The sequence below is a fragment of the Pyrus communis genome, chromosome 8, assembly GCF_041283825.1.
Source record: "Pyrus communis isolate YQ-2024b chromosome 8, ASM4128382v1, whole genome shotgun sequence".
Lineage (NCBI taxonomy): Eukaryota > Viridiplantae > Streptophyta > Magnoliopsida > Rosales > Rosaceae > Pyrus > Pyrus communis.
In genome coordinates, this window is record NC_142572.1 from 6,678,418 (window position 1) to 6,810,326 (window position 131,909).

The 131,909-nt window shown below is 36.9% G+C and overlaps 13 protein-coding genes across 21 annotated transcripts; 7 read left to right on the forward strand and 6 right to left on the reverse strand.

Moving 5' to 3' along the window:
- Window positions 1-2,041: 2,041 nt before the first annotated feature.
- Window positions 2,042-3,941, forward strand: LOC137718707 (uncharacterized). Its single transcript, XM_068458253.2, has 2 exons — window positions 2,042-3,025; window positions 3,112-3,941. The coding sequence occupies exons 1-2, from the start codon at window positions 2,669-2,671 to the stop codon at window positions 3,730-3,732; spliced, it is 978 nt and encodes a 325-aa protein (XP_068314354.2). The 5' UTR covers window positions 2,042-2,668; the 3' UTR covers window positions 3,733-3,941.
- An 8,908-nt stretch (window positions 3,942-12,849) lies between these two features.
- Window positions 12,850-15,467, forward strand: LOC148694674 (uncharacterized). The gene is made up of 3 exons (XM_088698396.1): window positions 12,850-12,937; window positions 13,074-13,104; window positions 15,344-15,467. Exons 1-3 carry the CDS (start codon window positions 12,850-12,852, stop codon window positions 15,465-15,467), a joined length of 243 nt encoding a protein of 80 aa, XP_088554522.1.
- Window positions 15,468-18,303: 2,836 nt separating this feature from the next.
- LOC137718486 (pentatricopeptide repeat-containing protein At1g19720) lies at window positions 18,304-22,350 on the forward strand. Its single transcript, XM_068458049.2, has 2 exons — window positions 18,304-21,504; window positions 21,819-22,350. The coding sequence occupies exon 1, from the start codon at window positions 18,508-18,510 to the stop codon at window positions 20,710-20,712; it is 2,205 nt and encodes a 734-aa protein (XP_068314150.2). The 5' UTR covers window positions 18,304-18,507; the 3' UTR covers window positions 20,713-21,504; window positions 21,819-22,350.
- Window positions 22,351-23,309: 959 nt separating this feature from the next.
- Window positions 23,310-26,238, reverse strand: LOC137718375 (uncharacterized). The gene is made up of 3 exons (XM_068457912.2): window positions 25,777-26,238; window positions 24,784-25,296; window positions 23,310-23,744 (listed from the first exon to the last, which is right to left on the reverse strand). The coding sequence occupies exons 1-3, from the start codon at window positions 26,041-26,043 to the stop codon at window positions 23,556-23,558; spliced, it is 969 nt and encodes a 322-aa protein (XP_068314013.2). The 5' UTR covers window positions 26,044-26,238; the 3' UTR covers window positions 23,310-23,555.
- A 447-nt stretch (window positions 26,239-26,685) lies between these two features.
- Window positions 26,686-31,034, reverse strand: LOC137718111 (auxin response factor 17). 2 transcript variants are annotated; one of them, XM_068457617.2, is made up of 3 exons: window positions 29,735-31,034; window positions 27,786-28,530; window positions 26,686-27,009 (listed from the first exon to the last, which is right to left on the reverse strand). In XM_068457617.2, the coding sequence occupies exons 1-2, from the start codon at window positions 30,806-30,808 to the stop codon at window positions 27,823-27,825; spliced, it is 1,782 nt and encodes a 593-aa protein (XP_068313718.2). In that variant the 5' UTR covers window positions 30,809-31,034; the 3' UTR covers window positions 26,686-27,009; window positions 27,786-27,822. The 2 variants fall into 2 exon arrangements, with proteins under 2 accessions (XP_068313718.2, XP_088554693.1); XM_088698567.1 differs by having other exon boundaries at window positions 26,737-27,365.
- Window positions 31,035-37,542: 6,508 nt separating this feature from the next.
- LOC137717483 (putative eukaryotic translation initiation factor 5-1) lies at window positions 37,543-40,594 on the reverse strand. Its single transcript, XM_068456865.2, has 2 exons — window positions 40,437-40,594; window positions 37,543-39,416 (listed from the first exon to the last, which is right to left on the reverse strand). Exon 2 carries the CDS (start codon window positions 39,105-39,107, stop codon window positions 37,779-37,781), a length of 1,329 nt encoding a protein of 442 aa, XP_068312966.1. The 5' UTR covers window positions 39,108-39,416; window positions 40,437-40,594; the 3' UTR covers window positions 37,543-37,778.
- A 1,126-nt stretch (window positions 40,595-41,720) lies between these two features.
- On the reverse strand, window positions 41,721-44,802 carry LOC137717576 (TonB-dependent heme receptor A). Of its 4 annotated transcripts, none has more exons than XM_068456986.2 (4): window positions 44,646-44,802; window positions 44,175-44,283; window positions 42,414-42,667; window positions 41,721-41,937 (listed from the first exon to the last, which is right to left on the reverse strand). In XM_068456986.2, the coding sequence occupies exons 2-3, from the start codon at window positions 44,245-44,247 to the stop codon at window positions 42,453-42,455; spliced, it is 288 nt and encodes a 95-aa protein (XP_068313087.2). In that variant the 5' UTR covers window positions 44,248-44,283; window positions 44,646-44,802; the 3' UTR covers window positions 41,721-41,937; window positions 42,414-42,452. The 4 variants fall into 4 exon arrangements, with proteins under 4 accessions (XP_068313087.2, XP_068313086.2, XP_088554551.1 ...); XM_068456985.2 differs by having other exon boundaries at window positions 42,410-42,667; XM_088698425.1 differs by lacking the exon at window positions 41,721-41,937 and adding an exon at window positions 42,137-42,269.
- Window positions 44,803-62,659: 17,857 nt separating this feature from the next.
- On the forward strand, window positions 62,660-66,976 carry LOC137717382 (beta-1,3-galactosyltransferase 7). 5 transcript variants are annotated; one of them, XM_068456744.2, is made up of 11 exons: window positions 62,660-63,209; window positions 63,340-63,436; window positions 63,526-63,584; window positions 63,749-63,960; window positions 64,053-64,116; window positions 64,873-64,945; window positions 65,038-65,158; window positions 65,254-65,341; window positions 65,449-65,574; window positions 66,030-66,139; window positions 66,376-66,976. In XM_068456744.2, the coding sequence occupies exons 1-11, from the start codon at window positions 63,118-63,120 to the stop codon at window positions 66,522-66,524; spliced, it is 1,191 nt and encodes a 396-aa protein (XP_068312845.1). In that variant the 5' UTR covers window positions 62,660-63,117; the 3' UTR covers window positions 66,525-66,976. The 5 variants fall into 5 exon arrangements, with proteins under 5 accessions (XP_068312845.1, XP_068312842.1, XP_068312843.1 ...); XM_068456741.2 differs by having other exon boundaries at window positions 62,814-63,209; window positions 63,337-63,436; window positions 63,740-63,960; XM_068456742.2 differs by having other exon boundaries at window positions 62,814-63,209; window positions 63,740-63,960.
- A 2,370-nt stretch (window positions 66,977-69,346) lies between these two features.
- LOC137718154 (vacuolar protein sorting-associated protein 9A-like) lies at window positions 69,347-73,059 on the forward strand. The gene is made up of 5 exons (XM_068457656.2): window positions 69,347-69,606; window positions 69,772-69,919; window positions 70,112-70,282; window positions 71,346-71,525; window positions 71,719-73,059. The coding sequence occupies exons 1-5, from the start codon at window positions 69,515-69,517 to the stop codon at window positions 72,550-72,552; spliced, it is 1,425 nt and encodes a 474-aa protein (XP_068313757.2). The 5' UTR covers window positions 69,347-69,514; the 3' UTR covers window positions 72,553-73,059.
- A 14,209-nt stretch (window positions 73,060-87,268) lies between these two features.
- Window positions 87,269-88,348, forward strand: LOC148694675 (uncharacterized). The gene has a single exon (XM_088699182.1). The coding sequence runs from the start codon at window positions 87,450-87,452 to the stop codon at window positions 88,131-88,133; it is 684 nt and encodes a 227-aa protein (XP_088555308.1). The 5' UTR covers window positions 87,269-87,449; the 3' UTR covers window positions 88,134-88,348.
- Window positions 88,349-91,233: 2,885 nt separating this feature from the next.
- On the forward strand, window positions 91,234-92,169 carry LOC148694676 (uncharacterized). The gene has a single exon (XM_088699271.1). The coding sequence runs from the start codon at window positions 91,360-91,362 to the stop codon at window positions 92,038-92,040; it is 681 nt and encodes a 226-aa protein (XP_088555397.1). The 5' UTR covers window positions 91,234-91,359; the 3' UTR covers window positions 92,041-92,169.
- Window positions 92,170-93,957: 1,788 nt separating this feature from the next.
- On the reverse strand, window positions 93,958-100,354 carry LOC137718387 (histone acetyltransferase of the MYST family 1). Its single transcript, XM_068457926.2, has 9 exons — window positions 99,908-100,354; window positions 99,012-99,100; window positions 98,761-98,820; window positions 98,161-98,370; window positions 97,972-98,040; window positions 97,129-97,290; window positions 95,708-95,801; window positions 94,746-94,888; window positions 93,958-94,368 (listed from the first exon to the last, which is right to left on the reverse strand). Exons 1-9 carry the CDS (start codon window positions 100,338-100,340, stop codon window positions 94,165-94,167), a joined length of 1,464 nt encoding a protein of 487 aa, XP_068314027.2. The 5' UTR covers window positions 100,341-100,354; the 3' UTR covers window positions 93,958-94,164.
- Window positions 100,355-104,915: 4,561 nt separating this feature from the next.
- LOC137717326 (uncharacterized) lies at window positions 104,916-116,496 on the reverse strand. Its single transcript, XM_068456644.2, has 19 exons — window positions 114,653-116,496; window positions 113,853-113,938; window positions 113,328-113,717; window positions 113,162-113,245; window positions 112,672-113,049; window positions 112,035-112,095; window positions 110,591-110,732; window positions 110,380-110,480; window positions 110,055-110,303; window positions 109,674-109,921; window positions 109,359-109,589; window positions 109,055-109,273; window positions 108,904-108,957; window positions 108,706-108,771; window positions 108,453-108,593; window positions 108,311-108,364; window positions 106,533-106,592; window positions 105,645-106,049; window positions 104,916-105,539 (listed from the first exon to the last, which is right to left on the reverse strand). Exons 1-19 carry the CDS (start codon window positions 116,070-116,072, stop codon window positions 105,372-105,374), a joined length of 4,557 nt encoding a protein of 1,518 aa, XP_068312745.2. The 5' UTR covers window positions 116,073-116,496; the 3' UTR covers window positions 104,916-105,371.
- Window positions 116,497-131,909: the final 15,413 nt, after the last annotated feature.

Consider the following 131,909-nt stretch of genomic DNA (forward strand, 5'->3'; position numbering starts at 1 on the left):
ATTCATTAACCAAATAAATTTTGAATTGAGGAACACTCTTGAATTTCATTTAGAATGTCTTCTGCAATGCTTGTATCCATTCTTAAAATTATAATAAAATCGTTATCAACGCTTGAAACAATTTCAAACCAAATGAAAACAATTAAAACAATGTCATGCCAATTGGTGCTAAAATTGTAAATGTTTGTTGGTTTTTTAGTATCTATAGTATTTTTCTAAGACAAAATATTGGGGACTAATGTGTATTGCTCTGAACAAAATTAGGATGTCAAACCATCATCTTTTTTTACTAAGATTATTTTAAAAAATAATTAAAAAAAAAAAAAAACTGAGACATCTTTGGTTACGATTCAAAGGGACAATCTCCGATACAACTTTGATTACAATTCTAATGAACAATCTCAACTAAATATCAAATGTTAGAATATACCAATGGCAAATTATGACTCATCCATCATGCAGCGTAGTTTAATCCCGCACTTGTTGTATAAAAAAGTTAGGGTAAGAAAATTGGATGGGTAAGATATGACCACCACCACTTAAAAAACTGGTCCTAACTCCTAAATAAGCTTCTTTTTCTTCTTCTTCCTACTCACTTTCCAATGAAATCTCAAAAGACCAACATCCTCTTAAGATCATGTCATATTTTCCAAAAAACCACGAGCACCCAACGTGACTAAAATAAAATCAACACTAAAATGTCACATACCCCAACATAAATTAGATTTCCTGGTCCCCCCCCCCCCCCCCCCCCCCCCCTTCCTCCTCACATCAAGAAACTAAGACCCCCATAAATAAATAAATAAAATAAATAAATAAACAATTGATAATTTATTAAACCAAAGATAATTAAATAATTGATAATGCTTGTCAAGCAATAAACAAACATACACATAAACCTCTCTTACCTTTAAACATGTTTATAGCCTTAGATTATTGTCTTAAAACCAACTTAATCATTCATAACCTCATTGAGTGGACTGCAGCAAAATTTTGGGACCCATGGAGTTGATCATTTCGCACTTTTATTTACTTTCTCCGCCGTTAGATGGGTCCTAAGGAGTACCATTAAACGGCTAGGATTAAATTATTGGGTCATGTATTGATATTCAATTCAAGTTGCAGGCATAATTCATGAAGAAGCATCATCCATTTTGCCCCCCAAAGGAAAAATTAATTAACAATATAAACTATTTAATAAAAGAAATGTTCTCTCAGCCGCCCAATGATCAAGTGATACATACTCACTTACTGTTAGTTTGATATCAAGATTGGAGAATAAATAAATGCATTTTTAATTTTTCAATTTCAATTCTCGATATTATATTCAAATCTAAATAACCATAAATCATTAGTCATTTGGTGAGCTAGATGAGATTGAGCCTTAAATTTGAGATTGGATTGACATGGTCATGTAAGACAAGACTTGTAACTCATGTTTAATTATAGGTTAAATAACACACTCTATTGTGGATTCATAACTCATCATATATGATCATGTCTATCTCACATTTGGCACGATAAACAAAAGACTGGACTCAAATTTATATTAATTAATCAGATCTATCCCAATTAGCCCACCAAATAGGCCCGAAGTGACTAAGAGAAGGAGAGACTTTGAAGACAAGATATTAAAAGGGAAATGTGGCCTAAAAAGAGGGATTATTGCATGGTTGGTATTGGTAAGAATGTTTACAAATTACAAGACAAATTACACATACAAGGAACCTCATCATTCCATTTATTGAAAAAACTAAACAAAACAAGAAAAATAAATCTAGGAAATACAAAACCCACAAATTTCAATAGAGTAGAGGGGGAAATAAGGAGCCAAGTCAGTAGCTCGAGGAAGGAAATGAGGAAAGAAGAAGCCAAAGAGCACTCAAATCAAAAGAATAATATTGAAACCAAAAGAGAATTAGAAGAGGAACAAGAACAAGTAGAAACTCAGTCAATCCAGTCAAACACTTTACAAACCAATAACCTCAAATCCAAAACATTAAAATATATATATATATCATACAATTCCGACTAAAATTTTGTAATCATACCCACTTGCATTTGTACCTCTCTCTCTGTCTCTCTCTCTCTCTACCCCCCACCCTACATGTATAAAATTGGACGAGAGAAAAGTAAGAAATTGGAAGGGAGCTGGCTCATGAAAATTTCATGCTCTGTTTCTTGTATAAGTATACATCTCCTCTGCTAATTAGCTAATGACCCAAAACCTCTCTCTCTCTCTCTCTCTCTCTCTCTTGAATTCAGAAGAAGCACACAGAGAGTCTGTTTCCTTTTTGGGTATTTTTTGAGGCTTCTATTTTGTTTTGTTTCATAAATCTTATGTCTTTCCAATTATTTTTCACACATCGTTTCATCCCATCCCATTAAAACAATGAAAATGGCATATTACCATTCATCCTTTCCCCTCTATAGGAAACACCCATCATTGCTCCCAACAATCGTTTTCAACCTTAGAAACCTGAGCTGCTTCTCCTCCTCCTAAAGATATTCCCTCCTCATAATTCCATTCCTCTCTCTCTCCTCTCTCTCTCTCATCCATTTAAATAGCACCCTCTTTTTTTTTAATCCCACACAAAATATCGAGCTTTCTACACAAGCAAAACAAAAGATATTTGAAAAGAAATTGAAAAGGAGAGGAAGATTAAAAATGGATCCTTCGTCCACCAACTCTGTCAATGGCTTCTATTCGTTTCTGACTCGAGGGATCGACGATCTCGAAAGGGTCTATCTTTCGAACAACTTCATGTCAATCCAATTCCTCCAAAGGGCTCTTTCCCTTCTTCGATCTTTCCACTCCCAGCTGGCCCTTCTCGTCCAGAAGCTCCATTTGCCCGTCGGGGACAAGTGGCTCGACGAGTACATGGACGAAAGCTCCAAGCTTTGGGAAGCCTGCCATGTCCTCAAGTCCGCCGTCTCCGCTATGGAGAATTACTACACTTCCGGCCTCAACATCACCTCCACCTTCGACTCCCACCGCCATCTCACTCCCCAGCTCTCTCGCCAGGTGGGTTTTTCAATTTGATCACAAATTCACGATCTTTAACTTGCTTTATACGTTTGACTGATTCGTTGTGGTATTTCGTCGAACAGGTGGTGCGCGCGATTTCTGGGTGTCGGCGAGAGGCGTTCGGATTGGAAGAGGAGAACAGGGGGCTGATGGAAACGAGAATCCAGCCGCTATCGCTCAAATTCGACGAAGGGGTCTCCATCGAATCGAAGCTCAACGGGTTCAATGGGTTCAGGGGAGTCCTGTACGCAATGAGGAACGTGAGCTCGCTGCTACTCATGATCTTGCTGTACGGACTGGTGTTCTGCTTGCCGGAGGAGGAGTCGAGCTTCTGCAGGGGAGGGTACAACGAGGGCTGCATGATCTTCGGATCATCGTTCATGATATCGACGGCGAGGCTGCAGCAGAGGGTGGCGGCGGAGATCGGGCAGATCAGAGAGAGGCCAGGGGTTCTGATGTGGGAGTTCAGGAGGTCGAAGGCGGCGATGGAGGAGCTGAGGGGGGAGCTGGAGAGGGGGGGCCAACAGGGGGTGGTGGAGTGGGAGGTTGACGGCGGCGGGATTAGGGAGGGAGTGGACAACTTGAAAGCGAGTTTTGGGGTGCTGAGATCTGGTGCGGAGAATATTGCGAGCCAACTTGATGATTTCTTTGATGAAATTGTTGAGGGGAGGAAGAAGCTTTTGGACTTTTGCAGTCATAGGTAAAAAATAAAAAAATATTACAGGGTAGAGAGAGAAGTAATTAGTTATTGGGTTTTATTTTTACCTTTTTAACCCATCTTCTTACTTCTGTTTGTATTTTCTTTTTCTTTTTTTTTTTTATTACCTTTCTTTTCTCTCGCGCATTCTTCAACTTTGTTCTAGTAGTTACTAGTTCTCCGCCTACAATCAAGTTTGAATTTTCCTTCTTGTAATTTAGATTTGACGTAGCGTAGACTCATTGACAGGTAGTTATTGGTTATCATGGTTGAATACATGAAAAAATTTCATTTTTTATTTTTATTTTTAAGCCATAAAACAGTTAAAATAATAATAATAATAATGCAATTGTGGGTGCAAGATCTTCCAAGTTGATTTTAAAAAAAAACACAAAAGTAGAAGAAAAAGTAAAAGTAAAAAAAGGTTGGGTGAACAAAGATAGGGAAAAAATGGAATGGAAGCTTCTTGTTACTCTATCTTTAAGACTTGGTGGCACAATCAAAATCCTCCATTAATTTATTATCTTCTTCAAAATATTTAATTTATTAATGAACTAATATTTAATTATCTTGAATTTGGATAATTTTTTATTTTATTTAAGCAATAATCTAATCCAAATTATGGAAACAAAAATTCACACATCTGCACTAACAACTGCTTTGCTTAGTTTGGATACGACTATAGTTACCATCAAGTACAATTTGATTACGACCAACTCTACGCTACCAAAGTGTTGGTTATGATTATTCTTATTTTGAAAAGGTTTTCCTCTTGCCTCTAATTGGGGTTTTTCATGGTGAATCTCTTGTAGGAGAGAGAGAGAGAGAGTTGAGTTGTTATAGTAAATGAGTCATGATTCTAGTTGTGAAAGAATGATGAAAAAGGTGAGGGTTGAGACTGTAGCAGTCTCTTCTATGTAGGGAAGAAGAAGCACCACTCATGAATGAAGATTCCTGGATTTGCTTTTATGTCAAAAAAAGCCAACTTCTTTTCATCTTAGAAGGAAGCTTTTGTCTGATTTTTCCCTTCCCTTTCAAAGCAATGGTCTTGATCATCACCAAACCCTATCTCTTCCTCCCTCACATGTGTTTCGGTCAATCACGTAATGAGAGCGATAGAGACTTCGTTATATAAAATCGGCTTTTCTTCTCCCTTCTTTAGGTTTTGGAGAAAATCCTATCACATATCTTCTAAACACCATAAAAATTTTCTAGTTATCAATTAGTCACATAAGGAATCCATTAGTCATCTTACGAAGACATAGTAATTTTTCTTTAGTAGTCCAGACGGCTAAGTAACTCGAAAAATGAATAGTAAAGATTGATTGCAAGAAATTAAACCGTAAGGTTGTTTAAATAGTCAGACTACCAAATTCAGAGGTAGATGTATAATCATCTAAACCGATCACGTATAACTTGTTTTCTCTTGCTGTCACGCAGATAATTTTGTTCTTTCTTCCCCCTTCTTTGGGGATTTTGGATTTGGGTTTTTAGAAGAAAATATTATTAAAGTAAGGAGGGGGGAGAAAATTTAGGGTCACTTGCTTTGCTTGTCAACCGTATCCCATGCTTTTTAGTTATTATCCCTGCCGGAAATTCATGCCTTGCCTCCCTCCAAGGGATCCATAGCAGCGTCCAACATAAGCAAAACTAATATAATATTCCTCAAATCCAAGAACTATAAGACAACAAAACATATTAATTTAAGAGAAATGTTAAAGGAACTGTTCTCAGTGGAACTATTTATGAATTTTGTACCAGTTGTGGATTCAAGATTTGAACTTTGGAATCTAAATGTTAAATACAAATTTTTTAGACAGGAACAACATGCGAAATGCGTAAAAAAAAAAATCAGTTTATTCACTTTGAGGTCTTGTTATACACATGTCAATGTATATATTGATATATGCCTAAGCAATATAATGAGTGATATAAAGAACTTTTCAAGTATTGGCCCAACATTTTGAGATATAACTAACATCAAGCATTTAGAAGAAACAAAAAGGACCTGTACTAAAATTTGGAGGGTCCTCAAAAGACCTTCACATGTATATTTTTTGAATCCGAGAGGTCCTGGGACCACCTTAATCCCTATTTTTATTGTGCAAAAAATATAAGATGACATAAAATTCATGAAAAACCTCACTTTTAAGTGTGTCTCCTTAATATTTCTCTTATTTTAATAAATAGAAAAAATAGTAATATTAGAAGAGAGAAAAAAGCAGAACACCAATGCCGAAAACAACATAAAGAAGCACTTTTGGCAGACGCAGAAGCAAGCACCTCAGAGTTTCTCTGACCCAACAAGACATTATCATCCTTAAAGCAGCAAACAGCGGCTTACATTCATAACCACCACCAAACAAAAAACCACACCATCAATTATTATGATTCCTTCTTTTTCTAAATAAAAGAAGGGAAAAAAAAAAAGGAAGAAAAAAGTGCAGCGTGAGAGATTTTTCAGCTTCTTTCACAGTGGAGGTATCATATAAAAATCTGCAGAATGTTGAATAAATTCCGACAAATGTAGAGTCTCTGGCCCTGCTGCACTATAGAGTAAATGCACTAGAGCTTTTTGTTGCATCCATCAACTGCTGCAATAGCTAAAGCTTCATTTGTTAAGAGAGGAACTTGGATGGTAAGAGTACACCGCCACAATAGAGCCCTGTATCATTACAAAGTGTGACATTGTAGCACCAGTCATGAACACCACTGAGAGCAACGTACGTAGCATATAAAATAAACTCACAGTATCTCAGTCTAATAATACAACACATTTTAAATCAAAAATCACGTGATGGTGACTGAATTCATTCAATGCAAGCCATTCTCCTCTTCTAAATAGTTAACACATAAGAAAAGGCCAGGTCCAAAAGTGGAATTGACAACCACCCAGATGAAGTGTATCTGATGACAGATGGCCAAAAGAAACAGGTATAACTCTGTTCATTGCAGTTTTCATGATTCCGGCTTTATCTAGAATCCAGATCAACGTCACAGGCTAGAGAGAGAGAGAGGTTTGGTAATGTTCTGCTTTGAACTTAAAAAAAAGAGTAAAGTACAAAAAACTACCTCAACTATTGAGGTCACGACAGTTTCATACCTCATCTTTTAAAATTGACAATGGCATACCGCATCTTACAAATTTCTGACAATGTCATACCTCCGTCAATTTTTCTGTTAGTTTTTCTGTTAAATGCTGACGTGGCAAGAGACGGGAACCACTTTCTATTAAAAAATTAATAAAATATTATTAAAAACTAAAAAAAAAATTTAATATTTTTTAAATATTAAAATAATAAATAAAAGTAAAATTAAAAAAAAATGGTAAAGTACAAAAAACTACCTCAACTATTAGGATCACGACAGTTTCATACCTCATCTTTTAAAATTGACAATGTCATACCTCCGTCAATTTTTCTGTTACTTTTTTTGTTAAGTGCTCACGTGCCTTGATTCGGGACATACTTTTTATTAAAAAATTATTAAAAACTAAAAAACAATTATTTAATATTTTTTAAATATTAAAATAATAATAAAAAGCAGAGGAAAAAAAAAAAACCATCAGTTCGTCCCTCCCCTCCCCCCTCCTCTCTCTTCTCCCCATCTTCATTTTCTTCCCCCCCCCACCTATAAACCCGAAAAACTAAAAAAAATAAAAAAATTTTGAAAACCCAACAACCCCCCCTGCGGAAGAACAAGAAGGAGAAGGAGGAGGAGGAGGAGGAGGAAGAAGAAGAAGAGTAAAAAAGGAGGAAGGAAAAAAAAAAAAATCCCCCCTATCGGCGCGGAAGAAGAAGAAGGGAGAAGGAGAAGGAGGAAGAAGAAGAAGAGGAAGAAAAAATAAAAAAAAAATTTGAAAACCCATCAACACCCCCTTCGGAAGAAGGAGAAGGAGAAGGAGAATGAGGAAGAAGGAGAAGGAGAAGGAGAATGAGGAAGAAGAAAAAGAGGAGGAAAAAAAGGAGGAAGGAAATTTTTATTTTTTTTTTATTTTTTAAACCATCAACTCCCTTGCGGAAGAAGAAGAAGAAGAGGAAAAAAAGAAGGAAAAAAAAAAACATTTGAAAACCCATCAAACCCCAAATCTACCACTTTCATCCATTCTCCACATCCTCTTCCGCATCCATCCTCCACCTTCTCTGCTCACCCATCTTCCCGCCGACGGGATCTGGTTTTTTTTTTTTCTGGGTTGCTGGAGGGAGATGAGTGTGGGTGTGGGGAAATTGAGTGTGGGTGTGGGGGGAAGACAAATTGGATTTTTTTTTTTTTTTTTGTTGGGATTTGCAAGTGGGCGAAGAAGATGAAGATGGGGAGAGGGGAGAGGAGAGAGGAGGGAGGAGGGGGGAGGGGAGGGACGAAATGAGGGTTTTTTTTTCTGTTTTTTATTATTATTTTAATATTTAAAAAATATTAAATATTTATTTTTTAGTTTTTAATAATTTTTTAATAGAAAGTAGGTCCCGAATCAAGCCATGTTAGCACTTAACAGAAAAACTAACAGAAAAATTGACGGAGGTATGACATTGTCACAAATTCGTAAGATGCGGTATAACATTGTCAATTTTAAAAGACGAGGTATGAAACTATCGTGACCCCAATAGTGGAGGTAGTTTTTTATACTTTACCTTTTTTTTTTTTTTTTAATTTTACTTTTATTTATTATTTTAATATTTAAAAAATATTAAATATTTTTTTTAGTTTTTAATAATATTTTATTAATTTTTTAATAGAAAGTGGTCCCCGTGCTTGCCATGTCAGCATTTAACAGAAAAACTAACAAAAAAATTGACGGAGGTATGACATTGTCACAAATTCGTAAGATGCGGTATGACATTGTCAATTTTAAAAGATGAGGTATGAAACTGTCGTGACTCCAATAGTTGAGGTAGTTTTTTATACTTTACCCAAAAAAAAACTACTTCTACTGTTTTATGAGAATAAGCTTATTTTTGCTGCTTTGTGTTTTCATCTTTTTTTATCCAAAACTATAAAAGTAAACTGTTTTAAATTGTTTACCAAACACATTTTTAAACTCAACTTTTTTTTATATTCATTTTTATAAAAGTACTCAGTACCAAACCAGTTCATAGACCAACCCAATAAATTTAGTTAATTACACCTTCATCAAAAGAAGTAAAAGGTTAATAATTTAGAAAAACTAATAAAAAAGATTTGAAAATTTTGAGTTTTAACGATAAGAACGAAATAAAAGATAAAGTGAATAGTATCAGATTTGACTTTTTAATATAAAAATGTGATTTTTCGTTAAAGTGAATATTACCGTGAACTTTTCGTTAAAACTTCGTAATAATTTTACTTCCTGTAATTATAGACAAAACAACCAAGACATAGTGAGGGCAGGAATGTCAATGTGGCAGCGACTAGTTGTGAAAACTTGGCAAACATATTTCTCTAATTTACAAGAGATCAATTGGAGGCAAAGAAATAAGAATTGTAGGGTTTACCAAGAAATCAAGATGGTAAGCCACATGTTAATATATCAATCATATCCTGGCATTTCAAACTGGGATGCAAATGTTTCGACCCGATTTCTGAGCTCGTAAATATCCTTGTTGTTCTTGAGACCTTCGATAAAATCTTTCTGGAATTTCCCATATTCCCTCTGTATGGAAACAGTGATCTGAGCAGCCCTGAGAAGAAAGTCTGCAATTGTTTCAAAATAGCAAAGCTGCGTTACGGAATCATGCCACCATGAAATTTATAAAGAATTAGAATACTTTTAACAATACATTGCGAGGAAGGCAGAAAGAAGAAGAAACCATCGAATGCAATTTCAGAATACTGAAGATAAAATTCAAATGCCAAAGACAACTCACCGATTCTCACTCCTCCAGGAGAAAAAGCACCATTATCACCAAATATAGCAGTTTTCTTAAGAGTATGTGGCACATCTCACAGACCCTTTCGTAATTCCTCCCTGTATCAATAAGATTGTGAACGGGAAAGGGGTTATAGAGGAACAGTCGCACACTTGGATATGTGCAAATGGAAGATGCTTATTGAACTACTGAAACGATAAGACCTCCAACCATCATTCACTATTGGGAACAAATTAGCTACAACTTTGCTCCTTCTAAACCCATAACTTACAATGCAGGTCTGCAATTGTCAAATGACTTGCCCTATTTTCTTAAAGGCCTAAGCTGCCAGGTTGGTGTTTCCAACTTTCCATCCCTGTAACTTCTGTTTTTCTCGTCCAACACTACCAATGACCAAAATTTCACTACTGATTAGGGGTGGGCATTGAGCGGTTCGGTTTGAGTTGAGCCTCAATATGCCCACCCCTACAACTATGAGAAGACATATTTCCTTTCTTCAATCTTTTACTTATAAAAGTTTATCATGACATGCTTAAACTAGATGTGATGCTAAAAACCATCATGAAACTCAACAGGTAAACTGCGCATTTGCTCTACCAATACATAAAACTTCATAATCCATTATGTGACTGTTGGGATGGTTAATATCATAATACCTGTTAAAAATTGATACATTTTGTATGTATTCGGTACTTTTGCACTTGCAGTGATGTTTCGTCACTTGAATTGGTCATCCATGAAATGTTACCCACATTATTAAGACCTCTGCACATGAAATCTAAGCAAAACAATAATTTCAACATTGGTATGCCTCATTCTACCATAAAATAATAATTGTATAAATGGTATTGAAATCCTCTATAAAAAGGGGTAGTTAAGTGCTTTTGTATCTACCAAATACTTCTTTTGAAAAATTATTTCAAAATAATGAACTTCTTAGCCATTATACACATCTCACAATATTTTTTATACAAAATTTATTAACACTAAAAAACTGCTTATTGTACTCACATCAATTTTAAAATTTAGTTTACCACACGCCAAATTGTTTTTTTTTTTTTTTTTTACAGCTGATTTCTCATACGTCACTTCCCAAAGTGATTATTTTCACTGCACAACAAATACCAAACTACCTAAATATGTAGAGCCACATCATCAAAACATGCTTCAAGAGACTACTATACAAGACGGATCATCAAATTTAGGACCTCATCCTCCTCTCTCTACAAATTTAGAGACCTCACTCTCACTCTTCAACTTAATTCTTTTCTATTAAAAAAAAAAATTAAATAGTAGCTACATTAGAAGAAGTCAATGTTAACGCTAAAAAATTTCCAGGTCAAACCCAGACAAATTTAGGTGGACACTACCCAACTTTAAACCTAACAATCAAATATATATAACTCTTATTGGGCTTTTGGATATGGACTGAAGATGAAATAGACAAAGATGTAAGTGGATCACCCCACAAAACATGGGCTACGTCCATTGTGTTGCTCGAATTCTATTGATTATAACACTGAAAATAGTGCTCGACTAGTACATCAATTTCACTCTCTCAAATTGTCTCGCCCCAATATTGGGGTTTCTCACCCCTTTATATAGGCCTTCAATGAACCCCCTGCTCCTTGCGTACTTCCTAATGAGCATTTAATGTGTCACTCTACATGGGCTAGCTTGCTGACACCTTTTTCACTTGCCAACTCGATATTCAACAATGACCTAACTGATTTCTAGTCGAATACACGTCGGCCTAGAATAAAGTAGTCCATTCTCTCAATCAACCTTGGTTACTCAACATAATTTGCCCGAGCGCTGCTCCGAGTCACTTTGTGTCCCATCATGGGTCTTCGTTGTCGACTCCAAGTCATCAGTTGGCCTGAATGACATCTTAGTTGACATTTCCCTAAAAACTTGTGTCACAAAGTTTTTAGTTTGCCCACATGCTCAAGTTGGTCCGTGCTCACATTGTTCGGCGTTTAATGTTCTCAACCTTGGGCTTCTAAGTCTCTTGGGCCTCTTCTCCAGTTTGGTACCTCTTTGTGAGCCCAAAAGTGCCTAGTATTAACAAACAAAAGATTATAAAAATAATTAATAAATTAAGAAAAATAAAATAATTAAATTTGAGAGTTTGTTTCAGTTAATAAATTTTACTTATAAATTGCCACATAGTTTAACAAAATAAAATTTAAAGAGTGAAATTTAGAGTCTCCAATAAAGAGATGCTCTAACATTATTAGACATAATACGAATTGAAGTCAAATTTTGAAATCTACTTGTGAAAATTGGGTTGGGCCTTTCTACAAATCAAAGTGGACCAAAAACTATAAGAAAGTTAACCAACCCAACCCAGTAAAGATCTTGTTAGATTAAATTGGGCTTGCAATCGTAATCTCATCAACCCAAACCCAAATTATATTTAATCTATACTAAAACCCAAAGGCTTAATTGGATTAATAGTCCCCACGGTGATTAGGTAGTTGGAAGATAGATACATGCCTCACGTGCTAACAATCAACAGAGAGTTCAGTTTCAATTTTGGGCCCAAATCCTCACAGAGTTCACCAGAGGGCATAAACACTAATTTTTTAACTACAAGGACTATCTTCCAATTATCCCAACACCATGAGATTAATAATTCAATTAGGCGAAACCCAAAACAATTTGAAACCATGTTTATAAGCATAGTGTGCTTCCTATTTTAACCATGCTAGTTTGCATTATTGCATGTTTGACACGGACAAAAATACCTCGCACATATGTCTTTCCTCCTAATTCATTCCTGCCTAATCGTCTTCTTTTCTAGTTGAAAATCTTCTACGACTTCTCCTCACCAAACAGTCACTTTGCTATCTTTCAAATTGAAACTCCTCTCCTTTATCCTTTGCATGTTGAATTTCACATCAACAGCATCTCCCTATAACCTAGGAGCTTTGTTCGGATTCAAGCTTTCTGACGGTAATTGGACAACTCCGATGCCCGCCATCAAGGTTAGTTTGAACGATCTCTAACTATTCAACTTTGTTCCAAGCAATATTATTTGGTGAAATAGTTGTGTTAAGATATTGGAGAAAATTAAAAATATTTAAAATTCATTTTGAGGAGGTTTTCATTCTTCAGGCGAAATCTGGGTACCAATTCTCAAGATCGTGGTGCCACAAAGTGGCATATGAAGCAAGCCTCTTGTTTAACTTAGAGTCAAAACCCAGTACACAAAATCGGAACTAAAACCCATCAGAAACTTGTTGAGCTCGTCGAAGGAGTCATCGTCTTCCTCCAAGATGTCGCTTTCCTCTTGGGACTACCTCAGCCTCCTCCTATTGCGTCTTATCTTCGCCATCACAGTCGTCGTCTCGTTGATCTCCGTTGGTAGTTACAGTTCCTCTAAATTCCCCACTTTTTAATTTATTTTTTTATTTTTTTATTTTTGAAATTTTGGTGGTAATTGAATGTGAATTGAGAATCTGGGTTGGTGAAAATTCTTGTATACGATCGAATTTTTCAGGTTGGTGGTTGGTGTGGAAACTGGTTCTGGTTCACATTGACACACCCGATCCTGATATTCACCAAACACCAGGGTAGGCATGTGATGGCCGACACCCAAAGGTGACGAAGCCATATTAGGATGCATGAGAACTAAAAATAAATAATTGACATAAATAAAACTTGTAAATTTAATTATAATGAATATGCAATTGTGGATCGTATTTAGAGCATACAACTAATCTGAGACATTAAATAGGAATAATATAAAATTGAATGAACAAAGAGATGGGTCCTACACCGAGAGGACTCAAAGATGGCGATGCGGGAGTACCTTGACGCTAGGATTGTATGCCTCGATTCTAAGTCCTGAGGGGGCGCAAAACAAAACATGAGTGGACCAAATTGATATATAAGTAATACTAAAATAGTTATTCAACAATGTACTATCCCCCAAAGTTTATGAAAACTCAATAGTGTAATATGTAATAGGTTTTCCGAAAACCCTAGCATGTCATAGAACCTTTCATAAAACATATATCGTATATAGTGGTGCTAAATAGTGGTATCAATATCGCCTGAAGGCCTTCATTAGCCCGTTGGCTCCTACAACACCCGACTGAAGCCATATATAAATATCAATCGCCCGTAGGCTCCTACAACACTTGACCGAAGCCAATATATAAATATCAATCGTGCGTAGACTCCTATAGCACCCAATTGAAGCCAATATATAAGTATCATTAGCCCGTAGGCAGTTCGTATGGATAACCACTAAGTAAGTACATAAAAACATTAACATAATATTTCTAATATGTAAATACTATCTCAAACGGAACTTAGTAGCTAAAACATCATATTGTAAAACCACGTTCACAAGTATACATATAGTCATCAATCATATATACCACAAAAAACGTAAAGTCAATAAAGCATGTTCATAAAGCGTGAAACCAATTTACTCATAAACATTTCATAAAATGTATCCATAAATTCATGTTTTTCATGCATGTATTTCTCATAGTAAAATCATACATTTTAGAAGAGGTCCACTCACAAATACTTCGCCACCGAAGAGCTATGCAAACAAGAGAGGACGGAAACACCATAAATAATTGCACCTAAGCACATAAAAGGTCCAATTAATAAAACTTTATCATAATGATTGAATTTCAGGAAATGGATGTCATAAACAGATTTAGGACGTTGAAAAACATAACGGGGGACCTTAAGTACCCCCACGCGCCACCGCATGCGCCTGTTTAGCCGCTGTGGGTGGCGGCGAAGCATAGTACCTCCGGTGGAGGCACATGTGCTTCACGCGCCAGGCAAGACTTGCACTCACACATGGTCAGTGTTCTGGATTGGTTCTGGGTTGGATCGAGGGGTTTTAGGCCAATTCTAATTTGGGCTTGGGTTAGGTTTAGGTGGGTTGGACCTGGGCTAAGCGAATTAGGCTTGGTTACATAGCCCCAAGGTTTGGGCCGGACTAAAGGATTGGGCTGGGTTTTGTAGGTTGGGTTTGACCCATTCCAAGCCGGGTTCGTTTATTTCAATGAAAAGGAAAACCGGAGCTATCCTAGTTTCGATCAACCCCAAAACCTAAGTAAAACCTATCATGCAAAATACCAAAATGAAGCCCAAGGAACAAGGAAGAGATTCGTACCAATTTCATGGTGAGTGGTGGCCGGAGTTGGCTGGAAAACGGTCTAAAACTCACGGGTTCTTGCCAGAATTTGGGAAAAACCTTCCGAGGTGGTTTCATTGCAGTTTCGACATTCAACGCACACCAATACGGTCAGAAATGTACTACAAGGACCAAAAGAAAAACATTTGGAGTGTTTTGAGGCTTACCCAAGTCGGAAAAATTACAAAATCCGTCGAAGTTACATCGGGGAAGTTTGTTCTCGTCGGAGCTTCGAGTTGGAGTCTCTAGGCTCTATTTTCCTACGTAACAGAGCTCGAGTTCCAACTCGTGATGTCTAGAGGGTGGAAGTGGTGGTGGTTGGAGCATTGATTTGTCGAGGTTTGGTGACTTTCTTTACGTTATAGAGAAGAGAGGACGAGAGAATTGAGAGAAAGAGGTCTGAGAGGGAGAGAGACAAAAATGGAACATAAAGAAAGGAAAAGAGGTTGGGTCGGGGGGAGACAAACTAAAACCAATGGGCCCCACCAGGCACACAAATTAAGACCCAAAAGCAACAATTTAAAATATCTAGCCCAATCCCAATGAAATTACCAGAATACCCCTCCGTTCTAAAATCCGTAAAATTATTTAGGACGGGTTGTTACACATGTTCCCTTGGTTCAAGAGATTTTCGGGATAAAAAAGAAGCCAGTCCAGCCCAAACCCCAAACTCGTCGTATTTCTAAAATTTACAACACCATTGAAGCCCACAATTCAACTTCTAAATAGTAAGTTCTTATTTTCATTTTCAAGCTCTGTTTTTTTTTTTTTATATATTTTTTGAATTTCTACTTCTGTAAGTCTAGAATTGAGTATTTGGGTCCATTGAGTTTCTTCTGCTAGTAATTTCAGATTTAATTCAAGGATTTGAATATAATCTGTGTTTTGCAGCAGTTTAACTTGCTAATAGTCATATGTTGTTGCTAGTATTCTAAAAATCGGCCTAGGCGGTGAAGACCCGCCTCGATTTAGGGCAAATCGTTTTGAAAAATTGGTCTGGAGCTAGGCGACCACCTAGGTGGTCCTAGGTGGCAGGTTAGGCGGCACCTAGGCAGTCTTAGGAAGTCCTAGGCAGATTTTATTTTTTATAATTAGTTGTGTGCTTTTTTATTTTTTTTAGTTTCATGGTGGTATACTTATGGAAATGGTGTACCTAATTACAAGTTCATCTAATTGTGAAATGAATTGGAGAACTTTTGAAGGGATACATACAAATAAAATAAAATAAAATAAACTAGATACAACAATGTTAAATAATTTAGTCTATGTCCAATCCAATGCAAGGATCATGAACAAGAAGAATTTAGTATATCATTCAAGAATACTCTTCATTATGATTATATACTTACTGTTTTTTAAATATTGAACTTGTTGGATGGATGTACTTTGTGTATTCTTCTACTTCTATTTTTGCATTTTATCATTCTTCTATTATCCATACATGTATAGGTTTTTTTGTTGGATGGATGTACTAAGTGTAAATAGGCACTTATTTACAAGATATATAATAAATTTACATAAATCCACCTAGGCCCCACCTAGCTGCCTAGGTGCTCACTTAGGCCCCTGCCTGCCGCCCGACTAGCGCCTAACGTTTTTTAGAACCTTGGTTGTTGCTAACTAATCATATGTTTTTGCAAACTAGTCATATGTTTTTTTGTTTTGCCTACAAATCAAGAACATTTGGGATTCTTTCCAAATATAGAAAAGATGGTTCTTTAGGAAACATGTTAGGCAGCTTCATATATTAATTATCTTTGACAAATGAATGTACAAGGGATTGTACAATGACGTGTTAAAAATCCTATTTCGTCGTACTTTAAATACAATGTCGATGAAATGCTTCTTGCGATAAATAGTGATATCTGACTCAAGAAATCTAATCACGGGATCCGATCATAGCAGACTTGGTAGTTTCCGGTGTGTTTGAAGGCCGAGGGACCGTGGACACCAAATTTTGCTTGTTTGATGCAACAAAACAAATTGGCATTGGAAATTCAGGTCCTTGAACGCCACGAGATTATGTTGCTTGTATATAGATTTATTTGATTTCTTCATTCTGTGATGCAACAAGTTTGTTAATTGCAATGTAATTTCTGAGTAGGTTTCCAAGTGAGCAGTTAACCTTAAGATGATATAGTTTGGTTGAATGTAATTTTAGTGGTCTCACACCTAAATTATCAAGAATTATCAATATTTCCTTTCAATTTTAGTGGTGTCCAAATCCAATAGTTTCATGAAGTCAAAAAAAGGATGGCAAATATATTTGGGGAGTTAGATGTTATAGAAAGATTAAAAACGCTAATATTGACATGAACTGCACAAATGGCATATTATTGAAAGGGCGAAATGTCTAAAAAATCCTACGTAGATACCTTATTGATACGGTGTAGATATCACGGATATTTGATGCATAGTGTAGATAACATGAGTATATCGTTTAAACAATCACAATTTTGTATGCTCGCTCGCAATTTTGTCTGTAATACTAATAGATGGTTAATATGAGTTGTTATAATTATCGATATATTTGGGATATGTTGTCTATATGTTGATGATATTGTTCAATACTGTGTACTTATCACCAATATGCAAAATTAAGTTTTGCTCGCATAAGAGTATTTCCAATAGAAATGTTGAATTTAGGTTGTCTAATTTCAATTGAGAAATGGCACTTTGAAGTTAGATGCTAAGTTTTCATTTTTCTAAAGGATGAGTAAAATTATTTGTTGTAAAATTTGTAAAAAAAAATTGTGTAAATTGGTTTGGGTACATCATGTGATTGGTGGATTCTGAGAGGCATTTGTTAAATAATGCAAATGGAAAGGATTTGACGTTGCTGTCAAAACAAACGCCTGGATGGGAGGCGTCGAGTCCACATCAGATAAAACGCATTGGTTGGAAAAATTTGTTGTCTTTTTATCATATTTGACACTTTTGGCATATCCTTTAGAGATGGTTTAAGGAATTCGATCTAAAAAATTGAATAAATTTAGACATGGGAGGCTGCAAAAGATACTGGAATGGCTCCGATGATCAATGCCCACCCAACCCAACTCGACGGCAACCCCTTTCCACCGCCAACCAACCTTTTCTCTTCGGAAATTGGGAGGAGAAAGCCTTGGTTAGTAGGAAGAGCGATACAGACAACGAGCTACAGCCCCAAAAATAGCGGTCTTCTGCAAAACCATGTTACCATACAGAATAAGTTTTGGTCTTAGATGTCGATTTACAAGAGCGTAAAATTGATATTAAATTTTTTACTAAAAAGTAGAAGAGAAAATAAGACAGCAAGTTTGCACTTCAAAAACCAGAAAAAACAAGCCCATTACATAATTAGCCTATTTTCCGAAATCCCTTGTAAACTTGTAGCCTAGTACTGCCAATTTACTCTTTGAATTTAATTTCAGCCAATTACTTTACTAAACTTTTATTTATAGTCAAATTTCCATCTTCCGTTGAATCTCACACGTTTCATTCATGAATCCGTTAGTTCAGAGGGCAGTATCGTCATTTTGGTCCAAACATTTTTTGCCTTTTTTGAATTAGCATCTGATGGGAAAACGGATGCTAAATTAGCAGTGGGCGACAAGTTTGGGGACATTTCGACAAATACCTCTGAATATTTTCCATTTCTCCGCCTCTTCTTTCTGTCTCTTCGCGCGCCGCCCTAGAGCTCGGTTGCTGAGTCCTCGTCCTCCTCATCCCTTTGCTCTTCTTCTTACTTGGCGGAGTTGTCCTTTCATTATCCATTTCTTTCGTTTTGGAAATGGTAACTCTTTGGACTTGTTTGCTCCCCAGTAATCCCCTACTCGCCCAATCCTCCCTCTCACAAAAACCCAGCAATTCCCACAAACCCAAGTTCAAATTTCAAGCTTCCACGGCCACAACCGGCGTTTCCACCACCGCCACACTATCAAACCCAGCAAACCAACAAACCCATATCTCCCTTTCCGCCAAAATCAGCAACAATCCAATAGCTGCCCAACCCAGTTCTGAAATTGGTCGTTTCCTTTCATTACTGAAGAGCAACCCTTTGTCTGACTGTAGACAAATTCATGCCCGAGCTCTGAAGTTGGAAGCTTTTGAGGCTAATGGTTGGGTAAGAAACAAGCTTGCTATGCTTTACTCGAAGAGTGATGGGTTTTTGGACCATGCACGTAAGATGTTCAACGATATTCCCCAGAGAACTGTACCCACTTATGGGGCGTTGATAAGCGCATATTGTCGGTCAGAGCAGTGGGAAGATTTGTTTTTGGTGTTTGAGTTGATGATTGATGAGGGCATGATGCCGGATAAATACGTTGTGCCTACGGTTCTGAAAGCGTGTGCTCAGGTGCGGATGTTGAGGACTGGTAAAATGATTCATGGGCTTGTGATAAGGAATGCTTTGGATTCTGATGTTTTCGTGGGGAATGCGCTTATTGATTTTTATGCCAATTGTGGGGACTTTGGATTTGCAATGACTGTGTTTGATGCAATGAGGGAAACAGATGTAGTTTCATGGACTGCCCTTGTTTCTGCTTTCATGAATGAAGGTCTTTTTGAAGAGGCAAAGGAGGTTTTCAAGTCCATGCAGGTGAATGGTGTCGAACCGGATTTGATCTCTTGGAATGCGCTTGTATCAGGGTTTGCGCGGAATGGAGAGACTGATTTAGCTCTTCAGTATTTGGAAGTGATGCAGGAAGAAGGGTTGAAGCCTAGGGTTAGTACTTGGAACGGAATCATTTCCGGTTGTGTTCAGAATAGCTTTTTTGTGGATGCCTTGGATGCATTCAATAATATGTTATGTTTCCCTGAGGATCCAAACTCTGTTACAATTGCAAGCATATTACCATCTTGTGCAGGCCTGAAAGATTTAAACTTAGGCAGGGCTGTTCATGGATTTGCTCTGAAGCGTCAGCTGTGTGAGAACGTTTACGTGGAAGGTTCGTTAATTGATATGTATTCAAAATGTGGGATGAATGATTACGCAGAGAGGATTTTTTCCAAAGCCGAGAGTAAAAGCATTTCTATGTGGAATGAGATGGTTGCAGCATATGTAAATGCAGGAGAAGCAAATAAGGGAATAGAACTTCTTAGAGTAATGCATAGTCATGGCATAAAACCTGATGTGGTATCTTATAACACAATATTGGCTGGCCACGCAAGAAATGGGCAAATAAATGAGGCATATGAGTTGCTTTATGAGATGGTCCGAATGGATTTGAAGCCAAATATTATTTCGTTCAACGTTTTAATTTCCGGATTTCAACAATTTGGGCTTAGTTTTGAAGCTTTGAAAGTGTTCCAGACCATGCAATCCCCATCGAGTGGTTACTTTGGTAATGATGTGCTCCATAAGTCAGTTCAACCAAACTCCATTACCATTGCCGGTGCTCTTGCAGCTTGTGCTGATCTTAATCTACTATGCCAGGGGAAGGAAATCCATGGATACACGTTGAAGACTAGCGTCGAGCCTAATATCTATATCTCAAGTGCATTGATCGACATGTATTCAAAATGTCATGATATTGCCTCAGCAGCAAAAGTATTTAGGAGAACTGATGATAAAAACACAATCTGTTGGAACGCTTTGATTGCAGGCCATGTCAACAACAAGCAGCTGGACCGAGCTCTTGAACTTTTCGGTGAAATGCTGGAAGAAGGTCTTGGACCAAGCTCTGTTACGCTTATGACACTTCTTCTCACTTGTGGTGATTTGGAAGCTCTCAGTTTCGGAAGAGAATTACATGGACATATCATAAAGAGTCATCTCGATCAGTCTAATTTTAGCCTTGCGAGTGCCTTAGTAGGCATGTATGCTAAGTGCGGTAGTATCAAGGATGCTAAATCAGTCTTTGACTTTGAAGTTAAAGGGGATGTTTCTGTATGGAACTCCATGCTTTCTGCTAATTTAACTAACGGAACGGCCAATAAGGCCATTGCCTTATTTCGGAAGATGCAGTTACTCGGGGTTGAGCCTGAGGTATAACCTTTACTTTACTCGTTGAGCTTGTGATCATGATAGCGTAGCAGAAGAAGGATGAAAATGTCACAAAATCATTGAAGAACGAACTTTGTGCTTTTTTGAGTTTCTCCTTCAGGCACATGGATGGCTAATTATTTCGGTAGTGCCAGTTTTGATTTCTCCGTAATCATGTTTTGGAGAACAAAAATGAACAGATGAAAAAGTTTTCAGATGCTAATCCTTCAATCGACGTGTCTAAGAATTTAATATTTATTGACTGCCAGAGATCGAACAAAGTTGCATAAGATTGATGAGAGGGAGATCTTTATGCTTCTATCACCACATGAAGGACGGGATACATAGATGCCCGAATGTATAGTCACAAAGTAGAACCAAGTTGTAAGTTTTGGAAGGTACTTCCTATGGTGACATCTGTGCTGGAGTCAAAAGAGCTTACGAAAAAAATTTGGGGAAACAAGAGAATTTGGATTGAACTTCGATGTTGTTTGATCGAGGGAGAATGCTTGTGCAGCATGTATCACAAGCATCCAGAAAATATAAGTTTAGAAAGTTGGTTCCTGCATTGGTCATGCCATAGAGCTTACCAGTTGGAAGCTGCAAAAGCAACAGAGTTATCTTCCTTGTTAAAGAGGTTTTGGCTTTTTTTTATTCCTACGTTGTTGCGGATATGTGACCTTCCAAGTTTGCTCTTAAGAAGATATTTGTAAGATCAGTGCAGATTTCCACTAGAGGAGACTCTCGGCGTGACATTCTTCCAGGTGTTCGTATCCCGCAAGAAGCAAGAACACAGAGAAGGTAGTTTGCCTTGTTAATGTTTATTCGTTTATTCTGCTTATGTTTTGGGTGTATTTTAGCATATTAAATAAACGAAGCCGATGACATTGTTAATATTAATTGTGTTTTATAAGATCAAGGGGTGACCTTATCCCTTTACAGGCTGATGCTCTGATCAATGTTTATGAAACCATGTTCTAAGTGAACTAACTAAACAATTTTGCTTCTCAAAATCACATCGAAACTTCATTAACTAATCATGGTGCACATGAACACACAACACATATTACAAGAATTATATTACTCACCGAACGTAAGTTGCACACCTGTTGCAGGTTGTGCTTCCGGGGACTATATACATTATGTCTTACAGCCCAGTACTATTTGCATTCAGCTGATCAGAAGCTCCGAAGAGTATGGCCAAGAACTAGTAATGTCGTGGATCAAATCCGCCAGGGCTCCTTCGCTTGGACTCAAAGTACGTTCCAACCCGTCTTTCAGTGCTAGCCTTCAACACTTGTTTAGCACTCTATTGTTGTCAGCTACCGTTATTTGAGAACGAGCAAGGAACACGGGCTTCATTGCCCCGAAAAGAAAAGCAAAGGCAGAAATATACATAACCAGACTTTCATGCTACCCATTATCAAATTTGAAGTCTCAAAACCACTTGTTGTGCAGCCTTAGATAGGAGGGAGGAGGACGTTTGGACATAGTATATGTATACATACTGTCATTCATATCATTAATTGGTATTTAAAAGTGAACGGAATCAATGTGGAAGAAGTTTGCGTCCTTTCCACTTGTTCAGTTGGTATCTCCATTCATTGAATCAAAGAATATCCCTTAGAGAACTTGTTTGCCAAGTCATAAGCTTTGTCCATGCGTACCATGCAATAGTTAGTTTCGTCTCTCTGGGATTGAATTGGAGGTAGAGGAGAATTATTTTCATATTTAGAAGAATAGAAGGGAGATCTACAGACATGCCGGTTAGAAGATATGATTATGAGACAGGGGCTCAGGTCGAAGGGGTAGAAGAAGACTTAGGAAAACTTAGAAAGAGATCCTAAGAACAGACTTAGACTACTTGGTTTAACAGAAGACATGGCACAAGACCAAACGCAGTGTCGTTCTAGGATTCATATAGCCGACCCAACCTAATGGGATAAGACTTTGTTGTTGCTATTGTAGAAGAACATAAGGGGATTAGACATGAAGAAAACTTCTTCCTTCTAGTTATACTTTTTTCGGGAGATTGGAATGAATGAATTTTCTAAATGAGTTCATCGTCTACTTCGGTCAGACATTAGTTTTTTTTATTTCTTCATTTAATCCTCTGTACCAAAGGAGGCCTTCAGGTATTATTAGTCACACATTAGTCTCGTGACATTTGGACTCCATTTATTGAAGGAGATTTTGAATTTAGATCTCATGGACGATAATCATTGAATTTGTTTTTATCAATGACGGATTTGTCTCATGGCATTTAGACTCCATTTTGTTGAAGGAGATCCCCAATTCGAATCTCTTGGACTATAGTCGTTGAGTTGAAAACTTATGACTCCACACGAATAAGAACCCCAAACTCGACCTCATACTCAAAGACGGTTTTTTTTATTTAATCATATTTCGTTTAATTGGGAGATTTAGCCGAACATAAGATATTTCACTTACAAGTGAAGATGAATACCACTAACTTATAATGCTAATAGATATTTCAGTACTTGTAATATTGAAATTAAAAAGGTTAGGACGGGTTTTATGAGAAAACTTGGGCGTTTGTTATGTTAATGAGCCTTCTTTCTACCAAACAATTCCAAATGGCGCCGTCAGTGTAATACCAGTCAGCATTGGGACCTTTTTATTAGATTCATGACCGGCGATTCACACTTGGGATCTCTTCCAACAAATAACGAAGTTTAACGAATTTATATATCCCCTCAAGAAAATTATGTACCACATACACAATGCGAATGTGACAATTTAATTTTAACTAATATACCTTGGAAATGCCGGATTGGTTGATGAAAGCAGATGTATCTTATCTTCGAATTCAGCTACCGTGAGAAAGCTTATCATTTCTCCACTCCTGCAGTTGTTTTCTCAGTGGCGACTGGGGATTTCTTACTGCCGGGCCCTGATGAGACTTTAACCGTAGCTGGTCTCAGAAGCCGACCTCCGAGTAAAAACCCGCGGCGGATTTCTTGGATTATAATCCCTTCCTTTAACTCTTGAGACTCTTCGCGTGCAATAGCTTCATGCAACTGTAATAGAAAGTTGAAAACTTATAAGGCATGGGAAAGTTTATGGAGGTGCAGATCAACTAGTGGCAGGAAGAAAAAGATTTTCATCAGTCATCGTCGTGAGGTTCAAGGGCCAGAAAAATATTATATCTACTATACATTCCAAAGAAAATTTCGACCCATCGAAGCCTAAATCAATAAGAAGCAAAACACATTACCCAGGAATTTCTTCTATCTTCCACATCTTAATGAAAACTCCACACCTTAACGTCAATAACAAATAGCTTTAAAAGAATTCAAGAAAGTGCTGCTTGGCAGAGCAGGACAATCTCCTGACCAAGGAGATGTATACAGTAGACACACAGACGACCAATTTTCACTGAAGGTACTAGAAGTTTGATTGTAGATAAGCCCTTGGGCAATAGTGGAGGTACAGAGACTGGAAACCGCAAAATGCTTTGAGCATGTACTGGGGACTTAGTGCATATTAAGGTTATCCCAGTCTTTTCCGAGTAAAAAGATTCGACCGCATAGGTCCCTGATTTATACTGACCCATTTACACTGTAATTCTATTCCTAGAATGTCTCACACCTCAGTAAAACAAAAAATAATCTACGGACAGTATGTTTGGAAGGAAGAGGGTAGGAAAAGGTAGAACGCAAGATAACTTCTCCTTCAATTGGTAGAAGGGATAGGGTAGAGGAAATGCAAGGGTCTAATAACCATAAAGAATATTACAAAATTTGCAAAGGGGGAAACAATTCGTCCTTTCCTTTCCGTATCATTCCCTTATCATCATCCCACCTCAAAAACCCTTCCAAACACGGAGTAACTTTTGTTCATCATTTGCACCCAAGAAAATATATCATATTAAATCCTTCAAAAGGTACACATAGTCAAGGTTGCATTCTAAGATCACTTTATTTGGTTGAGCAGAAAAAATAAGCATGAAAAGCCAATAAGCAAACAGGCACAAGAATTCAAGTTCACCAAAAAAGGCATAATTTAATTTTTGGAGCATAAGTTGAACGAAGTAAAATCTTAAAAGCCTTCACTTACCGAAGGATCGAAAGGCTTTCCCACGGTTGGAACGACGGCCACATGCAAGCTCCTCATAATCTCAACGAATTGCTTGTATATACCTTGGTAACTTGCATCAATCTTTTTTTCCTTTTCAGTCTCGGGTTTAAGGTATTGCCTGGCTCTCTCAAAATTGTCAACCATGGGCAAAAGACTCTCAATCACTTCCCCTTGGGCGTCCGTCCTTACGGTCAGCCTCTCCTTCTCAAATCTTTTTCTACAATTATCAAAATCCGCTTGCAAGCGGATCAATTTCTCCTTCCCAGACGTTATCTCTGCCGATGCAGAAGATACTTTCTCGACTAACTCTTTCTTCTCATTTTCTATCACTCGTACAATAGCCTCAACTTCGGATACAGTTTTTCCATCCCCGTTAAAAATAGCTTCCTTGTAAACTTTAAGGAGGGTTTTCAAGGAGGGCAACTGCTCTTCATCTCCTCCGCTTCCAGAAGGTCCTGCATTGCTCTTACTACTTTCCTTTCTGGAATTCGTCTAGACATAAAAATATAAAGAAAAATAAGCGAAAATATAAATTATAAACAAAAAACAAAGAAGATAACCATCTACAGAAAGGATCAAGGCAAGACAAAAGAGCATAACATGGAAGATTTCGAAACATGAATCTCAGAGTAGGCATTCGGCATTCGGCCTGAGCGTAAAGCTCATTAAATTAAGTGTATCAGAATCTACGAAAGCGAAATGCTTGATTGTTTAGTTTGACTGCAAACAAAGTAACTAGAATCGCTGCTTCAATTTTGACCAAAACATCCAGCAACGACGATGCAATAATGCTCAGATATAAAATGGCAGCAAACTAAAAACTCAACTTAAACTTGAACGAAAATCCTCTGCATCCATGACCATTAATCTCAAGTAACAGAAAACAATTTAGCAAATTTCCCCCTTTTTATTTAAAAAAAAATGATTGAGAAAGTCCAATTAGAAATGAGAGGATGAAGAGGGCGTACTTACTGGGGGAACCGAGTCCTGAGGAGCGAGACGAGACTTGAAGGAAGAGGCGGCTCGCCTCCTGCTGCTGCTGGTGCCGCCGCTGCTGGGATTAATAATGGAGGAGGAAGAGTTGGAGGTGAGAGAGAAGTTGATAAACCCTAGAGGAGGAGGAGGACAAGGAAGAAGAGGGGGTTGGGGTTTGTTGGGTTTCGAGGAGACGGAGGCGGAGAGGCGACGAGGAGGCGGAGCTATCAAAGTGTGATTTGGGAGAAACAACGAATTCGCCATTAAAAACTAAGCAAAATTAAAATTAAGACAGACGGTCGGTGAGATAGAGATGCGGCGACCTTTCCCTCGAGGCCTTTAAGCCGCCGCGCCGATGTTTCTTGTTGTGTAGGCAGCTGCCGCTCCTGGTTCAGGCTCCAGACAACGAGGACGATGGTGTGTGGTAAATGGCAGGGATGAAATTGTAATTTTGGTTTCTTTTGGTTTGCAGAGAACCGGACGATATATGGGCTTGAGGACCCATCACTGTTTTGTCATTTGGGCTCAAGAACCCATGACCTTTCTAGGGGATTCTATCAACATACGAAAAAGATCTTTAGACACCCAATTGTAAGTTGCAACATGTCTTCATTTTTATTTTTTATTTTTTTACAAGAGACGACATAAATTTGATTTAAAAAATCAAGAATTCATGGCAACGTTTAAGGAGACCAACTTTCATGACACTGAATGCTATAATGACGGTGTATTCATGCTGTAAACCTTTCGTCACCGCTTCTTAACACAAAATCCGGAATAGGATTCAATGAGAAACCATAAGAATTACATAATCTAAACTAGTTGTCGACCAAAACTCAATGAAATTATCCTCCTACCCCTCTAATTAAAACTGGCCAGAAATAAAACCTATGAGCAATTTAGTAATTACAAGACACAAATTCTGCTGTTATTTTTTTTAAGAAAGCATCACCCACGTCAGTTTAACATCTCAAATTTATGCTAGTAATAATAATAACAATCAAATTAACCCATCAAAGAAACAAAGAGCGCCACCAATTCCTACAGCAATAATAATGTCACGTTCTAGCATTAACATCATCAAATAACTTGGTCTGGATGGAGCATAGGAAACCAAGTCCACTGATCGTTCAACCGTCCAACACAACAAACTAAACAAACCCCAACAATAAACACTTCACTACTGCAACACTCAAGACTAGTAGTCAGCTTCCTGCCGGCCTTGAGCGCCTGCAAATAGATACAGAACGACGAGTGTTAGGCAAAGCTCACCGGTAAAGAAATTCAGGTCGCACGAACCAAAAACAAGATGCTCGAACCAGTTCAGTCGGATAATATTTTGTTTCTTCAGAGAAGCTTAACTGACAGTTCAATGCGGCTGAAGATTCAAATGCCAAAGGATACACATGATGCACATAATACTTAATTTACAGGGTCTACATATCGTTGTGATAACCCGAGATCGAAAAAGCAGTCCCTCTTTTCTTCCCTGTATGTGATTCATCATCCTTTAAAGTACAAGAAATATATCATTACTAGCTGTATATAGGACAAAAGACAAGGCCAGGAAAGATCCTACATGGTACCTGCAGTTGCAAAAAGAGATGTAGGCAGTTCAAAACAAAACATTTTACTATAATTCCAATCCTGTATACTGGATTCAAGAAAATCCAACAAACCAGCAAATCTCTGAATTAATAAAATGGTTGATGAAATTGATGAAAACGATGTCATTGTCCTAAACCCAGGGAAATGCAATTGAACTATGGAAAGAACATTGTAAGGCATGGTGTAATGATGTAAATAGCTTTAGAGCTACATAAAGAATATCTCAGGTACATGAGGTTGTCGAAGGGAGTGGCAAAACAGGATTTGTGCAAGTCTAACAAAGGAATGAAGATGCAAAACCCTCAACCGTACGACTGAAGCATGTCTGATCCAAAATTGATCGTAAGGTACATGTTGTATACTTGACAACTCAATTGAATTCGGTGAGAAGAGATTACCTGTACAGCAACTTATGGCACCGCAGCCACCAGCAGTTCACAAAGTACAAGCTTCAACAGCTGATGCTCTCTGACATTGAACATCAATCCTATCAAGAAGTTTGGTAAAAGAAAGATCCAGTTGGTTGTGCCCTTCTTCAGTTTCATTGTACCCTTTGCTGCCACTGTCCTCGGTGCAACCAACATCATCAAAACAACCTTCAACAGGCTGGTTCATATAAATGATCTTACCAAACAGCTGAAACGAACTTCTGCCAACCTTTGTCTGCGACCGGTTTCCATCAAGTTCCTTGCCAAAGGATTGCACACTACTCTGGCTATCTGGTGACAATTCATCAGATTGTGAACTACCAATGTTCAACTCAGTACACACCCTCTTCAACTTTGGCCCCTCATTTTTGCCAATGGAATTGAAAGTGCACATCTGAGGAGTGTTTTCACTTAACAAGTGGGATAGATTAGATACACAGAATGTATCTTGCCTGGCTCCCTGCATGCCCGCAGGAAAATTGTTATAGTTCAACAAGGATGCACTAAAAGGCACCATTGCTGAATTAGCTGCTCCCGTCATAGGAAAAAAGAATTCTCCCTCTGCATTGGTCAACAGCCCATGACTCAGAGGAGCTCTGAATCTCTTTGTGGGGTAAAAGGTAGTATGAATTGAAGGTGCTGATCCAACAAATTCGACTTCCCACGGGCTCACCCTCTTAGTGTTCTGCAGAACTTCAGGTTCATCCCATGTAACCTATAATGTAAAGCTAATTAATTACTTGAATTGCTTATCAAGAAGTATGTAATTTAGCATCGGTCAATAATAGAGAGAAAAGAACAATAATTCAGAATGTAACCAATTGTAGAAAATTACAATATTTGTGCATGTACTTCCGCATCAAAAACTAATATTAATAATAATACCCCTCTCTCCCTGTCCCTCCGTGCCTGATCTAACAGGTTGCTCAATTTTGGTGTGACACAGAGAAATTGTGCCTTGCTAAACCGCAAACTAAAAGGACAAGAAAAGATCACACAACTTATGATAACTAGCCATAGGCAGGTACAACCCTCGCTAAGTAGGGATTCAAACCAGGCAAACTTTTCGAAAGAAAATCCCACAACTCGACTCAGATTACTCTGACATTGTATTTCTTTTCTTACAGTAAGTTTGGCAACAACCAAAAGCTTATTTTAATTTTTCCCTTTTTTCTCTGCCGTAAGAGATGTATAAGTTAAGGAATTTTAACTTAATTGATATCAAATATTTGAACCAAAAAAAAAATAACTCTACCAGCAAGTCGGTGTCATACAATACAAATTAATTAATTACACGTCCACCTCTACGGAACTATCAACTGCTCTTTCTTGTCAACTTCTACTCCAAAAACTAAAACGCAACATAAATTGGCCTATCCTGTTATACACCATTTAAAAGAAGCAAAAATTCTCATCAATAAATGCCAGTAATTGAACAGGACTATAATTCAACAGAAATATCAGCCAAACATAGCCATGTTAGAATGTCGCCATGGTTGCATCTTCGGGGATAAACTAAAACAAAACAAAAACTGTCTACTTAGCGTAAAGGCCATCCAATCAGGTCAAAACCAAATCAAATATTGAATGGTTCTTCAAAATTATGTGCATATCTGCTTCCTGATGCATTTCAACAAATATAAACTACCACGATATGTTCCCAGTTCCCTAATTCAAAGAGGAGCCTGGCCCTTGCTCGTCCCTAGTAACCAATCGAGTTTCTTTGCCCCTCTCCCGCTTTTTGATTAGGGCGAGTCACTCAGGTCCCTCTTTTATGAAAATCCCAGGGTTTATGCGTTTTTCGGAAACGAATTGGCTCCAGTAAAACATATGAGTTTCTTAATTTTGCATCAATTAGAAGATAATAACAGCTGAAATAAACTTGAATCAAGTAAGACTAAAACCTCAAGAACCAATACCTGAAGCATGCGCCAGGGTGAGCCCTGCCAAGGCCCATTTTCCGGCACCGAGGTCGTTGACAAAGTGCCCTGAAACCAAGTCATCCGGGACGAGTCCTCCGTCTCCATGGCCAACTTCACTCTCATCCCAGCTGTCCAAAACACCTTCAAGGCCTTCTCCACCACCTCAGCCTTCACCACGAAGTCCGACCACCCCGCTTTTGGATAATACACCACCTCAAACGGCCTCCCCTCCGCCGCCATTTCCGCCACTTCGGCCACCGCCTCCGCTGACATTACCTTCCTTCCAGAACAGTCCTGATCCTCTGTATTCGGCCTCGTCGAGTACGTCACTCCGCCTCCTATCTGAGAGCTCAACCTAGCGCAGTCGGAGCTGGCAGTGGACCTAACGGCGCGGCGGACGCCGATGAACATCTCGCCTCTCCCGTTCCTCATGAAAACGACAGAGTCGCCAGCGACGAGCATCTTGTGGTTGACGAACTTGCTCCAGCCGGTGGTAAGCAAGTGCCGTCTCGGAGTCCCCCTGTATATGTGCCGGAATTCCCAAACGACACCGTGGAGGTCGGTGACGGAAAGCATCTGGACCGGCGGGTCGGCCTGGTAGTTAAGCGGAGGGAATATAGAGTCGGCACAGAACCTTGGAACAGAGAATCCACCCCCATTGTTAGCATCCGAAGGCGTCAGTATCTTCGAGAACGAAACGACTTTGTCGTCCTGTCGTTCCGAGTCCCCGCCATCATCGGCGTCGAACTCCTCGCCGTTCGGCTGCTCGAGGTTGGGGAACTCCTGGGGAATAGGTACGAGAAGTAGCTTGGCGAAGACCTCGTCGGTGGTAGGGACGGCGAGGAAGTGGAGGGCGGAGATCCGGCAGAGAATGAGAGGCTTGGAGAGGAGGAGAGGGGATAGGAGGGCGGCGGAGGAGGAGGAGGATTGCTCAAGGTGTCCCTGGGGGAAGTAGTAAACCCTAGAGTGGAGGGAGGGGATTTGGACGGAGTTTCCGGCGCAGGCCTTCCAGATTTTGGGGTCGATCGAACGGCGGTGAGAGTGCGAGTGAGGCTGATGGGGCGGAGGCATATTGGATTTTTGGAGCTACGGATGAGAGAGAGAGGGAGTGTGTCTGATTTGGTGGTCGTTGCCTCAGAGTGCGTGACAGGAGAGAGAGAGAGAGAGAGAGAGAGAGAGAGAGAGAGAGAGAGCGAGCGAGAGAGAGAGAGAGCGAGCGAGGACAGAGGGGGGGGGGGGGGGGGGGGAGCTTGTGTCGGAGAACGGGCACGCCACCAAAACCCAAGCGCAGTGGAATAATGATGGCGATATTAAAATTTTGAACTTATAGAAAAGGTTATTATTTTTAACTAAAATTTAAAAGACAATAATTTAATTTAAAAGATCAAATAATAATTTAACATTAGCTTATTTTTAGCTAACTCTTGTAACTAAATTTTTAATTTTACTTTGTTCTCTATAATTCAAAAGTTATTTTACTCTATAAAACTCAAAGTTTACTTCACTTTATCCTTTGGAACTCGATTTTGATTTTATTTTGCCCCTGAAACTTGAAAGTCATCTCTATGAACTCAAAATTTTCTCCACATCGACTTAGATTTGTTAATTTCTTACATGAGTATTTCATTTTTTTTTATTTATACATTTCTTCAATTTCTTTTAAACTTAATATTTTCTGATTGTTAAATATTAACGCATAATAGAGATTTATAATCCAATTTGTTGCACATGTGACATAATCTTATTGGATGTTAGGTTTCACGTATGTTTTAGGAGAAAATCTATAAGTTTGAGTGAGAAAAACAAGTCCACAAGTTAAAATGAAAAGAATTTTAAGTTTTAATGAATAAAGTAATGATTTTTTATTTACAATAAACAAAGTAAGAATAAAATAAAATTCCACGAAGCATACCTAAAATCTATATATATAAAGTGAGAAGGATTAAAAGGTGAAACATTCAAAATACCAAAAATTGTCCTTCAAGAATTCTTAAAATTACAATTGAACCATAAGAATTTAAAGTAATTCACCACATTTTAATTTTGAATGAATTTTAAATTTAAAACTTTAATTAAAAAAAAACTCCCATGTTAGTGGGCGGTTTCATGGTTTTGCTTCATTTTTTTTTATGAATAATTTTTTAATAAAAATATAAAATAGTTATTTAAAAAAAATTAAAAGACATAACCTAATATAAAAAGATCAATTGCCACACGCGTATGCGTGTGGCAAGAGGCTAGTAAGCCTTTAATTTTCAAGTTGATAATTGAAGAATCTCCTCGTTTTAGGGTGGTTAATTTTATTATTTTTCCCTTTTACATTTTTAATATAAAAAAATTACAATTAATTAGAAGAAAAAAAAACTGCCAATTGCTGGTCCTGACGATATTACAGTGTTGCCCAGCCCACCAAAACGTAACCGCCCCCTGTTTGTTACATATTTTTTACCACGTAGTCTCTCACTCTCCTCAGTGTTTGTTACGTGTTTTTTACCATTGGCCAATGAGATAATTTTGTGAATTTACAGTCCCAACAATGGTAAAGTTTGTTCTTAATTAGGTTACAGGGATTAATACCCGACTCCGAGTTATACGTTAATAAAGGAATATCCGAATATGCCTTAAATTTGTCCATCTGTTTTCGTTATGAATGAACGGCTTCTATTTTCTGCTTTTTTTTTTTTTTTTTTTTTTTTTTTGTTAATTGTATTTCGGGAAAGTTTGGGATAAATGAAAAATAAAATGAAAAATAAAATAAAGGATAATTGTATTTCCATATGTTGGATTACCCATTCAAAACATTCCAAGTAGGTGCCTTGCACAACTCTAGTTTAATGGGATAATTTCCCATACACTATTTTTGTGTGTTGAAAGTTATTAGTTTGTTTCCGCTCAGTTCTACGGTCTGGTGGTATTCCTCTCTACTTGTAAGTGAGCGGTCTTAGGTTCGAATTTCGTAAATGGCGAATTCGATACCAAAATAGATTGTCCATTATGTGGTTTAACCGAACTCCCCCCTTCCCCTTAGTGTAAAATATGTTGTTGTACTAAAAACAAAAAAATTATTAGTTTGCTGTTACTAACTGCTGAGATTAATTTGCTTGAAATGGTTCAAACTAATTATGGAATGAGAGGTTCAATGAGAATGAATGCAACTAAAATATAATATGTTGGGATATGATGTGAAAAATAGATTACCACAAGTGAGATTTCAACATTGTAGTGACATTGTTAGTAGATATGTTGGTTCTATATTGGATATTGTATGTCAAATGACAATAGATATTATGGCATCGATGGATTCCAAGTTTAGTGGCACTTCACATAAAATTAAGAAAATGAGAAATTAGGTTCACATCCTTCTTTTTGTTACTTCATTGATTAAAATCCTATTCATTTTCAATTTTTGATCAAGGTCCTTGGGTATTAATAACATCATTAATTATTTGAATAATAAAATATTTTTATTTTTAAAATATATTCCTTTAGTGTTAAAAATTTTACAATTAGTATTGGGGTTGGCTTTATATGTATGGGTATGCTATCTACACACCTTGTTTTATTTCTCACACACTTTTTGATAATTTTTGTCCATTGATCTTTTTCAATTCATCTGATCCAACGGATAAAAATTAGAAAAATATGTGAGAAGTAAAATATGATATGTGATATCACATCCCTATATGTATAGACGATAAGAGGAGGAGTTGGTGTTAAAGTGGCAGCGATGGCACGGACCGGATTTTAATGCGTAGCTGTTGTTGTGTGGAGACAAGGACTCTCACCGTCATCATTCATCAATTACTCCCTCAGTTTTAATTAATCATTACTTCTTTTGCCATTTAAAACGTTTTCAGTTTTCTACTTTTATGAACTAACTTTCTGTTGTAATAATTTAGCATGGCAATGGCAAGCAGATAAGTTCTTTTGTTTTTAAACGAAGTTATCTACATTAAAGAATGAGAGAGTAAGTTAAGCTTCATAATGAACTATCAATAATGTAGTTTAAATTTATGTTTGACAAGAATCAAATTTAAGATTTTTTACTTACAAGTGAAAAGGACTGGACCGTAATACTAATTGGCCGCAATCAGATATTAGGGTTTTGAATTCCAGTTTTCCACCTTTTTGTAATGATAAAGCATAAAAATACTTCTTCAATACTAATATTTGGAACTTTTATTTACAGTAAATTAAAAATGTTTGAAATTAAGTGAGGATAGAGATTGTGTTTTATTTACTTAACATTTTATTCAAATTTCAAGTTTATTCAAAATAATCAGTATGCTTTATTTTTGTTTTTATTATATTTTTCAATATCATTTTCATGAAGAAGGAGTTATTTAATATTAAAATTTTAATGTTGTGACTGTTAGACTGTTAGTATGAGGCTTTGTTATTTAAGTTTTATTCCCTAAAAAAAGATATCAAAGTTTTTATCAAATTTGTTTTTTATGAAGAGTTAGAGGTCACATATGGTTGAAAGAGTAGGCGAAGAACAAACGGAGTATAAAACTACAAATAATATTTTATTAATTGAAAATTAAGAAACACTACGAATTGTCAAGTAGGCTACAAAACCCGAGAGAATACATTTTAACTAACTGACTTCCAACTACGGTATAAACCATCCTATTCGTAGGAGAAAATGAAAGCAAATCCTAACTTAACGAACAAGACAAAAAAACTTAACAAACAAGGAATTCAAATCTTTATCCCACAAGAAAAATAGTAAAAATAACAATAATATTAAAACTAATTTCCCAACATTTTTATATATACAACAATATTCTAATGTGAGATGAGGACAATTTAAGCTATGTCATACAATAAATTAACTATAATAATTAAAAATCAAATTCATTATTAAAGTAAATTAAACTTAAAATCTCACACCAAAAAATACCTAAATAAAAAGACAAAAGACAAAATGCCATATGAAACGAAGACCTAGCCTACAATGTGGACACAATTTTTTATTTCTTGGTACTAAAGAAAAAAAAAATCGTATTAAAATAGCAACACGAAACCTGAATTTTGTCTTAGCTAATATATTAATTGCTAAGCTTGATGTGATTATTTATTAATTTTGTGAGTTAGGAAACGCGTGTGACGTATTATCGTGACATGAGTGGCAATTTGACAATTTGTTGTATTTGTTTTGTCATCTACAGTCAATGACGTAGACATAACTCGTGTAATTGTTGGTATCTTGCACTTTTGGACAAAAATTTTGACCCTGACACAAGAAAAATAAAACATTCCAAAAAAGAAGAAGGAAGAAAGCACATTTATTAAACTTTGTTTTGAATACTTGGCGTTAACTTAACTTTTTATTAGTCATCTAGTACTACGATTTAGTGATATTTTTTTTTATTTATAAGTGAAAGGTCTTAAGTTCGGCTTTAGCAAAAAGCAAATTTGAACCACATTATTGCTAGTTCATTATGAGGTTAAGGTCACTATCTTAATTTTAATATAGATAATATCGTTTGTTAAAAAAAAATAAAAAATCTTAACTTTTTCCGTAACTTTATGGAACCACTGGATCGAAGAAGATAATGGATTAAGCTTTGTCTTCTTGTTAACAAGGACTCGAGAGTTTGGTAATATTAAAATTTGTGTAAAGATGACTTTGACAATAAGAACTTGTGACGAATGTTAAGAGCTCGTGGATGGTACTTGCTCTTGTAAAGTTGGATTGTAAGAGAAGGGTGACATCGGATCAATGATTGCTCTGTTATCCTGTTTTAAAGTTTTTGTTAAGAATGAATCTCGCATTAATGGTAGAAAATATTTTACATGTGTTTATAAGTAGATTGAAATACTCTTTAAATTTCAATTAGTAGACCTCAATTTTAGGGATGACAATTCTAATCGTTAAACATGATAATAATGGACAACCGCCCAAATGGGAAAAAACTGTGAATATTACTCGATTATGGTTTTGAAAATGGTTATAGAGGTCCCCGATTCTTACCCCTATCTGAATTCGACCCAAACAATATATAATATAATAGTATTATATAAATATATATATATATATATATATATATATATATATGTGTGTGTGTGTGTGTATCCATTATTCACCAAACGCATTACCTTGAGAATACAAAAGTTGTATTGTTTGAGTTGCATTTTGTAGGAAAGTTCAAGAATCATTAAGAATTTAATAGGGCTTATGAGAGATATCAAAGATCAGCCAACATCATTAATGTTTTAAATTCAATGCTTTAGTTTTAATATTCTACAAGGTTCTTTCATTGAATTATTTTATACATCAAATGTTCAAGATGAAATTAATATCTATTAAATTATACTGTGTTAACTGAACGAATATATTTTTTGTATTGACAAAGATGGATATAACCGTTAACTGATAAGGATTTTGTTACTCGGTAGGGATGGTTATGGATAATCCCGGATGGTTAATTTGTAGTTATGAATATAGTTAATTTTCCTGGTTATGAAGATAAATGTATCATTTCCGTCCCAAGCTGAATCGTTGTCATTCCTACTTAATTTTGAGGCGATTCTTACTCATCTATAGAGGTCACGAGTGATAGTTGTTCCTACAAAATTACATTATTAATGTGGACTAATTAGTTGTTGGGTTGTGTTTAACTTTCTAATATGATCTTACATCGTTTTAAATAAAGCGTCCTACTCGACAAAAAAAAAAATCTTGGAAATTAATTCTCGTACTCATTCTCATTTTATGCGCACTCCCGTTTATTTTCTTTCCAAAATTATTCAGGACCCGTATATATTATCGACAGACGGGTGGGGCCAATTTGTGACACGCACGCGCTACAAGAAGCGTTCAATATATTTCTAAATGAAGAATTGAATGACATACTCCAATTTATGTTCTATTTCAAAGTAGATGATTAATTGCATAGAGACATGGCCAATCATTCTTCTTTTCAACTACGACACAAATTTGACCGAAAAATAACACCGACATAAATTAGAAGTGACATCCACTTTTCCATTCGAATCCATTGAATCTAGTGCGCTATCAAATCCAAACTAATCCTGGAGGTTTAAGATACTAGTCAGATTCCACAATTGTATATGTTTATCGTACATCGTTATATCGTACGGTTAGAAAGCATTTTAAATTTTTTTTATTTAAAATTAAGCATAAGTAATATCATCGTACGATTAAAAATCATTTTAAATTTTTTTATTTAAAATTAAGCATAAGTAATATCGAACGACAACTAACCGCACAATATAAGAACGAACACAATTGATTGAACATAAATAGTGTCTGTTCATCGAATATTGTATGGTAAAAAATTATTTAAAATTTAAAATTAAATATAAATAATACCTAACGAAAACTGACCGTACAATACGATAAACAAACACGATTGATTGATCCTCTAGATCATCGCAAAGAGAATCCGAAGAGAATACTCATCCAACGAAAATTGACCGTACAATACGATGAACAAACATGATTGATTGATCCTCTAGATCATCGAAAAGAGAATCCGAAGAGAATACTCATCCAACGAAAACTGACCGTACAATACGATGAACAAACACGATTGATTGATCCTCTAGATCATCGCAAAGAGAATCCGAAGAGAATACTCATCCAATCCTAAACACGAAACAAAGCCCAGATGAAAGCACGAATTACCATGTGTGCTTTGTAAGTGTCAATACAACATTTCTCTAAACACGATCTCTTCGCATATCGTCGTATCATTGACAGCAGCAGTGTGTACGTCGTTCGAAACCGATTAAAACAATGAATTCATAACCAAAAAGGCCAACAAGACAAGACATAATTAAGGCAAATGCATAAGAAAACCAATGTCACTGAACACAATAATAGTTGGTAAAACAGACACCACCACCAAATGACTCGCACTCGAAACCGACAAAACCAAAGACAACAACAGCGGGGAGACCAGAGGGTGACACCAAAGGCCCCAACAGCTCATTATTTCAACACACTCGAAGCATAAGCAAACAAAGAAAAAACAGGACGACAAGTAAATCAACGACAGAGAAATACCCATCACTCTTCCTCCGTTTCAGACTCGGCGCTCTGGAGCCACCCGATGAACGGCTTGGCATTCTTCCAAATCGGGGAGCTCTTGCTCTTCCCAGCTACGCCCCGTTGGTACCACTTCATAATGTATTCCTCCTCCAGAATGTCAACATCGTACAACAGTTTTAGAACCAGAGCCACTTCCTTTGCAGCATCAGGGTTTGCCTTCCCACTGAAAGACTCGATAGCTTGCAATAGAACTGTCTGAGATCCCTCCTTCTGGGTTGCTGCAGCCAGGTAGTTTTTCTTCTTAGAAACCTCCTTAGAGAACCCCTTTCCCACACCTTCAAAGAGAGCCTCGAGTAGGGCATCCATAACTTCTTGGGGTGTGCCAGAAAGAGTGCCCAAAAAGGATTTAAGCTGAGCTGCAGACATCCCCTTTTGCAAGGATTGTTTGATCTCATTAACAAGTCTTTCGTGGGTATAACAATCAGCTCCGTTCTGATGGCTCTTTGTCTCAGGCTTCTTCACTTCACGATCAGGAGACTGCTTTGGTGACTTTTTCTCTTCAATGGTAGAAAGCATCACCATATCAGCAGTAACAGCACTCAACTGCTCCTGGATTCGCTTCTTAGCAGCCTCCACGGAAGTGTCCGTCTGCCACTGGACATCATCGTCCCCATCCTCCTCAGCAGCTTGGTCGTTCTCATCTCCCTGGCTGTGAGCCGGGGAGCGATCCTCATCGGAACCATTGCTTTTCTTCTTGCTTGATGCTCTTGAACCCGAAGTTCCCTTCTTCTTTGCTGCCTCCTTCTTAAGCTTCTTTTGCTCCTCGTCAGCGGCCTCCCCTTCTTTAAGTTGTTCTTTGTCGGCCCTCCTCAAGCCTTTCTTTCCTTTAGCCGCCTTCTTCTGCTCTGGAGGATTCTTAAGGATAAAAGTTGTGAGCTTGTCCCTCATATCAACATCAGACACAAACCCACATGCAGCACATTTCAGATTTAGCATCTGCGTCTTGGTTATAATAATTTCGGTTTCTGGGTTTCCGCAACCATAGCACTGCACATATTTCTTGATGAAGTTCTCAAGAAGTCCAGCAAGCTTAGCAGTGTCATGAGCACCATTCACATGGGAAGTTCCAGTCTTCTCATCAAATTTTGATTGGGCTCCAAGCTCACAGCCAAAATACTTTGTAGTGTAGGAAGCAGGTCTAGCCAAGGCCTTTGCAATATCGACCATGTTAACCACATTAGTCTTGATGCCATTTCCTCTGCCTTCAATCTTAGTGATCATCCTTGGCATCTTATACCTGTAGAAGGCATCATCACGGTTTGAAGCACCAATGTTTTGTAGAGCCATGGTGTGAGAGATATGATAGATTATATCAGAAGGGTGTTGCCTCTTGAAACCAGAAATCCTCCTTTACCACACGGTTGCATAAATTGGCAACCAAGAAATGTGTGTGATTCCCCTCTGACAAACCAAGATGTTTGCATTCAACTTCAATGGAAGCAGCTCTGCTCTTTTTTCTAGATGTAGGACTATATTCACCGAGTAATCCAATTGACGACAAAAAGAGAGTGGCCCGTTCAGACATAAAATAAGTTCTAGACGTCACACACTCCACTTTAGCGAATTGCAGATACAGCAGACTGAACTGCCAATTTCCTACAAACAAATAATATAGCTGTTTAGAACTAGTTTAGAGTAAGATAAAAATATGAAATAAAGAAAACAGATCAAAACAAAATTATTCATAATTCAACTCATCCTTTTCTCCTAACAACAGCAGGACAAACAAAAATACCAGACCTAACAAAAGAATCATTCACCCAGCCAAGTTCCTTGGAACAATTCCAAAACAGTCCCTATGAGCCTAGCAATGCACCACATCCCAGGGAAAAGCCAACTTAATTCCCCCCTTCATGTCCAGCAATTATTAACTTCCTAGCCCCGAAAAAATAAGCGCAGTGATTATATTGCTACGAGCTAACCAGATTTGAAAGTAAAACGACATGTTTATGTACAACCTAATGCTAGTACAACATCATCACAATCCAAAAAGGCCGAGCAAATTTCTAATTCCAAATAATCAAGCAAATTTGTGATCCCAAAAACATGAACAAGGTTTACAATACAAACACGAATTTAAACATATTAATTTTTTGTAACTAAGCACTTCAAAAAACATAAATGGCAAGTAATTGTGCATCGATAGGCACAATTTTGGCAGCATATATAAACAAAAAATACGACTTTCCCTGTCAAGAGAATCAAACATATTATAAGAACCTACATAATATACTAAACATATACATATACATACATACATATATATATATATATATATCGTAGCGATTCCTGTGAGCTTGAAATTTCAGGTATGGGTCAATGATAGATAAACATACCACAAAGTGAAAGAAAAATCCAAATCCAACCAACACGGAATAAATCAATCATAAATCCTATCCAGATTAAACAAATTAATACAAAAACAAACCCTAGAATCCAGAGAACAGTACCGATTCCAAATACAACACACAAATCGATCCGGAAACGTAAAAACTTCAGCTCGGATCGAGCAACACAAACTCTCACGCAATCAAAAACAATAATCACAGATAAACTAGTTCACGAAATCGAAAATCGAAAATCAAAGAGCACAGAGATTATCGTGAGAGATTATACCTTGGGTGGGAAACGAAGAGAGAGAGAGAGAGAGAGATGAAAGAACCCTAGAGAGAGAAAGGCAGGGTGGGGGGCGATGCCTTGGCGTCTGATGCGTGAGGGGAATGGAGAAAGCAGAGGGAATTTATATGCGGCGTGCGGGTGCGAGAAAGTACCGAGTAGGGCAAACTCACCGCCTTTAATTTATTATTTTTGTAAATTATTATTTCTTGTTATTATTAATTTCTCGCTACCAACCAATTGGTGCCAACAAGGATAATGCATTGTGTACAACTCACACGCTCTCTCTCACGGTAACTAATCGCAAAGATTAGCACCTCATCTGGCCGGAGTAAGATTTTTTTACCTCTTTTTTTCTTTCTCCTTTCCTCTTTTCTTATTTGAACGATCACGGTTAAATCATGTCAACATCTTATATTAATTTTTTTAAACAAGAGAAAGACAAAATAAGAGAATTTGAGAAAAGAAGATAGAAGGAGATGAAAAGAGAAGGAGAAATAATTCTAATCCTATCTGACCATCAACGGGTCAAAATTTGAGAACGATCAACTCAAGGAACAATGATTGCGTAACCAGAATTTCCACGAAAATGAGGAAATGGAAACGAAAATATCAATTTAATTAATTTTATTTTACTTATCGTTTCTAATAAAATTATTATCGTGACAGCAAAGTTTGAAATACAAAACATATATGTTTTGTCGTAATTGATAGCCATAATTTTTGTCACAAACGATATTTTTTAACGGGAAGGCCGATTATTTGAATCGAAGACACAATGGTTTGAATAGTTTTATTTGGTTTAATTTTCTCATACTTTTCTTTTTCTTCTGCATGAAAGAGTTTGTACCTCGTTCACCCTTGCACCTCAAGTTCCGTGTCCACTTGTATAAGAGAAATAATTATCTATAAAAACTTACCTGTGGGCTATACTTCAACTCCATGAAATCACTTTTATGGATAATTACTAAAAGAAAAATATTTGAGTACTATGTAATTTGAAAATACAGGTAAATAAATCAGTAATAGTCGGAAAGAGTTATTAGTGGCACTTCAAAATAGTCATTTGCACTACCACCTACCGTCAGAAGTACGGAAAGAGGTAGTGTGTATAATTATTTTAGAGCGGTAATAACAACTCTCAAAGTAATAGAGGCTAATGAGCAACCTATTTTCGCTCCTAACAACAAAACAAGTGCAAAGGGAGAGGAGCCACAGACCATTGTTAGAGTCAATTTGTGAGTCTCTGACCATACCGAACTTGTTCAACACTGAAACACCCAATCGAATGGAACACGTTTGATTAATAAGTTCGGTCCACTCAAACTTTTATTACAAAAACAAAAATTTCTATCTAATGCATGAATGCATACTCCAACTTACAAAAAGTACGAAGACCATGAGAGAGAGAGAGAGAGAGAGAGAGAGAGAGAGAGAGAGAGTTGAAAACTCATTCTCCGGATTGCCTTTGCCCCAAAACTGAAATGTCTTCGTATCGTTTCTGCATTTCAAAAGAATCTCAACTTCGTATCAGTTTGAACTCAAAACGCAATGAATTAAAATTAAATGCACCATTTAAGGAAGTTATTAACACTAAAAAATGATCAATGTGAGGTCCTTCTCAATTGCGTAGTGCATAATGAGTATTTTTGAGTTTTCGTAACAATTACTTTCATTTTATTTTTTACAAAACATAGATAAAACGCACGTAAAAAGATTATTAGAAAGGACATGAAAAATACACAAATGGCGGGTCATATCATTTGGCATCCAAAATTCAGGATTTCATTTTATTGTCTACTTAACTGCTCATCCCTCAAAGCTGTGAAAGAACTGAACCAAAAGGGAAAATGGAAACTGTTAACGCTCAAATATGATTCATATGTGCCATGATGATGGGTTAACATAAAATTTATCAAACAAATGCACCGCAACAAGAGAAGTAAATGACAAATGGATCCAAGAGAATGTACCGACGGCAGTGTTCTGCGTCTCTTATTGCTGCATAAGTCCATCTCAACCAGAGGATGTTTTCTTCTGTTGGAAATTGACAGCCCAAATCGGAACACCCACACCAATGCTGAAAGCGGTGAGCACTCCAAGGCTCACCTGCAACTTCTGGTTTTTCATCTGGTCCAAGTTATACATGTGTTTGGCATGCATGTAGGCTGGTTCATCGTGGCCGTGTCCACCCATTCTTTTCACTCCAGTTGAGTGGAACCCTCTATTCCCTGGAAAAAAGCACAAAAGCCACTATATCTACTTAGTACATACAACAAAAAAGATCCAGCACTCAAACTCAAACGAATCAACACCTCAGCTAAGTTATAAACTTAGAAGACATCCCGTCTTTCTCCACTATGGATGGATTGCTGAATGAGTTACAGGACGATGCTTCAGTGGCACTGTGTAAAATTACTCAATACTTATTTCCAAAGGCAGATGCACGAAAACACCAGAAAACAGCAATGACAATGGCGGTCTCAAAGGGGTGGTTATTTTAAGTTTTGTTTAGAAGCTCGCATTTTAGAATGTAAAGCATGTAAAGATTCATATGCCTTTACACTTCAAACCACCCAACACAAGGTGGCACCATTGTTTTTACCAATAGGTCTCTTGGTGCAGACATAAAAATAGAACTAGGAGCTTCTTCTTAAGAGGATCAACACCATATTGGGCCCATATCAACACCATCTTGACATCCATACTGACATCCCATATCAACATGATATCAATAATCTGGATAACATATTGACGACTTATCAAGTATCCCGCTCCCATTTAAAAGTTTCTCCTATTGCCCCTCCCATTTAAAAGTAAAAACTGCAGAAAGCTTTGGTTCACATGTGTCATGCCAAAAAGTGAGCCAGTGCTTAGGAAACTATACTCCAGCAAAATGGAAGGGGTTGGTACAGTAGTCCTTGGTGGCAAAAATAAATATTTGGGCAGTTCCCTGAATTTAAACATGAGAGAACATGTAAAACCTTGAGGCTGCCCCATAATCACTATTGGCTGGGTGAAATTGAGCCCTTGCACACAATTTCTCAAGAAAGAACCCATTTGGAACAGCCAAAAGTAATTTTCAGAAACTCCTAACCAATGTGGTATAGAGATATGTATAAGACCTCTCTTTCAAGTAAGAAGAGAAAATGGGATTACCTTCTTGCAATCAAGAAGAGAGAGGAATTACTTTTGAGGTTTCTCTATGCCTGCATGGGAACACGAGCGCCATCAGAGGAAGCTCACCCGGTTCTCTAAAAGGCAATGAAGGAAACATACACAAAGAGAAGCATGAAGGAGGGGAAAGCTCTACAACTAGAAGCAACATGGGTGAAAAGTGGATATGTGCTAGTTTTATCATTATTTCCAACGGATCTGGAGAGGATCAAAGAGATTACAACTTATGTTTTTATCCGTAACAATCCATCTGTGATGGAGAAAACCTGAATGCCATGATTTACACCTATCAGGCTATTGCAACATTTTTCATAAGCCCCGACAGGGGAAAAAAGTAAATAACATAGCAATCCAGACAATTTTCCTAATTTGCATCAAGTTTGAAACCACCGAGCTTAAACCGTTCAATTTTAAGCTCATTAGCCACTCAAAAATTACCTCCAGGACTCGGTGTAATTCATCTAAACATATTATCGGTCTATCACATTGTGCATACACCTGAATATTACATAATATGCAGTGGCATAAAACAAAATAAGCAACAAATGGCATCAAAATAACCTGATTTCGATAGCGAAGCTTCGGAAGCCCTCAACAACTTTGCGCAAGTCCGCATCCCTCCGTTCATGCTCATGATTCTAAGAAAGAACAAGCTCTTGCCTCTTACCACCTTAACCACCAAACAAAACTCGTTCGAATTACCAAAAAAAAAATTAAAAAACAAAAATTCAACAAACAGATTTCCGAATTAATTAGTCAAATTCTTAAGAACAGAAGATAATCTAATCAGATTTAGTTCATAACAAACAATAAACAACCACGGATCTACAAGAATTTCCAACAAAAATATATAAAATCTGATCCAGAAATGCAATTTTCGAGATCCGAACAAGCGTACTCTCACGCGATGAAAAACAACAATTAATTTTAACGGAAAATTAGCGATTTAATAATTCGATAAGAAAGATAGAAGAATCAAAACGGAAGAAGGACACAGAATAATGTGAAAGAGATAGGAGGTGAAATGTTTACCTGGTAGAAATGGCGAAACCCTACACTTTTCAGCGGCTGTGCGTCGAGAGTATTCCAGAATACTCTGGGTTGGAGGAGGAGATGAGTTTAGGAAACCCCTCAAGGGCTTAAGCCCTCTAATAATTTGGGTTGGGCCTGGAATTGGCGAAGTTAGAGCGAGGTTGCAAAAGCAGTAATTGTTTGTACACCCAGAATTAATCTTCGGACACCCGAGTTGAAAACTTTAAATATGAATAATTATTTTCTTTAGTCAAATGACCAGTGAAAGTAAGCAGTCGTGTTGCATCTTCCGATCTTTTTCTGCCACATGATACTACGCTTTAGTTATTTAAGTGAGACATCTTAGATCTAGTGGTCTCTCACCTCTCTTTATTTAGATAATATTATTTGTTACAAAAAAAAAAAAAAAAAATTAACAAAAAAAGTTCGGTACTATTCACTTTAAGGAAAAACCACATTTTTACATTAAAAAATCAATTATGGTACTATTTATTTTACCCTTTATTTTATCCTTATTGTTAAAACTCAAAATTTTCAAACTTTTTTCATTAGTTTTTCTAAAAAAAAAAATCAAAAAGTCCCAAACTTAATACAGTTTTTTTTTAATAAAATTTAATTCAGAAATTAAAAACAAAAAGAAAAAAATTGAAAAGAGAGAAAGCATGAATTGGAGGTGACGGCGATTTGATATTGATTTGTTGAGCAGTTCAATTTTTTGGCTAAACCAATTGCTTGAAGAACAATACTGCACTTGGCAATTGTCGGAGAACTGAAGAAACCAGCCGCAAAATCGATTCCGATAGAATGGAAATCAAGTGGCGGAGAGAGAAGAAGAGAGAGGCGGTGTCGAACAAATTAAAGTGGCAGCAGTTAATATAGTGGTTCAAGGCGGAGGTCACCGGTGATTTGGTGAACCAGCCATGGCGGATCGTGATTCGTGGATGCGGTCCTTCACCATATTTTCGTATTGTTTTATCAACCAAAGACAGAGGGGTTTGATTAGTGAAAATTACAGTATAATTCGTGATTGAAGGACTTAAAACAAATTTTTGTTTATCTGGAAAAGGCGTTCTCTTAACATCTTTTTGTTTATACTAGCCGACCTCACACAAATTGAAGGACTTAAAACAAATGTGGTTAGCTTACCTTTGCTTGCTAAGTTTCTATATTTGGCTTTCTCCTTTTCTTTCTTCTTCCTAATTAAAAATTTGTGGAATGTATTTAGAACGGTTTGATGAGTTGTTTGATATTATTCAGGACGCTTTTTTGGATAGTGGATATAATTAAGCCCAGATCCTTGTCATGTTTCATTTTCATGAATAAATAAGTCTCTCATAACGTCGAAGTTACTCAAGAAAAGAAAACTAAAGTGTTTTGTTTTAGCTCATAGTACTAGCCCGCCTCACAAAAATTAAGGGTCCGAATATCTCTGCCCTTCTCTTAAACTGTTTAAATTTCTAGATCTATCGGTTTCAGACTGTGAGATTCGGAAGGGATATGAATTCAACATTAATACCTAGCAGTGGTTTAGCAAATAGACTTTTTGGATAAATTTACATGTTCAACACCTTTATCTATTTAGCCTTAGGTGTCGTTACAAAAGCTTCGTCATTTTGTGATATCATTTTCATACATCCATTGGTAACTTATTACCACATATATACTTGGATGGGGGAAGTTTACCTGATTCCTATATTCTGGTAGAGTTTGCTAGAAGTGCCTAATAAGCTATTAGCTATTATCCTAACGTGGCATGGTCATGTTTTTAGCTATCTATGGCAATTTTTATAGAAGCTATCTTGCCGAGGTTAGAGGGTTTGATGTGAGGAAAAGGAGTTAGAGGGTTTGATGTGAGGAAAAGGAAGGAAGGAAGGAAGTTTAGGATTAGATGGTTTGATGTGTGGAGATTGTTAGTGGACTTGTTTGCTATCGATTGAGGTGCATGGTTTATGAATTGTGTTCAAAACTTGTTATTTTTTGATAAATGAAAAGAATTATCAGGGGGTTTTCTCTATTTACTATTCTCTATCTATTTTTATGTCAAGCATGATAGCTTTAGTGTTGCACTATTCTAAGGGATAAATGAAAACAAGGGGACATTAGGGCAGAAAGGTCATTATGGGTCAGGTGGTGAGTTATATTTGATGAAGAATATAGTGAACACGTAAGGGATAATGCAATATGGAATTATGTGCTATATGATTTTGTATAAGTACTCTATCAACTAGCATATTACATATTGTACTCACTAGGCGACGATGGTTGTTACTCACCCTTCATTCTACAGATGAGTTATTTGACAAGACAGAGACTAGACGAGCTGATTTTGTGTTAGATGAGAGATTTAAGAGTTTTATTTCATTTTTTTGTAATGTTTTTTTTTATTATATATACAAGAAGGATTTTATTTTTCACTGTTGTTTGAGTATTTTTTTTTAAAAAAAAAAAATTGTTATTAGCACTCCAAAAATCTTAATTTATACTCCTCATAAGTGTATTTTTCTTTTTAATTATGGAAAGTTTGAAGTGCCAGCAACAATTTTATTTTTTATTTTCCATTTTATTTGTGCACCGAATCCAAGTTTTTTTTTTTTTTCACTAACCCCCAATTTGGGGCCTGACACCTAGTCTATAAGTTAATGAACATGTTTATTAATGCATTTCCCAATTTCTTTGGACTTAAATTTAATTTTCATAAATGTCAAACTTTTAGCCTAACAAACGTTGATGTTGGGTCATCCACTCATCTTTCGTCAAGTGTAAAATAATGGAAAAGATGAGTTTGGGTTGCCATGCTTATAGGTGTGACCTTTGAATGGAATAAACAAGTAGACTAACCTCAAAGAAACTTCCTATTTTAGTCAAACCTAGAAAGTTTGATTGTCCAAATTAAATAGAATTAAGTCGTAATTGGATGTTAAACTGACTAATTGTGATAGTTTTAATCAATTGATTAAAAGGAAGTGTTTGTACAAGCTTGGATCTAACCTTAGATACCACCTTGAATTGTAAGTCGCTAGGATACCATCCACACACCTAACTCTGAAAAAATGGAAGTTTTTCTCCAAATTTTCTTTTTCTTTTCTATACAAGTAATATTAGCTAGAGAGAATCGAACACAAACTTTGAGTGCAGAAGTGAATGCTCATAAATAAAATAATTGGGTTACTATACTACGTTGGTTGTGACATGCAAGTAAAGAGGAAGACAAGAGAGATGAGAAAGACTCGTTGTTTTCCATTGCACCCAATGAGCTATACCATTATACCAAAGAATGATTACATAGAATGGCTTCACCATCACCATGACTTCTTGATTGAATAATACAATGTCACATGTAAGTTTCCCTTCACATGATATTGCATTGTTGAATTAAAACGCTTCGTGACGATGAATTAGTTCTAGATAAGTTGCTCATCCGCATCCAGAGACCAACAACGTGTATTTTTGTTTAACAAAGATAAAAGAAATCCTACAATCACAATGATAACATAGGTATCGTTTGGTACGCAAACGGGATGGAATGAAACAAAAGTTTTGGGTTATGCTTGGTACACACATGAACGGTTGTTCCGTTCTACATTTGGTAAGCGCATGACGGAATGGAACCAAAAGATTAAATGATTAACTTATCCTATTTCGTTTGTTGTTTGGTACAATATTTATGTGTGAGACGAGACAAGACTTTTTTGTTTTTTTAAACGTTCTTAGATATTGTTGTCAATTGTTTTTTCTGTTTCACAAGGCTTTGTGGAGTCTAGTTCAGTTTGATTATGATAAAGGCAGCATATAGCTTAAACCTTGAAGGATTTGGTTTTGAATCTTTGCATTATAGTGTAAGTTCTTGCTGAAAGTGTTATGAGGCCGTTTTGCGAGTCTTTGACCAAATCGACGGACCCAAAACCATTCTCCACCTCCCCAACCGCAACCTCTTCCCCGGACCCGAAACCCTCATCCCTTTCCGCCAGCTTGAGCTTTGTCTTCAACCAAATTGACGCCATAGAGAAAGAACGCTCCGCGAAGGATCAGACCCTCCAGAAAATCAGAGCTTGGCACGAATCGAAAAAATCCCAATTGACCCGGAATTAGGCTTGGGAGTTGCCAATCACAGTGGAATTGATGCTAATTTGGTTGATTCTGTATCTGTTTCGGTCGGGTCGGAGAGGCTGGAAAAGTCAGTGGCGGCTAAGCAGGAGGTGAAGGTGGTGCACCAGTGACCGAAGTGGATTGAACTGATGGAGGGGATGAGGATGAGGAGGAAGGCTACGGGAAAAGAAAGGCAGCTGCAGCAGAGAAAATGAAAAAAAGAAGATAGAATTTTAGGGTTTGTTTTATAATTTGGATGGTGTAAATATTGAAAAAGATAAGGGCCGTTTTTGTCTTAAAATTTTATAATATTGAAGCCAAAAGAGTTCTTAATCAAGAAAAATGTTGAGGAGACTAAAAGTGAAACTCTTTATGAACTCTCTTTCATATCATATTTGTAGCATAATATTTTATAGTGTTGGCATGAGAATTGACGTTAAACTATAAGGTGACAAAGAATCAATGGAGAGTTTTTTTTTTGTGTTCGGAACACAAGTAGTACACTACGTGTTATTATATAAGTGATAGAAGTTTTATTTTTTAAGTTATTAATTTTTTAACAAAAATATCTTACCACTTGTATAATGTGACATGTGATGTACCACTCCGTGTTTCAAAAACATTAAAAAAACTCTCTATTTTAAGAAATCTCTTTAACATTTCTGATTAACTAGGGCGGGCACATGCTTCATAGTTCATACTCATGAATTTCGGCCTAATAAAAAAGCGAATTGTTTCATTCTTCAAAATTTGTGGTGGAAAGCACTCGAAATGTTCTGTCGGGAAGGTTAAAAAATGTTCACTAGTAAGTGTGCCCTGCTCGATGCATTTCCCTTCGACCTCATTTGGAATTATTATCTCATGTACAAACATGATTGTTAATATCTGAGTTATTATTTTTTCAATATAAACGATATTTTATATTAATTAACACTAAAAAAGAAAGAGGATGTTTAATCATTTTGTTTGAAGAGTAATATTATTTTTAAGAGTACTTTAGCAAAGTTTGTTGGTTTAAAAATAGGGAGTCTAAAACTTTATAATAACTAGTTTCTCTGTACCAGCTGTTGCATGAGAGGAAGACTTTTTTCTAATCATGCGCGCTACTAGCGAATTACAATTTTTTTAATGCATGTACGTCAATGAATTTTGTGTTTGTTTATTTGCTAGATATATGTGCCTCATGAATCACTTGTTGCTTTACAGACAGGTTCGGCCCAGACGTAGTGCAGGTAGGGCGACCGTTTGGGATCCAAAAGAATTGGGGCCACCAAAATTATTAGGATGATATATTTATATATGTTTTTATAAGAGTATAAATTTATAAAATTTGGTTTAGTGACAAAGAAATTTAAGTAGAATGGGTGGTTTTGTTGTTTAAAATTAATGAGCAGGTCTTAGGTTCAAAATACCATGTGTGCTTCATTCCAATTTTTACAAATTTCTTTTCATAACAGTATAAATTTATAAATTTTGGCTAAATTAATTAGAAGCAATGATTTTTATTGTTTAAAATTAACGAGGTCCTAAGTTCGAAATGCTATGTGCATGTTTATTTTTTTTCAATTTTTACAAATTTTTGTTTGGTTGTTAATTGATTTACTAGCTAATAGCTATGTGTGTTGCTATTTTTAAATATCTGTTCGAATTCAAATCTAATCTTCAACAAAGAGTAATGCGTAGACTAAATTTTTAGACCAAATTTGCAAATAATGTTATGTGTCATCAAAAGGTTTAATTTAGTGTTCATTCATTACTTATACATATTGTCACATCTTGGCCCAGGCCCCAACCACATCCCGGGTTCGACTCCACCGTAGCACGATATTGTCCGCTTTGGGCCCCAACCACACCCTCACGGTTTTGTTTCTGGGAACTCACATGAGAACTTTCCAGTGGGTCACCCATCATGGGATTGCTCTCGTGCGAACTCGCTTAACTTCGGAGTTCAGCCAGTGAGCTCCCAAAATGCCACATACTAGGTAGATATGGGAATATACATATAAGGCTTACAGAATCCACTCCCCTTGGCGATGTGGGATGTTACAATTAACTCCCCCTTAGGGGCCCGACATCCTCGTCGGCACACTCGGCCAGGGATTGGCTCCTGGAATGATGGGCTACAAAGCCCAAGTAGTGGCATTGACCATCGTATTGCTGATTTGCCTGAAAATTGAAAATAGTGGCCGTACACGGCTTTAACGCATCTAATTTCCTGGCTTTGCCCCGCCACATATGGCAGTCAACGTTTTATTTTACGAACTTACAAATCCCATGATGGGTGACCTACTGGGAAGTTTTCATGTGAGTTCCTAGAAACAAAACCGTAAGGGCGTGGTCGAGGCCTAAAGCGGACAATATCGTGCTACGGTGGAGTCAAGATTGAGATGTGGTGGGGGCCCCGGGTCGGGATGTGACACATATCCTTAAGGACTCGAAAACATTATTATTTTTTAGTCTTATATTGACGAGGTTAGTAAATAAGAAAATATATCTCACGATTTATACAAAAACATTTTAAAAGTTTAGATAGAAAACAAAACTCATAATCTATCTACTTGTAAGCCCGAAGGTTTTTGGTTTCCTTCTCTCTATACAAAATAAATTAGTTATTCCATGTTTCTAAATTATTGAGTTTGAAGTGTTTCTAAATATAATTTTATCGATGTCTTACATGTGAAAACAAATAATTTTTTTTATATGAAGTGAGGGCACATTTTTTGGTGTTGTCCCGAGCCTAAAAAAAATCTCTGGACCGGTCCTGTTTATAGACGTACAAGTTTTTTATTTGTTTAGAAAAAATCAAACTACAAATAAATCCAAACTTCGTCTTCTTATTGGATTTGAATCCTGAACTGACTTTAAATAGGCTCACAAATAAATTTATATAACGTAGTTGAGGATTATACAACCTTTCATGAAAATAAAATCACTTGAGTCCAATATAGAATTTTATATATATACAAAAACACTAAGAGCAATCCACTCGTTTTAAAAGGGCAAAGGCAAGATAAAGGCAAAGACAATGAAATTGCCCTTCATTGCCCTTACTATTCACTTTGAACAATAATTGTCTTTGTGCTAGTGCACCAGTTTGAGAAGAGGAAGGGCAAGACAATTACCATTCACAAACATATTTTTGTAATGTTTTATGCTTTGTAAGTGTTTACTTAATAAGGTTTATTCTTTGAAAACAAACTCCCATATTTAATCTGATAATTTAGTTTTAAACAAAGCAGAGCATAACATTGCAACACAAGCATAGTAAATTGAAAATAAAAGTAAACAAAGAAGATGGTTGAACTTTGTAAGTTTGTTAAGCAAGCTAAAACATTTGTATTTTTTTTTTTTATAATTTTTGGTTTTTCAGATATTTTTTTTTTTTACCTTCAAATTAATCTAGGCCGTTGATTTACTAATATTTAAAAAAAAAATCCAGAAGCACCAGATTGTGCCACATAGAGCAGCCTTTAATTTTCAATTCTTTTTTAACATTGGAAATCCAACAGTCGGTCCAGATGAAAGGACCATTGGATTTCCAATGGTCTACAAAGGCAAGGCAATCGTCTGTAGAGCGCTCATCTGTGCACGTGGGTGGGCCTCACTACTGCAATTGGGCAGCTACAATGGCACAAGCCAAGACAATTCTTGCAAGGGCAACTTAAAGAGCACAAACCCTTGGCCAATTGCCTCTATTTTCTTCATCGATAGACCACATTTTTTAGTGCCAATTGGACCAATGGTGTAGATGTTCTAATTGTAGACAATTTTTCACGACGATGTACAAAGTGCCTCAAACCTTGTTAAAGAAGAAGAAAAAAAAAGAGTGCCTCTAATTGGATAACCAAGCTTGTATAGCAATTTGCATTTGTTTCAAACAAGTTAGATAAATCAAAAGGAAACTACAAACAGAATATGTATTGATTTGATTATCGGTTCAAGTTCAAAAGACAAAACAAAGAACACTTTTAATCATCCAAACAACCATTAATCTAAACAATTAAAAGTAATAACATCAAAGCATATCATCTAACCTTTCGACATATTCGCAAAAAATAGTTTTTACAAGAAAATAAATACTTGGGGGTTTTTTTTTGTCAATTTTTTTTTTAAATCTTATGGGAGAAGGGTAATTTGGGTAATATGAAAGTTTCACTCTTTTTGCCTTCTCCTTATATTTATATATATATATATATATATATATATATATATATAGATATATAATATTGTTGCAGTCATATTTAGAATAAAAATGTGATTATGTAAATCCTAGTGTATCAAGGGATATCTTGGAATATTCCCTAAGTTAGATATTATCCTATTAGAGTAAGGATTTAACATATCCTACTACTATAAATAAAGGCACAATGGGGTGATACAACACACATCTCACAATTAAATCTCTCTCTTTTCTCTCTTATTGCCTCCGGCCTCCCCCTATCTATTTCCTTAGAATAGTTCAGTAAATTAAGCCTACAACACGTTATCAGCACGTTCTTGCTAGAAGCTAAGGAACTGAAAGATCGTAAGAGGAGACTTTCTTCTACAAAATTCAAATGCTTTTATTTGTAATACACACACACACACACACACACACTCACACAAATATATATATATATATATATATATGTTTCATGCAGTACGCAATTATTATTTTGCTATGTGGAATTTATGAGTCAAAGCACATAAATAAATTAGAAGTAATTTAGGGTTCTTTAAACCCTAGAAAAGTCGAATAAAAAAAGAAGAAAAAAATGGGAATTTATGTAGCATGGTTGGGGCTTGCCGCTGTTAGCACCACCATTGAGCACTGCGCTGGCCTGTAGCCCAGCCACTTTGAACACACCACCAGAACAACGTCGTTGTGGTGTCTAGACTATGGCAGCAGTCATTTTGGCTTTGCTGTGCCTACACAGACACCAGGCCTCAACCTAGTAAGAGTTACCATGGGCCTGCAGCCCTTCCAGCTTAAACCAGCAACTTTTGAGTTGTTGGGCTTTGTCCCGAGTGTTTGGCCCAAACCTACAGCAAGCCCGTTGCTAGCCAGTCCAACCTGTGTCCTAGGCCTGCTTGCAGCAAGCCCGTGTTGCTTGCTGGGCTAACCCCAAACCACACGACCCAGAGGCCTGCAACAGTCCCTGAGACCCAACAGCCTGCAACCTTGCTATAGGGCTTAGACCCGCACTGTAGCCAACCCTTTTTTGGCTAAGCCGCGATACTTTTTCAACCCAATGCCAATTTATGGTATCCCTGCGTTATAAATCATACCCAAATATTTTTTTTGGGTACTTTGGTTTACGCTAATTAATTCTAATTTAATTATCACTTGGCTTATCGCCAACTGAAGCTAATATGACATGTCTATCATTATTTTTGCTTACATGATCGACCCCGTTTTGCCTCAATCTATTGAATTAATTAAAAGTAACCAGCAGTCCACTAATCTGATAATTAATCCAAAATTATTGACTTGAAGATCACTTTTGGACATTAACGATGCAATAATTTATTTTTCTACTTTGAACCGTTGACATTCTTTCGTAGTCATGAAGCTCTCACACTTGAGTTCCCGAAACAACTCAAATCCACTACACTTAAATCAGCATATTGCATTCTGTGTTCTTGTAGGAACCTCTTCTTTATGAATTAATTGTTCATAAAACTAAATTGAATTGTAGTTTCATATTTATTGCATTTGAAACCCAAAGTTTTCATTCAAAACTTACCACATGAAACCTGTAGTTTTCATGTTTAAATTAATTCCATACATGTCTATAGAACTTGAATGTTCTATGATATATGTCTATCGATTACCATATGACTAACCACGTTTTGATGTACCCTCCATTTTAGGGACATGTCAAACTTGAACAATCTCAATTTCACGCTTTGGAAATATTTGGAAGAACCTACTTGAAGTGGGTTTAAGACGTGAAGCTCTATTTTACTGCAAAGTGTATTAGAGCCATCATTGAGGAACTTACCGACGACAACCCTGTCGATGAAGTTGAGAAAACTACTGCAATGATCTTTATTTGAAAACACATCCATGATGCACTGCAGATCGAGTACCTCGCTGAGGAAGACCCACGCATTCTCTGGCTTGCTCTAGCTGATCATTTCAATCACCAGAAAGACATTTATTTGCCCGAAGCAAGTACGCTTCCAAGATTTTATGTCTGTGAATGAATACAACTCTAAAGTTTGTAGAATCTGTTCACTGCTTAAGTTTTGTAACGTGGACTTAACAGACGAGGATATATTGAAGAAGACCTATTCGACCTTCAATGCCACTAATATTGTCATACAGCAACAATATAGGGCATAGAAGTTCACCATATTTTCGGATTTGATCTCTGTTTTACTTCTAGGTAAAAAGCAGAACCAGCTTTTGATAAGAAATCATTAAGCTCGATCCACTGGCTCGAACACTCCACTTGAAGTGCATGTGACCAATTTTAGCAGCCACAAACGATGAAAGAATCGTTGTGGCCATGGCAATGGGTGGTAAGCCCATCCACGGGCCCAAGGTCAACAGAGCCAAGGCCCACCCAAGGAAGGAAATTTGACCTAGAAATGCTAACCCCTTGCCTCTAAGGCCCCAAACTTTAAGAACAAGGGAAAAACTACCGTTTAATCGACTTCTATTAAATTGGACATATGCTACCACTGTGGATCAAATGATCATTGGTCACACATATGTCAAGCTACCCCCGAGGCCATTGCCAAGTATCATTCCTGTTGTGAGTCTAACTTTGCCAATATGGAATTTCCCGAAGATGCTACTACATCAATGGAGATATCTGCTCTTACGGACAAATAAGTTTTATTCTTCTAGACATGTTTTTGGGGTGTTTTTACCCTTAGTGGCCGAACCCATTAGGAGTGGCGGAACCCCCCTATTTTTTAGGTTTATGGTTTAATTTGTGATTTTCTAAGTCTTTGGAATAATTTGTTTGGTTTTTTGTTTGTTTTGAATTATGAATATTATTTTCTCAATTGATTAATTGAATAAATGGAATTATATTTATGAATGTGACTGATTCAATTAATTTATTTTTAGGTATGACTAATGGGTAAGTTAGTTGTCTGGCTGATAGCGCTACCACCCATACCATTTTGCATAAGCGACACTATTTTATTAACTTCGTACCTACAAATGCACCTCTGACAACCTCTCAGGCTCATCCAACCTGATATAAGGATACAGAAAGGCCCGTATAAAGTTATCTAATGGTACTGTCATAACCATTAAAGAGACCCTTTATTCACCATATTCAGGAATAACGTTGTTGAGTTTTAGAGATATTTGAGATAATCAATATCATGTTGAAACCACTGAAGAGAATGGTTCTAAATTTCTTTGTATCACTTCTTACGAATAAGGCTAGAAGCATATTCACAAGAAGCTGAACGTCTCCTGAGTTGGTTGTACGTCACAACCGTTCGCGGCATAGAAACCCACCATGTGGCCGGCCCTGAGCCTAGGTTCCAAAGTACTTTGCTGCTTTGACATGACCGTATGGGACATCCCAGATGTGAAATGATGCACCGTATCCTCAAATCATCATATGGGCACCATGTACCTCCATACGTTGGATTTTTGCCATGCAAAGCTTGGTCTTTGGGGAAGTTGAATACTCAACCCTCAATTACAAAGATTATTTACAATCCTCCTAAGTTTCTTCAGAGGATTCAAGGGGATATTTATGGACCTATCCAACCAATATGCAAACCATTTAGATACTTTATGGTGTTGGTTGATGCATTAACGTGTTGGTCACATGTCGACTTATTGTCCACACGCAATGCTACATTTTCGAAACTCTTAGCACACATTATTAAGCTTAGGGCTCACCACCCTGATTATTCGATCATGTCAATTTGATTGGATAATGCTGGAGAGTTTACGTCACAGACTTTTGAAGATTATTGCATGTCTGTTGGGATTGAAGTTGAACATCCTATAACCCATGTTCGCACCCAAAACGGCCTGGTAGAAGCTTTCATAAAGCGCTATCAATTGATAGCTCGGACTTTGGTCATGCAAACCAAATTGCATGGGCTATGCAATATTGCACACAACTATGTTAGTCTGCCTGAGGCCCACTGCTACCCAACTTCATTCACTGTTATAGTTGGTTACTGGATACGAGCCTGACGTCTCGCATTTATGTATGTTTAGGTGTGCAGTCTATATGCCAACTACACCACCACTACATATTAAAATGGGTCATCATAGAAGAATGAGAATCTATGTCGGTTATGATTCGCCATCAATTATTCGCTACTTAGAGCCCTTGACATGAGATCTCTTTATTGCACATTTTGCGGATTGTCACTTTGATGAAACAGTCTTCCCGTCGTTAGGGTGAGCTAAGAATGCTAATGTTCCTATAGAACGCCACGAATTTTTGTGGTATGCTCCCATTATGTCTCATTTAGATCTTCGCATTGCTCAGTTTGAAACTGAAATGCGTTGTATGCTAAATCTTCAGAGCATTGCTCAAAGCATGTCCGGTGCTTTTACTAATCTAGCAAAGGTGACGAGATCACATATTGCAAACGCACCTGCAATGATCGACGTACCAAGAGTATGTTGTAATACCGCCTTAGAAGGCAAGACTGTCCCCAAGGGTAGGGCATTCGCACTTTTCATGCGGTCCAGTACATTGGTGGCTAGCTAATCATCTGCTTCTACCTTGAAGCGTGGTAGACCCTTTGGTTTAAAAGATTCACAACCCCAAAAGAGGAAAACGACACAAACTAGTGACCCTAATTTGAATCTGACCATTGCTTGCTCATCTATTCTAGTGCATGAGGTTATTCTAGATTACGGTGATGTCTTAGACGAGACAAATTAGCGTCTAAAGAATTGTGAGATTTCGGTCCATTATGCAGTATTGGATGAGGTTTGGAATCAGAATGAGATGATTGTCGATGATGCATTTATGTACACAGTAGCTATTGACACTATGCTTAATGATGACATTGAACCACGTTCCGTTGATGAATGTCGACGTAGAACATATTGGTAATATTGGAAACAAGTAATCCAGGTCAAACTCGATTCATTTCCGAAACATAAGGTGTTTGGGCTCGTAACTCTTACTCCAACACATGTGAAGCCTGTGGGCTACAAGTGGGATTTTAGTAAGGAAACGTAATGAGAAGAATGAAATAGTGCAATACAAAACATGCCTTATAGCGAAAGGGTTTTCTCAAATCCCTGGGATTGATTATGAGGAGATGTATTCCCTCGTAATAGACGTCATAACGTTTTGCTACCTTATCAGTTTGGTAGTTTTTCGAAAAACTGAATATACAGCTTATGGACGTGGTAACTGCCTATCTTTATGGGGATATAGATACGGAAATCTACATGAAAGTTCCAGAAGGACTTTCATTGACTGGTTCAAATAGTTCCGACATCTCATTCGATATAGTGTAATTGATGCTTTATTATATTTGGCTTAATGCATTAGATCCGACATCTCATTTGATGTTAATCTTTTCGCTAGATACAGCAATGCGTGATGTGATATATAATAGCACACAAATTAAAACTCTATGATTGTAGTATATGAAAATGGAATCGTTTTAGGCCGGGGATTAGAAGCGATTGCTAATCTACTCTAAATTGACTTAAAAACACAAAACTAAACTTAAAAACACTTAACTGGACCTATATGACTCAAAACAAACTAAAAAGACTCAAAATAGCACAAAACAATCAAATAGACTCAAACTAGACTCTAAAGGGTGATTTGGACGAATTCTAACTTAACTTTGACTCAAAACACTTAAAAACACAAGTTTGGACAAATTCTAACTAAAAGACACAACCAAGTAAAGGGGGATTAGATTTCGGACGAAATTAAGGTAAAAACAAACAAATTTAAAGACTTAAACAAAGTTGCACGAAATTGGGGTGAATGGATGGGTGATAAGCTAGCTAGAGGGTCCTTCTCCACACATGACACACTTGCATACAAATTGATTGCCAGTTGCTTTTCCAATAAACCATGAACCTCAACACCCCAGATTAACCGTGAATAGCACTAATTAATCCTCAAATTTTCCTTAAGTCATTGAATTGGATGGAATATGCATCGGCAACCAAATTATTCTTTAATAGTTCCCTACTTGAACATCATAATAAAGATACAATCAAAGATCATTAAGCTTTGTGAAAATCATAAGCATTGACAAGACATTCGTAACTATGAACAACATGATATTCTTGCCAGGAATTTACTTAGCACGACTGTGACTAGCAACCTCCACTACTTATGAATATAAGTTCATAACGATTAGGTGAAACTCCCTTATATTCTAGCATCAAATTCATTCATGCAAACTAAGTATGCATTCTTAATCAACATACAAGAATAAGTTATCAATCAAGCAGTTAAGTAAATTGCATTCACAATTTATGAAATCACAAATGGAAGTAATCAATTCATATTGCAAATATAATCATGATTTCAAAGTCTCCTCTAACTAAAACGAATTTAGTTCCTCATGTTCACAAAACAAAGATAATTAAATTTAAACATTGAAAACAAAGAATAGAATACACCTAGAAATGCTCCAACAATCCAACGTCTTGAATGGCAAGCACGGCTCCAGGTGGCTCCTCATTCCTTCCTTACTGCGGTACAATGGGGATTTTCTGAATTTAGGCTCTTGAGGTGTGGTGGATGGTGTGGTGATCTAATGGTAGAGGGTGGTGATCTAATGGTAAAGGGTGGTGATCTGATTTGTACGGCATAATGAAGTATTTATAGGCTAGGGTTCACAAAATTTTTGAAGGGAAAATGATTGCACAATCCTAAGGGAAAATGACTAGGGTTACAAGGCAGAGACCAAAGGGGAAAGGGATTCAAAACCTGCAGCAAGGAATAGGCCTTCTAGAAAGGGTATTGTGGCAGATTTCAAGAAGGAAAGGGATGAAATATGTGGCACAAACTTAGGGCACGAAAATAGGGCTTCTAGAACCTGATATTTATGTGATTTAATGTCAAAAGGAGTCCTCTTTGTAGCTGGAATTAAGGTGGAATAAGATTAGGTTAGGATAAGATAAGATAAGGTTGGATAAGGTTTGGATAATGTTTCCTTCTTCATGGCTGATTCCTTATCCTCCAAGTCTTTGATTTAATTCTTCCAAATGTTAAGCACATTCCTAGCCTCTTTTGATCTTCAATTTCGTCCATCCACCTTGCTCCATGCATATGCAATTCATTCCAAGTCCAAAACTGCTCCAAATAGCTCCAAATTGCACTTTCTTGCCAACTTTATCATTTAAACCTACAAACACACGAAAATAGCTTAAATCACTATAATAAATAGAAACTAACTTACTAAATGCAAAGCAACAAGCTAACAAAGTAACATAAATATGCTCCTATCAATGCGTTACATGCAGACATTGGAATGATGTTAAAGATTTTTCGCTACCTCAAGGTTACAACAGATACACCCATGAATCCTTGAGTGGAGTTGCCAACCCCTTGGTCCTCGGTTTGATTCCCGCTTCGTTGATTACGCAGATGCTGGCTATCTGTCTGACCCTTATAGGGCACGTTCTCAAGCATGCTATGTCTTTACCGTTGGAGACATTGCAATATCTTGGAGGTCTACCAAGTAAACACTAGTTTCAACTTCGCCGAACCATGCTGAGATTCTCACCTTGCATGAAGCATTGTGTTAGTGCTTTTGGTTGAGAGCAGTCATGAAACATATTTGAAGCACTAGTGGTCTTACTATCATCATTGACCTTCCTACAACGATCTTTGAAGACAACGCAACATATATCGAGTAGTTAAAGAAGGAATACATCAAGGGAGACAACACCAAGCATATAACGCTGAAGTTCTTTTATTCTCACTAGCAACAACATCATCAGAACATTAAAGTCAAGCAAATCCATTCCCAGGACAACCAAGTTTATCTCTTTACCAAGTCATTGCCCAAGTCTACTTTTGAGAAGCTCGTCCAAGGAATCGGTATGCCTAAATAATATGAGTTGTATGAGTTGAATTGTTTGTAGTTCTCTTATTTGGAAGTTATGTCTAACTCAGGGGGAGTATCTTGAAGCATACGCACTTGATTTTAATGTACTCTTTTTCATACGATTATGAGCATTTTTCCCATTGAGTTTTTGCTACCTAACAAGGTTTTGATGAAGCACCTATCCTGGGATGATCATACTCCGCTGAGTTCATTACTTTCGTCCTATATGACGTTTGTTTTAGACATTATACATACTTCTCACTTTTCACCTTATTTTATTGGTTTTTACCTACCTTAGGTTTTACCATAGCGAAGTTTTGGGAGTTTTACTACCAATGCATACTTTCATCAATTTGAAACTCGCATTTGCCCGTTGTGCCAACAACTTCATTAACTGTTCTACTGCTGAAGATCTGAAGTGATGTTTTGTTTAAGTATTTTACACACTCAAGGGGGGATTGTTGCAATCATATTTAGATTAAGAAAGTGATTGTATAAATCTTAGTGTATATAGGGATATCTTGGAATATTCCCTAAGTTAGATATTATCCTATTAGAGTTGTAATCCTATTAGGGTAAGGATTTAACCTATCATACTACTATAAATAAAGGTACAATGGAGTGATATAACACACACCTCACAATTAAATATATCTCTTCTCTCCCTTATTTCTGCTGGCCTCCCTCTGATCATTTCCTTAAAATAGTTCAGTAAATTATGTCTACAACAAATATAGATAATAAAATTGTAACATAAAAAATATTCAATATTTTGTACTATGTAAAATACAAAATTGTACCTTAGCTTTTGTCGATATATAAAGACTAGATTCATGGGCAATAAAGAATTAAACTCATGCTCAATAGTGAAATGATTTAAATTGGACATGATTATACTTTACTCGCATTTCGTATCGTACACGTGTTTGATTTGCGGTAAAATAATAGGGTTAAAAATAGAAAGTTTTGAACCATTTAGTACTACGGTTTAATAGTATTTATTTTCACTTGTAAGTGAGAAATCTTAAGTTTGATTCTGGTTAAAGAAGAATTTGAACTACATTATTACTAACTCATTATGAGATTTAGTTTACTTCTCTAATTTCTTAGTGTAGATAATATTATTTAATAAAAAAAATGAAATACTGGCACCTCAAACCCCGTACCATGAATCATAACCCCGAACACTGACTGTTGGACCCACACCTTAATTTTCAAATCTAAAACACATCCTTAGAACGTTAAATCTCCAAATCCAAATTACTTGCACGTTTTTAATAGTTAGTTACCTATAAAGTATACCCCTACGCCTTTGATTTTGGACCTATTTTCAGAGAGGGTAAAAATACTTGTAATATTAGCGTCGGCTACTATTTTTTTTCCGTTCAAGTTGAAATTCCGAATTACTTTAAAAAAAGAGTTGAAATTCCGGATAAAATTTTTCCTAGGTTTAAATGAAGGAACCATATCCTCTTATGTATTTACTTATTTATCTTATTAAAAAGATATTTTTCAGTGTGTTAGGATCACAATTCGGTACATTGACTGTCATAACATAAGAATGGGGGTCATATTCGGATCCTTGTAATTTATATTAGCCATCATCGTACATCGCGCTGATAGTTTTCATTAAATTCTGTTTGTATTCAATTTTAAATAAAAAATTCAAAATGATTTTTGGTCTCATGATGATTGATGAAATGATATATGAACTAATTCCTAGAATCTTTACAAAGAGGATCTGGATAGGATCCTATTCCATAATAAAAGTGGTTGGGTACTTGAATTTTTTTTTTTCCAGCCACTTGTTTTACGAGTATACCGGACTGTATTTGCGACCATTTATTTTATAAGTATATCAAATTGTGTTCGCGGCACACTAAAAAATTTCTCCTCAAATCCAAATCAGTTTAATAATGTTGCAGGCCACTGTGGATCTTTGATGCATCCACTTCAAAATTCTCACGCCTGTATTTTCCAAAGAAGCCAAACAACGGGTCGGGTTTCCAAACTGGATGGGAAGTAACGCATCCGAGTTAAAAAACGGGTCATTGATTCTTGACCAGTGGCGTAACTGGCGCGGAGAGACGGCGACTTGAGACGAACGCCATGGCCAAACACGGAGACACAAATTCGCATAAATTCGCAAAAAGTCCATGCCAAACAAATTTTTTTTTTGGCGGTCCAGAGATTTAAGGGTACAAATGGACCCCAACAGGCCTAAAATTCGTAAGAAAATTCAAACCTCTTTCTCTTTCTAAATCCCACCTACAAATTCTCACCGTCTCTCTCATCTCGCAATCAGCTTCGTCACAACTTCTTCTTCTCTCTCTCTCTACTTTCTTTCTCTCTCTACATTCAGAGAGAAGAAATGAAGAGCCGAAGCTCCAAGAAGATCTCCGCCACATGGATTCCCATTTTCTGCATCCCCGCTTTCCTTCTCGGCATGCTCATCACCGGCAGGTAACGTTTCCAGCTTACCCAAATTTTGGTTTTGTTCAATTGGAATTCTCTCTCTCTCTCTCTCTAACTTTCTCTCTCTAGGTTTTAGTGCTGAAACAAATTATGGGTTTTGAATTTTTTATGGTAGCAGAATGTGGGCAGCACCTGAAACCAACGGTCAGCTAATTTCGACTCGACGCCAAGAGCAAGAGCTTCAAATCGTCTCGGAAGATTGCGCAACTAAGAAGGTGTTAATTTTAATTAATTTCTCTATAATTACATACCCTTTTGGTTAAATTTGAGTATTCTTTGAGAAGAAATTTGTTGCTATTTATAGAAGCATGGACAAGATAAGAATGTGATGGACGAAATCCACAGAACTCATGAATCAATTCAGTGAGTTCAGGCACTTGAGCTCTTGTTCTGATTTTTTTATTTTATTTTTTTATTTTTATTTTTTTTTGGATTTGGGATGTTTTGTTTTTGTTGGAATTGTATGAATTTGTACTGGGTACTGAAAATTTGGCTATTTTATTGTGAATTTCGCGGAGGCATGCCAGATCTCTAGACAAGCAGATGGCGTCGATTCAGATGGAATTGGCGGCAGCTCGGAGTTCGCAGGAGATGGGGAACTCCGGTGGCTCCACTGCCAACTCGCAATTGTCTAAGGCCAATTCAACTAGAAAGAAAGCATTTATTGTTATTGGAATTAACACTGCTTTTAGTAGTAGGAGGAGGCGAGATTCAGTTAGAGAGACTTGGATGCCTCAAGGTACTGCAAGCTTGTAATTCTTCTGTATTAGTGTAAACAAGATCCATGCTTTTATGGCCCTGCTTGCTGAAAGTGTCTGAATTGTTCGGCAGGGGAAAAGCTACTGCAGTTGGAGCGCGAGAAAGGGATAGTTATCCGATTTATGATTGGCCACAGGTATGGAAAAGTTACATTTAGATCATAGAATTGCAGCCTATGCAGTGAAATTTGATGAGGCAATTTTGACATATGCATGTGCTCATTCCCACGAAATTTGATACTTCTACTTGGAGAAGGCAGTGCTCTAAATGGCTAAGTAATTAAGTAAATTCATTCATACAGTCGTTTTGTGGTGTGGTAAAATGTCCAGATAACAGTAAACTAATCATTTAGCAGTAACAAGTTCTGCATCACTTGCCACCCTTACTTTAGTTTTAAGTCAAAAATTAAAGATTGAGACTTGCAGCTTAGTTCACACCTTTTTCTTTTGCTAACCTAAAAACACATACCACGTGCATTATGATCTCCCAATAGCTCATTTATGGGTTTTTTCTGCATCACCTGCTCCTCTTTAGTTTTTTTTTCAGCATTTTAGATATTGAGACTTGCAACTTAGTTTTTCCTTTTCTTTTGCTAATGTTACCTTTACTACTTGCTGTTCTTGCTGTGTGAGCTAGTGGTAGTGTTGGAAGTCATAAAATGTCTGACCATTATGTTGTAACTATGACATGCCATTTTTTTTTCTGAGCGAAAAGAATAATATGGAGGATAGGAAGGTATACGGTATACATTATACATATGAATAGAGGCCATAACCTGTTTTTTGTTTTTCCTTCTAATGCATGGTACACAAAGATAGTGGATAGGTTATTGAAATGGTTTTTTTTTTTCTATCCAAACCTGCCCTGAGTGTTATCTGCCTCATTTGTACAGTGCAACATCCAACAGCATTTTGGATCGAGCCATTGATTCAGAAGATGCTCAACATAATGATTTCCTCAGGCTGGTAAGAGAGTAGACATAAAGCTTTGTTTATGTGGAACTACTATTAAGACAATTCTGCTAGGAATTCGGTATCATTCTTGTATTTCACTGTAGGAACACGTTGAAGGCTATCATGAATTGTCTGCCAAAACAAAAATTTTCTTCAATACTGCAGTTGCACAATGGGATGCTGATTTTTATGTCAAGGTGGATGATGATGTACATGTCAATTTAGGTATGCACTGCTGCATCATCGCTTTATCTTCAACTAGAATAACTGTATAAATATTATTACCAAGGATGAGTTTCTTACCAGTCTTACTTGCATAGGTATGCTAGGTACTACTCTTGCCCGTCACCGTTCAAAACCAAGAGTCTACATTGGGTGTATGAAATCTGGACCTGTTCTTGCCCAAAAGTAATTGTCCTGATGCATTTATGACAATGAGAGATAATGTTACTCTTCAATTTGCGTGTGCTTTCAAGGAGGAGAGATTGATCTTGTTATATTTCTTTACTGTCTAGGAATGTGAAGTACCATGAACCAGAGTATTGGAAGTTTGGAGAGGAGGGAAACAAGTACTTCCGGCATGCAACTGGACAGATTTATGCAATTTCAAGGGATCTTGCTACATACGTCTCCATTAACCAGTAAGAATATATAAGATCATCTTTTCTATTTCTCCAAATAGAAGTAACTGCAGTACTGCATTGAAAATCTTGTACTAGATGTTGAAACTTGACATATTTGTGTTGGATATTAGAAATGCATTGAATGGTCAAAGACATTGCAAACATCTTTGATCCTAGCTTTGGTAATATGAAAGAAATAAAAAAGAAGTCTGGGTTTTTCTTTGACCTTTCAAAATGTTGTGTTGTCCATTATATGAAATTTGCAAAAAATATGAGAAAATAATACCTCTGATATGGATCTAAATCAAAGTAATGGCCTGAAAGCAGTGGTGTTCTCAACGAGATTAATTCAAGGGTTCATACTTAATAAAGTCTGCAAGGTGTTTGAAGTGGTAAACATGGTTTGAAAATTTTCGTGTATTACTTTCTGCAAGACATGATAGAGTTCTGTGACATCCTGTCATTTATTGCAGGCCCATATTGCATAAGTATGCCAATGAAGATGTGTCACTTGGTTCGTGGTTTATTGGTCTTGAAGTCGAACACATTGATGAACGCAATATGTGCTGTGGGACTCCACCAGGTACTGTTTTTTGAAAAATTATGTGATTGGTGAATGTCTTGCATCCAAATCTAAAGAGAAAAGGCAAAGAAATGTAGTGTGATATTGGTAATGGCATCGGTGCATGTTGCACTACCCAATAGACGACTTAAGTCAGTCTTTCCCACACAACAGATTTATCAGTCTGTTTACAACGTGTAAATTTGATAACCTTGTCCGTTGCTGGGGTATTTGTAATTTATATGAATCGTCTGCAGATTGTGAGTGGAAGGCACAGGCAGGTAATGTGTGTATTGCATCATTTGATTGGAGCTGCAGCGGTATCTGCAAGTCGGTGGAAAGGATTAAATCTGTTCATGAAAAGTGTGGTGAAGGGGATGCAGCTGTTTGGAGTTCGCTATTCTGAACCAGTTCACGTTGTAAGGTCTTTCTTGTGTAAAATTTTTTCAAATTGTGATTCACATCAACTTCAGCTGACAGTCTTCTAGAGAGTATAGGAGATAGCATTGCACATGGATCTGATACACATGATGTCCAAGGCACTGATTTCTTCAACTTTTTGAAAACCTGAGAGCTAATGAGGTTGGTGCTTAAGTTATGTGAAAGCTGTTCAGTCCAAGTGTTTGGCGATTTCGTCGACGTGAATCTGAAAATACTTCCAATTGTCACTGCGCGTGGGAGGGTACAATATAGTATCTATACAAATTGACAGCTCTTGTGATGTAGTTTTACGTAGGACCGAAATGTTTTCTGATGTGGGAGTCAGTTGTAGTCCCAATAGCAGGAGTAACGTTTGGAATCGATGTTGTATTGTATCCTTCCACTTATGTAATGCAAAACAGAAAATCCATTGCTTTAGCCAAAGGTTTCGTGTTATGCGACGAGACCGCAGTAAGAATTCTTCTCTTTTTCAACTATACTTACCGGAAAAGAAAACTAAATCAAGCACCTTGCAAGTCTGATGTGTTCTTTATTTTTCTCACCAAACTAAAACGATTTTGTATGATCTCATCCTGTTGTTTTCGTTGTTGTCACCAACTTAAAAGAGCTTTTAAGTTTTAGGAAAACAATGGAAGTGGAAAAATTTAACTCAATTAGAGCAATGGTTCATTGACTAAAAATCCATGATCGCCGGTCATTTAACTCATTAAAATATGTAGCCATGGTTCGTTAGAATTCCGTCAAAATGAGTCATATTGAAAAGACAATTGCTACAATTGGGTTAAAGTTAGGGACTATTACTTCAATTGGGTTAAAATTGAGGTACTATTTCTTCAATTGGGTTAAAGTTTAAGGTTCATTGCTACAATTTTTTTCATTTGGTTTTTTATATTTGCCCCTTGATTTAGCTTCACGTGCATGGCACGCAACTCATTTTAACTGAAGTTCTAACGGAGTTGACATAAAGGACCATAACTTCACGTTTTGATGAGTTAAGGGACCAATAGTCATGAAATTTTAGTTGATGAACCATTACTCCAATTGTATTAAAAGTAAGAGAGTATTGCTACAATTTCCTCTTACTATATCATATTTAGCTCAGTTCAGGATGGTACTTTTGCAGACTGTTTTGTAGCCGTCAACTTCTCATGATCTGTCATTTTGAACTTGTGACTGAATTCCGTGGCTTGTTCGACAATAACCTTTTCAAGCATGACTGCATTCTCGATCAAGTACATGGCAAATCCGGTGTCAATAGTGTACCCAACGAAGCCATGAAACTTCATCACCTTAAAGTATTGATGCAGACTTTTAAAATTAATCTTGTGTGATTGTTTTAAAAATCCCCGTTGAGGCACTAGACGTTTAATCACTGCCCGATTAATGTCTAGGCGTTTGAAAATCAAGAAATAACGCTTAGTTCTCTTTAGGCGTTTGACTAGCCCGTCTAGCCAGCATAGGCACTTGACTAGGTCGTAACTCTCACTCAGACATAAAATCAGTAACTTTATTTTGCATTTTATTTTTGTTCAATAAATTGTGTCTGCTGCTTGTGAACAAATCTAGATTTGCCTATTTTATATCGATTGTAATTCTACCGAAGAGAGGAGATCGCTCTATCAAGGGAGCCAAACTCACGAGGCTTCGTTTGTCCTCCGCAACAACACTATATGATACGTTCTCGAGACTGGTTATTTCAGGAAAATCTGCAGGGAGCTGAAGATATGTTCCCCCCTCGCGTATACTTCAATGCCAAGGGTTGAGAGTGCATTAAGTTGCAAATTTTGTTTCTCTAGCATTACCCTATTGCAGCTTTCTTTTCAAAATCCTAGCGCAGAAAACAAATCATTTTGTTTTTATAGACAAAATTTGCAAACTAAACTAAATAATAAATCATCAATAGAAATGAGCACGTTTATCAAATCATAATCGTATTATCAACTTCCTTATCTACAAGTTTATTTCCCTAACATTATCCTTCATTTGATTGGGCTTATGGGGTCCGCTAAAGGGCTCTACATGCGTCGGAGGTGGACTTGGTCAATGTCTATACTTTGGACCTTGTAATTTTGATTGTCGTGATTTAAACTTTTGTTTTTTTTCACTTGTTCGTTTAATGATCATTTCACCATTAATTAATAGAAATTTAAAAACTAAAAAAAAAATTATTATCAAATGACCCTAATTATTACAATGTATTTTCCTTTTTGAAACCTAGACAATTGGTTTCAATACTCAACAAAAAAGTTAAACTAAAAACTAAACATTGAAGTCAAACTTTGAAAACTAAGGAGTCTTTTCATCATCATTTCGATTTTCATTCTTAATTTTTCTTATGAAAGTGAAAACTTATTTAATAACTACTTTTAATTTTCAGTTTAAGAAAAAATGAATGCTGAAAAGAAAAATCTAAAAACTTACAGTCAAATTTTGATAACCATTTTGTTTTCACTTTTTGAAAAACTAAAAACTAATTTCTAGAGTTTTAAATATTAGGTTGTCAATTTTCGATTTTGTTTTTTTTTGGTTTTTTTTTTTAACTAAAAGTAATTATCAAATAAGTTTTTAAACTCCAAATTTTTTCTAAACAAACTGAAAAACAATAGCTTTCGGTTTTTATTTTTAAAAACTTAAAGGTTAAAAGTTGTTATCAACAAGTTTTTAATAAATAAAAAAAGTGAAAACTGGAAAAAATTACTAAAAAAATAAATATGAAAAATAGGACGCGCTCTGAGAGGTGAATTAAATTTTAATATTTACGAAGTTAATTAACTTTTTTGGTTAATTAACGTTGGATGCTGTGTTCTTTTATCAGATAATCAATTCGTGCATCGGCTCCATCACAATCAATTTGCAATTGGCTTTGGAAGTAAAAGCACTCTGCTCTCCAGCTCCCTCCCCCTCTCTCTCATCATCGCCGCGTGCTGAGGTTTTGGAGCCATCGGACGGAGGAGAATGGAGAACGCCGACGTGTTCTTAGGACTGCACGACTTTCTGGAACGCATGCGTCAACCGTCGGCCACCGATTTCGTCAAGTCCATAAAGAGGTGAAACGAATTTTTAAGATTCCGATCGTTCATTTCATTGCTTGTTGATGTAGTGATGATCTCTAATTACTGTAGTTGAGAATTGAGTGTTAACAAAGATGTGTTGTGTTTGTTTTGCATTGAATTGAATTGGATTGGATTGGATTGAATTGGACTGGATTGCAGTTTCATAGTGTCGTTTACGAACAATGCTCCTGATCCGGAGAGGGACAGCGCTGCAGTGCAGGACTTCTTTTCCCGGATGGAAATTGACTTCAGGGCTCATCCACTTTGGGCGGGCTGTTCAGAGGAGGAGCTCGACAGTGCCGGCGAAGTGAGTTTCAACTTTGAGCTTGAATTTGACATTGAATTTTACACCCTTGTTCGATTTTACGAGTCCAACTATTTGCATTGTCGTTTTGCTTGCTATAAAGTGTTTTGGCTAACAATCTGTGTTAATATATGTATGATTTGATTTGTTGATGTTGTTGGTACTTTTTCGTTTGTGGATTTTTGTTAAATGCAGGGACTGGAGAAGTATGTTATGACAAAGTTGTTTCCTCGCGTATTTGCTTCGCTTCCAGATGATGTAAAACTTGATGAGCAACTGTATGAGAAGATGGCTTTAGTACAACAGTTTATTCGGCCGGAAAATTTGGATATCAAGCCCACCTTTCAAAATGAGACTTCATGGCTGGTGAGTAGAGGACTACCCATATGAAATATGTATAAATGAATACACATATCAAACAGGGGTAATTTGTTTGAGGTCACAAAATATTTCAACATTAGGATTGAATTAATCAACATTTTGGGTTTTAAAGATAGCTCAATGAAGAGAAATTTTAGCAAATGGTATTAACCTTAGATGGAGAGGAAGATTCTTTATTCCAATCTATACTAGAAAATAAATAGAAGATTGACCTCTGCCGAAATACGAAATTGTTTGTTGACCTAAACCAAATTTCCAATATTAGATATGCACGAATGAAGTACATTATATAAAGATATGGTCATGGATCTTAATCGAGATGTATTGATTTGCATATGAGCCGTCTATATTTGTTATAGGTCCTTGTTCAAGGGCCTTCTCGGAGAAAACCTACACACATGTTGACAGGTATTAAAAAAGAAATAGTCATGATGATCGGAGGTTTTCCAACGTAGGCAGTAGTTTTTATAGCTCAGACAAATACCTAATTGAAAGAATCATAAAATAGAGATCACTTCCCCCTTTACAGTTCTTCCGAGGTGTGTGAACTGACTGTCTCTCCATGTGTGCGGTAATTAATGTGTCTCGGTCTCTCTAATTTGTAATTCAACTTTGTTTTTCTTAGGGCCCATTTGATTACCATGTCATTTTTTCTGCTAGAGATAGAGGGAAAGTATACGTGAGAAATTGGAATGGAGAAGGATGTAGGGAGGTGGTGGGAGGGAGGACGGAGAAACGAAGGAGATAGTATCTGAAATCAACTTAAAACTGTCTCCCAGTTTTTTGTTTTAGTTTTCATTTTGTGTTAATCCATAGCACAGAAAATGATAAATAAACCTGAAACGAAATGGTTATCAAACAGCCCTTAGGTTTTTATTATTTTCCCGAGAATGTGCATGGGGCATTGTTCAATCATAATTTATTGTTTCCGACTTCTGTGTATTTCGACTTAATTATTTGTTTGATACCTCTCAAAAATCCTTACCCTGGCTCTTTTTTTATTTTTTATTTTTATTTTTTTATTTATTTTATTTTTTAATCTTCGCAGCTTGCACAAAAAGAACTGCAAAAGATCAATATGTATAAGGCACCGAGGGATAAGCTTGTGTGTATCCTCAATTGTTGCAAGGTTATCAATAACTTGCTGATGAATGCTTCTGTTGCTTCCAATGAGAATCCCCCTGGAGCTGATGAATTTCTTCCAGTCCTAATTTATGTTACTTTAAAGGTATGACCAACTTTTATCATGGCTTGAATTATTTGATTAAACATTTACCTTTGATGCAATACATATGATCTTTGATTTTAAGTAAATTTTTGAATTATTGTTCCCCCTAGAGGTGGGTTGTGCTCTTCAGTTGAAGAAGGCAACAAAGTATGTCAGGTTTACAAAGTTGCTTTATTGTATCGATGCGATGCAGGCAAACCCTCCACAACTGCACTCAAATTTATTGTATATACAAAGGTACAGGCGACAATCTCGATTAGTTGGTGAGGCATCCTATTTTTTCACAAATATGCTCTCCGTTGAGTCCTTCATCTCAAATATTGATGCAAACGCTATTTCACTGGATGAATCTGAGTATGACAAGAACATGGAAACTGCTGGAGCACTTCTTTCAGGACTTTCAACTGATTTGGATGGTCAGTATACTCAAAGCAGTCCATTTGCAGGATATGTACATAGATCAGAATCTATGGAAACCAGACATCAACCTCCAAATGCCAACAAGGACCCAGCAGCACAGTCCAAATCTTCAGAAACAAAATCCCGAGGGAAGAAGATACCTAATGCAAAGGATAACTCACCCTATTCAAAAATTCCATCTCTTTCGGATTTGGAGAATAAGGGTGCAGCAGTCCTTGTAAACAACGATCAGGTGGGCCAGGTTTTCCAGGAGTATCCATACTTGTTTGCGAATGTTGGGGACCTAAGCATCAATGATGTAGAGGACCTTCTTAATAATTACAAGCAACTTGCATTCAAATATGTTTGTCTTTCCAAAGGGTTAGGCGTTACTGCTCCATCTCTTCCTTACAATTTGCATACAGAGTTCCACCAGCATACTGAAACGGTAAAGCAACAGGAACTCTCTAGAGCTGTAGAGCAGAATAATGAGATGTCAAATGACACTGATAAGGAGGATGATGGATTAAAGGAGCCCTTTATTGATGTCGAAAATTTGGAATCTAGATTGTCACAGGATCAAGCCGCTGCACCACAGAATGGTTCACATGAGGAGTCCTCTCAGTAGCAGCTGTACCAGGACATGTATTTTGCAGGAGTATGTTGAATTTCCAGTGCAATCGCCACCATCAGGGATCCATTTCTCCTTTTTCCTATTGCAGATGGAATATCGTCTTGGTTGGCGATGAGCTCTATCATTGTCCATTCTCACTACGTAATTGTCAATATTCTAGGTAGAAATGAGGGGCTACAAATTTGTTTGGGAATGCATCAAATTGCATTTATATGAAGATGGAAAAATATGAAACTCTCAGCAGACCCAGGTGCAACAGTGTATGCTTGGAGGCACTCGTAATCTCACACACGTAGCTGTAGAATGATCCTGAGCCACAGGCATGCTGGAGACAATCAAATGTGATTTTCACCGTAGTTGCACCATTCTATCCCTCATTAACGAGCAGAATGTATGTTCTAACTTCGAAATTCCTCTGTTCTTTTATCTGTAATGCCACACTATTCTGCACAAGGTTCTCGTGATGTTACTGCAATTGTATGTGGTTTCTTCATTTTTGCATTCTACTGCTATCGTCGTTCTAGTTCGGCTGCACCAGGAGTTTAGTGTATGATGTATCTAGCTATGGCTTGATATTGTAGCTTATTCACACTTCACAGTGGTAAAAATTAATTTCGAGTGAGACTTTCATGTGCTCAACACTTGTGAAAAATGTTAATCATGTAGCAAAAGTACTCGGTATTCTGAGTCGATAGAAGTTGAATTTTCCATGTCCGACGTCGCTATCATCTCTGGTTGGCATGCTATGCTATTGTATGATTGTTTGACATTTTCATAAGAGCAGTGCTGTTCATCAGTTGATTTGCAAGGATGACTTGATGCATGTGGGGCCAACCACACGTCGAACAGCTAGGAGCTGGCGTGCGCATATGCGATTGATCGTAGCAAATGTAATCAATACTCTGAATCGAAAATAAGTTTGAATTAGGGTGTACGCAATCATCTCTGGATGGGATGCTATGGTATGCTGTAGGTTTGACATTTTCATAATAGCATTGCTATGTCACTTGGTAGCGGGGATGACTCTACTCTCTTCTCTCCCCACCTGCCCTCCGGCCCCCTTTGGAAACCAAACCAACAGCAATTAGGAAGTTGAGAACATGGATTGGATTTTCTGATGTAAGATGTAATTAGTCATATTTTTCACGTGCTGGTTTTTGCCAATAAAAGGCCGTACATATTGACTTATTACCACAAGATGATTCAAAGGAAACAAACCACTATATTATTAATAAATTATATAAAGGTGTCGGTATTACTTGGAGTGGAGTTACGATATTTAAACTTTTTTTTTTTTTTCAAAAATACGACCGAGATGGGATATTTAAACAATATATATATATATGTTTGCTTTTTATTATGCGTTTTGTGTCACTTTAATTTGTTTAGTGTCAATTTAAATCATAGACAACTATTGTTAATAGAAATAAACAAGGAAAAGATAAAAGTTTTGGAACTTATTGTATTGTGTGATTCCTTGTTACTTTCCTTTTGTAAATTGTCCGATGGCCTTCATGTCATGCCTCCAATTCAATAATACAGATCATAAGATAAGGTACTTTGAAGTCGATGTTTCTAAAGAACAAATTAATTTATATAACTTTTAGTTAGTGAAACCAGGAAAACCAACAAACACAAACAAATCAAAAGCTTCCAAACCCTACTGAATATTGATCGGTTAGTTCCTTATTTCAGAGAATGACTTATATGTAATTGTATCGTCATATTCTAATAAAATAAAAATATGTGCAAAATTTTATCTTTGATTTCACTGGTAAACGTCACGTAATAATATACTCGTATCACATAAATTATTCTCCTGTTTCCTGTTTGATTTGTGAATAGCCCGGCAAGCCGGCCAACTCGAAACAGATCACCTCCCTTCTTGTGCATCACACCCCACTACATAAAATATTACATAATATTTTGAGACAGCCTTCAATTATACTGAATTTTTCAAACTGGGGGGGTCTAAGATCTTCATATTATAAAGATTCACGACACAGAGATTTGAATTATATATATATATATATATATATATATTATAATTCATTTTAATACATTTACTTCACCGAATCTGAAGTTTTTGGTGAATACATGTATTTTTGTTGGAATGTTGATATATAACTAAATGAATGTTTAGGGGTAAAGTACAAAAAATTACCTCAACTATCGGTGTCACGACACTTTCATACCTTATCTTTTAAAATTGACAATGTCATACCTCATATTTAGAAATTGGTCCAATGTTATACTTTTCGTTACTTGGCCGTTTATTTTTCAGTTAAATGCTAACGTGACTTGATTCGGAATCCACTTTGTATTAAAAATCATTAAAATATTATTAAAAACAAAAAAAAATTTATTTAATATTTTTTAAATATTAAAATAATAATAAAAAGTAAAAAAACAAAGAAAATAACCCTCAGTTCCCTCCCCCTCCCCCCTCATCTCTCTTCTCCCTATCTTCATCTTCTTCCCCCCACTTGCAAACCCCAAAAAAAAAAAAAAGAAATTCTAGTTTGTCTTCCCCCCTCCCTACCCCTCTTCTCCCTCCTACAACCCACACCAACTCCTCCCCCCCCCCCCCCCCCCCACCCCCACCAAGAAAAATTTTTTTTTCCAATTTGTCTTCCCCCCTCCCTACCCCTTCTTCTCCCTCTTGCAACCCAACCCATATCCCGTCGGCGGGAAGATGGGTGTGCAGAGAAGGTGGAGGATGGGTGCGTAAGAGGATGTGGAGAATGGATGAGAGTGGTGGATTTGGGGTTGGTAGGGGGTTGGGTTGGGTTGGGTTGGGGGTGGGGGGGGGGGGGGGGGGGTGAGGAACAAAATGGGTTCACTTTGGATTTGTTTTTTTTTTTTTCTTTTTCTTCTCCATCTTCTTCTTCTTTCTGGGTTGCAGGGGGTACACGAACTGGGTTGGGTTGAGTTTTTATTTTTATTTTTATTTTTTTCTTATTCTTCTTCTTCTTCTTTCTGGGTTGCAGGGGCTTTTTGGAGGGGGGAACTGGGTTGGGTTGGATTTTTTTTTCTTTTCTTTTCTTCCTCTTCTTCTTCTTCGTCCTTCTCCTCTTTCTCCCTCTTCTTCTTCCCCGCGGCGGGGCGGGGGGGGGGGGGGGGGGGGGGGGGGGGTGCTGATGGGTTTTCAAATTTTTTTTTTCCTTCCTCCTTTTTTTCCTCTTCTTCTTCTTCTTCCTCCTTCTCCTTCTCCTTCTTCTTCTTCCACAAGGGGGGTTGATGGGTTTTCAAAATTTATTTATTTATTTTTCTTCCTCCTTCTCCTTTTCTTCCTCTCCCTTCTCCTTCTCTTTCTTATTCTTCCGCGTGGGCCCCGGGGGGGGGGGGTGTGGGTTGATGGGTTTTCAAAAAAAAATATATATATATATATATATATTTTTTTTTTCTTCCTCCTCCTTTTTTCCTCCTCTTCTTCTTCTTCTTCTTCTTCCTCCTTCTCCTTCTCCTTCTCCTTCTTCTTCTTTCGCAGGGGGGGTTTATGGGTTTTCAATTTTTTTTTTTTTCTCTTCCTCTTCTTCTTCTTCCTCCTTCTCCTTCTCCTTCTTCTTCTTCGTCGGTGGGGGGCGGTTGATGGGTTTTCAAATTTTTTTCTTCTTCTTCTTCTTCTTCTTCTTTCCTCTTCTGCAAGGGGGGTTGATGGGTTTTCAAAATTTTTTTTTTTGGTTGAAGATTAAGAAGGGAAGAAGATGAAGATGAAGATGGGGAGAGAGAGGGGGGGGGGAATGGACGAATAGATGGATTTTTTTTTATTTTACTTTTCTTTATTATTTTAAAAAATATTAAATAATTTTTTTTTTAGTTTTTAATAATATTTTAATAGAAAGTGGGTCCCGAATCAAGTCACGTCAGCATTTAACTGAAAAGTAAATGGCCAAATAACGGAAGGTATAACATTGGACCGAATTCTAAAGATGAGGTATGACATTGTCAATTTTAAAAGATGAGGTATGAAAGTGTCGTGACACCAATAATTGATGTAGTTTTTTGTACTTTACCCAATGTTTAGAATATACTTTTTATAGGTTAGTGGAATCTTTATGCTTAAAATCCCAATTCAAGTAGTCATTTATTTGGTACCTCCCAAGGAGCATGAATATATTACATGTATATGTATATATGTGTATTTGGTCATTAATCCTTTTCTTGTTCTTTATATGTGGATGTATGCAGTATACATGCGTATTTCTTTGGCTTCTACACATTCCTACAGCCTTTTACATTCTACTACACGTGCAAATGAGGGGTCCTTGCTATGTGGTTCTTATAATATAAATTGTGCATGGTCCAGCTTGTTTCTTCCTTAATCTCACTTCATAGTTCATATTTCTCCGACTAAAAAAAGTTCATATGTTTGTGAACAGATATCACATTACCATTGTTGATTTTGTCCTTAAAAATCATATTTAATGGAAGTGGAGAGTTGCATTTTGATGGATTTCTTGTATTTATAATCAGAGTTTGACATTTGCTTTCATCTCTTTCATAGGATTCAAAAACATTTAACGTGTAAATCATATTTAATGGGAGAGAAGAGTTGCATATTGATGGGAGAGGAGCTGCATATTGATTCTCGTATTTTATACTCAACTAAGAAAGAAGGATTCGAACTTGATAATTTTAACATGTAATATATGAATATGCAACATGTGGATGCAAATTTTCGTCTTCTTCTTCTTGGACAAAATTACACCTACAAGACAAATAACACTGTACGCGCCCATAATGAATTGGGAGGGGGATGCGCACTTTGGCTGAAGAACCTCCGATGCCAAAGTTAGAATTTTGAGGGAAAAGTGTTTGGAGAATTTAGAAAATTTTGCAAGAGAGTTGTTATTGAGTTTTGGAGATAATGAGATGATATTTATAGGGGTGTGGCCGGCCCCTTTGGGAGGATGGGGACTGGCCACTTGGATGGTTTTCTTGAATCATTCTTCTTGTTGTACAAAGTTCTTTGAACAATTCAACACATTCTGGAACTTGATTACTTTGCACCTTTGGAAGGGCTTTAAGTTTAGAAAGCCTAGCTGTCGCTCACTCCCATTTCAGTTTTCATGTTTTCTCAAACTCTCTCTCCCCTCCACTGCTTTCTTCTTCTCTCTCTGCTTCCTTAGTCTTTCTCTCTCCTTCATCTCTTCCTCCAAGTCTTCTCCTGTCCTCCTCACGGATTCCTTCTTCTAAACCATAATTTTCCCTCGCCCCTTTCGAATCGGAAGCAGAGGAAGAGGGTAAAGGGAGTTCGATTACTTCAACTTGGCCCTGTAATGGCCTGTCACTACTGCAGAGGGAGTTCGATCTCTTCCTTGTTTTAACTATTAATTTAAAAAAAGATTGATTTTTTTTCGTTTTGATTGATTTTAATTTGGTAAATTAAGTTGAGTTTTCTGTTTTTGGTTTCTGAATTAGTTTTTCTACGATTGGGTTTTTCTTGTTTCAGCTCAAATGCTGCAACCTTGTTTACTACTGCTGGTTTTTGAATTTGGTTTGATTGATTTTTTTTCGTTTTTGTTGATTTTAATTTGGTAAGTATTAAGCTTTTGTATAATATTGTGTAATGCAGAGATGAAAACTGAAAAGCATGAGTTAAGTTGACTTCTCAGTTCAAGTTCAAATATGTTGATTAGGGCATGTTGCAGGTTGATTTCTCACTGAGGAATGAGGATGCAAGATAAGGAAGCATGTGATTCAATCTCAGATATATATTAAAAAAAAATAACCGAACCGAAATCGAAAAAAATCGAACTGAAAAAAATCGAAAAAAATTTGAACCTAGCTGAAATTTCGGTTTGGTTTCGGTTTTGGCAAAAAACTGAATCGTCTCAAACCGAACCCAGCCCTAGTGGGGAGTGTACCATTGACCAGGTAGTTTATAATAGAAATTTGCGAGTTTAGAGTTGTATTAACTTGTGACACTTCTGGTGCTAGCTCCGCCTATATGCTTAGCTTGTTTAGATATTCCACCGAGATTTAGTGTTTGAGTTGGTGGTCAAGGGTGGAGCCTAGGCTAGTGCATCCGCGCGAGCGCTGTCTGCCTGCGGAACTTGAGTGAGGGTGTAAATCTGAAATGCCTCAAGTTGCTTGCGTACTTTTTCTAAGTATTGCGCCATCCTTAGATGTTTTGCCATGTAGTCCCCAGTAGTCTAGTTGATGATTAGCTAGGAATCGGAATGAATTGCAAGCTTTTTCACCGCCAAGTCTTTTTCCATTCGGAGGCCTGCTAGTAGGGCTTCGTATTCTGCTTCGTTGTTGGATGCCTTGAAGCCTAGAGTAATCGCCTGCTTGAGCATCGAACCGTCTGGGGTGACAAGGACCATGCCTGCTTCTGATCATTTGTAGTTGGATGAGCCGTCAACATGTAAATGCCAGAAGTATCTGGATGAGCCGTCAACATGTAAATGCCAGAAGTATCCATCGGGCGAAGCAGGCGTGGCTAAGGCGTGCTTGACTACCTCTAGAGTGTCGTTGGGTCGCTCTGTTGGGTTGCTTAGGCTAGGCGTGAAGGTGCGGTAGAGAGCTGTGGAGCTGAGGCCATGTTACATATAGCAGGAGATGCTCAACTGCTGGTATCGAGCCATTCTAGTGCTAAATTATAAAGCAAGGGTCGACTGGGGTTGTGTGATGCGCAGCAGGAGGTGGTGCTCAACTTGCCGATACATGTTGCTCCTATGTTGAATCTTCTGGAGCGACGAGGATAAAACTTACTTTTGAGTGTCCTTCTAGTGTTCGTTTACCCTTGGTGTGCCTTTTGAGTTGAGTTGTTGTGTTCGTCAAAAAACTTTGCACTGCCAGTGTTTGCGCCTTTATCGTCCCGCTTTTGGATTGGGCGGTATAGTGCGTCATGAGGATAACTGCTTGCGTTTGAAGATACAACTTGAGCTTCTAGGTTGCAATAAATGTCACCAAAGTTAGCTTTTGAATTTATGGTAGCTGGTTACCGCATCGATGAGAGCTTTTGAACTGTGGAATACAGGTAATTGGGCCCCTAACTCTTCTCGTATGAGGGTAAAGCTTATTGCTACTTCAGATGCGGCTGCTTGTCCAGTTAGACCTTGAATCTTTTTTAGAGTAGTGGGGGACTTCATATTCAAGATCGCTTGGATTTGCCTTGAATATGCATTGGCGAACCTCGTCCTAAAGTGCATGTTTTTCAGCCAGAGCGAAAGAGTTTGCCAGAGTTAGATCTTCTTTCATGATCAATTCTCCAAACAGCGAGTGGTTTGTTGGGAGTCATTTTTGGAAGACTGCTTTAGTTATTGAGTCGTTGCATCCGACTATCTTTGCCTTCTCTGCTTTGGACCTCTTCACACAGTCGTTAAACGACTCTTTTGGGTTCTTCTTGACGTTGAACAAGTGGCAGGACTTTTTCTTGATCGAGCGATATGATGAATATTCTTTGGCGAAAACCAAAGAAAATTCATCAAAACTCCGAATGGATTGTGGTGGCAGGGTATAAAACCAATCTTGAGCCTCGCGTTGTAGAGTGGTGGCAAATATCTTGCACATGAGATCGTCGCTGTTTCAATAGAGGATCATTGCCCTTCGATAGTGCTTTAGGTGTCTTTCTGGGTCTTCATCCCATTTAAAGGATGTGAAATGTGGCATGCTGAACTTGCATGGAGGCACTGTTTGCTCGATCTCATCCATGAAGTGTGACCAGCTTATGTTGGTCATATCCCATCGTAGTGCCTCGTTAGTGACCTTGTTGCGTTGGAAATCGCACAATCGCTTGATCAGGACCTACTGGTCTACTTCTTCCTGAATTTGCCTTTGTTGGGGGTAATAGAGCTCTTGGCTGCTCTCGGTCGTGACCTATTAGTCTAGGCTGCTCTTTTACATGCTCGGCTTGTCTATGTCACGGCTGCGATGCATGTGGTTCATTCTTCGCAGGCAAAGGAATTCTTCGTAGGCTGCTGGTTGAGCTTGAGCCGAATTGAGTGATTGCTTCTCTCCGTCCTTTGTGCTGCCTACTCCAATGTAAGGTGGATGATGTTCCGTACGGGCATAGTTGCGAAAGAACACTTCGCCTGTAAGGTTGCTTATGTTGACTATCAGAGTGTGGCCCTAACCATGAATGTATGCTTGTCTGTGGGCCTAGTCGAGAGTGCGCGCTCCTCCACACATTAAGACGGGAGTATACGCTATCTCGGGGGCCCAATCGAGAGTGTACACTGCCCGAATGCTAAGTTCGTGGCTGGTCAAGTGGCTGCTTGCCGGGGACGCTGCTGGAGAAGTTCTTTGTTTGCTTTTGTCCTACTTCGGAACACTTTGTCTGGGGCACGTTGCATCTCGGTGCGTTGCAAGAGTTGATTCACCAAAGTTATCTGCTGTGCGAGGGCGCTTGTCAATTCTATGACTTGTCGAGACAAGTATTATTCTCCATTTGGGTTAGAAGAGCTTGGAAGAAATGCGTCTCCTTGAGTAGTGGAAGTGTGGTAGACTCCGGGCACGAGATTTAAGTTGGGAAATGTCAAATCCACGGAGAAATGTGGTGAAAATGCCCATGGTTCAATTGTAAGCCCATAAATTTGAAGCTGGGATGGTTGAACTAATCTTCGATCGATTTGGGCTACTTGGAAGGCCATAGGAGCAGGCTGGGCTGCGAGAGTAAGCTGCTCGGCGTGTGGCGCACATGGGTGCGAAGCTAGGGCTCGACTTAGCAACGCGTTGGGTTCGCACCGGGCTTGAGTGGCTCGAGCCATCTCTCCTTGGGCTTGGGCCCGTGTGGGCTTGAATGACACGACTTGGGCCTTGGTTGTGGTGTCGTGGGCCTTGCCAAGGGTGGCTGCTGTGGTGGTTGCCACGGTGGTACCCCATAGGGATGGTGCCTCTCCATTCATTGTTGTGTTGAGCCTCATAGATCGTCACAGTCCTAATCCTTGAACGTTGGAATTTCCGTTCGTCGAGGTTTCCGAATCTCTTGCCATTGTACTTTTCTTTTACGTTTTATCGAAGAATTTTTAAAAATAAAAATTCCAAGAATAAGAATGTACGAAAAATCTACAAGTGAACAAGAAAATGAAAAACCTTGAATGCGAGAGTCTTCTACGAGTGTTTGATCAAGACTCTCAATGAAAGCTCCAATTTGTGGATGTAAATTTCCATCTTCTTCTTCTTAGACAAAATTGCACCTACAAAACAAATAACACCTTAGGTCAAGGCCAAGAGCCTTATGTGCCCATGATGAATGGGGAGGCGGGGTTTTGACCGAAGAACCTTCGATGCCAAAGTTAGAATTTTGAAGGAAAAATATTCGGAGAATTTAGAGAATTTTGTAAGAGAGTTGCTATTGAGTTTTGGAGAAAATGAGATGGTATTTATAGGGGTGTGGCCGGCCCCTTTGGGAGGATGGGGACCAGTCACTTGGATGGTTTTTTGGGTGAGATTCATGATTTGTTAGCTAATTAATATAATTAGAAAGGAATGATTTGGGGGTTACCTTGTGGAGAAGATTTGATGAGGATGGATGAAATATGTTTTGAATAAATACCTATTTTGAGCACTTTTGACTTGATTGAGGGATGATTGTCCGCTAATTGGGCGTAGAAATCCCAGTGTGGCTCGAGGGTAATTTTGTCATTTTTACCCCAGAATCCACGTGTCACCTCCATATTTTTCTCGATTATTTTTTGCTCCACACAACATTATTAAGTCCTTAATATATCAACCGAACAAAATTCTTAGTTGAAAAAACAAAATCAATATAGATTTTATTAAAGCAATGTCAATGGTGTTTGGTGATAGATAAACATGATTGATAATTGATGGGATGAACCTCTTTTACAAGTGATAAGGTCCACTCCTATACACTCGATCGTACACACCACACATAAAAATGTCATGCATCTTAGGCTAAAGTGCCAAGCAAGGGAGCTTGCTTGTTAAGATATGGTAGAATTAGTGTACCAAATGCACCTTTCATGTGCCTCCCACGTTCTGTGGTGCATGGTTTGTCTGATGAGATGTATGCATCTCCAGCTTCAAGTTCAATTTTTCCCTGCACCTGGTTTGTATGTGCCTCAATTTTAAATCTAAAATGTTCATCCAACCCAAACTCTCATACAATAATACAAAAAGGACAATTAAGAACAACTGTATCATTGAGTGATATGAACGATGTGGCTATGATTGAAAACAGAAAATCTAACAGTTTGGATATCAAATCTAACCGTTGAAACACCTGTAACATTGAGTGCTACGTAGCATTGAATGCACAATCATTTACTCTAATATTGCTACAACTATTGAAATGTTTTAGGATTCATAAGTTTTCAATTCCGTTGTAAGTTGTCATTAAATGATTAAATGAGCTCATTTGTTAGGAGATCTAGATTTAGCCAAGATGGCTAGAGCATATTGGTCCATTCCACATCAACGTTAAGATTCTCCTTGTCCATAATTTAGATGAATTTAGTGTAAATTATCATATCGTTTGTCATACCAGTTAGATGAGTTTTTGTTATGAAAGTAAGGTTACACGTGTTTGACACTAATATGTAGTCAATTGAATGTCTTTTTTTAGATTTAACTCTTTAAAGTAGAGCTTTTGTTGTTTTACGACATCGCTTGGAGATGCCCTGAGTGAGCTTACTCTATGACAGATGATGCTCGTGATGCTGGCTCGATTCGTGTTAAATAATAATCAATTTTAACATACTAATTTTGTGTTAATTGTTGATTCTTATTTTCTTTGTATTCTTTATTTGGTACTTTCTTGATCGATGCTAATATTGGTTTCTTGAGTTATACAACAGCTACAAAACAAGAAAAAAGGTTTTGGCTTCTCAAGGTTTATCTGATTTTGCTCTCTCTAGCTAGGGAGGTAGTTTTGCACCGCTCTAAAAAGTTTATTCTGCAAGCTGGATAAAAATTTAAACGGAACGAGTGTATGATGATACCTTAATGGAAAGATACAAATATCAAATGCAAAAACCACATTTACATTTTTTTTTTTTTTAATTTTGAGAGATGTAAACATGAGTTTTAACTTTTACGTTAATGGGAGAGAAGTAAATTTGAGATCTTAAAAAAACAAAAAGAAAAAAAATTGAGATCTTATTTTGAGATATCATTTCCTTTTTCTCTCTTTAACTAGTGGAGATCACCTTCTAAAGATATAAGTTTACAGTTTCATTTGCATTTATCTGGCTAAGATGAGCATTTTACATCTCATCTATAAAAAACTTTACAACCAATATAAAAAGATAAAATACTCACTTCAAAACACTTTGCATCTCCCGCTCTAATAAGTTCCATTGTTTTAGTCGAATGCAAGGGATCTAAGCTCACTCTATAACAGTAGGGTTTCATGACCTCGTAAATCAATAATTAAAGTATCATGTTATCCACACATTTAGTTTTACTTCTCATATACCTTTCTTAATTTCTGGTCATTGAATAAATTGAAGAAGATTAATAACTAAAAGTTAACAAAGATGTGTAATCGGTAAAAATAAATGCGTAATCAGCACTATCATAATTAAAAAGATGGGAAAATTAAAATCCCCTACAGTTTTTCTATATCATTTAGATTAAACATTTGTGCCTTTTTAAAATTTGATTAAAGTGCTTTGACCAATAATTACCTCTATTTTATAAAATTAAAATACTTTTTGAATTTATTCTTTTATCTGCATAATGCACTTTTTGTCACATCCCGGCCCGGGCCCCCATCACATCTCGGGCTCGACTCCGCCGTAGCACGATATTGTCCGCTTTGGGCTCCAAGCACATCCTCACAGTTTTGTTTCTGAGAACTCACGAGCAACTTCCCAGTGGGTCACCCATCCTGGATTGCTCTCGCGCAAACTCGCTTAACTTCGTAGTTCCGGTGGAACCCGAAGCCAGTGAGCTCCCAAAAGGCCTCGTGCTAGGTAGAGATGAGAATATACATATAAGACTTACAGAATCCATTTATTTGGGCGATGTGGGATGTTACACTTTTCCTTATTTAGTGGAGATATTAGTAATTAAACTATATTTTCTCTTCTTCCAAATATGTATTTTCGATCACTGTTTTTTTTTTTTTTTTTTTTTTTTTTTTTTGTTATGCAAACATTTAATATTATTTCTTTTTCCAAATGATTTTTTCTTTTTCAAATAGTTGGTGGTCAACATAAAAGCTCCGTGTAGTTTTTTCAATTTTTTTGTGAAATTATATTTTTTTGCTATTTTTTTAAGAATAGTTGTTGATGAATTATTATTAGGTACAATACATTACATATATATTATCTGCGGGTATGTTTGAATTTACAAAAATTATTAATTGGTACATTTATTTGCAATTTTGGTACGTTTAATTTGATACTTATTGTTAAGATTGGTACATTATTTTTTATTTTGGTACGTTTTATTTTGTACACATTGTGTATTGGTACGTTTATATTATTCACAATCATATTTTCTCTTAACGTACTAAAAGAAAAACTTATTTCGATACGTTTGATTTTGGGGGATTTAAAAATATTTTAAACTATTTTGGAAAGAAAATATCTTAAATCGTAGATAATTATTGCTAAATTGTAGCATTATTGTGAAAATAAATTGAATCTAACCAACTTTTTTTTTTTTGCAATTATCTCTAACGGAGGAGAATGTAATCAAAATGCTAGATTATAGGAAATTTGTTACAATATAATGTGCATATAGCACCAAAATTATGACAAAAAAAAAGTTTAATCAAATCACTAAAAGACATGGATGTTTGATCTACAAAATTCAAAACTGAGGCGCCTATATCAAAAGATGCTCTATTGTTTGACAATTGACTTCAAACTACATATATCATTTGAAAAGGTAAAAATTGCTTGGTATAAAGAAAGCAGCACATCACAGTTTAATAATCTGGTTTCAACATCAAAAGAAGAAAACTAGAAATTAAATGCCATTAAACTATATTTGAAGTTTGATCTTCCAAATGCAAATGTGGTCAAATATGCATACCTTTAGAGACATAGGATTAATATTAGCTTAATTAGTAAGTTCGTGGAAGATGATTATGTAAAGTGAAAGTCATGTAATTTTTTATTTTTGGGTAAATACGAGAGTCATATAGTTGTGGCAGCTAATGAAGTATGAAATACATGCTTTTACAGTTTATAACACCAAGGAGGCCGCGGATTAACTGGTTGATCCCCTTCAGGGTAAACGTGGTTCCACCTAATATGGGGCCAATAAGATGTGCTCGATATTTTTTGCTGCGATTAGTTTGACCTTTGACTGCTTCAATTATGTCCTAATTCAAGGATTTGGATCTTATCGGGGCCTCTTCATGAGAGAATCTCTATCCATTCATATACTGTGCGGTAAAAAATTATTTTAAATTTTTTTATTTAAAATTAAACATAAACAGTACCTATCGAAAACTGACCGCACAAAACTAAAATTAATCTAAATAGAGAAATGCGAACAACCTTCTTATTTCAACTTTCTTACTTCTTTTCATGCTACATGTACTTTACTAACACCCAAAACTAAAATTTGAATTATATTAAAATTCAACTATTTTTCTTCATGTGTTAGCATAATCAAAGTTTTAGTTTGTCAACCAAAAAAGAATTAAATTTTTGGTTTTTCGTACTAGTGAAATACATGTGGCATGAATAGAAGTGAAAAACTTAAAATGAAAAGATAAGTGAGAAGGTTGATAGCATTTTCTATCAAAGTATTCCTCCATCAAATTAAACTTATAACTTATAAGCAAGGAAAAAAAAAAAAAAAAGCATTTTATATGTCTTGGCTATTTTTCATAAATTTTCTTCAATTTTGATATCATTTATTGACATGATTGTTTTTTTTAAATGTGCTTAAATTGAAGGTCTTTAGTTACAGATTGGTTAATCGTTTAGATTTTAAGTTATTGGTCACATAATTAATATTTAAATCTAACTTATTTTTTGATCTAATAATCAACTATGACAAACCATAACAAGTGGTCCAGTTATAAGGATGCGGATTGCAGCTCCGCAATAAACAAAAGAATGTGGGAGGTCATGGGTTTGATTCTTCAAGCTTGTGGGTCTGCTTAACTGTAGCTACATGCAGGATGAAATTCCTCATAGCCTCTTCGGGCCTGAAAAAGATAGATTATTGTGACTTATCATCAATTGTCCCTTTTCAAAAAGAAAAAATCAACGTGAGAAGAGGGAACAAAACTAGGGCTTTTGGTAATAAACCAACCAAAGAGTAAAATAGACTCTGGAGTCTTGAGTAAGTAGGTTATTTGGTTAACTAATTTTGGTGTTTATTTATTATGTTATATGTTGCCCAAGGATTCAACTTTAACCACCAAATCCATGAAAAATTTAAAGGGAGACAAAAAGGAGGTCAGCCTATGATTTACAAACAATACGTGTAGAATTGGCATCGTGAATTGGTTGGGATGGGATGGATGGAAGATGTCCCTAATATTATTTAAAGAAAGAAAAGAAAAAGAGGTTTCGTTTTCACACTTAATTAAGCACGCATACTCTCTTTCTATTCTACTACCACAAATTTTAAAAGACCGGCCCTGACATGACGTGCATACTTATTTCTTGGTCTCTCCTTTCTACTAGTCGTTGCTAATGGAATTGGAATGAGTAAACAACAAATAAATAAACAAGTAAAATAAAATAAAAGGGTTAGTCTTGTTTGTTCATATTTGACAATCTCAACACCCTTTTCTCTCCGGACTCAGAAAATTTTCGAACACCACAAGACCTCCTCAAATCTTATAATATATAACACTGCCTTCCCCTCTCTCTCCCCCTCTTCTCATTCATTATCCTCTCTCCCTCTCTCTCTCTCTCCTCTCTCTCTCTCTCTATACAAAGACCTATCTTCTCAGTTTCAGAAGCTGAATAGTCGAGATATTCAAAGGGTGAGACGAGAGTCAAATGGCAAGCGAATACAGCCGCTTCCATCACCACCACCGCCACAGTCAAAATCTGCATATGCATAATCATCAGAGATGCACATTCTTGCCCATGTTATGTTCGAGACCATCCATCAAAGATGTGAGGCTTCCAAAGTCGGCTTCTGTAAAAGAAGACGCTTTGTCCCCAAGAATCAGTTGCATGGGCCAAGTGAAAAGAAGCAACAAGGTCACTGGCTTTCCAACCCCTCTCGCCACTCATAGACTACTCACCATCTCCTCAAACCCTAATTCCAAGGACAATATCAGCAGCCCCAACAACCACCACCACAACCACCTCAAGTACTCCAAGCTCAAGAAGCGCTTCTCTGGCAAAAACCTCAACAACCCTAATGCCGCAGCCGCCGCCACTACCACAACAACCACTAGAAACACCACCACAAGATGTAGTAGAAGGCAAGTGATTGTGAATAGTAAAAATGGTGGAAGTGGGCCCGGGAGTAGTAACATTGGTGCAAATATTAACCTAGTGGATTTAGATCCTCCTCTGCCTGTGATAAAGAGGGTGCTCAAGGAGCCTGCTGAAGAACAAGAAGAGGAGGTGAAGAGTCTTTGGAAGAGGAGATCTGGTGGGGTTGAATTGAAACGTTTGCAGCTTAAACAGATTCACCATCGTAGGCATCTAAATCAATCCATTACTGTTTGATGGGTAAAAAAGCCAAAAGGGGATTCTGAAAATATATTCTTGTACATTTTTTTTTGTTTTGGATCCCAAATTTGGATATATTTTTTATTGCTTATTCACTGTTCCGATGAGTAGTGACATAATATTAAGATACTTGTGGGGCTAATATTTAGTTATATGAATCATTAGTATTATTGATCTAATCTTTTATTTATTTGAATTAGCGATATACCCCACCATCTGATATTCTTAATATTTTTAGGATGATCTCTCTCCCCTTTCTTTTGTTTTTCTTCTTTTTGTTCAAAGTAGTAAAGCACGAAACTTATACAGAGAAGAATTTTAAGTGGTGGCTAGAAGAACAGAGTCATGTGATGGTGTTACGCTGTTAACTGACGAATTACTCCGAATCGCCGAGGTAAAAAGGAACCGGAGATGAGAAGACCAGATCCACTCATCATCCACACAAGTTGAACGATGTTTCAAGTAACTGTTCCTCGTAAGGTTGTTATGTCGAGAAGTTTGATGGTGAAATCTACTTTTTATTCGTAAGTCATGGCCGGTATTCGGGACTTGGCAGTGCCATTGTGTTAAGGGCGGTCCACATGCGTAGTTTTCATGCGCAACAACAAGAACAAAGCATAGTATTTATCTTCATACCAATAAAATCCTTCCCTAAAACTTATATTATGGGAACGAGTCAACACAATCCCACTCTGCAATCAACGAACGATTGGCCAGTTAAGAGAGATTTTTTAGTGCATTTGGAACATAAAGTCGTATACTCCGTGTCATAATACAAATGGAGAGATACTTAAAAGGGTCATTTTGGTTCCGATCCCTAATCAACCTAATTGTTAGACTGCAACCGTGTTTATTTAAATATTTTGATCGAGGTTCTTAGCCTCATTTAAGTTATTTAATTCATACATTTATGCATTTAATGTCCCACAAATTATGAAAATTCAAACAATATTTTTAAATATAATAAATACTTAAAAATCAAATTTAGAGTAATATTGTTCTTCAGAAAATTATAGCAAAAAAATAATGTACCCGAATAATTATTAACATATTTTAAAAATTAACTATTGATATATTTTAAAAGATAAAATAAATACATATAATTAGCATAGGTACATTTAGCAAAATTAAAAATGGATACAAATAAATTAAAAATATGGATACAAATACAAATAAAAGTTTAAAAAATATGGGCACAAAAATGAATTAATATATGGGTACAAATTAAGACTAAAAAGAAAATTGGTACAAATTAAAAAGGTAGACTTTGGATGCGGTCCCTAGCTATGAAATTTTTTTGACTAAAACCTTGTTGGCTTTCAATTTTTGATCCAAGTCCCTGAAATTAATGTGATAATTTATTTCTATGTACGTTACTATATTTTTTTAAATTAAAAATTGAAATTTATAGTTGTTTATATTAATGAGATTTTAAATAAAAAAACCATAATTTGTGGGATTAAAAATATTAAAATATAAATATACTATTGTGTGTGTGTGTGTGTGTGTATAAACATGGGTACATTCATCAAAATTAACCAAAAAATTATTGTACCAAAACATGGGTACATTCTTCAAAATCACCAAAAAAAAAAAAATAAATTAGGCTTAATAATATTAGTAAATTTCTTCGATTAAATTTAACATGGATACATTCTCAAATCAAAAAAAAAAAAAAAAAGAATGTACCCATATAAGTTTAAAAATGGATTAGAAAAAAAATTGAATAGATTTTATATAAAAAAAAAATGGTTGTGAATATATTTAGAAAATTGGAAAAAATTAAAAAAGGGTTGCAAATTAAAAATGGGTACAAACTAAAAATAAAAATATACGATAAAAAATTTAGCCATAAATATAAAAATACTAATCGTAACATTTTTAACATTAAATGAATATATTTAGAAATAAAAAATATTTTATTATTGAAATAATTAATTATGTTATTAATACCAAGGACCTTGATTAAAAAATGAAAATGAATAAAGTTTTAATCAAATGAGTAGTAAAAGGAAGGATGAGAACCTAATTTCTCCAATTAAAAAAAGGGTTGCAAATTAAAAATGGGTACAAACTAAAAAATAAAAATATATGATAACAAATATAGCCATGAATATAAATATAACAAATGTAACATTTCTAACACTAAATGAATATATATTTAGAAATAAAAAATATTTTATTATTGAAATAATTAATGGCATGTATTAAAATCTAAGGACCTTGATCAAAAATTGAAAATGAATAAGGTTTTAATCAATGGAGTAGGAAAAATAGGGATGGGAACCTAATTAAGAATACTTAAAAATATATCTTCTCACCATTTATATTCTAGATACATTGAAAAATCTCTCATATTAGAGCTTGTTTGAATTTGCTTATGGAATGAGCAAAAACACTTTATGCGAGACAAGAAAAAATGTTTAAAGCGCATATGACTTATAAAAGCATTTCCGAAGGAGATGTCAAAATCTTAAGTGGAATGCATAGTTCCACTATGCATTTTTTACATCAAAAAACTTTATAACTAAAGTGTTATTTACTGATTGGATTTGAAGGTTTTGTGATTATGAGTCAAATTTATTTTTAAATAATTTTAATGGTGGGTCTCTTGTTTCACTAACATTTCAACCAATAAAAATTTTGTTCCATCATTTTTTTGTAATAATTACAACAATTTAAAGCTCTATTTAAATAAGAAAATAAAATTTGACAATTCAGTTGGTAAAGTATAAAATTTGACATAAAACTTCAAATTGTCACATCAACCATCAATTTTAATTTGACATTTCCTTTGAATATAGTCTAAAAGTGGCTTTCTAACCACAATAGAATTTCTAATTTCATCCCATCCCAAAAAATAAATCAAAATGAAGCATTCCTTCAACCCAAGACTACCAAAGTTTACAGTTTATGGACATCTCAAAGAATATCCTCATTCAATGCATTGATTGTGCCACTCAGTACTATGATCTGGTATTATTTATCTTCACTTGGAAGTAAGTAGAAATTTTTCGAATACCACAAGACCTCCTCAAATCTTATAATATATAACACTGCCTTCCCCTCTCTCTCCCCCACTTCTTATTCATTATCCTCTCTCTCTCTCTCTCTCTCTCTCTCTCTCTCTCTCTATATATATATATATATATATACGAAGATCTCTCTTCTCAGTTTCAGAAGCTGAATAGTCGAGATATTCTAAGGGTGGGACGAGATTCAAATGGCAAGCGAATACAACCGCTTCCGTCACCACCGCCACAATCAAAACCTGCATATGCATAATCATCAGAGAAGCATATTCTTGCCCATGTTATGTTCGAGACCATCCATCAAAGATGTGAGGCTTCCAAAGTCGGCTTCTGTAAAAGAAGACGCTTTGTCCCCAAGAATCAGTTGCATGGACCAAGTGAAAAGAAGCAACAAGGTCACTGGCTTTCCAACCCCTCTCGCCACTCATAGACTACTCACCATCTCCTCAAACCCTATTTCCAAGGACAATATCAGCAGCCCCAACAACCACCACCACAACCACCTCAAGTACTCCAAGCTCAACAAACGCTTCTCTGGCAAAAACCTCAACAACCCTAATGCCGCAGCCGGCGCCACCACCACAACAAGTACTACAAACACGACCACAAGATGTAGTAGAAGGCAAGTGATTGTGAATAGTAAATATGGTGGAAGTGGGCCCAGGATTAATAACAATGGTGCAAATATTAACCTAGTGGATTTAGATCCTCCTCTGCCTGTGATCAAGAGGGTGCCCAAGAAGCCTGCTGAAGAACAAGAAGAGGAGGTGAAGAGTCTTTGGAAGAGGAGATCTGGTGGGGTTGAATTGAAACGTTTGCAGCTTAAAAAGATTCACCATCGTAGGCATCTAAACCAATCCATTACTGTTTGATGGGTTAAAAAAAAAAAAAAACCAAAAGGGGATGGCAAAAAAATATTCTTGTACATTTTTTTTTTTTTTTTTTTTTTGTTTTGGATCCCAGTTTCGGATATATTGTTTGATTGATTATTCAGTGTTCCGATGAGTATTGACATAATATTATGATACTATTATGATACTTGTAGAGCTAATATTTGGTTATATGAATCATTAATATTCATTGATCTAATGTTTTATTTATTTGAATTAGCGACAAACCCCAACATCTGATATTCTTAATATTTTTTTAGGAAGATCTCTCTCCCTTCTCTTTTGTTTTCTTCTTTCTGTTCGAAGTAGTAAAGCAGGAAACTTATATAGAAAAGAATTTTAAGTGGTGGCTAGAAGAACAGAGTCATGTGATGGTGTTACGCTGTTAACTGAGGAATTACTCCCGAATCGCCGGGGTAAAAAAGAATTGGAGATGAGAAGAGCCAGAGCCACTCATCCACACAGGTTGAACGATGTTTCAAGTAACTGTTCCTCGTAAGGTTGTTGTGTCGAGAAGTTTCAGGGTGAAATTTATTTTTCATTCGTAAGTAATGGTCGGGACTCGGGACTTGGCAGTGCCGTTATGTTAAGGGCGGTCCACATGCGTAGTTTTCATGCGCAACAACAAGAACAAAGCGTAGTATTTATCTTCATCCCAATAAAATCCCTCCCTAAAACTAATGTTATAGAAACGAGTCAACACAATCCCACTCTGCAATCAACGAACGATTGCTCAGTTAAGAGAGATTTTTTAGTGCATTTGGAACATAAAGCGGTGCACTTCGTGTCATAATAGAGAGATACTGAAAATACATATTCTCACCACATATATTATGATGACATGTGGTGTTACCGACTTGTGTTCCGAATACATGAAAAATCTCTCCTTTTAGAGCTTGTTTGAGATTGTTTATGAAATAAGCAAAAGCACTTGATGCGAGACAAAAAGAAATATAAAGCGCATATGACCCATAAAAGTAGCTTTCTAACCGGAAAGGGATCCTCTCCGGATTCCTTCCACCAAATCCACCTAATCAATCAATCCGGACCTTTGAAATTTGATTCAACGGCTACAAACAGGGGGCTCTTTAAAAGTTATAATAACTTTAGCCGTTGAATCAAATTTCAAGGACCCGAATTAGGTGATTGAGTGGATTTGATAGAAAGGATCCAGAGAGGATCCCTTTCCTTTCTAACCATACCAGAATTTCTAATTTCATCCCATCTTCCACAGGAAAGCTCACTCAATTGTTTCAACTCTGTTTCATCAAAAAATAAATCAGTATGAAACATTCCCCCAAGTGCCCGAGACTGCCAAAGTTTGCAGGTTATGGACATCTCACAGAATGTCCACACAATGCACTGATTGTTGCCATGAGTTCATTAATTAATGTTTTTTTTGTAGAAAATGAGATTGTCTTATGCGTATATAGGTGTAAATGTTGAAGGCTGGCTGGAGGTTCAAAGTCCCTTGAAGGTTTGAATATGCAAAATGGTTTGAAATAAGGTTTTAAACTGTATATTTTTTTTCTTGAAAAATACTAACGTTGTTAAGAGGGTGGGGCAGAGAGAGAGGAAGATAGAATTTTTTTTTCATTTTGTTAGTAAATGGTTTGAAACTGAACTAAAACCGCACTGAACTGAACCAAACAGTTTACTTGTATTTTGATTTTGGCTTCAAAAGTACACCTAACCAAACCGCAAAAAGTTCCTGTTTCAATTTCACTTTCACTCAAAATTGTACCAAATCGAACAGTAATCACCCTTGCTTAAAATTTATGAACTACTAGTGAATTCATTCTCTTACGAAGTTGTCAAATATTTTAGCCTTTAAATCTAATGTAATTTTGTAGCTAGCATGCATCTGATCTTCATCTGTCCCTCAAAATGAAGACCTGATTAGAGCATAACTCACATTACTGTACCATTGAATGTTGTTACTGTTTCAAGCGACAATAGCAAATGATAATATTGCCCTAACCAAGTCATTCACGTCAACAACACAAGCCTGGTATTCAAGTTCAAATTTTTTTTTTGATGCCTAGGTCTATATTTATACAAGCAGCAGCAAGTTTACAGGTATTGAATGAAGCGGACGACTTATGATCACCCTTGCTCTTTATACGGCGTCCAAATCAGTTTGCTAACATCGACCTCGAGACCCCCACGTCCAGCGGCTTTTAGATGACGATCCAGGACCTTCGGGTCTGCGCAAATGACATGCTGCCCTTTCCTGTACTGAATTAATTCTAGACTCTGAAGGGTGTTCAATATATCCTCTGCCTTGATGGCTGTCATGTCACTAAGCTCCTGCGTGGCGAAACATCATCATATATGAGTACATATCACCTGTATGTTCTACGAAACTCAGCAAAAACCATATGGCATTCAGATATCTATACGATAACCCTAGGCTTTATAAGGAGAGAGAGGAATACAGGAAAATACAAACCCATTTTAAACGGTGTTTAAACCGTCCCAAGACAAATCCAGTATACAATTCTTAAGTATTTGGGTTTACTTCATGTCGTCTAAAATCCCATTTGGAGAATGGATAATTGGTTGGTCTCATTAGTAACAACTTCCATGCAATGTGCAAAACACTTCAAACATTCTCAGCATAGAGTTAAGCCACAACTATACGATGGTGGAGTCTTTGGTTTAACTATAAACTTTGAGACACTCACCTTGATCGAAATATTTCCCTTGTGCTTTTTCAAGATATCTAGAAGCACCCGGGTCCAGTACCCTCTGTAACTCAGCAATCCTAGGTCAGAGAGGGGTCTTTCAGGCGTGCCAACTTTACCTTCTTTCTTTGATAGTTCATATGCTGCATCATATTTAATAAAACATTAGTATTCATTACTCGCAAAAATTATACAAATACAGACAAATGAGACAATCAAATAGCAAAATTTGACAACAGTCCAGAAATTGGTTTTGATGATTGACAGAAGGCAAAACTGTCTTCTGAGGCCTATTACAAACCAGAGTCAGCAACAGGTCCATTCATCAGATTATTCCATCATACAAGCATGTGTCACCCTCTTGGCTCAGTTCTATGACTAAAAAATTCTTAGAGGCATGAAGTGACGGAGTCGATCACATCATGTGGTAATAAACCCATGTTTATGCCTAGAAAATGACCAAAGTGATCCTTGTCATATAGATGAAAGGCTTGAAGATTGAAAATAGGGGACAACTGGATAGCAGGGTATAGAGTCCACCAATACAATTAGAGCCCTTTGAATTTCTTTGCAAGAGAAGATTTATATGTAAAAGCAACCTGCAAATATACAGATATGAAGGAAATTCTAGAATTTCAGTTCTTCTAATAGTATTCCTTGCTACAGAAAAATTTTAGTTAGAGAGCTTTACTTTATATTATACTATATTGTAATGAGTTTTGGCTTTAAATGGTCTTCCACAATCTGCAACTGCAACTCATTGCAGGAATATAGAAGAATATTTCAAAAAACTTGTTGGCGCAAACCCATTAATAGATGTCTGTTTACAATGGTCCTACACAATTCAAAGATATTCCAAGGGCTACCAATACTAAAGTCAGAACTCAATCATTGGGACAGAACAGAGACAAGAGATTCAAAATAAGCCGAAACAAAATAAGAAAGTAGGTCCCAGAGCTTACAGAAGGCAATCAAAAATTTTCCATAGCCTTTTCTTTGATACGGAGGGAGGGTGAGGATACATGCCAAGTTATAGGATTCCTCCGAATGCTTTTCCTGCATCACAAGAAATTACTAACTAAAAACAGGAAAGTGCAGAAAATTCTTCAGTGACTTCAGAATCATTTCTACCCTTTCACGTGTCTAAATTTGCAACAAGAGAGAACGGACAAAATTCCAAATTCCAAGATACAAACAAACAAAATTCTAATTTCTACCAAGTAGAACTTGTATCCAAATGCTATTTTAGCACCCTCAGAATCAAAGTTCATTACTAATAAAATAATACTTGGTTTGCACAGTTAAATCCATGAGCTGCATACACCAAGCCACATATACACACAATAACAGATACGGAGAAATTTCTTACTGTTATAGATGAAACTCAGAAGGAGTAAATGCGTAGCTTAAACTTTGGAGAGAAGTGTTGGAATCTAAAGGTCTTCGCCTAAGTCAGTCTAAGACAAAGTATATGGAGTGCAAGTTCAATGCAAACGGAGGCTCAAATGAGTTAGGGGTGAGGATTGGAGATCAGGAAGTACCAAAGAGCGACATCTTTCACTACCTAGGATCTATCTTGCAAAAGAACGGAGAGTTGGATGGAGACCTAAACCATAGAATACAATCTAGATGGATGAAGTGGAAGACTACATCTGGCATGTTGTGTGACCATCGTATGTCATTGAAGCTCAAGGGAAAATTTTATAGGACAATAATAAGGCTAGCAATGCTTTATAGCACGGAATGTTGGGCGGTGAAGCATCAACACGTACATAAAATAGGTGTAGCGGAGATGATAATGCTTTGTTGGAAGTGTGGGCACACGAGAAAGGATAAGATTAGGAATGAAGATATCCGAGGTAAAGTAGGAGTAGCCGAAATTGTAGGAAAGATGAGAGAAAATCGGTTACGGTGGTTTGAACATATGAAACGAAGGCCTATTGACGCTCCGATTAGAAGATGCAATTACGGGACAGAGGTTCCAGGCCAAAGGGGTAGAGGAAGACCTAGGAAGACTTTGGAAGAGACTAAAAGAAAAGACTTAAGAGTACTTGGATCTAACAGAAGACATGAACAGAACTGAGCGCAATGGCATTCTAAGATTCATATAGCCGACCCCACTTAGTGGGAAGAGGCTTTGTTGTTGTTGTTGTTGTATAGAAAAGATGTATACAACTCGAGGTGGTTCAGAAAAGATATATAACTTCCAGATAATGCAGGAAGAAATCATAAAAATGATGTTACAATATTAGGACAAAGTTGCAAAAGGGAAGCAAGCAGGCTACAAATATACCCACACAGAAAGATGATATAATTCATGAATTCTAATACAATTTTCTCTTGCTTCTTCAATGGTAAAAGATAATGACAGCAAAAATATTACCTTGGAAAAATATCCAACCATATGGCAGCCCCGATCATCACATTCACATAAAATGTAAAACAGAAAGAGGTCAACATCATAATACAGGGTCTTGTGATCAAGAAACAATTTTGCCAAATAACAAAGATTCTGCCCATAAACCTTGTTCTTTTTGCCATCAACCTGATTCAATACATTTAATAAATAAAAAAAGACATATCAGCCACAAACAAAATATCTGAACATGACAAAACGATCCGAAAACTTGCATAAACAAAAAAAAAAATTGCAGAAAAACAAGATGGGTGGTAATTTTCACACACCCCATTTTACTTCTCACACACCCAAATCAATTGTTTAAATATATAGAATGGTGATGGATGAGTTAAAGGGACATATTCAAAATGATATTTCTTGGTGTATGCTTTTCACAGGTGATATAGTGTTGATAGATAAACGCAGGAGGGTGTAAATGTGAAGCTTAACCTTTGGCAGGAAGTGTGGAATCTAAAGATCCTTGCCTCAATAGGTCAAACACAGAGTATATGGAATGCAAGTTCAATGGCAATTGGGGTCCAATGAGATTTGGGTGAGGATTGGAGATTAGGAGGTGCCAAAGAGTGAATGATTTTGCTATCTTGGATCTATCTTGCAAAAGGGTGTGTGAGAGACAAAATGGGGGGCGTGAAACTCACCACCCAAACAGGATATACTATGAGACAGCTTTTTATTTTCAGAGCAAAGTCAATTACAGATTGCAACTTTTGAAACCACTTCAAACCTTCCCACATTAACTTATGACAATTAACACAAGGTTTTCCTTTGACCATCGCGGGGATATTGTGCAGAAACTATGCAACTAACCTCAAACATAGAAAGTGTACCACTTCGGTATATCTCATCACCAGGGGGATGCTTGAGATCACATTTTCTCTACACAGGAAAATATATAACTTATTATGTTAATAACAGAAACAGTCGACTACAGTATGTGAACTTAACCATGAATGAAAGATACTGTAAGAAAGGGAAAAATATTGAGATACAGCTCACCATATGCCTTTGAAGCTGTTCTTTGCGCTTCATGAAATTGAGACAAAACTCACAAAAGTACAGCTTCAAAGAGTCATTATATTCGGGTGGGAAGGGGGAGAAGTACCATGTCTCAATTTCATATCTTCCAAGTTCTATAGTCGCTATATTTTTCACTTTCGTAAACTCTTCATGTTCACGCAAGCTGGCAGCATCAAGTTCCTCATGGCCCTATAAAATTGCAAGAGCACCTTCAGACCATATGTATACAAAATCTGAAACATATTCAATAAAGGCACAAGCTTTTGGAGAACCTCGTCAATTCCCTTCCTCATATATAATACCATTGTCACCGCAATGTAATGTCAAACCTTTACACAAAAGAACTTAGCTAGGTTGTCATAGAATATGTTGTGCACGTGTACCTAAATTTGTGTGTGTGTGAGAGCAAGAGAGAGAGAGGCATAAGAATTGATCCAATTGAGAAACATTAATGATCTAGATTATTAAATTCAGTTGTTAGCCAAAAGTGATGTCTATAAGTGCATAATGTTTTCATCCAAAAAATAGGATAAACAGCAAGAAAAACAAGAAGAAATAACGATTCTAATCAGTGGATACCTCTACATGTGTCTCATCAATCTTCCGCTTCTGATGACGAGTCATTTTCAAGCTTGTAACCTAATAAACCCGCATAGTGAAATATTAGCATAGGATATCTTGAAAAAAAAAAGTACAGTACAAGCAACTGAAGGGGGAAATAAGGGCCATAATCATAAATAGCAGGATTTTCTTAACACAACCCTAAACATTATCACAAGGAGAACGCTTGGGATTTCAAGTGGGGTTGACAATGAGGAAGGATGCATCACCTTGTCCTCCACTTTCTCATCAACTACGGCCTCTACTGAATCAAGATCAAGTTGGTCAAGTTTCACCCACTCGTCAAGCCTCCTATTGACTGGCATAAGGAACAAACATAAAAACAACATCATAAGAAGTATTTCATTGAGATCATAACAGAATAATTTAATTAAATCACCCCCAGTATAAGATGTTGAAAACTAAGTAAATAATCACCTGATGGAGCTTATCCAAAAGTAAATTTTATAACAGTTCTGCAATCAGTAAGCTAATTACACTGTTCTATTATGATGGTATAAAAGATAGAATTTCCACAATATCGAACACTGAGACTTTTTACGAGAATCAAACAACAAATCCACATATAGGAATGACATTAATAAAACAAGTTTTGTGTTGTGTATTATGGCATGTAAGGTTTGATTCATGAAATCCCTCCCCACCAATTTTTGTTTCTATATATTTTTATTTCTAAAAAAGGCCTCACAATCCTCCATCATCATTAATCACAAAACTATCCCTCAACAGGATGAACATACGTCTAGCCACCGCCTTTTCATCATCATAGAAAATGTACATTCGTATTACTCCTCAATTTTTTTAGCAAACTTATTATGCTCATCATCTTATATGTCACTCTACATTGTAACGTATCACTTTGTCAAATTCTCTACTACCAGCAACTTTTAAGAGATCTATCCCAAATTTGAGTAATGTCCCAGCTGAAAACTCAGCAAGTTCCCAAATTTAAGGTATCTATCAATTTAACCAGCTAAATAAGACCCCATAACAGCAAACAATACACTCTACCAAAAGGAAAAGAATTTAAAGTACAGATCAATTAAACCGAAAACCCTAACCCTAATTCGCAAAATTGGGCAGGCAACGAGGAAATTGAACTTACACTCAGTGTAGTGGACGTAATACTCGTAGTCGTTGGGCCCACCGCAATGGACTCTCCGTCGTTCAATGACCTTGACCGGGTGGTACTTGTTATCCCTCCACCGGCACATGACGCGCGTGCCGACCTCCAAAGGAAGAATCGACGACTTTCGCTTCTTCAAAAATTCCGACTCCGGGGTTATTTCGTTGGCCGAAGGATGGTATCCATCGCCTGCCTGAAGCATTCTCTCAGCGTCGCATTCGGCGGTGGCCGGATTAGGGGTGGCAGAGCCGTTCTCTGCACTCCCCGGTGTTCCTATCGAAACCATTAATTTAAGTCGGTTGGCCGAAAGGGGCTCTGGAACTGTTGGTAACTTGGTATTATTAGAAGCGGGATTAACTCTGGAAGGCTGTGGGCCGGGTCCGTGAGAGGACCGTAGGTTTCTGGGCCGCATGACATAGAATATGGAGAACATTCACATACGAGATTAAACAGAAATTTATTTGCAGTTGTGGATTAAGTTAATTTGTCATGATAATTGTTGAGCAAAATTTGTACACAATATGTAAACAAATAATTCACTCGACACAATTTCATCCTTGTTCATTTTTTCGAAGAGGGTTTTGTTAATTTGAGTTCGACCCATTCTAGGCTACATTCTTATTAATTACAACCCTTCTTTTGGGAAAGGAATACCCTTTGATTATAATATGAATAAATCGTAATTTGGGAATTTGGGTGTTTATTTGATTTTGTGACTGCATCTAGGTAGAGCCCTAGATTGCCTACGTACCCTCGTTGAGGGATTAAGTCACTCATAGTTCCTTGCATATTTGTTGGGGTTTGATGTCTTGTGCAGTTTCAGCTTGTGCAGGCAAGGAGCATTTAATGCCATGTACAATTTTAGCTCATGCGGACGAGGACTTTAAGCCATTGGAGCGATTGATGCCTTATGCAGTTTTAGCTTGTGCGGGCGAGGACTTTGAGCTATTGGAGCATTTGATGCGGGCGAGGACTTTAAGTCATTGGAGCATTAAATGCCTTGTGCAGTTTTAGCTCATGCAGCGCAAGGACTTTAAGCCATTGGAGCAAAATGTGGCTTCGTGCCATTCGAGTCTTGATGCGGCTTCGTGCCGTTTGATATTTGATACGACTTCATGCCATTTGAGATTTTTCTTCGGCTTCGTGCCATTTGAGATTTTTCTTCGGCTTCGTGCCATTTGACATTTGATATAGCTTCATTCCATTGGAAACTTGACATGACTTTGTGTTGTCTGACCTTATTTTTATTCACGGAGTCCAAAAATATAAAGATCATGTGAATACAAAATTGTTGTTTTACTTCAATCTCACCGCAATATTCCCTATAAAACTAGGAACTTTGTTGCATGAGCAGCATCCATTAATTGGAAGTCTAGGAACTTGTGCTTGAAGACTTCTCTTTTACTCTTTGTAGAATTATTTATTTGATCAAAGTAGCAGGAGTGAATTTAGTTTATATAAACCAGGGATTCGTTTCAATTTCACGGTTGCGTCTAAAATTTGATATCAGACTCTACGTATCCTTAACGAAATCAAATCAGCGTAGTTCGTAAATTTGGAATGAGTTTGTGCTATTTGAAGTGGCTTTGTGCCATTTTGATTTGGATTTGGCTTTGTAGAAATTTTGTATCAATTATATGCCAACTGATACAATGGACGAATTTACTTTGGAGATCATGTCCATTGACTTCACTTGGAAAATTATACCAATTAATTGTTAATCAGTATAAACCCCCTTTGAGTGGCAACTTTGTTTTATGAGTTCAACTTGCTTCGTATTTGAAAGCTTTGCTTCAGATTTTTATTCCGCAACAACACCAGTTTAGAGTGCTCTACCAATTTCATTGGTAGCTCCTTGGTGGTCTTGTATTTGTTGCGTGGGAGTACTGATAAGCCTTTGTAGAATTAGCTTTGTCTTTTTGGTTTTTTGAACAGATTCACCTTTTTAATTGTTGGGTCTTTCATCCTTTGAACCATCATGCGATTGCCTCATACCCTTCATTGTGCAGAGGCTTTATTTGTACGACCAGGCTGAGGTAATGCCGTAATTTGAAATCCCCACCCAGGATATTATCATTCTTTTATCCTGTACCCACTTCAAGTCTTTCATAATAGTTTGCTCGTTTAACCACGTAAAAGGATCGGGGGGCTTTGACTTCCCTACAGCACACTTGCCCATTTTTTTGTCTTTTACTGCAATCCTCCACTACTTTGGAATCAACTCGCTTTTTCTTAATAGCAAGGCTTTCGGTGGAAAAAGAAGGGAGAACGACCATTAAAGCTGCGAAGCCAGAACATCAAAGCTGCTACAGTATCGTCGTCTCAATTACTGTACAAAGCTTTCCTTGACGAAAACTTATTTATTTCCTTTACTTTTGACTTGTAGCTTCTATCATGTTATCTCCATTTCATCTTTTCTTTGTGCTTGCGTCAAATCTTCTAGCAACTTAGAAGACAACTTCCTTCATTTTTTATTCCCTGCTGTGGCTTTCTTCTGCAGACTTTACAATCTCCATTTTTTCTTATCTTTGGAATTCCTGACACAAAAGACGTTCTCTTCTTTTCCCCTTTGTCTTGTAGCATCTGTCACTTTTACTTTAATGCTTTTGGTTAATACTTTTGACCCAATACTTGATCAAAAATGATAACCACATTTAAGTCCTTTGAAAGACATCTTTTTCCTCCTTTCTAGTCAATTCTTTGAAGAACGGAGCAGCAACAACACGCCAAAATTCTCGAGTCGTATTCCTCTCTTTTTGATTTCAAGTTTCTCAATGGAGCAGCAACCATTTCAACTCCACATGTAGCACTGCGGACTTCTGTCGCATTTGAGCAGCTCGGACATGTTGTAGCGGTTCAGAGTAGTTGGTGCACAACTTCCGTTGGGCATTGCAGAGTGTTGATGCGGCGAAGACGCAGCGACGGTAGTGCTTTTCTTTGCCGATGCCGCTGCTGGTAATAGGATCTTGGCGAAGGACTGCAGAGAAGTCGAAGGTGTTTGGCGACTGCGGGCTGCTGTCAAAATCCAAGCGAGAAAGCCGTCCTCCCGTTCGGAGCCATCACCGGGTACAGTGGGTTGGCGCCATTCTTCCACACGAACCTGACTCCCGTTGGCGGCATGGCAGCGGAGGAAAGGGAAGCCTCTGTGTTTGCCAATTCGAGATCCGAGCGGTACAGTGATGGGTTTTGCAGAGGTGGCGGAGAAGGAGACAAGGCTGCCCCTTCGTCTTTGGTTACTGCTACCTTTGCTGCCGTTGGTGAGAGGAAAGAGAAGAGTATTCTATTTTTTTTTGTTTGGGAATTCGCGAGAGGGAGGACACCACCCCATTTTTGCTTCGGGAATGAGAGAAGCAAAATTCTTCTCTTCCTCCAGCAAATTAGAGAGAAACTAACAGCAAGATACTTAAGAAAATGGATCTCTACCTTTTAAATGCTTCGTTGGTTTGGAGGAAGAGATCTGGAGATGACCCCTTTTCGGATTCGGTATATCATATAATTCCAAGATTAAATTTCTTCTCTTTTTAACGCAACCCTCACTTCTCCACTCCATCCTAATACCACTCGACTCGAAGGGAGAAAATTATTTGATCGGTAAAGAGTAATAATATGGCTGCTAGTTGTGTATGGTAAACCCTCATCTAATTAGCATGATATGCCAGTGCATTCATTTGTTTTTCTCTCTTTTTTATTTTAATTTCTTTCAACCTATTTGTGTGATAATATCGCTTTTATTCTTGTGCTAGTAGTTTTTGGACGTCTATAAAATTCAATTATCATTAAATCTCAAAAATGCAAATTTACAACTGTACACTTTTAGATTCAAAGTTTAAATCTTGATTTCTACATTAGTTGCAAGAGAATAAAAGAATTGGTTTTTAACCAATTGTGTCGAGTACAACCCAACCTATATCGATGAGTTTCTTTTACTGAATTTATATTATTTTAAAACTTACACCAAATTACTTATATGGACGATGGAAGCTTACAGCATTGTAATATCATTATACAATTTGTTGTTCTTCAAGCTTATCTCTCTATACTATGATTATAACAATGAAAAAACCACGACGTCAAATCGAAAAAGAAGACATATTGCAAAATTATAGGATGTCATTTACCAAAACGGCATTGGCCAAAATACCTAATCGATGTGGGATTCAAATTTTTTATTTTTCATTCAAAGTCTTATATTTCTGCATTATGTTGGTCAACTCACGTATGGGAGTGAAATGATACATATCATTGTGTGCTTATCTATTTTTCCTCTTTCTTGCAATTATGTACACACGTGCATGTGTTCACGTTGATAGGGTACACATGTGCAAGTGTTCATGTGCAGTCAATCATTAGTTTGGCAAAAAAAAAAACCCCTGAGAAAGTATGAGAACGTGGCTCGAAATCGCGACCTTACAAGGAAAGGGTTGGGCCTATATAGTCTTCTACCTATCTCAGTAATAGTCACGCACTAATGTGTTCTTAGGCCAATTTTTCAAAGATCATGTTAAAAACTTTTAATTCGCGTCGAAATTGCTGTATAAAAATGTTTAGTTCTCCCCAATATTTCAAACTATTTCATAGAAAATTTCAGTAACTAATCTCAATAACTAATCCTAATAACATCAAAATATCAATTGAAGTTAAAAAGTGATGATTATTTATACCACTTGAATTTGGTATTTGTAATGCTAGTGTGCAGAGGTTCTGTATATTGTAGAGATAGTAAACCTTCATATAATCAGCATGATACACCACTGTATTAATCATAAGAATTGTATTTATTCCTCTCCCGCAGCATCAATCACATTCAACATAAAAAGGGGCCAAATCGAATCGGTTTGGTTCGGTTACTACATAAAAAAAAATAAAAAAATAAATAAAAATTAGTCGAACTGGAGAAAACAAACTTTAAGTAACCAGCATCCAACATACAAACTGGAGTCAGTTGGACAAAACTTCAACTAAGAAAATAAAAACGACACGGCTCAAATATTAAACGCTCGATTCCATTAATCTGATGCATCTGGGGGATTGGTATTGTAAGGATATATACAATAACTTTACAGAGCAGGCAGAGCTTCTTGTAGACCTGTTTACAAGCAGAGCTTCTCTTTAGTCCTAACAAACACAAGAAAAACCCACGCTGCCTTCTAATACTTGTAAATGGAAGAAACTCACCCACTGTACAGTTAACTCTCACAAGAATATACAACGATGCCAAAACTTACACACATCCGAAATCAGGACGTGAAATCTTTACGCACAAGGCGATGACCTAACCTCCTGCTTCCACTCGGCCATTTCCCTTTGAAACCAAGAAACGTGGTGGTTTCCAGGCCAGCAAGGGCAAGGTGATGCCATGGGATGGAGGGCAGAGAATGCTTGTCCTCTATTACTTTTGAGCTCCACAAGGGCAGATTAAACACAAGGAGAAAATTTTCTGACACTACCCGTCTCCTTGCGGTTGTTCACCAGAACAAGCATCCTGGTTGATCTGCTTTTCATTTGGAATGCAATCAGCAGGAACATATGCATATCCTTTGGGTAATTTCATATTTTTCATCGATGCTTGATCAGATGTCATTACCAGTTCTTTCTCAAATGTCTCAGCATGCTGTGAGTTGGAAGGTTTACAGTTAGTTCTATCATACACCTTATTGTGCTTATTCCAGAGATAAATGTGCGCTCGTGTGTATATTTTATGCAAAATGTAAAATACCTTCCTAGATTTTGACCTCCATCCTCCATCTTCCGAAAGATTACAAGTTGCAGCACTAGAAGCTCCACAAGGAATATGTTTTTCAGAAACTTGTGGCCTCTCCGAGAGCTTTTTGGTAGAATGGTTTTGGGATGTGGAGCTGTTATCATCTGTTTTTGGGTCATTGTCAATAGTTATAGGAACTCTCAGCCGCTTCACAGAAATTGTACTATCGACAGTCACATCATCTGATCTTTGAATTGCATCACTGCACGATTTGTAATCATCTGTATGTCCATTAAGAGATGTTGTAGCTGAATCAGAACTAACATCAGGTTGCAGGAAAGGACTAGTAACAAGCACTGTCCGAGCAACATGATCTCTCCTCACAGCAAGAAGATCATGTGAACAAATGAGCAGTTCCCGCTGCATTCAAAAGAAACCTTATTCAGCATAAATTCTCCACAAGATAAGTATCTTAGAAATACAAGGGAACGAAAATATGCAACTTAAGATAATCAGAGGCAACAGGATTAAACAAGAACTGAACCAAGGCTATAAACAGTCGGGTACAAATCATGTGGCTAGCGACACTACTCCAGCTCCATTGGCATTACAGATGCCAACATTACATACATATGTCTCAATTTCTTACTGATCTCCAGCAATGCTAAAGATGCACCAGATAATAATTCCATGAAGGAAGTGGGTCATACCGGCCCATATGTAGGTCTAGGAAGTAACTGTTCCCATGGATCCAACAAAGAGTTAAAGGGCAAAAGACAGAAAACCTCTTTCCGAACCTTAAGCTTGGAGCCATATGAAAACATAACAGAAACTAAATTGATAACCAGGGAGCCAACAAAAGCACACATCAAAACCATGTACAGAACCACAGAAATACCTCACCTTTACTTTTTCTCGTTTGATGATTCTGTCACAAAGTAGTCGTACCCTCTCCAGTTCAACCTGCAAAAGATCATTCATGTCATAATTCAATCAGGGAATTTGGTTCATCAAGCAAATAAACGCAAGTTGAAAGAAGTTAAAGTGATGGACCAAAAACAATATCACCAAGCACATATATATATAGATGAGAAACAATTTGCAAAAAGTGATGCCACCAAGGCACAAATACTTTCAAAACTACTACATGCCTAGGGATGGCCATTTATACCCATGGATTATACATTCATGGGTATTTTATTCTAATTGGGGGGGGGGGGGGGGGGGGGGGGGTTGTTCTGTTGGACTTGGGTTTTTTTATTTTCCATACCCATTATGCCCATTTTTAACCCATGAAACCCATCAAATACAAGGACAAAAAAACACAAATCCCCTTCCTCCGTCTCTCCACCTCCTTCCTCTCTCCCCCCCCCCCCCCTTCTCACTCTTTCTGCTCGATTCCAAATTTCCACGCCTCATCCTAACCACCACCACCTAGTTCCCTGTCTCTCTCTTCCTGCTAGATCCCAAGCCTCATCTCAACCAATTGCATGGGTCGCAGAGGAGAAGCGAGTGGTTCAACAGGGATGGGTGGGTGACAAAAGGAGTGACAGGTTCAGTTGACTTGGCATATTTGGTAGAATTGACGGTGGCATGTCCTTACAATGTGGTTGGGCAGGTTAGAAGCAGTGATGGTGGTCATTTGACATAATCTCTCGGTATGGGTCACAGAGCCAGAGTAGAGAGGGAAGGAGGAGAGAGGGAAAGTGGAAGAGCCGCATCCAAACATGGTAAGTGTCAGTCCTGTTGAAGTGGGTGGGATCATCTGGGTTCCTTTGTTTTCATTGTTCTTTGTTTTGGGTTTCATTTATGGGTATCCATTAACAGAGGGATGGACGTGTAAATCCACTTGGTATACAAGTTGGGTATGGGTAGACCCACTAATTATTATATGGGTATGATGGGCTATTTTGCTAATTGGTTTTTTGGGCTAATGAGCCCATCCCATGGGTATGCCCAAATCCACCACGTTTTGACCAATGCCCATCCCTACACACGCCTAAAGACCACAATCATACATCAAATCATAACCAAGGCACAAATACTTTCAAAAATACCACACTTAAAGATTATAACATACATCAAATCGTTATTTAAGACGTATGAAATACAAAACCCCCCAACATTTTCAACACATTAGCAACAAGTGAACTGTATAGCATTCAAGTGGTTTCATTTAGCGAAGCCACTCATAGTCAGTCAATCAGAGAACCAAGTATTGGCAGTCAGGTGAGGGTCTAAAGATACTATTTCAATCTCTCCTATAAATACATGAAAAAAAAAAAAAAAAAAAAAAAAACAGAACTAACACAAAAGAACTTTTAGTGGCCCCGCCAACTGAACCGTGTCCCTCCCTGTAGATACTCCAAGTGGATCTCCTACCCAGATTATCATAAAGGATAAAGAAAACTCAAGCGAAAAGAGTGCTGCATTAATTTTTTTTCTCTCCTGAGTTAGAAGTGATACTGCTTATAGCATTACAGCAAGATGAAAAGACCTAGAACCTATATTTTCATAAATTTCATTCTTACCCTCTACATAAGCACAATAAGCAAACCTCTCTACAGGTATATTTGTTGCTCTTCAATCTTCTGTTTTTTAGGGTATACTTCTGGACTTAGAAATGTATTTGAGCAACTATAATTACTGTACAATAAACTAAACACAAGAATGATACTTACTCTGATTTTCCTGAGGTTCTCTAACTCCTCAGTTCCATGTATTTGTGTTTCAGCCTGCATAAATTCAGAATCCAAGAAAATGAACAAAACAACTCATCAACCACCTAAAAGATGGAGGCTTTGGGGTGATAAAGATATAGACCTTCGTCCTCTGCTCAACACTATGCTTTTCACAGTATGCCTTGTGTTGGATCTTTCCACCGAAAGGTTTCACATTCATGTAAAAGCCAGAGCTTCTAGCACAGGAAGGATGAAATGTTGACTGACAATTGCCAAAGTTACACTGTAGACAAACAATACAGACGCCTGGCAATCAGTTTCCTAATTATAAGGACAAAAAACATTTCCACTTAAGTATAAGATCACAAGGGAAGAAGAAAAAGTCAAACTCTTACTTTTATGCAGACACCACATTTGCGTCGGCAGATATAACAAAAATCAAGCCCCTTAGAAATCGTCTCCTGGCATTCATGACATATTGTTATAATTGCTGGAACATTAAGTTCAATGCTTATCAAAAAGCAAAAATATTCAATGACAGTAATCTAAATTGTTCAACATTACAACTGCCACAGCATAACCTATACACATACCATTCCCTCAATGGGAGATACTTGACCCCTTCTGAATGTTGACTCGAAGATCCACTACCAAATGAAACAGAAAATAACATCAATTTCTTTAAGCACTATAAAAATTGAAAAAAGGTTTATGACATAATTTGTGTGCAACAGAAAAGTATACCTCGGCACAAAAGGCATGTACCCATTTACCATCAGAAGACTTCCTAAATGCACCTGTTTTGCCACCACATAAACCACATTCTGCAACAAAATGATCTTTCTCCCAAAAATTGACAGGAGCACCAGCAATACGAGTTGATGACATTTCTTCACACAATTCACAATACCATGGACCTGTAGATTCTCTAGTCCTACGATAGCAATCCAAGTGAATGGCAACCTGTTAAAAGGGCTTGGTTATCAGTCATAAACCAAGCAGAGTAGCAAGTCTCATCAAAGTAAACCCATAAGAAAGGCATGAATACCTTGCAACTACAACAGACTAAGATCGGGTTTAACAACGTTTCATAACGTCTGCAGATGTCACAAGATCTAGGATGTTCTTTGGAAGAATCAGTGACTGAATGAACAAAACCAGAGTGTTTTTCCACAGAAATCCGGGGAACAGCCACCCTCGGAAATGTCTCTTTAGGTCGTGGCATCATCTGTGAGGAAAAGCTGGACCTCCCACTAGAAGTATTCAACTTCGTCACATTCTGCAAGAATAAAATGACAAAGTATGAAAGTAAATAAATGACCACGAAGAGACATGTTATTGAGAAAATAAGAAAATTATTAACCTCCTGATGGCAAGATTCGTCAAGAACCTCTTTCCTAAATGATGAAATCCTAGAAGAGGCTGCAGCAGCAGCAGTTGCAGCTGCTAGCACAGCCTGTGCTTCTTTATGCCGTCTCTCCTTCCTACCCTGCTTCTTTGCCTCCCTAAGCTCCCAAAGATACTGATTAACAAGTACAGCATCCCATTTTTGCCTCCGTGCTGCATCAATCTCCAATGGAAGACTCCTAGCAACATTAGATACCAAATTATCTGCAAAAGAATGTATTTACAACAGAAGTTAATATTCATATTACACGACATCAAATGACAGTATTGCATGCCTCTACTAAAGGCAGGAACAGTGAAAATAAAACTAAACGGAAGACAAGTGCATTGCATATACCAGTAAAATGCTTTCTTGCAATCGCATTGTTGAGCAACCTATGCTGGTAATAAATAAGCTCTCCTTCCATTTCATCGCCTGGACAGATTTCTAGAACTCCCATTTTTCGAGCCTTAACCAACTGTTCTAGTTTCATCTCATCGGATTTACAAATAATATCACAGCATTTTGGATGCTTATTTTGGTGATTACAGCAAACACTTGCATGGGAGGATGCCTCCAGACGTGAAATTTCTCCCTCACTTGAACCTGACAAATAAACTACCTGTCAAACTCACCCATAACAACATAATGGAAACAAAAATAAATAAATTTGTATCAATACCATATATTGAATTTTCTAAGGACACCCCAGTCTGCATCTGCAACAACTTATTTTCAATATACGGATGGACATAAAAACCAGGAACTTCAGCCTCAGATTTACTGCAAACCATGAATTTGTGAGATTCAGAAAAGCTATCATCACGTCACAAAACAGGCACAAAAAATTGGCATGTAGCAAAATAGAAATAATTACAAAAAAGAAAGCTTACTTGAATTCAGGAATGACCGGTTTTGCAACTGAAAACAATTGACCTTCATTTGCAATTGCTGAGGTACCCTGCAAAGGAATAGTAGCCAACTGCTCTTGACCCATTTGCAAAAGGCTGCAATTCAAGGGTTTAGCTAAAAGACCTGCCCATCATACAATATTTTAAGTCATAATACACCAGAAACTATTCTAATGCTGCAAGGGTCACTTATGCATGAAACAGAGAAGACTAGAACGAGTACAGAGACGACAACAAACTTATGCAACCAAACAGAAAATGTACTAACAGACCAAATTGAAAAGTACAATAACAATGTAGTAACTCCTCATCGCCAGAAAAACAGAGCAAATAGAGCATAACAAATTAGAACAAATATTAAGGGAATAAAATTACATCAACAAAATACAATTGCAAACCAAAGAATATTGATTTGGTTGATCATGCGCACCATAGACCCTAATTACATCTATTAAAATGGTTATGTTCAGGAGTGGTTCCCAACTTCCTATTTTGCACTATATACAAATCTGACTTCCCTCACTAACACAAGTATCTTATATTTAGGTCATCAACACTAGTATGCTGTTTAGCATTCCTCTAAATGTACAATAGAATATTCTGAAATGACGCTAACTTTGAACTTGAAAAGAACAACACTTTTTCATGTATAGAAAATTGTTTAAACAGAGTAAATGTCACCCAAAACAAAGAACTTTAACTTGACAACGCAAAGTAGAGGCATTTCACACAAAGAACGTAATTATCAAAGCATAAAGATAGCTCTGTCATCCTTCCTACACTGACTACCATCACATGAGATCAACACAAGTCTCATTCCTTTCCTTAGCCTTTACTGCTGGTGAATAGTAAAAAATGCACAGTGATAATGGCCAGATGTAAAATTAATGTCAGAAGCTCTTATCAGTAAATTAAGGATTTAAAAATAGAAGACAATAATTTAATTTCTTTTTTATATGAGGAAGACTAACAATTTCATTGTGAGCTTAAATGAGTCAAGAGTGGCAGAAAGGTAAACATTTCAAGCACACCTATGACAAATGAACTTGTTAATTTATACATGAACTATTTGAACAACAGTATATACAGAACAAAAATCATGAAAGGAAAAATTATAATCAAACTAACAAAGCCTATCCAAATTCCTGTGCAGGCATGCAACTGTACTTCCTAACCATTTTCAGCAATGGGATAAGACAACTTCCTGACTCCTACTCAAGGATACTCCAAACGCTCCAGATATTATTCAAATCTATTAAATTAAGATTTGTACCACACTATTAGGAAATTGGTTATGTTCACCTAATATGGATCTCCCTAGAACCAGAAATTAGAAGTCTTTCCCTAGGCAATCAACATGCACATGAACAACCACAATCTTCAATCATACTTCTGACATCTAACCAGCAGAAACGGAGAAGAGTACCTTCTGATCTAGGTGAATGTGTCAGCAAAGATTGTTGAAACACATCGGCCTCTGTTGGATTCTGCAAAGACAAGAAATATCTTAGTAATGAATGCTTGAGGTAGGAAATTACACACAGGGAGGGAGGGAGGGGGATATAGAGAGAGAGAGAGAGGGGCACCCCATTAAGTGTTAAGTGTTTATTCAAAGCCACACTTAAGTAAACATATTTCCATTACTACTGAGAAATTCTATTTAACAGCAAAATAAAGACTTAACTTTATTATTGTAATAAGTACATTATAACATCCATAAGGCTCAAACCCCATGAAACCTTCAAGCATAATCACTTCAACTAAACCTATAAGTAAACTAAGCTCCTCCAATATACCCCAATGGTTTAACAACACATATTATGACAGAAAGCCTGACCTTTGTGGAAGCCATGGAGGCTGGCTTTCTTAAGCTTATTGAAAAACTCATGAATTACAGATAACACACTAAAATGAAACTCACTCAACCAAATCAGAATCGATATTTATACATAATGCCCATCCATCATAAGGTACTAATGACCAAGCAATCAGATTACACTAGTGTATCCAAATGCACTGGTCAGAAGGCGTGCATAATCAACATATCTCAAGTAAATCATTACCTTCTCAACAGGATCAGGGACAGACGCTCTACTTAAATTTTCTTGTTCATCAGTGACAGGTTGATCAACCTTAACCTTGTCCAATGTGCCATTGTCATTAAAGATCCCCTTGGATGAGCTTATTACTTTGTCATCCTTCAGAAACCTAATACTGCTTTTGGTTCTTCTCCGTGGGGGTACTGACTTAACAGCTACATCTGCCATATCAGACTCCGATAATGAAGCAGCTTCAGAGCCATCAGAATCCCCAAACTCAGCCATGGATGAAATTGTTGATCTTAATTTCATTTTTCCATTTTTCTGCTTTAAATCCAAGTTAGAATGGTCTTTAAGCCATTTAACTATTCTTCCTTGCACATCAGGCACCATAGTACCATCCTGCAGGAAGGACATTACATCATAAGGGAAAAATTTAAGAAAGCACCGGACATGCTAAAACTATTTTAGAAACCAATCAGGAACATAAAAGTAATTTTTTAGTTCGCATTACAGCAAGTGATGCAGATAAAGAATCAGGTGAGAGACCAACGTCCAATGCCACATCCTTCACATTAACTTTTCCACAATCAATCAGCTGCAGGAGAAGATATAAGAATTAAAACAAGTTCATGAAGTTCCCAATTTATAGAGAATAAGTGACCAGAGGCATACTTCACCTTCTTTAAAATCAGAGAAAATTTAAGGGAATTAGAAGCATTAACATCCTCTTTGCTTCTCTCAAATGCCCCTGCATTAATCATCGGCTGTGCATTACCACACTCCGATGTCAGCCTAGGATCTAATCTTGGAATAGGAAACACCATCTCCTGTGATTCACCATCACCCGATTTGTCAGAAGTAACATCTAGAGCCTCAATAGGTACTGCAGTTTTATCACCATTTCTAGGGCCTATCCTTAACTTGGGTAATTTGTTTTCCGACAATGCCATAGGAAGATGGTTGGAGACATTTGAGTTCTTGTCAGCAGAGACAGAGGGAGATACTAATTGACTGTTGTTGTTACCTTGCACTTCTGAGTGCTTTGAACAAAAGGCCCTCAGCTCAACCTACATGTTTATCAAAGTTGGGAATTGTATTCAGAAAGGTTGATCACAATCATAAGTTGGCGACATAGCAATACTATATAGCAGTCAGCGATGAACAAATATTACGATTTTCAAATACATACATAAAACTCTTACATTATCGCACCCATATTTTCCCCAAATTTCCATTCTCTGTCTTGCCTCCCTCGCACATAATGGATGAAACGAAGTTCTGCAAGTTCCTGACCCCCAAGCCAAAAGAAAATTAGCCTAGTGAATGAAATGCCAAAGTCGAAACATTTAATAACTTAGTAATTGAAAGATCTGACAGGTAAATATGTGCAATAATTAGGAATTCATAGAAGCTCCATTTTACCACTCAGCCATCAATAATATGAACCACAACCAGGCCAAGCTGATAAAAAAAATAAAGCTGCCATATGCAACGTGCATTAACCTTGTAAGCTACAGCGACAGTCCAGATTCCACAATATACCATAATTATTAAGATGCTTTTAAGCCTGCAAATGGTCATTAAGATAAAACCTAAACAGGCCATCAGGCTCAGATAAAAGTACGATGATGCAGAACACCCATGTAGGTATTCTGCCAAAACATTGCACTCTTATCTCACAAACTATTAAATTGCAATACCAATCGAAGTTAAGTTTGATCAATAGAGAATTTGCCCCGCAAGCTGGGAAGGAGAGGCTACATATTATAAGTAATAAGATTATGACCCCTACAAACTACCTAAGCAAAATTATTTCTAACCTTTTCCCTAACACAGATGCAACACGTCAAGGCAACAACACCTTTGTATCTTTTGCGTTAGACAACTATCAAGTCTAATAGACCAAAAACTAAGCATATGTGCCAATTACCAAAAATTCCATTGGCATGCCAGACAAAGGAGAAACGATAATTGTATAAGACAGTAAAGCAACAAAGAGTACCATGACTGCATCGAACACAAGCGCCCCACTTCACCTTGCATATGTTACATATTAACTTTCTGCGGGTTTCAATTATTCCTCCAACGTTTATGATAGGCTCCATCTTTGCTAAGTCCTCTATATAAACCTCAGGCATCCACTGACAGCAAAACAAGTGAACAAAATCCATAGATCCACCATTTTCAACGCTCTTAATAACTGGCTTTAAAGCGCCACCCTGCTTTGAGCAAAGCACACATGGCTTTACTGAATCACTAGTATCAGTCTTCTTCTTACACCAAGAGCATAACCATGATGCATCTACATTCTCTAGTACTCCATAGCACTTCTGATGAACTCCAACCTTACAAGAACTACACACAATCAATGGGTTTGACTCGTTCCCTGCATCACCCATGCAGCAGAAATGGCATAAAGATGAATTCCCATCACATGGAGACGCTATTAACACTTTCTCCAATCCTGCATCAGAACCTAGAACCTTCCGCTTCTTTGACGGGCGCTCTGAAGTTAAAGAAATCTTATTCCTGTACCCTAAAAGCCACTCAAGACCACTAGGCGAAACTTCCCCTTCAGGCAACCCAGAAGCTCCCACACTATCTATTTCCATGGAATGCTCATCCTTCTCTATCTTAACCTCGTCTTCGACAACCCCATTTTCATTTCCACCATTCTCATTCACTTTTTCAACTACAACCGAATTGGCATTCCCATCATTTGCACACTCAGCCTTGACGACACCATCATTAGCATTTTGATCGTTTGCATTCTCATCCATGACAATGGCATCGTTTGCATTCCCCCCATTTATACCTTCATCCTTGACAACAACACAATTTGACTTACCGCCATTTGCATCCTCCTCACTGACAACAACTCCGTTTGCATTAACGTTCTCATTCGCATTCCGCCTCAGAACATTTCCCACAACCGGAATCAAAAAACACTTGTGAGAAGCTAAATTACTAAGCTCGGATACCTGAGACAACGCATCAATATCAGGCAGTGTCAATGGTCTAAAGTAGTCCTCAGTCTCCACCCAAATGTTATTACCCCGGGACCTCTCTCTCTGCCGAAAACTCTTCTTCTCAGCGCCGGCATGCGACTTCTTATGCCGCTTTCGACTATCCGACTGCCTCGACAAGAAGCTAGCCAAACCCCTAGGCAAGGTGGTGGGCACACTCGAAGCTGAGCCGTCCTCGGGAACATCAAAAGGAGAGCGCTCACACAAAGCCTTCCTAGCCTGCGAGAAAAAATCAATTCTCAAAGAGCTCGACGACTTCTCTAGAATTTCCGGTTGGGTAGCCGGAATTTTGGGCGGAACCCTAGGAATTAGGCAAGGCCTCTCCTCGGTGCCGCAACCTCCGTCCGCACCCCTACCCATCATCTTCTTCTTCTCGTGACATCGGCCTCCGGTCATCGCCAACAACCCCCCGACCCACAACCGACCACAAATTCCATCGCCGAAATCCTATCCCTAAAACTAACCCAACCCAACCCTAATTTGTCAAAAATCCCAAATCCCAATCGACCTATGATTCTCCAATCCCTAACATGCAGCTAACGAAAAAACCTAACCCTAATTGGAAAACTCGCTTTAGAGTGAGAGAGGTCGAGAGAGAAAGAGAGAGGCGGTGGGTAAGGTGAGTCGCGGCTGGCTAGGGCTTACGGTTATATTCTGGTTCGTATTCTTCCGGATCCGTCTCTTTCAGTGGGTTCCTTTTTTCTATTGTTTTATTCTTCGAAAAATGTTTTTTTTCTAGAGAGAGAGAGAGAGAGAGATTCGCGTTTTTTGCAGGGAGTGAGTGTGGAAGGCACGTTTTAGGAGACATTAAAATGAAGATATTATTTTAAGAACAACACTGGCTACTTAAAAGATGAATAGCACTTCTACATAAAATTCTTAATGTTTTAATCAGAAAGATTTGTGTTTATGATCAAAACCGTCTATACTATGAATCACACTGTAAATATCATATTTGCAAAAAATAAATTAAAACTAAGATCGTTTTGTCAATCTATTATATCAAATATATAGACGGTTTGTAATGTTTTTTGTAACATCCCATATCACCCAGGAGAGTGGATCCTCTAAGCCTTATATGTATATTCTCATCTATACCTAGCACGAGGCCTTTTGGGAGCTCAATGGCTTCAGGTTCTATGGGAACTCCGAAGTTAAGCGAGTAACACGCCAGGTCACTCCCATGATGGGTGACCCACTGAGAAGTTCTCGTGTGAGTTCCCAAAAACAAAACCATGAAGGCGTGGTCGGGGCCCAAAGTGAATAATATCGTGTTATGGTGGAGTCGAGTCCAGGATATGGTGGGGGCCCGGACCAAGATGTGATATTTTTACCAATACTATTCATTTGTTCTTAAAAGATAGATGACTAAACAACCTTAGTTTTAATTAATTTTTTTGTAGATGCGATCTTTATAGGGTGATTTATAATATGAACTGTTCTAATTATAAACACGAAGTAATATAAATGATAACGAACAATTTTAAGTAGGAGTGCTTACTCATCTTAAGTAGCCAAGTATTGTTCTTATTTTAATACGTGGAGGCATTGTAGCATGGATTGATGCAACACATTTGAACTCGTACAGTGGCATTGATTTACACGTGGCATCCATTCATATGATGGAGTTATGGTTTTCGCCGAGTCATTTGTCTAATTTGGCACATTTTTAGCTTTTAAACTTTGTTTTTTTGTACTAATTCATTTACATTTTGGTTCCGTTTTTTTTTTTGTCAAAAATAGATTTTATTTATAATCTAATCGAAATGTTTACATCTATAGTAAGAATATTAAATAAAAACTTAGAGCCTATTCCATCCCAAACAAATGGAACACTATGTTTGGCAATAAATGAGGCAACCGTATGAGCAGCTAGGTTGCTAACCCACGGCACAAATCCAAATATGCTTCACCAAATAATCAATATCAAACAGAAAACATTCCAAATTAGTATCCACTTCAATCTCCTTTTTGTTCCCTTTTGACTATATCATCTCTTTGTTTTAATTTTTTGCAAACTAAAAATAAAGCTTTTTAACTAAAATGGTTTTTGAGATTTGCACAACTCCTCACTTTGGTCCCTAAGATCTGAAATCGATAGAATTGGTCCTTGAATTTGTCCATAATTAATCATTTTGGCCATTCCGGAGAAAATCTCAATAAAATAAGGGTAACAACAACAACAACAACAACAAAGCATTTTCCCACTAAGTGAAGTCGGCTATATGAATCCTAGAACGTCATTGTGCTCGATTCTGTGTCACTTCTTCCGTTAGATCCATGTACTCTAAGTCTTTTCTTAGAGTCTATTTCAAAATCTTCCTAGGTTTTCCTCTACCCATTCAACCCTAAACCTCTATCCCGTAATCGTATCTTCTAACTAGAGCGTTAGTAGGCCTTTGTTTCACACGTTCAAACCATTGTAACCAATTTTCTCTCATCTTTCCTTCAATTTCGGCTACTCCTACTTTACCTCGGATATCCTTATTCCTAATCTTATCTTTTCTTGTGTGCCCATACATCCAACGAAGCATTATCATCTCTGCTACACCCATTTTATGTACATGTTGATGTTTCACCGCCTAACATTCCATGCCATAAAGTATTGTCGGCCTTATTGTCGTCCTATAAATTTTTATCTTAAGATTCAGTGGCATACGACGATCACACAACACGCTGGATGCACTCATCCACCTCATCCATCCAACTTGTATTTTATGGTTGAGGTTTTCATCCAACTCTCCATTTTTTTGCAAGATAGATCCTAGGTAGCGAAAGCGATCACTTTTTTGGCACTTCCTAATCTCTAATCCTCACCCCTAACTCATTTGAGCCTCCATTTGCACTGAACTTACACTCCATATACTCTGTCTTTGACCGACTTAGGCGAAGACCTTTAGATTCCAACACTTTTCTCCAAAGGTTAAGCTTCGCATTTACTCATTCCCAAGTTTCATCTATCAACACTATATCGTCTACAAAAAGCATACACCGAGAAATATCATCTTAAATATGTCTCATTAACTCATCCATTACTAATGCAAAAGGTAAAGACTTAAAGATGAGCCTTGATGTAACCTTATAGCTATGGACAAGCTTTAGGTTTGTCCTTCATGAGTTCTAACGGCAGTCCTTGCTCCATTATAAATATCCTTTATAGCTTGGATATATGCTACTCATACTCTTTTCTTCTCTAAAATCCTCCAAAGAATGACTCTTGGGACCCTATCATATGCAATTTCTAAATCTATAAAGACCATGTGCAAATCCTTTTTCATATGTCTATATCTTTCCATCGATCTTCGTAAGAGATAGATTGCCTCCATGGTTAAGCGCCCTGGCATGAACCCGAATTGGTTGTCCGAGACCTGTGTCTTTTGCCTCAATCTATGCTTAATTACTTTCTCCCAAAGCTTCATTGTATGACTCATTAACTTAATACCCCTATAGTTCATGCAATTTTGTACGTCGCCCTTATTCTTGTAGATAGGCACCAAAGTTCTCTTTCGCCACTCATTTGGCATATTCTTCGTTTTCAAAATCCTATTGAAAAGGTTTGTGAGCCTTGTTATACCCGTCTTTCCCAAAACTTTCCACACTTCGATCGGTATATCATCTGGGCCCACTGTTTTTCTATGCTTCATCTTTTTCAATGCTACAACCATTTCTTCCTTCCTAATTCGGCAATAAAAGGAGTAGTTTCTACACTCTTCTAAGTTACTCAACTCCCTCAAAGAAGTACTCATTTTATGTCCTTCATTGAAAAGATTATGAAAATAACCTTTCCATCTATCTTTGACCGCGTTCTCTGTAACAAGAACTTTTCCATTCCCATCCTTGATGCACCCCACTTGGTTTAGGTCCCTCGTCTTATTTTTCCTTGCTCTAGCTAATTTATAGATATCCAACTCTCCCTCTTTAGTATCTAGTCGCTTATACATATCATCAAAAACCGCTAGTTTATCTTCTCTCACAACTTTCTTTGCCTCTTTCTTCATTATTCTATACCCTTCATTGTTTTCATCAGTCATATCTTTGTATAAAGCTTTACAACATTCATTCTTAGCCTTAACTTTTGTCTGTACCTCCTCCTTCCACCACCAAGATTCCTTTTGGTGTAGAGCAAAGCCCTTGGACTCTCCTAATAACCCTTTTTGCTACTTTTCAGATACAACTAGCCATGTAATCCCACATTTGGATAGCTTCCCCCTCTCTATCCCAAACAAATTGGATGATTACTTTCTCTTTAAAAATAGCTTGTTTTTCTCCTTTTAGATTTCACCATCTAGTCCTTGGGCACTTCAAGGTCTTGTTCTTTTTTCCCTCTTTTGATATGTATATCCATCACCAACAAGCGATGTTGATTAACCAAGCTCTCTCCCGGTATAACTTTGCAATCCTTACAAGTTATACGATCCCCCTTCCTCATTAGAAGAAAATCTATTTGTGTTTTTGACAACCCGCTCTTGTAGTTGATCACCTGTTCTCTCTTCTTAAAGAAGGTGTTGGCTAAGAAGAGATTGTATGTCATTGCAAAATCCAAGATGGCTTCCCCATCCTCGTTTCTCTCCCCAAAACCATGGCCACCATGAAAACCTCCATAATTGCCTGTCTTCTTGCCCACATGTCTATTTTATTCTCCTCCTATAAATACCTTCTCCATTTGAGCAATTCCTTGCAGCAAGTCTCCAAGGTCTTCCCAAAATTTCTCCTTTAAACTCGTATCCAACCCTACTTGAGGTGCGTACGGACTAATCACATTGATGAGTTCTTGTCCTATTACAATCTTGATTGTCATAATTCTATCTCCAACCCTCTTGACATCTACAACATCTTGTGTCAAGGTCTTGTCCATGATGATGCCAACACCATTTCTCGTTCTATTTGTGCCCCGAATACCAAAGTTTAAAACCTGAGTTTTCGAGATCCTTTTCCTTAAGACCAACCCACTTAGTTTCTTGTAGGCACATAATGCTATCCTTCTCCTCACCATAATTTCCACTACTTCCATAGATTTTCCCGTTAAGGTTCGTATATTCCATGTTCCTAAACGCATTATACTCTTTTGAACTCTACCCTCTTGTCCTAGCTTCTTTACCCTCCCCCATATAATAAGGTCAAAGTACTTCTTTTGCATGTTGTATGGAAAGTTGATAAGAGCAAATGCTTCCAAACAACTTTGGATGGATTCGTCCAAAAAGAAGTTTCTATGGCCCCTTTGCTCATTTAACACTGCATCCGAGCGTCGATAAAGATACAGTGTAATGCCTCACCCCAGAAATATATATTTCCGAGAAATAATTCAGATGATAGGCCCAAATTAAACTCTTGTTTACATTACTACGAATAATCATGATTCTTTATCTAAATTTCATAATCCTTCACAAAAAACTATAACCAAAATTAACTTCTGAAAACTTACGATTAATTTTTTATAATTTATCACCAATTTCTTCTCTTAAATCAAATTCCCAACTAAAGATTAAATCTCGATTATAAAGGTTGCATCTAACTCTTGTTAGACTGTCATTTCCAAAAATATTCTAGAATTGGAAATATTCAACATTAGCTTTCACAATTGAATCACATCAAATGGTTACCAATTACAAATTTAAAATATCTAAATTTGCATAAAAAGGCAACGTCGGCCTATTGGCCACGCATGGTGGTCGGCCGTCCCGACTTTCTGGAAAATTCAACTATTTTCAAAAATTACCAAATTTTACAAAAATGTAGATCTCAATGAGCGGAGCAACTTTTATACATGTGACCAAGGCCAATTTGGCCTGGAAAAGCCTCAATTCGCCATGAACCTACCGGAACCCTAGAAAAAGGACGTTCCTTGATTCGTCCTCAAATCGACTCCAACGCTCCAACCAATGATTGGGTATTGTTCCTGAGCTCAAGCAAGGTATTTTGGTGGTGAGGATCGATGGGAAGAGTTGCAGAAAATGGCGAATCACCGCCAAGTTACCACTACACCCACCAATGTTTTTTTTCCACGAAACCAAGGCCAATACTTTCGATTTTGGTTGAAATTGGAAGGGAAAGGATTGTGGAATATTTTTTTAGGTGGTGAGTGGCTTCAATTTGCCTGAAAATCACCAGAAATGGTGTCAAAGGCCATGGAACCCGTCGGGTTGGGTTGCACGTTAGAAAAGGGATCTGGTTCCCTCTTTTTCTTCTCCCTCATTTCCCATCCTTTCCTCCTTTCCTAATTGACCGGTCACATTCCTCCTTTCTTTCATTTCTCCTCTCCTTCTCATCTTAGCCATCCATCTCTCTCTTTTCTTTTCTTTTATTTTCCCTTCATCCCAGCCACACACGTGGCATATACAAAAACATCTCTGACTTCAAACGTTAATAACTTCTTCGTTATAACTCCGTTTCACAAATGGTTTGTGCCTACGCATTCGTGAGATCGAGCTTTATTTAAACATATAAATTGTGACCTCAAAAGGTCTACGTATTTTAGGAAATAAATTTCCAAACTTCAAACTTTGTAACTAGTTTAATTTGGTATCAGAGCAAATGATCCTACTTTACATTATGAGATATTATTGAGTTTGTGGATGTGAATTATGAATTACATTGATATTGCATTATTTCATAAGTTATATGAATAACGAGGAATTCTTGTGGAAAGTGTATGTTGTAAATCATCATGAAATGAATTGAATTGAATGGGAGTATTTTAAAATGTCATATTTCATGTAATAGCCTTAATGATGAGCGCTTGATTAAAGTTTCGGATTAACCTTAAATTAGGGTTGAACTTAGGTTATGCATTATGGAAATTTGAATGTTAAAGTGATTGTGAAATTGTGACAAGTAGATGGAAAAGTTGTAATATACCTATGCAATTTGAGAAATGTTGAATTGGGTGGAAAAAGGCCCATGAATGTTGAATTGGGTGAAAAAGGCATGTGAATGTCGATTTGGGCATGATAGCCAGTGGAATGGGAGGATGTGTGATTTGGGCAAAAAAGGCCCAAGGATGTGTGATTGGGCAAAGTGGTCCTGTGGATGATGAATTAGGCGAAATGACCCATGAAATGTGAAGGAATGATTGAATGGGCACAAAGACCCAGTGTTTTCGGGAGAAAAACTCCATGTGTGAGCTGCGAGAATGAGTTGTCAAAGTGATAAATACGTGTGATATGTATATTGGCCAGGTATATTACGATTCCTTCCAGACTGCTAGTTACTGGTTTGGATGAAAAGAAAGTCGTGGGAAAAATATTTGTTTGGTCAATTATGACTATGTTTAGAAATTCTTTATATTTGTATGGCTAATGATCATGATGGTTGGAAATTTTATTATTTACGAAAGTCATCGAGATTTATTGAACTGGAATGCAATCATAAACTAAGATTATGATTTGCCCATTAGAAGAATGGTGGAAAAACCATGAAGATTTCTTCATTGATCATTGGAGGACATAAATAAAATTATGGTATGAGACTTTGAGTTCATTTAATATAAACGATTTTCCAGTTGTGTTTTTTTTTTGTTTGATGAAAAGAATTGATGGTCAAAGTTCGTAATTACAAATTTGATTAGTTTGGTTGCTATAGTAATGAGTTGTCATTGTTGGATTTGATATCACAAACAGAGCTGATGAAACACACATATTCTCATGACTATATGATTAATAAGGTTTAATTTTGTTGACCGTTAGAGTCGTGATATATAAATTTCTCTCCTTTGGTTGATGGAATGTGAATAGTGCTTTGGAAGTGTGAGTCACTAATTTATTCGATCTGTGGCTAGACTTCGAATCAATTTAAAAGAGAAACAATTGAAAGAAAGATTTAAAAGGCTTTTAAATTTACTATGGGTAATTTAGTTTAATTGTGGATATGAATGAAATCATAGAAAGAGATTTTGATTTTGTTCAATGTTAACGATATTGCGGATTTGGTTTTAAACTTCTTTCCATCACCCAGTGAGTGTGATTGGAAATTTCAATGAGTTTGGTCGGAATTTTTGATATTTGATTTGCCAATTATAAAGGTTTGTCTTGGAATTTTGATATTTACTTAGCCAATGATGATTATGGCTTGAAATTTTGATATTTATTTGGCCAAAGATAGTTATGGCTAGAGTTTATGATATTTGTTTTTGCCAATATTGGGTATGGCAAAAATTTTCCTGATGTTGGTATCAGTTGTGTGTGTGGTTATTATGATAGTATTTATCTAGTCAATGGTAGGGGGGTTTAAAATATGGTATTATTTAGCCAATGGTAAATGTGGCTTGATGTTTGACATTATTTTTGCCAATATGTATAGCTACAAATTTTGATAATTATTCTACCAATGAGGGTGGTAGGAAATCTGAGTATAGTTGATTGCTTCGTGGAATTATTTATTTTTCAGAGCTTGGATTAAATCGTAGATTGAGACTATGCTTTTATTCACTATAAAAGGAATGGTGAGAACAGGTCTAACTTCTTTTCGTAATTCAATGGTTGAAATCTCGGGGACGAGATTTATTTTAACGGGGGGTAAATGTAATACCTTGAAAATTTAAATATATGAATATGTGGAGAAAATCGAAAATAAATTGATTTATGGTTATGAAAATTTAATTAAGGAATTTTAAATTTTTGTTACCAGAAATTATTATAATTTACGTATTTGTATTATTAAGATTTTATATTATTTTTCAAGAATTTATATTAATTTATTTGAATTTAGTTTTAAATTAAACTAGTTACGAAGTTTGAAGTTTGGAAATTTATTTCCTAAAACTCGTAGACCTTTCGAGGTTACAATTTATATGTTTGAATAGAGCTAGATCTCATGAACGTGTAGGCGCAAACTGTTCGTGAAACAAAGTTATAACGAAGAAGTTATTAACGTTTAAAGTTAGGAATATTTTTGTAATTTTAACCTTCTTTAGAAGGCTCTAGATTTTCTGGAGCCATGTAATATGTCACGTGTATGGCTGGGATGAAAGGAAAAGAAAAGAAAAGAGAGAGATGGACGACTAGGATAAGAAGGAGAGAAGAGAAAAGAGAGAAATGAGGAATGGGACCGACCAATCAAGAAGAGATGAAAGGAGGGGAAAGGAGGGAGAAGAAAAGGAGGGACCCTTGCTCACTTATCATTGTGCTTAGGCCACACAGTGCACCACTTACGGGTGACGACCTAGTTTTAGCGCAATTTCGTTTAGAATTCATTATCATAAGGATTTGACATAAGATAGAAGTGCCAACTGTTAGACGCCCTCCCCCAACTCCTTTATCTGGGCTTGGGACCAACAGGTAATGTAAGATAAACTTACACAGGCAGAGTTCTCCATAAAATAAGGATAATATAACAAAAATATCCTCAATTTTTGTCAAACCATTTTGATATATTGTTTATTAAATTGAGTGTAATTTTGTCATGTTGATTCTTATTTAACATAATTTTTCATCGAATGACTAAAATGATTGATGGTGGACAACCTTGAGAACCATTTTTATTGATTTCAAATCTCAGAGATCAAAAGGTGAAGTTATGCAAATCTCAAAAATTATTTTGACTAAAAAGTTAAAAGTAAATTACAAAGATTTCAGGAATCTTAAAATAATTCATGTTAAAAATAAATTTACAAAGAAGTACGTTGAAAATTACTAAATTAGATATAATAGTAAAGATGCTAATAGCAGAGTCATGATTTATTATATTTATTTCGATGTACGTGCAATAGTAATTTGAGGAATTTAGTGTAGAAAATATCAAATGTCTTATACAATTGAAGAAATTTGTCATGGCAAACAACTTTTTTTTTTTCATATCGTTTCTTCCTATCTCTCAAATCAAACCCATATATCTTCTTCCCTGCAACATCCTCCGATTCCATGAGGTTTTTTTTCTTTTCCAAAAAAGCAATTTGTGTGCGTAACCCAGCTCTCTCCCCTATGTTCACGTGGATAGAAGATTTTTATTATAAAGGGAAAAAGATTTTTTCCGGATCTCTTCTACCAAGATCACCGAATCAAGTGATCCGATTTTTTGAAATTTCATCAAACGGTCCACCTGTTTTGATCCCTTAAAAGTTACAATAATTTATTACCGTTGGATGAAATTTCAAAAGATTGGATCACTTGATCCAGTGATCTTGGTGGCAGAGATCCGGATAAGATCTCTTTTCATTATAAAGTGATTGTGTTGTATATTGGGTGCTTTTAGATCCGAAGGTGATGGGAAATGGCTAGGCACTCATTGGGGGAGAATTGAGTTGTTGTGTTATTCTTCCTTATGGTTTTTCGTGTATCATATTTGAGAGCTTTCCGGTAGCTTGTTAGGAATCTACCTTTAGTTTCTTTTGTTTTCTGGAAGTAAAAATATGACCCTTTTTTAATACTTTAATGAATACTTCTTTCATTTGTGCAATATTGACAGGGGTTTTTTAAAGTACTTCATATATTTTACAGGTTGAAGTTACAACTAAGGGCTTTTTAATGGGTAGCTATGAAGATGTTTGACAATGTTGTTATTGGAGGGGAGAATAAAATCTTATTACATACACAAAAAGATCCAAAATTCTATGACAAATTTCATTATTTTCTTATCTGTATGACAAATTTCATAATTCGTCAAGGGCATCTAGTATTCATTAAAGCATATTCCTAATTATACTATTACTCAAAGTCTTAGGAAAAAGCTAACGTGACAACCAATGTTTTGCTACTTTTAACACATAAGAGCATCTCCAAGAGAAACTGTAAAACTACTAAAACTCTATTTTAAAGAGTCAAAAAAAAAAAAAAAAAACTCATCTGTAAGAGACTCTATAAAATACACTATATAATACAAAAGTGAACAATTGCCCTTTAAATTTATAGAGCCACTAAAGAATGTGGTTTTAGAAAATGAGTAGGTTGTGATTTTTCTTTTTGAAGATAATAATATGTTTAAAGATTATTAAAATAGAGTGTTTAATAGGAGATGAAAAATTAAAAAAATTAGCTAAAGTAGTTTTTCGACATTGTTCATCCGTTAAACTAGTAAAAGTTTAACAAATTGTTGGAGATACTTTGGCTACTATCAATCTTGTATTTGTTTTTGTAGTTTCTTTTTACCATGATGTTTAAGTTATACCATTTGAATTGTACGGTGAAAAAAAAATTGACAAAAAGAAAACCATTTGAATTGTACGGGTAGTTTGATCTTCTTTCTAATGTCTTTCATTTTTCAAAAAAAAGTAACTTAAGTAAGAAAACCAAAAAAATCTATAACAATTATTTGCTTTTGCTAGTGGCATGAAAGTAAAATTCATAAATTCATACTATTTAAAGGGGCTTGTATTCAATTGAGATTTTGAAAGATTTTAAGATGATGTAGTCAAATTAAGATTTTAAATGATTTTAAAAGACTTTAAAATCTTGGAGCAGTCAATTACGATTTCAAAAGACATTTTTAAAGTTCATGCAAATCCATGTGTAGTCAATTAATATTTTAATGGATTTTTTTTTGTGCATGCAAATCCGTGTATGGTCAGAAAGTTAAAGATTTGATGGGATTTCAGTAAGTTGGGATTTTGGTGAATTTTAGTGGATTATAGCATACAAAATATATATGTTAAAAGATATAAACAATCTCTCCTTCCCTTGAAGATTTCATTTGATTCTCACCCTTTACCCACCCATCCTTACAGGTGGCTATCCATGTCAAGCCACCATCACCTAACCCACACCCTACTGGTCACCCTTCTTCTCAGCACCACCACCACCTCCTCTCTCTCTCTAGTCTCCTACCACCACGTTCTCTTTACACCACTACCTTCGGCATCTTCCCATAGCAGTCATGAGATTTTTGATCAAAGTTGTTGAACTAATCCTTACGGGGGAAATCTAAGGGGAAGAACCCTGAGAATTCCAAAAATGATTCACATAAGAGATCAACCATGTTAACTCCAAGGTCCACTAGTAAAACCCAGTTTGTCAAGAAAGCGTAAAAACCTGTTGAAGTTGAGGTCAGTATCTTATTCCGATTCCATTAAAGGAAATCCATGCCATATAGTTACATTCCAAGGAGCTCATGTCATGGCCAGACTTGAGTTTTTCCAAGTTTTATTATAGGCATCAATGTGAGGTCCACACCGTTTATGCAAAGCTTCATAATTTGACTATAAAGTGAAAAAAATAAGGTTTATAAGGTGGCTCTTTGCGTTATGAAAACGCTATGACCCGTACCTTAAATAAAGGTATTTTATTCTTGAAAAGTGTAAAATGACTAAAATGCCCCTGGTGAGGGTTTTGTTGAATAATTATGGACCACTAAGTTTAAATTCGTTTTCTCGTGGTGTTTCCGACCCATATGCAAGCAACCGAGTCCCTAACAAACGTTCATCTAAGATTCATTAGGGACAAACATGTAATTCGAACTAGGAAGAAAACCCCTTATTAGTGACAAGCTGCGACCATTAAAATCCTCATACTCAAAATGGGGCAAGGTGAATGAACAAACGAGCAACATTATACTTGAACAGAAGGGGATATATCAAAGTCGAAGCGCTGGATGACATTCCAGAAAAACTTTTTCACTTTTTCATCTTTAATTCAACCAACACATTATGGCAAGTGTAGAGTAAAAGATTCCTCATGTGCTTAGACCCGATGTCTGAGTAAGGTGGTATTCTTATTCTCACAGTGAGAATCTATACAAACACCAAGATTGGGAGATGATGTTTTCCGAATCAACATTACCTAGAGGTTTCCAGCTCTGTCCCATACCTATAAACTTGCTCATGTTTCACTTCGTTACTCATTGCTCCGAAGTTAGATTACTTATAAAAGATTTATCGAATTAAAGTATTATTCTTTGATTAGGAATCAAAAGATGAAAAGTTTCAAACACTTTATCTAACATGACGAACGACTTGAATAAAGTTACATGTTTATTACCGAAGTCCCATGAATAAGGCAAAATGAGTACAATTCTTTGGGGGAGATATGCCCCTCACTCTAGAGCAAAAAATTCCTAAGGATACTAAAAAGGCTAACTTAGCCAAGGTCATCATCTCTGATGAGGGTCATCGGGCCGATTAAGAAGAATGATGCTTCGAGAGAACATTGAGAGGACTCCAATGAAGAAGAACCCTCTTAGGAATCTTCATGCTCTCCTCAAGGTGAACGTATATGCGAAAAAGATGTCGTTTTTTATTTATTTATTTTTTTTTATTTTTTATGGAGCAAAGTATGGAGGCGATGAAACACATTAAGGGAAGCAAGGTTAACTACTGAAAGGTTATGGCTCGTCCTTATTTCACTTTATCTTTGTAGACAAGAGTGAACAAGGATGTGGCAAACCTTTTGGTTACATATCCTAATCATCGAAGGCTTAAAGTGGAGATTGGGTTTGAAAGCTAAGACATAAAAGAAACAGGGAGAATCCATGTTGAAGCTTGAAACTCAGAAGGAAGGACTTGGAAAAGTAAAGCTAAGTTTGAAGTATTTAAAGAGGAGGTGTTGGGAAATCTCATAGTCGAATTCAAGAAGTCTCACCTAAAGATTCGCTTGTCCGAAAGTCGAAGGCCACTTAGTGACGCAAATAATTGTCTCTCGTTAAATGTGCACGATTTCCAAGGTTGCATGTCTAAATCTGGAACGTCAAAAGTTCGTGATTACAAAGCCAAGATTGCACGCGTAAGAAGAATTAAAACTGTACGTATTTTGAATTACTCAAATCGTACGAAGCCAAGATTGCACGTGTAAGAAGAATTAAAACTGTACGTATTTTGAATTACTCAGAAAGGCATGGTCTTTGGATAACTACTTATCCTCAAGGGGAACTATTCATTTTTTTGATAAATAGTTAGGGGCAATTACGGGACCATAAATTGCCAGGGTTGGAATAAGGCAAATCAGAATGTGAATGCCTAAGAAATCCGGTCATGAACTCAACAGCTTCACAGCTGAATAAACGGAGCAGCGATGCCACCATCACCCTATTTCAAAGTAGTGGGCAAAGTTCGACAATTACGCTGAGAATGGTCATGCTTATCTTGCAAGATACGGAAACCTAATCCAGCAAGGAATCAACAGGTTTCCTATAATCTTGGAGTTCTTACAATCTAAAGATTGGTGTACACCACAAGTAATCACATACATAAGAGGATGCAATATCTACTTCCTAGATATCCTATGAGATTCTCCTAGTTTAATTCGAATTCTCTACCCTAAAAGGTCTCTACCTTGACTAGTATAAATACACCATTCTAAGGTTCATCTCTGGTAACTATTGTACACTTATTCTCTTGCCTACTGCTCGAGTCTCATAATATTGCTCACTAACTTGTACCCCCTTAATCTTTGGCTACTTATGATAATTTACTGTTTTGCAGCTAAACGGATTTGTGCATCTCCACTCTTCACCACAATATGCGAATTTGGTTCCAACACTACATAATACACTTTAAGGGCTATTTACACTTTGTATCCATCACTCTAACCATCAAGTTAACTTTTACTATTTTGACATAACATTCTCAGTCGTCACAAGTTTTGCTTTCATGAAGTCAATATTGATAACAAATAAATTAACAGGTGTTATATCCACGACAAATAAGAAGTAAAAACATACCTTCAAGATATAGATAGGATTAAGTAATAACCTATATGACATGAATATGTCATTCATGTAGGCAATAAGTGTGTCCATCAAAGTTCCATGGAAAAGAGTGGTTAACTACGGGAGGGCCATTTTTACAATTCATAGCTTTAGGGTAGTAAAGTGTCCATTTAAAAGACAGACCAAACTATTACATACCATAAATGCAATGGTACAAATTGTACATAGTTAATCTTAAAGAGACTACACCTTCGTACATCTTTATTAATACATCATGTGTGAGGTAACGTATATAACCAACATCCAAGGACAAATTGTTAGCTATCGTAACATTTATACCAACAGACTGTAGTTAAGTGACATAAGTTTTCTTTTGGATAAATTACAAAAAACTACCTCAACTATTGGTGTCACGACACTTTCATACCCCATCTTTTAAAATTAACAATATCATACGTCATCTTACGAATTTGTGCCAATGTCAGACCTCCATTAGTTTTTTTGTTAATTTCTCAGTTAAGTGCTGACGTGGCTAGAGACGGGACCCATTTTTTATTAAAAAAATTAATTACTTATTAAAAAATTATAAAAAATTATAAAAAAAAAACCAAAAAAACCCATCAACCCGTGTCCCCCCTCCCCAAAAACCTAGATCCCTTTCTCTCCCACCCAACCTTGAGGTGGTCCCTGTTCATGTCAAGGAATCGGGGTCATCGATGATGTTGATGTCTTCCTCGGGAAGAGATTGAAGGCTCTGATCAATTGCTTCGCGTGCACGGACGGGAAGCTGGACCTGGCAAGCCCGAGAGGGTTCGTGAGCTTGGCAGTGGCAATCGAAAAGAAAAGGAGGAGGAGGTGAAGAGAGAGAAAGGTGATGAGGTGAGGGAAGAGAGAATTCGTGCGTTCCATGGCTTGTAAGTCCGCGTTTTGGGGAGAGATAGAGAAAGAGAGAAATGAGAGAGGATAGAAGGGGATCTAAGTTTTCGGTGCACCTTCTCGAACCTCGCCTATTTTCTGAAACTTGATTTTGGGAATTGATGGTTTGGGTGTGTAGGAGAAGAAGGCGATCTGGGTGTGTGTAGGAGGGTGATGGGTGTGTGGGAGTGGAAAGGGATTTGGGTGTGGGTTTGGTTTTTTTTTTTTTTTTTTTTTGGGTGTGGGACCTGGGTGTGGGCTTGATTTTTTTTGGTTTCTTCAATGTGGTGGTGAAGATCGAGGAAGAGAGGTGGCGGTGGGGTGGTGAAGGAAGGTTGGGTATGGAGAGACCAAGGGAAGGATGGGTCGGGTTGGGACGTCGTGGTGAGGGAATGACGAGTGCGAGTGGGGAGAGGGACGGAAGAGGGAGACTGCATCCCAAAGAGAAAAGAGAGAAGAGAGAAAGAGGGTGACGAAGGAAGGTTGGGGGGATGGGGAAGGGTTTGGTGGCTGTCAAAGAGAAGAAAAAAGGTTGGTGCGGGTGGAGGAAAGGGAAGGGCAGATCCCTTAGGCCATTTTTTAAATTTTTTTAGTTTTTTTAATTTTTAATTTTTTAATAAAAAACGAGTCCTATCTCTAACCATGTCAGCACTTAACTGAGAAATTAATAAAAAACTGACAAAGGTCTAACATTGGCACGAATTCGTAAGATGAGATATGACATTGTCAATTTTAAAAGATGAGGTATGA

Coding starts and splice junctions, on each gene's coding strand:
- LOC137718707 (XM_068458253.2), top strand. CDS start 2,669: ATGGATCCTTCGTCCACCAACTCTGTCAATGGCTTCTATTCGTTTCTG. Junction 3,026..3,111: donor CTCCCCAGCTCTCTCGCCAG/GTGGGTTTTTCA, acceptor TTCGTCGAACAG/GTGGTGCGCGCGATTTCTGG.
- LOC148694674 (XM_088698396.1), top strand. CDS start 12,850: ATGTCGCTTTCCTCTTGGGACTACCTCAGCCTCCTCCTATTGCGTCTT. Junction 12,938..13,073: donor CGTCTCGTTGATCTCCGTTG/GTAGTTACAGTT, acceptor CGAATTTTTCAG/GTTGGTGGTTGGTGTGGAAA. Junction 13,105..15,343: donor GTGTGGAAACTGGTTCTGGT/TCACATTGACAC, acceptor ACGGGTTGTTAC/ACATGTTCCCTTGGTTCAAG.
- LOC137718486 (XM_068458049.2), top strand. CDS start 18,508: ATGGTAACTCTTTGGACTTGTTTGCTCCCCAGTAATCCCCTACTCGCC.
- LOC137718375 (XM_068457912.2), bottom strand. CDS start 26,043: ATGGCGAATTCGTTGTTTCTCCCAAATCACACTTTGATAGCTCCGCCT. Junction 25,297..25,776: donor CTCAGGACTCGGTTCCCCCA/GTAAGTACGCCC, acceptor TTTTATGTCTAG/ACGAATTCCAGAAAGGAAAG. Junction 23,745..24,783: donor GAAAGCCTTTCGATCCTTCG/GTAAGTGAAGGC, acceptor TTTCTATTACAG/TTGCATGAAGCTATTGCACG.
- LOC137718111 (XM_068457617.2), bottom strand. CDS start 30,808: ATGCCTCCGCCCCATCAGCCTCACTCGCACTCTCACCGCCGTTCGATC. Junction 28,531..29,734: donor CACCCTGGCGCATGCTTCAG/GTATTGGTTCTT, acceptor TTTACATTATAG/GTTACATGGGATGAACCTGA.
- LOC137717483 (XM_068456865.2), bottom strand. CDS start 39,107: ATGGCTCTACAAAACATTGGTGCTTCAAACCGTGATGATGCCTTCTAC.
- LOC137717576 (XM_068456986.2), bottom strand. CDS start 44,247: ATGAGCATGAACGGAGGGATGCGGACTTGCGCAAAGTTGTTGAGGGCT. Junction 42,668..44,174: donor AGCTTCGCTATCGAAATCAG/GTTATTTTGATG, acceptor GCTTTTTTCCAG/GGAATAGAGGGTTCCACTCA.
- LOC137717382 (XM_088698713.1), top strand. CDS start 63,118: ATGAAGAGCCGAAGCTCCAAGAAGATCTCCGCCACATGGATTCCCATT. Junction 63,585..63,730: donor AGAACTCATGAATCAATTCA/GTGAGTTCAGGC, acceptor TTTATTGTGAAT/TTCGCGGAGGCATGCCAGAT. Junction 65,575..66,029: donor ACATACGTCTCCATTAACCA/GTAAGAATATAT, acceptor CATTTATTGCAG/GCCCATATTGCATAAGTATG.
- LOC137718154 (XM_068457656.2), top strand. CDS start 69,515: ATGGAGAACGCCGACGTGTTCTTAGGACTGCACGACTTTCTGGAACGC. Junction 69,607..69,771: donor TTCGTCAAGTCCATAAAGAG/GTGAAACGAATT, acceptor ACTGGATTGCAG/TTTCATAGTGTCGTTTACGA. Junction 71,526..71,718: donor TAATTTATGTTACTTTAAAG/GTATGACCAACT, acceptor GATGCGATGCAG/GCAAACCCTCCACAACTGCA.
- LOC148694675 (XM_088699182.1), top strand. CDS start 87,450: ATGGCAAGCGAATACAGCCGCTTCCATCACCACCACCGCCACAGTCAA.
- LOC148694676 (XM_088699271.1), top strand. CDS start 91,360: ATGGCAAGCGAATACAACCGCTTCCGTCACCACCGCCACAATCAAAAC.
- LOC137718387 (XM_068457926.2), bottom strand. CDS start 100,340: ATGCGGCCCAGAAACCTACGGTCCTCTCACGGACCCGGCCCACAGCCT. Junction 98,371..98,760: donor TTGATGAGACACATGTAGAG/GTATCCACTGAT, acceptor GCAATTTTATAG/GGCCATGAGGAACTTGATGC. Junction 98,041..98,160: donor AACAGCTTCAAAGGCATATG/GTGAGCTGTATC, acceptor TTTCCTGTGTAG/AGAAAATGTGATCTCAAGCA.
- LOC137717326 (XM_068456644.2), bottom strand. CDS start 116,072: ATGACCGGAGGCCGATGTCACGAGAAGAAGAAGATGATGGGTAGGGGT. Junction 108,958..109,054: donor TACATGCCTTTTGTGCCGAG/GTATACTTTTCT, acceptor TTCATTTGGTAG/TGGATCTTCGAGTCAACATT. Junction 108,365..108,452: donor GTGTTGAGCAGAGGACGAAG/GTCTATATCTTT, acceptor GAATTTATGCAG/GCTGAAACACAAATACATGG.